We start from the raw sequence: 122272 nt of genomic DNA on the forward strand, positions 1-122272 counted from the left end.
GATCAAATAGATTCTTTAATTTCAGAAACTAAATCTTTATTGGTCCAAAAATCACCACAATTAAATACTAAACTGGCAGTGATATACATTAATATGGACACACAATAATTTCAATTTAAATTAGTATTTAAAATTTGGTTAAAACACTCAAATTGATTTATTCATATTTATAATTAAACAAAACAGATAACATATACAAAATGTTAATAATAATATAAACAAAAAATTCATAATAATTACAAAATGTTAATAATGTCGTAAGATAATGTTAACAACACAGATAATATGAATAGTTTTTGTTAGCAATTTCAAATTCCAAAATTATTAATTTATTATATATAATTTTTAAAATTATATATATTAATTAATAAAAAAACTATTTATATATCAAAATTAGTCATCGTGTATTTATATATAAATATATATGTACTTTAATTTATTTTTAACATATATTTTATATTTCAATTATATTCTATTTTAGTAGTTAATTTTGATGTACATTTAGTATAGTATAAGTAATTAATTAATTAAATATTGGTTATTTCAAATTATTAACTATTTTTTTCGAATTAATTTAGAGACGAATTTAGTAAAATAAAAATACTATGACCGAATTCAGATATAACTAATCCTATTTGACTCGGCAGCACATATTAAAGGATTACCATGTTGTTCACAACACGCAGCGGAAGTAATAAAGAAATCCTAAAGATCTATTTTGTACTTAAACTTTATTCCAATAATAAACAATATATAGATCAGATCTAAATATCTGTGTGTACGCTAGTAAAAATTACTTTCTCCTTCGATGGTACGAAGGCGCTATGCGAATCCACACCGAGACCAACCTTTGCTGTCAACCCCTTGACCAATGGACATCTGATCTAAATTGAGAAACCTCTTGCAACTCTTTGCACGCCATAAAATTTTTCTCCAAGAATCAGACTCACATACGTTTATGTGTGTAGAGGTAAAGGAATAAAAACCTTTGTTATTCTCTCACCTCTCCTTTCCTCTACTCTTGGTATATATATATATATATATATATATATATAGTATGAGATTTGTTACTGATTTTAAATTTGATTCTCAATTCAAATTTAAATCATATCTTAAAATTCAAAATCTAAATCCTTCAAATTTTATGAATCATATCATAACAATTTAAAACAAAATCAGTTAGGATCTCATCCAAATTTAAAATTCAAATTCAGAAAAAGAATAACTAATTATTCTCAAATCTCATTTAATATTCTCAATTATCATACTATTATTATATTCTTGGTGCTATCAAAAAATATAATAATATTCCATCTGAATTAATATAATTATTTATTTGATCAAATCAAAATAATAATTAAATAATTCTATAACAAATATTAGAACACTCGTTAGTGTGTGACCCCATAGGTTCAATACTAACACTTTGTTTGGTATAATGGAACTTGTGAGGAAAGAAAAGGGAGAAGATGAAAATGAATGGAAAATTTGTTTTTCCCCTGTTTGGATTAGCAGGGAACTTGAATGGAAAATAAAAAAGCCTACGTAGGGCCCACTTAAAAAGTTTCTGCCCAAACTTGCGAAGAAAATTGGGATGGAAGTATAAAAATATGTAAAATTACATATATACCCTTTCATTAAAAACAAATAAAAATCCCTAATCTAAAAAGGAAAGAACGTATCTTCATCTCTATCTTTCCTGTTTCTGCATCATCTTCAACAGCGACACCATAGCTTCCTAACGCCATCGGTATTGCTGCAGCAGCTTCATCATCTTCGGGACAGCTCCACCGCATCTTCATTCCTACATTCTCAAGCCAAATGTGCGTTCTTTTTCTGTTGTAATCGTAGTTTTTCCCAAAAAATGAAATGAAAAAATCATCACAGCACATATGGGTGTGAATATGAGTCTGAAACATGCCATTTAATTTTGTGTGTACTGTTTCTTTGTGAGAAGTGGATTGCATGGTGTGTTATGATAAGGGCCATGATATGAGGCATGTATAAGAGTGGAAACTGAGGAGGCGTGTGTGTGTGTGTGTACTACTAAGTGAAGACTCGATATTGTACACAAGAATCTTCTTGAGGGTTGAATAGAATTAGCTTTCTATTTGAACTCTCCTTATCAAAAAGTTAAGAGGTCTGAGTTCTGAGCATGTGAGTGGACATTATTATGTGTGTCTTTGTTATATATGCATAACTACTTCACTCATATTTTCGATGAACACTTTTAAATGACAAATGATTGCATTGTTGCTTGTATAAATCCATTCCTTATTTGTTAGGTTTCATTAACGTTCATGTGGAGTCTATTCCACTTCACCTTAATTGTTTCCAAATTTTTTTTTTACTATTCATAATCTTTAATTAGTTGCTTCTTCTAATTTATTTGTCAACTGTTTATGTCATAAGAAGAATTTGTGTCAGTATCATTTATACATGTTTGTTTTCTAAATTTTCTTTTTTATTAGTTTCCTTTTATGTATTGATTTGATTTCTTAATTATATACTTAAATTGCAACCAAGTGTAGTGATCAACTGAACATGAAGACTACAGTTAACTCAAAAACTAAGTGTAGTGATAAAAAGCTAATTATTTATTGGTCAAAAAGTAATTGGTAGATTATTATACCTGAGAGTGTAACTACATTAGTAGTGTTGAGTACCTTAGCAGCAAAATATGCTTGAAGTTGATCCAAGGTCATTGAAGGACTTGGAAGGTTTTGTGTTAAGGTTATATTTGCTGTTAAACTTTTTCCTCTCTTATTGAACTTTTCCACTAGTACCTTGAGCCTTTAATAAACACATATATACATATTTGTATTATGTCCACGCATGTGATTATCATGTTTATATAGTATATGTACTTATTAATTTTGATGCCTTTAATCAATTCCTTATGACATAATTAATATAAATATATTTGCGCATACAAATTTGTACGAAAAAATATAAATTTAATATTAAGCAAATAGAGTTTTCTTAGTTTAGGACAAAAATAACATGATTTCTTATTGGTCGGTTAAATTAATTTATGACAATATTATTAAACACTTTTAGTTGCCAAGTCCACTAAATGTTGGTGCTTATCCAATGCATTGATTAATATTTCATGTGATTTATAATTTTTGATATGTTCACTCTAAACATTATATTCTCATAGATGGATAACGAGAATATCGAAGATGCGATAGTAGGAGACAAAACGAACGTCATACCTGACTCAGGATTTCAAGTTAATCAATTCTCCTCTGCTGACCTGTATCATTCTGAACAGATACAAATATTACCTCCTATTAGGGAAGACTTAGAAAAGAGACAACAGATTTGTGTCACATCTCTTTCATGTGTTACGGTGCATACGTTGTATTCTTATCACAATATAGGCCTAGGCAAATTAATAACAAAAATTTGGAAAGAGAAAATAGGCGTACACAGTTAATGACACAGTTACTGACGTCTGAAAAATGTCGAGATGTCATACGTATGGGCCCTGAAGCATTTAGGCAGTTATGTCAAAAGTTAAGAGGAACTGGTAGAGTAAAGGATTCAATTCGCTCTACCGTTGAAGAGCAAGTCGCTAAATTCCTACATATTATAGGTCATAATGTGAAAACTAGAACCATGTCTTTCTTCTTCCACCACTCAGGGGAGACAATTAGTCATCACTTTCACAATGTCCTACATGCTATTCTATCGTTAGAGGGAGAGTTCTTCAAGCAACCATCTGGTGAGGATGTTCCTTATGAAATACATAATAATAGTCGATTCTATCCATTTTTTAAGGTACTAACTCTTTCAATTTAGTTAGTGACATTTATGAAATAGTGTATGAAATTGTTCGGTAGGTCGGTTACCGGACGGTTCGGGTCAGGACCCAGGGTGAAGGAAAGGGCTCGTCTGGTCACGGTTTTCCAGTCCGGGGCTGGCGAGGTCCCGAGCACGTCGTGTGAGAGAAGAGGGGGGGTGCCACCTGCAAAGACACTCCGACGCTCTTGTCAGAATATGTGCAGGCGAAATGAGGGTGGTGTAGGGATGTGACGTACCTCGGGGGAAGAGCCATTCTTCCCCTTATATACATGTCAGTCCTGGGCCCCTCTGGAGGTCAGGCCCATATTTCCAGGGACGCTGTCCCATAGCTGTGTGTGAGCTGTATGGGATGCGTGTCAGAGAGGTTGAAGGGCGCGTAGCCGGGCCGGGTGGAGCTCGGGTCGGGTTGACCCGCAGGAGTCCTGGGCTGGGCCGTAACAGTGCCCCCGGCGCGCCAGTGATGGTCGCGAGGACGATCGGTGGCGCGTGCTTTCCTTACTCGTGTGTTGTCGTCGAGTCGGCTGACTGTGGGAGAGACGCGTCTCTGGTGCGCGTGTCTCTTGGTCTGCTGAGGCGTTCGTTCGTCGCTTTGTTCTTCGTGCTGAGCATTAAATGCTCGTAATGATTTGAAAAAACCCCGTGCGCAAAGACCATTTTGCCCCTGCCTTCTTTCTCGCTTATCATGGTGGTTTTTTAAACAGTTTTCTTTTCTCTTCCTCCCACTTTGCTATTTTCATCTTCTTTTCTCCATGACATCCAAAAATTCTCTATTCGAGCCAACTTGTGCCTCTCTTTTACACTCCAGTTTCATACTCCCTTTCAGGTAATTTCTTGATCCTTCTCCCCCTATGTTTATATTATGCCTAACTGTTGCGGTAGTTATTGTTTGTATGTTTTGGTTTACTTTTAGCCGAATGGCCTTCCATTGGTGGGGTAGACGAATTAAGGGAGGGGTACCATTTCTGAGTAGGTTTTAGGTGATTTGCGTGATAGGCGTAGTTTTTAACTGTTCTTGGCCATGATCTGAGTTTGAAAAGGCGTGGTTTCTGGGTTTCTGTGGACTCCCGACCTCATAGTCTAACGGAGTGGTACCCCGATGTAGGTATGCCTCGCATCGTTTCTCGGTCTTCAGGAACTGGCGCGGCCTACGACCCGTACGCCTGGGTGACTGACGATATAAGGAGCTCACCCAACCAAATGGACTTGGAGGAGTTGACCGAGTTCCGGCAAGTCGGCTACTTGTGTGGGGGGACTGACGAGGAGACTAACTACGAGGCCATTGTCCCTGCCCCCCATGAGCGCATTTATGAGCTCAACTTTCACTCCCCTCGTGTCCCCGATTAGATCTGGTTTTACAAGTCCATATTCACACAAGTTGGCGTTCGGATACCGTTTTTCGAGTTTCAAATGGCGCTGCTGAACCGGATATCCGTCCCCCCGTCTCAGCTTCATCCGAACAGCTGGGCTTCGATCCGCTGCTTCGAAATGGTCTGTGAGTACTTGGAGCTGCCGGTGTCGGTGGACGTTTTCCTCTTCTATTTCAATCTTACCAACCCTTCCAAACAGGGGAAAGCGAGAAAAGGGTTTCTTTCTTTCCGTTCTGCCCAGGGTAGGAGAATTTTTGGCCTTTTTGAGGACTCCTACCATGGTTTTAAAGATAAGTACTTCAAAGTACGTCCCGTCAAAGGTCGTCACCCCTTTTGGTTGTCGTTGGAGGGGGAGCGCCTTATCCAGACTTATTGGAGTTTTGGTGCGGGGTCGAATCCTTTCATTAAGGTGACGTACAAGAGGTTGTCGGCTGTAGATAAGCAAATAGCTGACGTACTTTTTGCCATTTTTGAAAAGAACCCCGTGAACCCTCATCTTCTTATGGGTGAACGGGAGGCCGCCAGGAGTTATATTCGTGAGTTGTCTTCTTTGTTTGCCTATGTTCTTTATTGTTGTTTTTCTTTTTCCGATCTAATGACTAATGTGCCCGTTGTTTGTTGCAGTGGAAATGTCTACCACCGTGACCGGTCTTGAGAATCTGATGAAGACCTTTTTTGAAGCAAGTGACGACGAGAATGCCAAAGAGAAGGATGTCGGTAAGTCGGGGGGTCCTTCAGGGGAGAAGGAGAATCAGGCTGTGCCTTCTCCCCAGGATACCGACGTGTCGGGGAAACAGGCTGCAGGGGGCCAGGCTTCCCCTACCCATAAGGAAGGGTCCGCTGAAGGGCATGCGACTCTCACTCCCCAGCCGGATAGTGACGTGGAGCTTATCCATACTCCCAAGAAGCGAAAGATGTCTTCCAACCCGGAAGGGGCCCTTACCATAGTGGAAAGGAATTTTGATGCCACCAAGTTTATTGACTCCCAGCTGATACCCAGGACAGAGGAGCATTTTCACGAGACCGAACTGTCCGGGCAGGCGAGGTGGATGTATCGCACCTTGCTTCGTGGGGCCGTGATAGCTCGGAAGGCTGAATTCGAGTTATCGGGGATGGAGGCGCTCCGGAGGAAGCTTGAGTCCTCTGTTAAGGCGAACAATAACTTCAAGGCTCAGGTTGAACTCCTCCAAGGTCAGCTGTCCGAGATGGGGGGAAAGCTTAGCGCTGCTGAGGAGAAGTCGTCGTTTGTTGCGGAGAGGTTGAAGGCGTCCGATGAGACCGTGGCCCGGCTTCTTGAGCGCGAGATGACATTGGAGGGTCAGCTGAATGCCGCTCAGGGTCGGGTTGTCGCCTTGGAAAAAGAGCGGGAGCAGGCCGTCTCGGAGGCGAAAACCGCAAAGGCTGAAGCCGCTGAGCTTAGGAAGAAGCTTAAGGTGACCAAAGAGCAAGGGAAGAACGCCATCTCGATGACCGAAGATGCCCTGAAGGCTCAGCTGAGGATCGCAGCTCCTGATTTCGATACGTCATCAATTGGCATTTTCAAGACTATCCAGGACGGAAAGATCGTTGACATGCCGAGGAAGTGAGGCCTTGTAACTTAGGATATTTTGTAACGCGTTTGCTGAACAAATTATTGCTCGTTTTTTGTTTTGACTCTATAAGTTATACTTATTTGGTCGTTTGGCCGAGTTGCCGTTTGTTATATTTGTTGTCGTTGTTTCTCTCGGGGTTGGGCTCGCGCCCGTTTCCCCGTTTTATGTTTGTTATGGCTTGGATAGCCGTGGTCGAGTTGTCGCCGTAGTTGGCTTTGGCCACAAGGAAAACGGCCCTCGGGGTGATCAGTCCCGGTCTGCCGTTTTAGGGGGCGCCCGTGCGCGGCGCTCGTAGGAAAGAAGTGGACAAGCACGAAAATTTTTGACAAGTATGAGTTAGTCGTTAGCTAAACAAATTTATCAATACGGCGAGTAAAAATAAAAAGACAGATCATCATGCAAACAAGGCGAATATTTACAATTTGTTTGGGTTCCCGGGTCGGTGAGTCGTCTGGTCATGGATAGAACCTTCTTAGGCTACCCGTATTCCATGTTCTGGGTATTTCCTTGCCGTCGAGTCTCTCGAGCTTGTAAGCACCTTTGCCGAGTACCTCCTTTACCCTGTAGGGACCTTCCCAATTTACCGCCAGCTTGCCTTCCCCTGGGGTCGGGACGCCGATGTCGTTGCGTCGCAGGACGAGGTCCCTTTCCTCAAAATCTCGCTTGAGGACTTTTGCGTTGTAACGCAGGGCTATCCTTTGTTTTAGTGCCGTTTCTGATAGGTGAGCCATCTCCCTGGCTTCTTCAACCAGGTCCGCCATACCTACATCGGGGTACCACTCCGTTAGACTATGAGGTCGGGAGTCCACAGAAACCCAGAAACCACGCCTTTTCGACAGCTTCGCTCATGCCCGCGAGCAGTAGTCGGGGGCTCGGTTCCCCGATTTCGACTGGTATTACCGCATCGACCCCGTATGTTAGGTGAAAGGGAGTTTCCCCCGTAGCGCTTTGCTCAGTTGTCCAGTAAGACCACAGGACGGAGGCGAGTTCGTCAGCCCATGTTCCCTTCTTATTGTCTAAGTGCTTCTTTAGACCAAGAAGGATGACCTTGTTTGCGGCTTCTACCTGCCCGTTTGTTTGGGGATGTTCTACCGAGGAGAACTTCTGCTTTATCCCTAGGCCAGAGAGGAATTCCATGAACTTCTTGTCCGTGAACTGGGTCCTGTTGTCTGAGATAATGACTTTCGGGATACCGAAACGGGTTATCACCTGCTTCCACATGAACTTCCGACAGTTGGAGGACGATATCATAGCCAGCGGTTCAGCCTCCACCCATTTGGTGTAGTAGTCGATGGCGACAATGAGGTATTTGACTTGTCCTGGGCCGACCGGGAAAGGCCCCAGGAGGTCGACTCCCCACTGTGCGAAAGGTCGAGTGGTCGTCAGAGAGTTTAGCTCGGAGGCCGGTGCCTTGTGGAAGTTGGCGTTTTGTTGACACTTTATGCATTTTTTAACAAATTCCTTTGAGTCCTTCATCATTGTCGGCCAGTAGTATCCTGCTCGGATGAGCTTCCTTGCTAGGGCTTTGCCCCCGATGTGGTGTCCGCAACACCCCTCGTGGACTTCTCTAAGCACATAGTCCGTCTGGTCGGGGTGCAAACACTTCAATAGGGGCTGGCTGAGTCCTTTTTTGAATAGTTGTCCCTGTATGATTGCGTATCTAGCTGCCTCTCTTCTTAAGGCTTTGGCTGCTTTCTCATCTTCCGGTAACTTGCCGAGTTCCAGGAAGTTGGTGATGGGGTCTAGCCATGAGGGGCTCGACTTCGTCAAGTGAAGGGCGACCGTCGGTTCCTTCACCATGCCTTGGATAAGGGACCGGTTACCCGACCCTGGCTTTGTGCTCGCCAGCTTGGATAGGAGGTCCGCCCGTGTGTTCCTTTCTCTTGGGACGTGTTGGACGATGACCTCCTGGAACTAACTCGTTATTTCTTTAACCTTTTCCAAGTATTTTTGCAGGAGGGGGTCCCGGGCTTGGTAGCTTCCGTTCACCTGCGAGGTGACAACTTGTGAGTCGCTACATACTTCGACCTTTGTCGCTCCGACTTCCCGAGCTAATGTTAGTCCACCCAAGAGAGCTTCATATTCCGCTTGGTTGTTCGACACTGGAAACTCGAACTTAGTCGATTGTTCATAGATGACCCCTGCTGGGCTTTCTAGGATGACCCCTGCTCCCCCGGACGTTTGGTTGGAGGCCCCGTCAACGTGGAGCCTCCACCGTGTGCCCGTTTCCTCTGGAGGGTCCCCCGTCACTTCAACCAGAAAGTCTGCCATTGCCTGAGCTTTGATCGCGTGTCGGGGTTCATACTGTAGGTCGTATTGGGAGAGCTCGATGGCCCAGGTCATCATCCTACCGGCCAAGTCAGGCTTTTGCAGTACTTGGCGAATCGCCTGGTCCGTCCTCACTACTATACGATGGCTCTGGAAGTATTGTCTTAACCTTCGGGAGGAGACTAGGAGCGCCAGCGCCAGTTTTTCCAGCTTGCTGTATTTCAGTTCTGGTCCTTGGAGGACCCTGCTAACGAAATAAACGGGTTGTTGGGTCTTTCCCTCTTCTCTGACGAGCACCGTGGCCATTGCTTCCTCGATCACCGATAGGTAGAGATAGAGCAGTTCTCCGGCCCTGGGTTTTCTGAGAACTGGTGGTACCGCTAAAATCTGCTTGAAGTGGTTGAATGCCTCCTCGCATGCTGGGGTCCATTCGAACGTCATTCCTTTTTTCATTAGATTGAAGAAGGGTAGGGCTCTTGCTGCTGATGCGCCGAGGAATCGGGACAAAGCCGTTAACCTCCCGGCAAGTCGTTGGACGTCTTTGATACAGCCCGGGCTCTTCATCTGGAGAACTGCCTGACACTTCTCGGGGTTGGCTTCCACCCCTCTTTGAGTAATCATGAATCCCAAGAACTTACCGGCCTCCATGGCAAACGCGCACTTGAGCGGATTAAGCCTCATGCCGTGTTGCCGGAGGGACGAAAAATCACCATCAAGGTCGCTAAGGAGGTCGTCGGGTCGTGTAGTCTTCGCGAGTATGTCATCCACGTAGACTTCTACTGTTTTGCCTATGAGTTCACTGATTATCTTATTCATCAGCCTTTGGTACGTGGCCCCAGCGTTTTTCAAACCGAAAGGCATCACCCTGTAACAATAGATTCCTCCTGGTGTTATGAACGCCGTTTTTTCTTCATCAGGTCGGTGCATCGGTATTTGATTGTATCCTGAGTAGGCATCCATGAAGCTCAGATACCGGTACCCCGCCGCTGCGTCAACGAGTGCGTCAATGTTAGGTAGAGGGTAGCAATCCTTGGGACACGCCTTGTTGAGGTCAGAGTAGTCTACGCACATTCTCCACCTCCCATTGTGCTTTTTGACCAGGACCACGTTTGACAACCAAGTCGAGTAGTCCAGTTCTCGGATGAATCCTGCTTCTAGGAGGCTGGCCGTTTGCTTGGCTACCTCCTCTGCTCTTTCTTGCGACATTTTTCTCTTCCTCTGGGCCACTGGCTTGGTTCCCGCCTTGACGGCCAGATGATGCGATATGAGCTGGGGATCTATCCCGGGCATATCGGTAGGCGTCTAGGCAAAGAGGTCGGCATTAGCCCTGATCATTTCCATCAATGGCTCCTTCATTTCGTGGGGGAGGTTCCTATTTATGAATGTGAACTTATCGTCCTCCTCGCCGACCCTGAACTTTTCCAAGTCCCCTTCTGGCTCTGGTCTAGGTTTGTCGTCTATTCTGGCGTCTAGGTCAGCCAGGAAGACCCCAGACGCTTCTTTGGATTTTTTCCTGAGAGAGAGGCTGGCGTGGTCGCAAGCGACTGCCGTTTCTAAGTCGCCTTTGATGGATCCTACCGATCCGTCATCAGTGACAAACTTCATCACCAGCAGCTTTGTGCTAATGGCGGCCCCCAGGTCGTTAATGGTTTTTCTCCCCAGGATGATGTTATAAGCCGTGGAGTCTCGTAATATTACGAAGTCTGCCATGACTGTTCGTCACTTTTGCCCCTGTCCCATAGAGGTCGGGAGTGAGATGATTCCATCTGGCTTGATGAAGTGGTCCCCCAACCCTACCACACCGTGCTGGTGGGTCGTCAGGTCGGCATCCCTTAGTCCCAGGGCATCGAAAACGTTTCGAAACATGATGTTTGAGTCTGCCCCCGTATCTACTAGGATTCGTTTGACGAGGCCCGTTCCGACCCTGGCCGTGATGACCATGGGCAGACTTTTCGGTGCCTCGTCAAACCATTGGTCCTCTGGGCCGAAGGAGATGGGTGGGATACCTCGGAAACTTCTACCTGTCGAGGTGGAGACCGCTAGGACCTTGGCATCTTTTTTCTGTGCTGACTTTGAGCTTGGGGCGGTATTCCTGGCCGTTACCACGTTTACCACCGTAAGGCCGTGGTCGTCACCCTCTGGTTCCTGTCGTTGCCTTGTTGGCCGGGATCTATCTTTGCTATCGTGGTCCCGATTACGTCTCCTTGGTTCCCGTATAAGATGGGAGAAGTCGGCAAGTTTCCCATCCCTGATAGCTTGCTCCAGGGCGTCTTTTAGGTCGAAGCAGTCTTGAGTCTTGTGTCCGTAGCCCTTGTGGTACTCGCAGTAGAGGTTCTTGTTTCCTCCCGTCCTGTCCTTCAGAGGTTGGGGCTTTGACAGTATCCCCTTTTCCGCTATCTGTTGGTAAACTTCGCTGATTGGTGCTGTGAGGGGGTATAATTGGTGAACTTCCCAACTCGGGGGAACGGTTTGGGTGTTTTACCCGGACCGCCGTCCCTGGCGTGTTCCTTTGGTCTTTCTCTGCCTTCATAGTGCCGGGCTTGGTTGTAGGCGGGCTGCCGCTTATTGGCAGCCACGACCCGGCTGACTTCTTCATCATTGATGTATTCTTTGGCCACGCACTGGATCTCTTGCATTGTCCAAACGGGCTTTGTGGTAAGGTGTTTCCTGAAGTCCTCATTCGAGAGCCCGTTCGTCAAGCATAGACTTGCCACCGAGTCCGTTAGACCGTCAATTTCCAGGCACTCGTCATTGAAACGGTCCAGGTATTTCCTGGTCGGCTCTCCGGGTCTCTGTGTCACCCCTAGCAAATTGATTGGGTGTTTGGCTTTGACAATCCTGGTCGTGAATTGAGCCAAGAAGGCGTGGCTGATGTCGGAGAATCGAGTCACCGAGCCCTGCGGGAGGTTGTTGAACCACCGTATCGCCGGGCCCGCCAAGGTGACCGGGAAGGCGCAACATCTGACCTCGTCTCCTACCCCTTCCAGGTTCATTCTGGCCTCGAAGGCCGTCAAGTGTTCCAGGGGATCTTGTGTTCCATCATACTTCATGTCTGTTGGCTTGTCGAAGTGTTTCGGCAGCCGGACCTCGAGTACGGAACGGTGGAAAGGGGTCGCTCCTATTATCACTGGTCCCCGGGTAGTTCTCCCCGGCTCGTCATTCTCCCGACGACCGTCCTCTTCGCCTCTGTTCGACGCCCGCTGTCTCTCGTGTCGGGCGTAAATGATGGGGTCTCGACTTCTTCTTCTGGCTCGCCCCCGTCCCCCCGTGCTCTCCGACTCGTATTGGGGGCTGGGTGAGCGCCTCGAGCGGCTCCTTGAACGGGAACGGGTGGGGCTTCGTTCCGGGGTGCGTTGGTCGCGTTCTCTTTCGACTAGCCGGCATTCTAAGTCTTGCATCCTATGGCGCAACTCTTGCATTATCCTGGCGTGGTTGTCGCCAGTTCCTCCGAAGGGGCGTCTTTCGTGAGTCTGCGTCGCGTCCCTCGGAGGCGACCTCTGCCGTTGTCGGGCTTCTGTCAAAACGGCGCCTCCCCCAAGCACGGGAGGCGCGGCCTCGCTGCCAGTCCCAGTCTGGACTAGTACGAAGTCCATGGACGATCCCCACAGATGGCGCCAATGTTCGGTAGGTCGGTTACCGGACGGTTCGGGTCAGGATCCAGGGTGAAGGAAAGGGCTCGTCTAGTCACGGTTTTCCAGTCCGGGGCTGGCGAGGTCCCGAGCACGTCGTGTGAGAGAAGAGGGGGGTGCCACCTGCAAAGACACTCCGACGCTCTTGTCAGAATATGAGCAGACGAAATGAGGGTGGTGTAGGGATGTGACGTACCTCGGGGGAAGAGCCATTCTTCCCCTTATATACATGTCAGTCCTGGGCCCCTCTGGAGGTCAGACCCATATTTCCAGGGACGCTGTCCCATAGCTGTGTGTGAGCTGTATGGGACGCGTGTTAGAGAGGTTGAAGGGCGCGTAGCCGGGCCGGGTGGAGCTTGGGTCGAGTTGACCCGCAGGAGTCCTGGGCTGGGCCGTAACAGAAATAATTACAAAATTGTTATGTTAATATGTCAATATACTTTTTAAACAAGGACTGCATTGGAGCTATAGATGGAACTCATAGCCGTGTGAAGGTATCAAGGGCGGAATCCCCTCGTTTTCGGGGAAGAAAAGATCACCCCACACAAAATGTTTTTGCTGCCTGTGGGTTTGATATGAAATTTACTTATGTTTTGTCTGGTTGGGAAAGAAATGCCTCTGACTCAAGAATTTTGAAAGATGCTTTAAGTAGGGAACATCCATTTCGAATACCCGAAGGTCTGTGCTAGTGTTATTTACGAAATTGTCTATATAAAGTTAAATTCATAGTCAAAGTATGCAATTCTTTAATTTTTGTGTGTAACTGGTGTAGGAAAATACTATTTAGGCGATGCTGGATTTATGCTAAAGCCTGGGATACTGACACCATATAGAGGTGTTCAGTATCACTTGAAAGAGTATTCAGTACGAGAGCCACAAAATCCCAAAGAATTATTCAACCACCGACATTCTTCATTAAGAAATGTCATCGAAAGATGTTTTGGAGTTTTAAAGAAAAGATTCCCAATTATAGCCGGTGACACAGAACCTTATTATTCATTTGAAACTATGCGAGACATTTTTTTGGCATGTTGCATACTGCATAACTTTTTAATGGGTGTCGATGTTGATCAGTCTATAATTGATGCGGTTGATCGAGAATTGCTACAAGAACAAAGCATAGATAGATCACAATCAAATCAACCACGTGATGAGGAATATAGGCATGCATCGTTGTTAAGAGATAACATTGCATTCGAAATGTGGAATGTGTATCAATCATTATAGGTGATTATGTTTCTTATATGTGAATATGGATATATATGTATGTATAGTTTTCACTCAGAAGTGTTTGATTGGATTTTTTATGGGATTGTTACAGGTTACGTAATGCCGAATAAGGGAAATAAAACAGCAGAAGCCAATCAACCTTCGAAAGACAACTTAAGATGGTTTGATGATATGGATGAAGTTTTGCTAAATGCATTAGCAGAGGAAGCATCGAAAGGTAATAGGCATGATGGCTCGTGGACAACTGAAGCATATGCCAATGTTGTCAAGACTTTGAGCATAGCAATAGGCCCTCACATAACAAAGAATCACATAAAGAATAGAATGAAGACATTGAAAGATCATTTTGCTGAGGCATATGACTTATTTCATCACTTAAGTAGATTTGCATGGAATCCTGTAACTAGAAAGTTTGAAGCTGAAGAGGAAGTGTGGCAAGACTTCATTAAGGTATCTTAAACTTTGCTTTTATTACTTATACTATTGATGAAGTTAGTCAACGAATAATTTCAACACTTGTTTATGTAGGAGAAACCACAAGCAGAAAAATAGAAAAAAAATGCAAATTAAGCATTATGATACTTTGAAGGAGTTGTTCGGAGCTGATAGAGCTACTGGTAAAGGGGCTGCTACGTCACGAGAAAGGATTCAAGAAATTGATAGAGATCACATTGATTTGAATGACTCATTTGAAAACATTGGATTTTCTGACAAAGATGTTAGTAGGGGACATGATACTCCAACGTTTTCTGCTAATTTAGATTCACCAAGTGCTCCTCATAGTCAACCAAATCAATTAGGTGGGACTTCGACGTCAAGAGGAACAAAGCGTAAGTCTCCTATGAATGATTTTTTAGAGGCACAATATGAGAAAGTTGCTTTGGAAATTACTACCATGGCCGATGCTGTCAAAGAGGGTACTTATCTATCTACTAAGCTACATGACGTAGCTCAGAGGCAGGTTGAATCAGCTGAGAGACAAGCTTCTGTGGCTGAAAGGCAAGTTTCGGTTGTCGAAAAGCAAGTCTCGTTAATTGAAAGACAAGTTGCAATTGCTGAAAAAGGGTTGGCTATTATGCAACAAAGTAGGCCTCGCCTTTATAGCGAATCAGATGTATGGGATATGTTGACTGACTTGGGTCTGATAGGTTCAGCTTGGATGCAGTGTTATCAGTTTTTATGTGAAAATGAGCAGAAAAAGCGCCAAATTTTTGGGATCCCACCTGAAATGCGATTGGATGCTCTTTTTCATTTCATGACAGCTGCAGGTGTTCGCTTGGGAGATATGGTACTTTCTTAAAACATTAACCATTACAGGTATAACTTTTATACGCACTTAATTTCTTCATCATTTGAGGTTATTGCTTTCATTAATTGATTATGGGTTTCTGAGTGTCATATACTATGGGTATATCTTCATGTATTTAAAGAACTCTATCATTTTCTGCTTTATTAATGTTAACCATGGTTGGAAATAAATCACTTTATGTATATATACTTTGAGATTGACTGGTTGTTTAAATAGAAAAATATCGATAAAATAGATTATCATGATCAACTATGATCTTTGAATTAATTTGTCTTTATTGTATATGCTCGTGCAGGAATCATAACTTGAAGATGTTTAGGAACAACAAGTACACTGCTTAGTACCAGTAAAAATCGATCCTGTGTTAATAATTTTGACTCGGAGAAACTCTGTTTTTTTGAAGTAGATGGGTACATATGGCTCAAGCAATGTAGAATTGATTTTTTGGAAGTAGGCGATGTCGCTGACCATCAAAAATTACCCTTTTGAAAAGTGTTGTCTGATGATAAAATAGTACTCTCTAGGAGTTCTTTTGGTTATTACTTTTTTGGCATTTTATTATATGTTTATAAAAATTGTATATGATTTTTTGTCGCACTTACTTGGAAAGAAATGCTACCAACTTTTGATAATATTTTATTTTGCAAATACAATTTAGTGAAACGTTTTTTTAAATATGTAAGGAAATTAATAATGTAAAGTATGAGTAGTGATCATTTATTTATATATTTTTAAAAAGAATAATATATATTTTTATTTATGACATTAAAAGATAATAAAAAGAATAAATTCATAAAAATAAATCCAAAAAAGTAAATTTTTTTAATGAAGAAAACACGTTAAAATTTTGAAATATAATTTGGATAATTTTTTTATTAAAAAAATAATTTAAATATATTGGTATATTATAATTTATATATAATATAAAGAAGGGTATTAATGTAATTTCACTTGGTTATGATTTTCTCTCTTCTTACTTTTCCTTTCATCCAAACACAAGAAAATTTTCCTTCTATTTTCTTTCTATTCATTTTCTCTTTATCCAAACAACATAAAAGAAAATCAACTTTTTCTTTCATTTTCTTTCCTTCCATTTTCTTTCCTTTCATTTTCTTTCCTCTCATTTTCCATCTTTCATCCAAACAAAATGTAAGCGGGTAGTAAATTAGTCATACTAAATTTACTAATCAAGGTTGGCGTCTAGTAACACTCCTCAACGACCCAATAGTATGAAGTAATATATTTTTACTAAGAACCTTAGAAGAACAAAGTATAATTCCTACCATCTTTTCCGCTCTTGGTTAACTTTAGAGTATGGTTTAATTGTCAAACTCTAACTTGTTACCATTATTATAATGAACTGTGAATGACCTAAGAAACTCATTCTTCATTCATTCAATCCCCTTGGCCAAGGTTTTATTCATCTCAGTTATTATAGTTATGGAGCTCAAACTCTTTACCGAGAGTTGACAGATATCCTATTGACTAATTATTAATTCTACAATTATTTAAATCATACCAAATATCCATTCAACTAGCACCCTAGGGTATTAGGTGTCCGGAATCAAAGTATAATAAATATATTGTTAATTACTATGACAATCGCAGGTCAAAGAAAACTCTATTACTATGTTAATCTTGAGAATATCCTATTGACAAATATACAGTAATTATAACCATTAGGAATTCTCAAAGTGAGTCGGTTCAATGGTCATATCTCTATATGCACCATCTATATATATAATTTAATAAATGAGATATATTAATTTTCATCCAATAAAAACCATTATATATATATATATATATATATATTTATCTTTTCAGATTATTAATGTTCTTTTTAATAATCCTATGACCAAAAACAATTTAGATTAAATTATAAAAGATTTATCTCTCAATATTATGATCATTATCACAATGATAAATCTCTAAATTTAATCAAGGACTTTATTATATTAACATTTTAATATAATAACAATAACAAATTATTTAATACATGATTGATTAAATTGTGGTCATACTTCTTATTTCCAACACATAAAATTACAAAAGTGTATATAAAATTACAGAAGTTAAAACACATATACGGATCATCAAGATATATACATTACAAGAACAATGTTTATGTTCAATTACAATTAATGAGTTTTTTTGCTTCCCATAAACAATAGAATCTAATCAACTATGACTTTTAAACCGAATTCCGAAACCTAACATTGAAATAATTGAGCAAGTGACAGCAAGAAATAATGTTGTTACCGGTTGGAATTGGGAAGCTACTCTGTTGGGAATAATGATGAGTTTTAATAACGAGTGCTTTTAAAGACACTTACAAAAAATTAAAACAATTTAAAGTTTAGAATACATTATATACATCAAACTATTTTTAAAAAAATTATAGAAAAAGTTAGCTAGCAAATCATTATATTATATATTTAAAAAAAAAAACTTTAATAAGTGGCCATAAAAAGTTCAATGAGAGTTCATGTAGTTGGGGAATTAGACTCAGAAGTATTTAAAATTTGGCCAAAAATGTCAGGACAAGATTCCCAATTTCCAATTTCCCTAGCTTCCCAATATCCACCATTATAACTATAACTTTCACTTCCATTTTCCTTAACAAACCACTTTGGTTTCCAACCCCTCTCTTGCAACTTCCTTGCCTGCCAATTATGATGAAATAATAATGTTTTTCATCAATTTCATACTGAAATAATAATAATAATAATATATGTTATCAATTTCGTAATATCTGTCATTAAAAAAAATTAATTATTATATTTATTTTTATAATTTTACTAATTTTTCAATTAAATTCTTACCCTTTAAAAAATAAAATTTTTCAATTAAATTTTTATTATCTATATTTTATTAAAAATTAATAAAATATTTGTTTCTGTAAAATAAATTATAAAATATCTTCAAAGAAAATATTTTGTACCTCTCTCTGTCTTTGTTCCAGCCGCAACTTCTCAGAATTGGCCATGTCATGCTCTCCATTTTCTAAATACCTTTGATCTGGTCTTAGTCTTGAATCTGTTGGTGGCAACTTTTCCTGTGTGTTATTAATTCAAAAAGTCAACACTAAATATCCCACATATTTTAGAAATTAATATCATAAATAAAAAAGTGAATGAAGAAGCACATTAAGTTCCTATTTATCAATTAGTGATATGCATCAAACATGAATTACAAACCTAGAGTCCAGGTGTGATTTCATTAAGTGTAATGGCAAATTGTGTAAGGTTATATTTTGTTTGGTGTTCAGGTGGTGGGTTGGTTTTCCAAATGAGAATGGGTTTTGAAGAATTAGAGCCTTTCCCTGCTTTCTTCTTATTATTAGAATTCCCTCCAATAACATAAAGCAAGCTCTCACCCCATTTTCCAAATATATTTGCCATTGTTTCTCCATATTTATCTTCTACTACGCCTTGCACCTGCAACACAACTTAAATTACAATGCATTAAGTTACATATAAGGAGAAAGTTCAAGAGCCAACAGAATTTAGTGTTTTTAGTCAAATTATCAGTCTAATTCTTTTAATTCAGCAATCTAGACTAACTGCTAATAAAAAAATATTAGACCAAATTTAAACACCAAATAAGAAATACCGTAAAATTGGCCTAAAAAAATACCATAAAAAACTGATTAAAATTGGTAAAAACAAAAATGGTTGACCTTAACTTTTCTGTTTTTTAATTGGATACCACCTCTCTCATTTAGAGTGAAGTGACATCAAATTCAAGTAGAAATGATCACAGCCAATGTGATAAACACCTGATAATCAAAATAGTAAATAAAAAAAAATTCACTCAAATAGTTTCCTAGTAAGATATATATATATATATATATATATATATATATATATATATGAAAGGGCACCTGGTGAGGTTTTTATCAATGATTGATTGCTCTTTGAATTTAATCTTGCATGAAAAGTCACGGTTTCCTCTATCCTCATTGTACCATAATGATCACAATAGAGTTTTCCTAGAATAAGGTTGTAAATTGATGTTGTCACCTGATGATATATACTAACAAGATGTTAGTTATAATTAATTAATAAGCTAATAATAATAATTAAGAATATAGAGTTAATACTCAAATTCGTCCCTGAGAGATATTCCGATCTCTATATTAGTCCCCGAAAAATAAAGTTAATCAAAAGAGTCCTTGAAAGATACACGACTGAATCAGGTTCGTCCTTCCGTCAAGTCGCTTGATGACTTGGCTAACGTCTGCTGATATGTGACGTTAACTGCCACGCTGGCAGAGAAGAAAAACGACGTTGTTTTGAGTGATTGCCCTGATAGTCATGATTCGGCGTCGTTTTGTGGGGAGAATGGAGATTTTGTGGTTGGTTCGTTTTAAAGTGTGTGAAGTGAAGCAGCAAGAGAGGAACGTGTGGAGATGGGTAAAGGCAACCCACAGAGAAGAAGCACCGGCGACGAGCTCCATACGGCGGCAAGGTCCGGTGATCTCGTCGCTGTTCAGATGATTTTGACTTCAAACCCTTTGGCTGTTAATTCCAGAGACAAGCATTCGAGAACACCGTATCCTCCTCTCATTTATTATCACTACTAATTGCTAAAGGAACCCTAACACTCTGTTCGATTCCCACGGTAAATTCTCCATTCAATTCGTTTGCTTTGAAGTTTAACTTGTTCTTTTCTGATGATAATTGAATCCATTGCACCGTGATTTTCTTCCCTTTCCTTTTTGACCTATCTGTATCGAATCGTGGATTAGCTTCCCTAATACCATTGTATTGGAATCTCTGTTGACTTACTGTTTATGCTTTTTATCTTTTTGTTGCATGAACAGAGTTGTGCTGCATGTTTTATCTGGAAATGATTTGGTACTTTGTTATGTGCTTAATGTGTAATTTCCACTTTGTTCCTTTGACAATTAGCTTTGTTCCTTTGACATGCAGAGATAGTAAGTTATCTGTGCAAGAATAAGGCTGATGTTGGTGCTTCTGCTATGGATGACATGGCCGCAATACACCTTGCTACTCAGAAGGGGCATTTGGAAGTTGTTAAGGCTCTAGTTGCAGCTGGTGCATCCATCAAGGCTTGTACTCGCAAAGGCATGAATTCATTACACTACGCAGCTCAAGGTTCCCATCTGGAGCTTGTTAGGTACTTGGCTAAGAAAGGGGCGAGTCTTACTGCCAAGACAAGGGCAGGAAAGACTCCTTTGGATCTTGCTAACAATGAAGAAGTCCGCTCATTTCTGGAGGAATTCAAAAGATCAGCCAAGAACAGAGCATCTAGCAACAAAGATAAAGCTGAACAGTCTAATCCAAAAGCATCCACGTTGGAATCAGAAGATAATTCAAGTGCCAAACAGCCTGCAGTGGCTGTCGATGAAGAAAACGGTGACAGAGAGAAGACAGAGACTAATGAGGATGACGAAAATAGTGATAGAGAAAAGAGGAAGGCTAACAAAGAGGACGCAAGAGAAGACTCATCACAATCAAAAAGGGCAAAAGTTAAGTTGAGCCATCTCCAAAGTTCAGATGATATCCAAGAAGAAGAAGAAGACGACATGTAGGTTGGCAGAGGCATAGTGTAGTAGAACGACACACCACCACCATGGCCTCCATTTGCTGCCTCCATCGTCGCCCCAAACCAGCAATTTCAACACTAACCCAGGCATATGGCCCACTGATTGCTGAAAACGACGTATTTATCGTCGAAATTAGGATTAGGTTTCAAACAATTAGGGACTGATTTGAACTGTTTTGCCAAACTTACCTTGTCAGCAATCGGTTATGACACATTGGCCTCTTCCACGTTGGAAGCTAACGAAACACATCAGTAGACGTTAGCCAGGTCACTAAGAGAATTGACAGAAGGACAAACGTGATTAACTTGGGTATCTTTCGGGGACTAATATAGAGATCGAGGTATCTTTCAGGGACGAATTTGAGATTTAACTCTAAGAATATATGACATAATTAAAACTTGATATACTTTGCTCCATTGAAAGATTTCTCCATCATCAAATTCCAAAGTTTGCTTTTTAAGGTGCTGTCACCCCAAAATTTCCAGCCATTGCCATCACAATGGCATGCAACAGTCATGGGGTGATGACTGACCTATCTCAATAACAACATCGTAAATACTTCAATAATAAAACATATGTATTATTTAGTAAAAGACAATATATAAGGCAAATACTAATATGTTCTAAAAAAATATGAAGTGAAACTCTTCTTAAACTTTAAAGTACAAAATTTCATATTCTAAATCTAAAATTTTAAATTCTAAATTATAAATCCTAAATTCTAAAACTGTGAATTCTAAATACTAAATCTTAAATTCTAGATTTAAATGCTAAATATATAGAAGCAACACAACACTTTCCTTCTTGTGGATTTATAACCACCATTCCTTGAGAGAGAAATATATAATTAAACAATAGCAAGTATATAGTTTACATAAAAATTTACTAAAAAATACACATTAACATCAATGCTTGTGAAAAAATAATCTAAAGTAAAGGAAAAAAAAAAAAAAAGCGCCCCCATCCTTTTAATTTGTCCTTTCTTTAAAAATACATCGAAAAATTAAATATATAAAATATTCATTTTGTATCATACATCGAACGGACTCACATATTTACCAATATGCACGTTAAAAGTGTTAACAAGAGTCGCACAATGTATGATACAAAATAAATACACCTATGATTACAACTCTAACCGAATATGAAAATAAATTAATAAAACCTTGTAATGATTGATGAGGTTACTTGAGAAAATCAGGGATCTCAGCGGTGCTTTCATCCTCAACATCATTGATCCAACTATACTTCTCCATGAAAGGGTTAGATAATGATTTTGGTGGGTAGTTATCAATGCAATCGGCCCACACATTCTCTTGATCACCTATGAGATCTCTCATCACTTCCCACAAAATAGGAAAAGATAACTTGAAAAAGAAGAAAGTGTTATATTTGATTGTAAATTCAAAATATAAAAGTGTGTACATAACTGAGTAGAGTCCTCCTATATATGCACTAATTATACTTACATTGCAGATCAAGATTCTCTAAGAATGGTTACTTTAACTGACTGAACAGTGACTCTAACTAACTGCACAATGCACAACTCACAACTCACTAACTGTTTTGTAATTGAATTTTGTCTTCATCCTTAATATCCCTCTCAAACTAAGATATGGACTTCGGAATACCCTTAGTATGCGCTTGTATCTATCAAACAAATGTTGTGACAATGAGTCTACCACTTGGTCTTGAGAGGGTGTGTGAACAATATAGAGTGAATTTTGGTTCACTAAGTCTTGAAGAAAATGATGTATGGGATTTGCAATTCTCCAATAATTGCTAAACTGACATGATTTTAGTTTGAGCTGAACTTACTGTAGTGCTACTCCTCCAAGCTATAAGGTTTTTCCTAAGTATACACAATATCCTGTGATTGATTTTTTTTTGTCTTCAAGATCTCCTCCCCAATCTGCATCTGCAAATGACAAGATTCTAAAATCAGTAGACTTGGTGAACACAATTCCATTATCCACTATACGCTGCAAATATCTGAGGATTCTCTTTAGTGTTGAAGGGTTGGTTGCTGGACAAATTGAGACACTCGATTTACACTATATGTTAAATCAGGTCTTGTCATTGTTAAATACTGTTATACACCCACTATTGATCTGTTATACACCCACTAAAGTCATTTGAGTATAACATGAGCATCATTATGTCTAACAAAGAGTGATACATCAGATTTAGTATTCTTGTTTCAAACCATATATGACTTTGTTGAGCATACACACTAGAGTAGATTTGTCATAACCCACTTTCTCTTTTTTATGAAAACCCTTACCTACCAACCTTGTTTTATACTTAGTATCTCACCCTTTTAGTTCTTTTTAACGGAAAAATACCAATTTGCTGCCTATGATTGTTGCATTTTGTGATGGTGCAGTGAGTGTTCAAGTTTGACATCTATTCAATGCTTGAATCTCAACATCCATGACCTTTTTCCAATGTGGACAATTTAGTACTTGTTTGACACTGGTTGATATATTGTTGATAAGATCAATAACTTGTGAGGCCAAGGCTTATGGTTTGGTTATCCCAGATATGGATCTGGTTGTAATTGAGTGAGTATTTAAGGGTTGTAAAGGTGGAAGACATACTTCTAAGCCTCTGATGGGTAAACGGTTTTGAGTTGAGTTGAAGTCAGATTGTACGGTGTTTGGTTTGGTAATTACAGCTATTCAGTGGGGGTTTGGCTTGGTGATTTTGGACTGCTACATTGATCAGAAGCAATTGAGGTTGCAGGAGTATTTAGTGTTGCAGGAGTATCTAAAAAGATTATAAAGTAATATTTAATATTTAATTTAAAAAATATAAAAATAACTCATTTTTAGAAAATTAAATACTACAAAAGATAAATTAAGCAAAATTAAAGAACTCCTCAGAGATACTATAAAATTGGCCAATTGCAAATTCTAAGAAGAAGAAGTACCCATAATCTAATTTAGAATCCTAAAAGGAAGAAAAAGAAGTAGTTAATCCAAGAATGAGTGAAGAAGAATTAGATACTTTCTCAACTATGCAACTGTGGGAGGAGCCTCCGTTTCAATCACTGCTTCCATTGACAGAGGCAGAACTACCTCAGTTTCAGTGGCCCTCTGAGTTTCAGTCTCTGCCTCTGTATCATCCGGTCTGGACTTGGGACGAAAACCACATTCTTGCCGCCAATGTGGGTGGTAATCAACAGCCTCGGCCTCAGCTTCTGCCTCTGCCGGAGCTTGCCACCAATGCGCCTCCCCTGGAGTTTGCCGCCAATTTGGGTGGTAATCAACAGCCTCAGCCTCAGCTTCCGCCTCGGCCGGAGTTTCCCGGCAATGTGCCTGTGGTGCAGTCTGCCGCTGACGTGTGTGGCTATCAACAACCTCAGGCACAGCCTGAGCCCGTCTGGAGTGAGGATGAGAACAAAGAGTTTGAAATGCTTATTGCTGAATGTCGGTGATGAGCTTCTGGACGCGTTCCTGTATCTGCATGGGGGTCTTTCCGGTGAGACAAGCAGCAATCACCATCTCAAACTCTTTGTTCTCCATTGACGGGAAACTCCGGCGGAAGCACATTGACGGGAAACTCCGGCAAAGGAGAAAGCTGGTCAATCGGAGCTCCATAGCTCAAGTTGCAAGCAAAACAAGATGAAGATGAATAGGGAAATGGAGTTTCCTTCTTCTCTTCACAAGTTCAGCGCCGCTCTCCCTCAAATTAGGTTAAAATGAGCTGAATGCTCTTTAAAAGTTGTATATATATATATATATATATTGGGTTTGGATTCAAGTACAACCCGATAGCGTTTTAGGTTCATTTGTCCCAATTTTAGGTTAAATTTTTTTGAATTAGTGCCCAATTTTTAATCTAAATATTTTTCTAAGATTTTCTACTGTTTTTATTATTCTCAGACAGCACCAGATATATTTGAACTGGTATTATCGACTAAATTACCAGTATGCGTTTTTACGCAATTTTTTGTAGAAAAATACTTTTTCCCTCAAAAAAATTTACTGAATCCGTATTTCAACCTTTATATTTTTAAAATAACATTTCTATATTTTTGAACCTATTTCGGTTAATTAAATTATTATTTTATTTTATAATTAAGCGGTTAATTAATTTGCGATCTTTACACTATATAAATAGTATAGTCTCGTAAGGTGAGTGCCATGTACACCTTGCATACAGAGGGAACCTCGTAGGGTTGAGTGTCCTGCACACCTCGCAAAATTAAGTGCTCTGTACCCCTCGCAGGTAGAATAACCTGTATTTTTCGCAGGGTGAGTACCTTGTACATTTCGTAGGCATAATAACCTGTATCTTTTTCAAAATTCATTATTCCGCAAGTGAAATAAAACCACCGTCTTCGCCATATCAATCCAAAACTCATTTCAATCCAACATAGTCAACCATAACCAAAATTAGAATTAATAATGCAGAATCGAACCGAAGGGAATCCTCAACCTTCTATCCAACTTTTCGGTGCGACAAGCGAGAGAATCCTTAACCTCAAGTTTGTCCACCGCAACAAGAGAGGGAATCCTCAACTTCATCTTTAATTTAGATCAATTCGATAAAACTCGTTTTCACCAAATTAAAAGTCTCAAATTAACCTCGATAATCCATTCTTCAATTCCGATTGAAAATCTCCAAAAGCATAACTCTTAGATTTGAAGTAATTGCATAAAGCCTACTTTCAACTTCATTCTCAAGTTCAATAATTTTTCGAGACCCAAAAATCATCTTTCTTCGCCAATCAAATTCAAATACTGTAAATTCACCAAAACTCCTCAAAAGATAATTCTTTAATCAAACTCAACATAAGTCTTTTCATATCAAATTGAACTCCAAACATAATTCCTTTCTGAAATAAATCAAACTCAAACATGATTTTTTTTTTAATAAATCGAACTCAAAATAGTATAATTCCTTTCTTAAATAAATAAAACTCAAAACCTAATTAACTCTTTTCTTAATAAATCAAAATCAAATGATATAATTCTTAAATCCAAATTTTTCTAAATAATCACTTCAAACAAAATCTCCAATTTTTTTAAAAATTTTGGCAACATTTCCTCTAAAATTCAGACTTTGCCACCCTTCAAGGATCCCAACCAAATCAAACCAAACATCTCTCAATCATTCAAATCACTTCCAATAAACCATTATCACAACAACATCACTCAACTCAAGAAAATCAACAAAATCCATAATTTAATCAACCAATCTCATTAATCACAATTTTAAATCAACTTCAATAGCATCAACTAATAATTCAGAATTCTCAGCCTTCTCAAACAGTTTCAAACCAAACCATTCCCAAATATTAAATCATTCCCAATTTTAAACCGATTTTGATATCAAATCATGTTCAAATATCAAACTGCTTCCAATTTCAACCATTTTCAATGTCAATTCATTTTCAATAAATTATTTTCAAAGTCGATTCATTTTCAATACCAATTCATCTCTAAAACCAAGAAAATCACTTTTTATAATATTCAATCAAATAAACTTTTTAAATTAGACTTTCCCTACAACTGTACGCCAACCCAAGAAGTTAATAATTCAATCAAGCAAATAATTTCATTCATCCAAATTAACTCAATTTAATACATAAGACTCACATAATCACCAAAAATATATTTTTTACATCAATATCGATTTATAATAATTTTTTACAATAAAATGAGTTTAAGAAAAGCGCTCCTACCTCGATTGTCGAAACTCAAAAACTCTAAAACTCATCAAACTCATTTTTCTCCCAGCCTGCAATAGATGCAGCTGTAACCACAACTCCATATCGCTTCCGCAACAATAACCGCAACTTCAAACGCAACACACAATAACCGACATTCAACCATATCACAATAACGTCGCAAAACCTCAACATAAGAAAACAGAAACTTATATCTCAAGGGTTCCAAAAAGAAATCACTTACTGCATTTAGAAAGTAACAAATGAATAGAATGGCAACGGCTCCGGTGATAATTTCCGCCAATCACCGCGTCATTTTTCGACGACAGAGACACATCTCAAGTCACCATCAACGCTGGCGGCAAAGGAACGACTGAACCAAGTAACGGCAGCTCTGGCGTGGTTCTAGCGGCCACAACAACTTCTCAAACAGCCATACACGACGGGCAACAACCGCAGCAGCAGCAGGGAGAGCGGAGGCCATGGTGTCAGAGCTGACAGTGACAGGAGCTCCAGCGATGGCTGCTTGTCTCACCGGAAAGACCCCATGCAGATACAGGAACGCTTCCAGAAGCTCATCACCGACATTAGTCTCATCCATAAATCTTATATCAATCTGCATCACACCTCCATCGCACTTGCTGCACCTCCCACCACATTGGAACGCAACCCACTCTCCCTCCCCGGAACAAGTCAACAAAACCAACCTTCCAACACCAACACAATCCAACACCAACCTTTAACAAAGACTAGTGAAAGAAAGAAAACAGTTGATTGGACTCAACAAGAGAATGAGTATGTATTATTCTATTCCTTTTTTCTCCTCTTTTATTTATTATTATACGAGCATAATAACATTTTTTTGGACTTGGAAACAAAAAACATAAATTAGAAAAAAATGGTTTGATATCTAAAAATATTTTTTTTCGTCTGAAATAAAATAAAAAAATTTATTATTTCCCTAAATCCTATTTTTTAACTTTAATTTCTTAAATACGATTTTCACACCCCGTTGAACTTCCCTTCAAATTCTAAAAAAGATGACTAACTCAAATTTTTAAACTTCACAACGGACAATGACAATCATTATCATTGTCTCCAGAGTACTTTAATAAAAATAATGTTTTTTTTCAAATTTATAAAGAGAAAAAAATCCTTGTTAAATAGTTGCCATTGATGCCAATAATGTTGAAGAAGCCATAGTTATTGTTTGTGTATTTTTATGTACTCTTATGTATTCTTGAAAATCATGATAATGGCATAAAAATTTGAGTTACGTGGAATTCGGAAAAAATTGAAGTGAAGTTCGCCAGGGGTTAGCAAACTCTATAAAAAAAATATAGAGTTCACCGGAAGTGCGACAAATTCGCCCTAAATAAAAAAATCATATTTAAAAAGTTAAAGTTAAAAAATCATGTATAGGAAAATAATTAATTTTTTAATTTTATTTTTGAAAAAAATCCTCTAAAAATATCATATACCATTGTAATTTTTTAATAAATTTTGTTAATAATTATTTTTAAAAAATGTGTCTTGACAGGTTATTTCTCAGAGGATACGAAGAATTAGGTTATAAACGCAAGTGGAAAAGAATTTCTGAAGATTATGTCAAAACAAAAACGCAAAAATAAGTTGCTAGTCATGCACAAAAATTTCTGAAAAAATTAGCTAGAGAAAACAGAAGAAATAACATTGTGATGAATCATAGTAAGTTATCTTCTTGTTGATCAAAAAATATTTTTGATATACATGAGTTGGATCGAAAAGAGTTAAGTGTAATTTCTCGAAAAGACACGCGCATGAGTATGAAGTTGGAAGTAATTAGCGCTGATTTGGATTTCGATTGTTTTGTTGATCGAGTAAGCTAAATCAAGTAGGAGACTCGATTTGAGAAATTGAGTAAGGCCTTCGAAAAGCTGGTCGAATAGTTGTGGAAATGGGAATGTTAGTGGCTTCTATCACACGAGGAACACATGGGGAATATCTACAATCACGCAGCGGGAACGGTTACCAAGAGTGATTGTATTTCAAATTTGTAATTTTTATTTAATTGTAATTAATTGTAACTTAATTATACGTTATGTAAGATAGCCTATAAATACTATGAAGTATTAGGGAATAAGGGTTGAAACTTTGACTCAGAAAACACACTCTAGCATTCTCCCATCTTAGGAAATTCCTGAGTTTGCGATCGAGTTACATTTTCTGTAGGGTTCCTTCCATCTTTTTCTTTCTTTCAATTTATTTTTCTGTAAATTTAACATTTCAATTAATCATATTTACCAAGTGTTCTTCACTTTCTTTGTCTAATTTATCTTTCTGTATTTCATTCCTTATGTTAAAGTCCTTTGATCTAATCGAAGGTATTTTTATTGTTCTATTTTAATTTTCATGCAAACCTTTCCATTTACCATCTATTTAGTTTTCAAAACTTTAATTTCTAAGTCTCATTCATCAATTTACAAATTTACTTTATCTTTATTTTCAACATTTGTCTAATCGAAGACGCTTTGATGCACTTTTAGAAAACTGGTACTCGCACAGATGAATAGGTTTCGCTCCCAAAACACTAGATATCGAACCACCATCGATTTGCTAAAAATCGACAAAACAAATTGGCACACCCGGTGGGACAGTTTTAAATCGAAGTGTGTCAAAATAATTATTTTTCCAGTAATCTCTTAGTGTATGCGATTACGAAGTGGGAAGATCATTCACATGGCTGATGAATTATCAAATGTGAATGGTGGTTCATCCACCAATGATAGCATACCAGTATTCATGCAACAAGCCGACGTATCTCCACGTTCAGAAGGCGCAATTGGAACTGAAAGTATAACCGTTATAACTATTCAAACTAGAAATGTCGGACGTAATACTCGTCCACGTGGCCCATGCATAGTAATGGGGGCACTTTTCTCACTCTCATTTCATTTTTTTAAACAAACACACACACACACATATATATATATATAATATGCCCATTTTAAATTTTAAATGACCCCACTACAAATAAATTAAATCCAATTATTAAAAGTTCCAAATTCATTTTATCTTTCTATCATTTTGACTATTAGTTAACCTAATCAAATTTAGTCTTCTTCTATTCTCAAATTCCAGCCGTCACTCATTTATTCTCTTAAACCCCCTTCTTAGTTTTATATTTTCAACCTTCTTTTTCTATTCCTTGTCTTGTGGTCATCTTCTATTCATCAAAAGGTAAATTTTAAATTCTCTATTTTGTTTTATATAGCTCTCTATGACTCTATGTATCTTTAAATTTTATTGTTTCTCTTTTTGATATTTTTAATTGTAAGTTTTAATTCAAACAATTATAGTTTAGGTATTAATCTATTTTCTTTATTCTCTTCATGAATTTGTATATTTTATTTTATTCTCAATTTAGTGATCCTTATTATTTATTTGTTTATCTTTCGTTCTATTCTTTTATATGTAATTATGTTGCATATAAATTTTTAAAGTGAATTGATCAATTTAGACGAGATGAAGTTAGACGAGCTTATTTGCAAAAAGGTCCTTGTCAACCAAGAGAGACATGATTTTCCACAAACATATTTTGGAACTTCTCTCCGTAGATTTAATGCTGATTGGTTTGATGAATTTGGCAATTGGTTGGAATATAGTATTTCAAAATATGTTGTCTTTTGTCTCTGTTGTTATCTTATGAAACCTGATGGTACAAGTGGTGATGCTTTTGTAAAAGATGGCTTTTCAAATTGGAAAAAGAATGAGCGATTACAAACACATGTTGAAAATCATGATAGTGCTCATAATCAAATTCGAAGAAAATGCGAAGCACTCATAAAGCAAAAGCAACATATTGAAGTTATTTTTCAAAAGCATTTAGACTAAGCTAAAAGAGATTACCGAACTCACTTAACAACAACAATTGAGTGCATTAGATTCTTATTGCGACAAGGATTGGCTTTTCGTGATGATGATGAATCACACAATTCAAATAATCAAGGTATTTTTTGGGGCTTCTTGACTTTCTTGCTCAACATAATACAGAGATTGATCATATTTTCAAAAATGCTCATGGAAACCTTAAACTAGTAGTACCTAAAGTTCAAAAAGATATTGTTAGAGCTACTGTAAGTAAAACTACTAAAATTATTATTGATGATCTTGGAGATGATTTATTTGCTGTTTTAGTTGATGATGCTCGAGACATTTCTGTTAAAGAGCAAATGGTTGTTTGTTTGCGGTATGTGAACAAAGAAGGGATTGTAATTGAGCGATTTCTTGACCTTGTCCATGTTTCTAGCACAAATGTATTGTCGTTAAAAGTAGCTTTGGAATCTTTATTAGCAAAGCATAATTTAAGCCTAGCAAGGATATGTGGACAAGGTTACGATGGAGTTAGTAATATGTAGAGAGAATTTAATGGCTTAAAAAGTTTGATCTTGAAAGAAAATGCTTGTGCTTTTTATGTTCATTGTTTTGCTCACCAACTTCAATTAGCACTTGTGATTGTTGCAAAGAAACAGGTCAAAATTGCACTATTTTTTAATTTTCTTGCTAGTTTGTGCAATATTGTTGGAGCTTCTTGTAAACGTAAAGATATGCTTCATGAAAGTCAAATACAAAAGACAATTGTTGCATTACAAAATTGAGATGTTTCTAGTGGACGTGGCTTAAATCAAGAAACAACATTGAAAATGGTAGGTGATACTTGATGGGGCTCACATTATGATACAATACTTAGCTTGATTTCTATTTTTTCTTCAGTGATAGAAGTTCTTGAAGTCATTGAGGAAGATGGAAATAATCCTGAACAAAGAGCTGAAGTATGTCAATTATTGAATCATATTCAATCTTTTAAATTTGTATTCAATTTACATTTAATGAAAAGTATATTAGGAGTTACTAATGAGTTGTCTTAAACTCTACAAAGAAGTGATCAAGACATTATAAATGCTATGACATTGGTTAAAGTGTCCAAGTAACGATTGCAAAGTATAAGAGACAATGGTTGGTTCTCTTTACTCAATGAAGTTTCACTATTTTGTGATAGTCACAATATTCTTGTTCCAAATATGAATGACATATTTGTAACACAAGAAAGATCAAGGCGCAAAATCCAAAAAGTCTCAAACTTGCATCATTTTCAAGTTGAATTATTTTATCAAATGGTTGATAGATAACTTCAAGAGCTTAACAATCGTTTTACAGAGGTAAATACCGAGCTACTTCTTTGTATAGCTTGTTTGAATCCAAGTGACTCGTTTTTTGCGTTTGATAAGGAGAAGTTGCTTCGTTTAGCTGAATTTTATCCACATGAATTCTCTTCTACTCAACTTTTGGCACTTGAGTCAACTTGAGAATTTTATATTGGATATGCATCTTGATGATCAATTCTCAAATATAAATAGAATCAGTGAATCATCTCAAAAGTTACTTGAGACAAAAAAGCATATTATTTATCCATTAGTATTTCTTCTGTTGAAATGAGCTTTGATTCTACCTGTGGCAACGGCATCAGTTGAGAGAACATTTTCTGCTATAAACATCATAAAGAGTCGACTTCGTAATCGAATGGAAGATTAGTGGTTGAATGATTGTTTGGTTACATATATAGAAAGAGAGACATTCAATCAAGTTGATAATAAAACAATTATTCAACATTTTCAAAATATGAAAACAAGAATAGAAGTACCTTCAAAATTTGAAGTGAAGAAAGTTAGCGGCTAATGTAATTTTTGGTTTTTTTTTTTTTTATTCGAATAATTAATGTGCACTTTTATATTTTTAAATTTAAATTAATATATATTTTGATAGTAATGTGTATTATTTTTGCCCCCAACATAAATTTTCTGGGTCCGTCACTGGTCAGAGTCGATATCCTCAACGTGCTAGACCGAGTGGAGTTGGCGATGATGATGGTCCCTAGATCTTTGTTGATCATTGTGTTTGTATGTTTAGGTTAATTTTATCAATTAATATTTTTAAGGTTCGTCGTGTTTGTATTTTTAAGTTAATTTTATCCATTAATGTCCGTGAGTCGTTGTGCTTATATTATTAAGTGGTTAATTTATGTGAGTTATTATAGTTGACAGTTTATAAGATAATACATTTAAATTTGATACAATAATCTTACAAAAGATTAATTAAAAATTACATTAACTTAATTCTAAAATTATAATTTAAAATTCGATAAGGTAAACATATAAAAAAAAGTTTATATTTAATTGTAAATTCAAAATATAAAAGTGTGTACATAAATGAGTAGAGTCCTCTTATATATACACTAATTATACTTACATTTGAGATCAAGATTTTCTAAGAATTAATACTTTAACTGACTGAACAGTGACTCTAACTAACTGGACAATTTACAACTCACAACTCACTAACCGTTCAGTAATTGAATTTTTTCTTCATCCTTAAAATTTCTCTCAAACTAAGATATGGACTTTGGAATACCCTTAGTTTACGCTTATATCTATTAAACAATATTGTGATAAAGACTTTGTCAATGAATCTACCACTTAGTCTTAAGAGGGTATGTAAACAATATAGAGTAATTTTTTGTTCACTAAATCTTGAAGAAAATGAAGATCTAACTCTAAATATTTGCACCTACTAGAAAATATGGAATTTGTAACTAGAAGATATTTATTTTGATTGTATCCATACTTTTAGATATCAAACAACTTTATTTTTTTAGTTTTTCAGTTTAATCAGAAATATTATTATATCAACCATTGTCAAAATAACATACAGATTTAACAATTAAATAAAATTATGTCTCATCTGGAATTGCTTTACAGCACTCTCAAATGGGTTATGATGTTGTTAATCTATGTTTCACTATATTATCACAATTGAATACAGAGTATATAACTAATTTAAAGTTTAATTATTTTATTGATTCTTATAGTTTTACTAAATTTTTAATTAGGTTTCTATATTTTTTTTCTTTTTAATTGGATTCTTATAGTACTTTTAAATTTGTAATTAGGTCATTTTCATGTCAAAAGCGTTAAATTAAACATAATATTTCTCTCAACATATATATACAGTAAAAAATTTAATTAAATTTTTAATTATAAATATCTTTAATTTATAAAAAAATATTCTATTAATTCTAATATTTTTTATACTAAAAAGAACCTAACTATAAAATTAAAAGCAATACAACGACTAAATTGAAAAAAAAAATATAAAGACCTAATTATAAATTTAATAAACTATAAGACTAACAGAATAATCAAACCTTAATTTAACTAAAGGAGCTCTAAATAGGATAGGCAGGGTACCTTAGAATCACACAGTATTATAGACAAAAATTATCAATATCATTTTCTGAAGGATTACCATGTGTTCAAAACACGCAGCGGAAGAAAAGAAAGTAATCCTTAAAGATCTATTTTGTGCTTAAACTTTATTCTAATAATATGCAATATATAGATCAGATCTAAATACCTGTGTACGCTAGTAAAAATCACTTTTTCCTTCGATGGTACGAAGGCGTTATACGTATCCACACCGAGACCAACCTTTGCTATCAACTCCTTGACCAATGGACATCTGATCTAAATTGAGAAACCTCTTGCAACTCTTTTCACGCCATAAAATTCTTCTCCAAGAATCAGGTTCACATATATTTATGTGTGTAGAGGTAAAGGAACAAAATCCTTATGTTTTTATTCTCTTTTTTTTTTTCAAGTACTCTTGGCTTATATATATATAGTATAAGATTTGTTATTGATTTTAAATTTGATTCTCAATTCAAATTTAAATTATATCTTTAAATTCCAAATCTAAATCTTTCAAATTTTATGAATCATATCATAACAATTTAAAACATAATCGATCAGAAGCAATTGAGGTTGCAGGAGTATTTGGTGTTGGTTCAATTAAATGAGGTGAAGTGATTTCTTCTATCCGAAACTTAGTGAGATAAGTAGTAGATGTAAAATTGTTAGAAGAATTAGAAAACATCATCTGATATGGAAATATTGTTTCAATAACTGTAACATGTCTCGCGGCAATAGATTCCATGGTCCAACAATGTTCGGACTAATAAATAGTCTTAGTATTTAAATATGTTTTTTAATAATTATTAAATAATTTTTATTTAATTTTAATTATTAATTAATTTTTTATTTATTATTTAATTATAAAATTTATTTTTTATTTATAAATATTATTTTATTATTCATCAATTATAGTCTGTTTTATCTTTAAAATTTTATCATTAAATTTTATGAATATTTATCTTTAATCTTTCTTTTCTTAATTTTAAAAATTTTAATTTTATTTTTTATTTTAAGATTATTAATTTTTTAATATATTATCAATTTATTTTTTAATTACCCAATTTTGATGAATTGTCTATGGATGTGGTTTATAAGTGAAAGAAAAACTGGTATAGTAGCTGATCTTGTTGGTCATATGTGGAACTATATATAAACATTTTAATTTTTAAGTCCAATGATTGAAAAGGATTTAAGATTTTAATGGTTTGTCAGTCAGCATTATTATTGATAGGATTTGATTATGGCGGCGATTGATTATGTATGTTGCAATTGCTATCTTCAATTGAAGGGTATGCAATTTTATCACTAAATGTTGATCTACTGATTTGAAATTGTGGATTGATCTATCTGGTATGTGTTTCCATGTCAATGAATTAATCTAGTTGATTTGTGTCAATGTGTTGAAGAAAAAATTAAAAAAGAAAAAGAAATTCAGACATTATAAAATTAGATAATTAAAAAATAAATTGACGATAGATTAAAAAATTGGTTATCTTAATATTAAAAAAAGATAAAATTAAGATTTTTACATTAAAATAAATTAAAAAGATTAAAGATAAATATTTATAGAATTTAATGATAATATTTTAAAGATAAGATAGATGATAATTGATAAATAATAAAATAATTATTGATAAAATACAGGATAAATTTTATAAAATAATATATGAAGAATTAATTAATAATTAAAATTAAATAAAAATGAAAAATGATTACAAAATTTAAAAAATATATTTTATTACCAAAATCATTTAATAGTCCAGATATTATTGGATCATAAAATTTTTTGTCATGTCTCATAAAATACACTTTACTATTTTTTATCATATACTTGTACTCTTTATGATTTGAATCATATCTCAGAAATAGATATAGATCAAATTTATAATTAGAATGGAATATTTATCTATAGCATTGTGTATAATTTTTATGGCAGAATGGCCAAGTTTTTTGTGCCAATGAATTAGATAGAGTGATTTTCATGATTAAATTGAGTAAGGTGATACAAAATTAGAGGCTCTAAATACTATGAAAATAATGTGATTTAAGAAAATAATATTAGTTCAGTTCAAAGAATGATGCTGCAACTGATATGAGATGAGAGAAAGCAAAACAAAAAAAAGAGAGTAACTTGAGAAAGAAGAAAGTTGTTACGGCCTGGCCCAAGCCTCTTTACGGGCTGGCCCGACTCGAGAATTACCCGACCCGAACGGTCGGGGATGGGACGCCCCGCAGTCGACCCGGACACGCGTCCCTGACAGCTCTGTTACAGCTGTGAGGAGCACGCCTCGGAGAAAGTAGGCCTGCCCTTATTGGGCCCACCTCTGACACAGTATATAAGGGGAAGGCCTTACCCTTCCCCCAAGGTACGTTACACTACACTACTCCCTTTTCGCCTGCACACTTCATTGACTTGCGCATCGGAGTGTCTTTGCATGTGACACCCCCCTTCTCACATCTGAAGAGCTCGGGACCTCGCCTATTCCAGCTCGGAGACGTTCGACCAGACGACTTCCCCCTTTTGTTGATCAGGACATTCACCCGATCCGTCCGGTACCCGACTTACCGAACATTGGCGCCGTCTGTGGGAATCGCCCATGGACTTCGTACTAGTCCAAAGTGGAACAGGCCGCGAGGCCGAGCCCGGAGGGGACGCTGCCGCGACTACTTCCCAGCAGCGCACAAGATCCCCTCCAAGACACCCAACACAATCTCGCGAAGGACGCCCCTTAGGGGGAACTGGCGACAACCACGCCAGGATAATGCAAGAACTGCGCCACAGGATGCAAGACCTGGAACGCCGGCTGGCAGACAGGGAACACGACCAGCACACCCCAGAACAAAGCCACTCCCGCTCTCACTCTAGGAGCCACTCCAGACACACGCTCAGCCCCCAGGCCGAATCCGGGAGCGTTGGGGAAAGAGGATGCGCTAGAAGACGCCATGACCCCATCATCTATGCCAGATGAGAAAGGCGGCACACTACAGGTCGAGAAACCGAAGACGCTCGTCGGGAGGACGATGAAGAAGGAACCAGGAGAACACGGGGACCCGTGATCATGGGGGCAACCCCGTTTCATCGTTCCATACTCGAGGTCCGGCTGCCAAAACACTTTGACAAGCCAACGGACATGAGGTACAACGGAACGCAAGACCCGCTGGAACACCTCACGGCCTTTGAGGCCAGAATGAACCTTGAGGGAGTGGGAGACGAGGTAAGGTGCCGCGCCTTCCCGGTCACCCTGGCGGGGCCTGCAATACGGTGGTTCAATAACCTCCCGCAAGGCTCGGTGACCGGCTTCGCAGACATCAACCACGCCTTCTTAGCCCAATTCACGACCAGGATTGCAAAGGCGAAGCACCCAATCAACTTGCTCGGGGTAACCCAGTGACCCGACGAGTCGACTAGGAAATACCTAGACAGAGTCAACGATGAGTGCCTGGAAATTGACGGGCTGACGGACTCAGTCGCGAGTTTGTGCCTGACGAACGGACTCCTGAATGAGGACTTCAGAAAGCACCTTACCACGAAACCAGTGTGGAGTATGCAGGAAATCCAATGTGTGGCCAAGGAGTACATCAACGACGAAGAAGTGAGCCGAGTCGTGGCTGCCAACAAACGGCAGCCCTCTCATAACCAAGACCGGCACCGCGGAAGCGGAGAAGGACAAAAGGAACACGCCAGAGACGGCGGCCCGAGCAAAGCTCCCAGACCATTTCCTCGTGTCGGGAAGTTCACCAACTACACCCCCCTCACCGCGCCGATCATGGAAGTTTATCAACAAATTGCTGAAAAGGGGATCGTGTCGAAGCCCCGACCACTGAAGGAACGAACAGGGAAAAACCGAAGCCTCTACTGTGACTATCACAAGGGCTATGGGCATAAAACCCAAGACTGCTTCGATCTAAAGGACGCATTGGAGCTGACCATCAGGGATGGAAAGCTAGCCGCATTTTCCCACCTCATAAGGGAGCCGAGGCGACGGAATCGCGACCACGACGGCGAGGATAGGACTCGGGCACCGAAGCGACGCCAAGAGCTGGAGGACGACGACCAGGGCCTCACCGTAGTGAACGTGGTAACAGCTAGGAATGCAACACCTTGGTCAAAGTCGGCACACAAGAAAGACGCCAAAGTCCTGGCGGTCTCCTCATCCTCTACGCGAAGCGCTAGAAAGCTCCCACCCATTTCGTTCGGCCCGGAAGATCAGTGGTTCGACGAGATCGGAGAGAGTCCTCCCATGGTCATAACGGCCAGAGTAGGAACCGGTCTCGTCAAACGAATCCTCATAGATACGGGGGCGGACTCGAACATCATGTTCCGAAATGTGTTCGATGCTTTGGGCCTAAGGGACGCCGACCTACAAACGCACCAGCACGGTGTCGTAGGCCTTGGCGACCATTTCATGAAGCCGGACGGCATAATCACCCTGCCAATCTCACTGGGACAAGGACAGGGGAGGAGAACGGTAATGGCCAAATTTGTGATCCTACGGGACTCCACCGCCTACAACATCATCATGGGGAGAAAGACAATCAACGACCTAGGAGGAGTCATCAGCACGAGGATGTTAGTAATGAAGTTCATAACTGAAGAAAGGTCAGTAGGATCTGTGAGAGGAGACCTGGAAATGGCAATCGCTTGCGACAACACCAGTCTCTCGTTAAGGAAAAAGTCTAAAGAGGCATCGGGAATATTCCTCGCCGACCTGGACGCCAGAGTCGATGACAAACCAAGACCCGAACCCGAGGGGGACCTGGAGAAGTTTAGGGTCGGGAACTCAGAGGAAAAATTCACGTTCGTGAATAGGAACCTCCCCCATGAGTTAAAAGAGCCTTTGATGGAAATGATCAGAGCCAATGGCGATCTGTTTGCTTGGACACCCGCCGACATGCCGGGCATAAACTCCAGTCTCATGTCGCACCACTTATCCGTCAGACCGGAAGCCAAACCTGTGGCCCAAAGAAGGAGAAAGATGTCTCAGGAAAGAGCAGAGGAAGTGGCCAGACAGACGGCCGGCCTCCTCGAAGCGGGGTTCATCCGGGAGCTGGACTATTCGACCTGGCTATCAAACGTGGTCCTGGTAAAAAAGCACAATGGAAAATGGAGAATGTGTGTGGACTACTCCGATCTCAATAAAGCATGCCCCAAGGACTGCTACCCCCTTCCCAACATCGATGCACTCGTCGACGCGGCTGCGGGATACCGGTATCTGAGTTTCATGGATGCCTACTCTGGCTACAATCAGATACCGATGCACCGGCCAGACGAGGATAAAATGGCGTTCATAATGCCAGGGGGACCTACTGCTACAGAGTGATGCCGTTTGGCCTAAAGAACACGTGGGCAACGTACCAAAGACTGATGAACAAAATATTCATCAACCTCATCGGCAAGACGGTGGAAGTTTACGTGGATGACATCCTCGCAAAAACCACCCTCCCTGACGATCTCATAAGCGACCTGGAGAACGTGTTCGCGTCCCTTCGACAACACGGCATGAGGCTCAACCCGCTTAAGTGCTCCTTTTCCATGGAGGCCGGAAAGTTCCTGGGATTCATGATAACCCAGAGGGAAGTGGAGGCCAACCCTGAAAAGTGCCAAGCGATACTCCAGATGAGGAGTCCAGGCTGCATCAAAGACGTTCAGCGGCTGACGGGAAGGCTCACAGCGTTGTCCCGTTTCCTCGGTGCGTCGGCAGCAAAGGCCCTACCCTTTTTCGCCTTGATAAAGAAGGGAATAGCATTTGAGTGGACCCCTGCGTGCGAAGAAGCCTTCAACCACTTCAAAGAGATTCTAGCAGCACCCCCAGTTCTCGGGAAGCCGAAAGCCGGAGAGCCACTCTACCTATACCTAGCCATCACAGAGGGGGCGTTCGCAGCGGTGTTGGTACGGGAAGAAGGGAAATCCCAGCAACCGATCTACTTTGTGAGTAGAGCACTGCAAGGGGCAGAATTCAGATACAGCAAAATGGAGAAGCTGGCACTGGCACTTCTGGTCTCCTCCCGCTGATTACGACAATACTTCCAGAGTCACCAGGTGGTCGTGAGAACGGACCAAGGGATTCGTCAGGTGCTCTAAAAGCCTGATCTAGCGGGAAGAATGATGACCTGGGCCATCGAACTATCCCAATACGACCTAGGCTTCGAGCCCCGACACGCGATTAAGGCGCAAGCAATGGCAGACTTCCTGGTGGAAGTAACTGGGAATCCAACCGAGGACGTGGACACACGATGGAAGCTCCATGTAGACGGAGCCTTCAACCAGACGTCCGGGGGCACCGGGATCATTTTAGAAAGTCCGGCCGGAGTCATCTATGAACAATCGGTTAAGTTTGAGTTTCCCGTGTCGAACAACCAAGCAGAATACGAAGCCCTCCTGGGGGGTTTGGTTCTAGCTCAGGAAGTCGGGGCCAAGAGGCTGGAAGTATGCAGTCACTCGCAAGTCATTACTTCGCAAGTGAATGGAAGCTACCAAGCTAGAGACTCATTACTACAGAAATACTTAGATAGGGTCAAAGGGCTGAGTAAACAATTTGAAGAGGTCACGGTCCAACACGTTCGAAGGGAGAGGAACACACGGGCAGATCTCCTATCCAAGCTGGCGAGCACAAAACCCGGAACCGGAAACCGTTCCCTCATCCAAGGCATCACGAAAGAGCCAGCAGTTGCCTTTCACCTGACCAAAATAGCCCCTTCTTGGATGGACCCCATCGCTGACTTCTTGCAAAACGGCAAACTCCCCCAAGACGAAAAAGAAGCCAAAGCGATAAGAAGGGAGGCCGCCAAATATACGATCATACAGGATCAGCTATTCAAAAAGGGACTCAGCCAACCTTTGCTGAAGTGTCTGCACCCCGACCAGACGAACTACGTTCTCAGAGAAGTCCATGAGGGGTGCTGCGGCCACCATATCGGGGGCAAGGCCCTATCAAGGAAGCTCATCCGAGCTGGATACTACTGGCTGACAATGATGAATGACTCCAAGGAGTTCGTAAGGAGATGCACGAAGTGTCAACAAAATGCCAACTTTCACAGAGTGCCAGCCTCCGAGCTGAGTCTGCTAACGTCCACTCGACCTTTCGCACGGTGGGGAGTCGACCTCTTGGGACCCTTCCCAGTTGGCCCAGGGCAGGTCAAGTACCTCATAGTTGCCATCGACTACTACACCAAATAGATAGAGGCCGAACCACTCACTAGCATATCCTCGTCCAATTGTAGGAAGTTCATGTGGAGACAGGTGATAACCCGTTTTGGCATCCCGGATATCATCATCTCGGATAACGGGACGCAATTCACTGACAAGAAATTCGCAGAGTTTCTCACTGGCTTGGGGATAAAACCGAAGTTCTCCTCAGTTGAACACCCCCAAACAAATGGGCAAGCGGAGTCTACAAATAAAATCATCTTACTGGGTCTTAAAAAGCGTCTAGACAGCAAAAAAGGCACGTGGGTCGACGAGCTTGCCTCGGTTCTCTGGTCCTACCGATCAACCGAGCAAAGCTCCACCGGGGAAACCCCCTTCCGCTTAACGTACGGGGTCGAAGCAGTGGACAAAGACCTGGTAGACGAGGTCAGAGAGATGGCCCACTTGTCAGAGGTAGCGCTAAAACAGAGGATAGCCCTGCGATACAACACCAAGGTCCTCAGAAGGGAATTTGAGGAAAGAGACCTTGTCCTGCGACGAAACGACATCGGGCCACCGTCTCCAGGAGAAGGAAAGATGGCGGCAAACTGGGAAGGCCCTTACAGAGTCAAAGAAGTGCTTGGCAAAGGCGCCTACAAGCTGGAAAAACTCGACGGCAAAGAAATCACGAGAACGTGGAATGCAGGTAACCTAAGAAGATTCTACTCGTAGCTTGGGCACACTAGCCAAGCGACCCAATGAGTTAGATAGGTGTTTAATTTTATCAAATGTTAATTTCCAATGATTTACTTTCATTAAACGCCTACCGTGCTCATAGAACTGTCCAGCTAACGACTACTTTTTACTTGTCTAAATTCTCCTATCTATTGTTCCCCAACATGTATCCCGCAGCATCGCATTCTTCAACGGCAACCCGGGATTGATCACCCCGGGAGCCAACCGAATCGTAGCCATAACGAACGGCCGCGATAATAAGACCAAGACGGTTTCAACTAAATTACCAGCACAAACGGCAAAACAGACACAAGCGATAAGTCCACGCGGAAAAAACGGTAACGAAATAAAATGCTAACAAACAAAATAAAGGCGATAATCATAAAGCCAACCAGGCGACCACTAAAGTATAAAAGTTAATGGTTTCAACAAGTATTCTACAAGGAAACAGAAAAAGCGCAAGTTACAAGAGTTCACTTCCGGGGCATATCGACAATCTTGCCGTCCTGGATTGTTTTGAAGACTCCAATAGCCGAAGTGTCGAATTCTGGGACCACGATCTTCACCTGGGCCTTGAGAGCCTCCTCGGTCATAAAGATTGCGTTCTTTCCCTGCTCCCTGACCGCCTTGTATTTCCTTTTCAACTCTTTCGCCTCGGCTCGCGCAACCTCAGCCAACGAGACGGCCGCGTCACGTTCCTTCTCCGCAGCGACCACCCGACCTTGCGCAGCGTTGAGCTGGCTCTCTAGAGTCATCTCCCGCTCGGTTAAACGGGAGACGGTGGCGTCGGAGGCATTCATTTTTTCCTCAAAGGACGCATCCTTCTCCTCGGTATCCTTGCACCCCCTCTCCGCCGCGGCCATTTGTTCCTGAAGCTTTTCAACATGGACCTTGAATTCGTTGTTGGCTTGGGCAGCAGTATCGAGCTTCCTTTGCAACGCCTGCATGCCCAACAACTCGAACTCGGCCTTCCGGGCTATCACCGCTCCGCGGAGAAGGGTACGATACATCCACCTCGCCTGCCCCGCGAGTTTGGTACCAAGGAAGTGATCCTCCGTACCGGGAATCAGTTGATTATCAATAAAGGCCCCAGCATCGAAGTTCCTCTCCATCACGGTGAGAGCTCCTTCCGGGCTGGAGGATGCCCTTTGTCTCTTGGGAGTAGGGACAAGCTTCAAATTATCATGCTCCCGCTGAGTAGAGGACGACTGCCCAATATCGGCCGTCTCATCGGGAACGGGAGAAGCCTGCATCCAGGCAGAATTCTTGTCGGACATCTCGAAATCCCGGGGAGAAGGTACAACTTGATTCTCCTTCTCCCCGGTAGGGCCTTCCGGCTCCGCAGCATCCTTCTCGTCAGCCTTCTCCTCGTCGCTATCTTCCAAGAAGGTCTTGACTAAATTTTCGAGCCCGGTTACCGAAGCAGACATCTCCACTACAACAGAGAAATAAATACGTTAGTCGTGAAGTCGGGAAGAGCAAATTAAATAATAAACAATGCAAAAGTACAAGACAAAACAGCTCACAAATATAACTCCTGGCGGACTCCCGTTCACCCATAAGGAGGTGGGGTTCACGGGGTTCTTTCCAAAAAGAGCAAACAACACATCAGCGATCCTCTTATTTACAGGAGACATTCCCTTGTAGGTCACCTTAATGAAAGAATTAGACCCCGCCCCGAAGCTCCAATACGTCGAAATGAGGCGTTCCCCCTCTAACGACAACCAAAAGGGATGGCGACCTTCGACGGGACGAACTTTGAAGAATTTATCTTTGAACCCATGATAGGAGTCCTCGAACAGGCCAAACACCCTCCGACCTTGGGCAGACCGGAGGACAGGAACCCTTTTCTCGCCTTCCCTTGTCTGGAGGGGTTGGTAAGGTTGAAGAAGAAGAGAAAGACATCCACCGACACCGGCAGCTCGAGATATTCACAAACCATCTCGAAACAGCGGATAGAAGCCCAGCTGTTCGGATGGAGCTGCGACGGCGACACGGATATCCGATTAAGAAGTGACATCTGAAAATCAGAAAACGGTATGTGAACGCCGACTTGGGTGAACATGGCTTTGTAAAACCAAATCCAGTCGGCAACCCGGGGAGAGCAAAAATTAATCTCATACAACCGCTCATTGGGAGCAGGAACGAAGGTCTCATAATTGGCCTCCTCATCTGTCCCCCCGCACAAATACCCGGCTTGCCGAAATTCCGTCAACTCTGCCAGATCCATCTGATTCGGCGAGTCCTTCACATCTGAGGTCACCCAAGCGTATGGGTCATAGTTCGCGGCGAAAACAGAAGCCCGGGAGACAACGCGAGGCATACCTACAGTGGGGGTACCACTCCATTAGTCTATGAGATTGGGAATCCGGGAAAAACTCAGAAACTATGTCCATCCTATTCAACAGTTAAGATCAAGCATGGCTAAAGCTATACCTACCACGCAAGCCACCTAAAAACCTACCCTGGAATGGTACCTCTCTCCTAACACATCTACTTAGCACTAAAAAGTCACCTAGCAACAAAAATCAAACAAGATACAAATAACAAGCATACAACAACAAAGCAGAAAAGAGAGAGGACCAAAGGTTACCTGAAATGGTTGTAAAAACGAAGAGGGAAGAAGGAGAAATGCACGAAGATGCTAGGATGAGGCCCTGGGATGCTCTGGGGTGCTCTGGGATTTTCTGGGTGAAGAAGAATGAGATGGTAGGAGCAAGAGTGGAAAAAGGAAAAATTGAAACAAACTGTTTAAAACTGCCACCCAGGAAGCGCGAAAGACTTGGGGGCAAAATAGTCTTTGCGTACAGGGTTTTGCAACCCATTATGAGCATTTAATGATCAGCACGGAGAACGAAGCGACAAACGGTTGCCCCAACAACCAAGAGACACGCGCGCAGGGGGCACGTCCCTCCCACGGGCGGCCGACCTGACGATGACGCATGAAACAAGGAATAACACGCCACTGATAGCTCTCACGACTATTACTGGCGCGTGGGGGCACTGTTACAGCCTGGCCCAAGCCCCCTTACGGGCTGGCCCGACCCGAGAATCACCGACCCGGACATGCGTCCTTGACAGCTCTGTTACAGCTGTGAGGAGCACGCCTCGGAGAAAGTGGACCTGCCCTTGTCAGGCCCACTTCTGACACAGTATATAAGGGGAAGACCTTACCCTTCCCCCAAGGTACGTTACACTACACTACTCTCTTTTCGCCTGCACACTTCATTGACTTGCGCGTCGGAGTGTCTTTGCAGGTGACACCCCCCTTTTCACATCTGAAGAGCTCGGGACCTCGCCTATTCCAACCCGGAGATGTTCGACCAGACGACTTTCCCCTTTTGTTAATAAGGACATTCATCCGATCCGTCCAGTACCCGACTTACCAAACAAAAATGTTGCATTTAATTGTAAATTTAGAATACAAGAGTGTGTACATAACTGAATAGTAGAGTCCTCATACATATAATAACCACCATACTACTCAAACTAACTCCACAATGCACAACCCATCCACTAGCTATTTTGTTATTGAATTTTGCCTTCACTCTTAAATAGAGTTGTCAATGATTTGAACAATGGTTTGTGAGTAGCTATATTCATCCTCTTATACAATTGAAGTAATTAATAATAATAGTAAAAAATTTATAGAAAAAATTATAATTAATTTCTATAAAACAAATACTTTTAAAGAGTTATTACAAGTTTGTTTAATGAATATATTTTAAAAACAAAAATATTAGATGTCCAAATATTTTGGATAATCAAATTTAATCAACTTGTTTAAAAATAAAAATTTATTTACGTACTTCTTTCTCCTTTAATATTGTCACTGTTTCTTCTTATTCTTATATTCTTTTTTCTTTTGTTACTATCGCAACTATCGTCGTTATCGTCATTGTCATTAGGGTTGTAATCTTCTTAATGTTGTTTAATTTCTTCTTCTCCTTTTATTTTTCTTATTATTATTATTATTATTATTATTATTATTATCGCTCTCATCATCTTCATCTCCTTCTTCTCTTATAAATGTTCAGAAAATTAAAGTATAAAAATTTTAGTATACAACACAAAAATTTTTTAAGGACCACATGCCCAAAACATTGACATCTAACCAATAAAATACGCACAATACATAAATTTTGGTATACAACACAAAAATCTTGTTGCATAACATAAAATTTTTATACGTAGCATAGAAAAATTTTGAGAATTACATACACATAACATTGACTACTCGTCCAACAAACAGAATATATTTACAATAAAAATTTGTATTATATATAAAGATTTGTGTTATGTATGCAAAATTTTATGTGCTATATTAATAAAGTTTTGTTCTCTTAAAAAAAAAGTAATAACATATATATATATTCTTTCACTAAGCTTTGCACCAACTTAATTGAACTTAATTATAAAAAAAAGTTGTATACGTAACATTACTTCTTTAAAAAAATGTATTTCATTCTCACTTAAATTCTATTTAACATAATCATCGACTTTAGATATGAAAAAAAAATTAGAAAATCAAATATTATTAATCAGAAGACTTATCAACTACAATTAAATTTAGGATATTCTTGTTCATTGTCAAGACACATTCTTAAATCATTATTATTAATAGATGTATATTATCAAGTCACACATTCTTATATTATTACTTTTAAGATGGATTTTTTTTTGAAATAAAAATTTAATACAACAAAGTGGAACGTCAACGTCTCAATAGAAAAGTACTAAATAGATAAAATAAACTAATTTTTAATTATCTTCGACAAAAGCTATTAACAACCTAAAAGATCAAATATTACTCTACTCTTTGTAACTCTTAATCGACCTGTTAACTACTCCTGCAACACCTGATTCTTGATTCCTGAAAATTCTGTCATTTCTTTTCAACCAAGTGCTCCAAATGATAACAATGAAACCAAACTCACCAATATTTCTATTAATTTAACTGCACGATTGACCCCTGAACCACGTAAACTTACAATCATTCAGCTCTATATCCACCAGTTCGATAAAGCTGTTAACACGCTAGCACCTTTTCTTTCTTCCAACTGCACAATCTCATTGAAGACACCCATGTAGCAAAGAAGAACCTGACATATTTCAGATAAAAAACTCAACTCTTCCCACACAGCAAACTTCTCTTCCCTTGTATACGCACCATACACCAAGCAAATAGCACAAATAAAATTATTGTTTGTCAATTCCCCTTCTATACACAACCATCTCTCCCCTTTGTAACAATTACTCAACCTAAACATCATAACATCCCATATTATTAATAAACCTCCAGAAGCACCTTCCGATCCCACAAATTTCAAACTCACCGCATCATTACCCCAAAATTGCACTACATCAAACTTAGAAATCACCTCCTTCTTTGTCTCTATCAATCCTAATATATATTCACATTATTTTTACTCTTAAATTTTTTTTACCATTTTCCACTTTCCAACACCCCCTAAACCCCTCATGTAAGACCTCTAAATTTTTAAAAGTTATTAATTAATTATTTACGATGCATTATATTTATTTAAGACTGTATTTCGGAGATTTTTATATAAAAGTTGAGTAAAATCTTATTTTTTATTTAGAGTTTTTATAATTGAAAAAATAGTGAATATTTTATATGCCTTAATTTTAAATATTTATATTTTTAACCTTATTTTATAAATGAAGGAGAATTAATTTATTTGTCTCCAATTTTTATTTAATTAGCATTTAATCGAAACTAATTTATAAATTTGTATTTAACCGGTATTTTAAAGATGGATATTTTATATTTAATTTAATATAATATCTCTTAATTTTATTAAATTTTAAGAAAACTCCAATTTGTCCAAAAATCCCTAATTTCACATTTTTTCCAAATTAAACCCTAATCCTAAAATCAAACACACAAAATCCTAACCCCTTTTAACCTAACCCTAACCATCGCCAATGTTTCCTTTCTCTGACCAAACCCTAACCGCCATATTCATTTCAATTTTCCTAATCTAACCTGCAAAAGGAAGAAACAAAAGAAAGGAAAAGAAAGAAGAAGGAGGACACGGGAGGAAGGGAGAGCTGAGAGGATGAGGGGGAAGGGAAGGGGACGGCGCCGGTGGGGCTAGGAGCCACCGTCACCGTCGAGTCATTTAGAAAGAGAGAGAGAGACCGCGACTGGAAGGAGAGATAGAAGTTGCCTCGTGTCTTGCTACCGTCGCCGCCGGCGCCCTCATCCCGAATCGCCATCATCGCCGGTGTTGGGAAAGGAGTCATCGCGCCACTGTAGCGCCGCCGCCACTGTTGGGTCGCCGTGTTGTCGTCTGAGAGCAGAGAGCGTGCGCGAGGAAGGAAAAGCCCTGCCCTCGCGTCCGTCGTTGTCTCCGCGAGTCCCCGTCGCCGCTGTCCTCCTCGCCATGAAGTCAGCGCCGCCATCGTCATCATCACGAACTACTGCTGCGTGTGACGTCGCCGCCGTCTCTGAGTCCGTCACCGTCAAGCAGAGCGCGCATAGAGGAGAAGCCGTTCAAGCCACTGCCAAGTCACCGTCAATGAAGCTTCAGCCGCCGCCGTCGATTATCAATGAGGAACAACCGCCGTACCTCTGGTCGCCGGAAACCGCCGCTGTAGCCGCCACCTTCTTGGTAAACTCTAGCTCTGTTTTGGTTTTCTCTTATTATCGGTCAAAATTCTGGTTACTATAAGAGTTGTTGCTGAGGTTGTTTGTGCTAGGGATTGTTTATCGTGAATTACTCTGTCGTACGCCGCTGTCAGAGCTACCATTCCACTACTGCCGCCTTTGCTCTGAGCCGTTGATTGTAGCGAGTATTGTTGTCATTGCGGCTGCTCGGTTTAGTCGCTCCTCTCTAGTACGGTAAGCTATTCCTTATTTCAATTTTAAACTCTGTCAGTCGCTGTTCTATTATATGTTGTTAAGATTCTACGACGTTAATGCTTTAGGATCGAGATCTGGTTGCTGCACGTTGGTGAATTTAAGTTACTGCTGTGGGTGTGGATACCGTGGAGCTGTGGTTGTGGCTGTTACCAATGTCGGGCCGAGAGGAAAAGAGTTTCGGTGACGTGTTTGGTCTATAGTTTTGACTTATTAAGGTAGGTTTTTTTTTCTAAAAATCTATTTTATATTACAGAGTTGTTATAAATAGATATTGATGCAAAAAGATATATTTCTGTGATTATACTTGTCCTGTGGATGGGATGATTTGTTAGACTGAATTGTTGGTTGCTTGATTGCTTGAGTGGTGTATGGTTGTTGATAAGAAATTAGTTTGAAAAGTTATTTACTTGGTTATTATGAAAAGTAGTTTGAAGCGATTTGATTTTGAGTTAGTCTGATTTTATATGATTTAATATTTGAGCTGCTTTGATTTTAAAAAGAGTTTTATTATTGGAATTGGTTCGATTTGAAAATAATTTGATATTGGAAGTAGTTGAATTTTGGAAAATGATTGAGATTTGGAAATGGTTGAGAAAAGGTTTGAGAAATGTTTGGATGGGACTCGAAAAGGGTGGCAGTGTCCGAGTTTTAGAGGAGATGCTGCCGAAATTTTAAGTTTTATTTGAAGTAATTACTTAAAAAGATTTGTTTTTAAACATTATACGTTTTAAGATTGATTTATTTATTAAAGAAAGAATTATGTTTTGAATTGGGATTGTTAATGAACGGGATGGAAAGAAGGATGGTGAGGATTGATGAGAATTTTCTTTGAAATATGGTTTTTGAATAAATTTGAAAATGAGATTTGGATTGATGAATGATTATGATGTTGAGAATGTTAAAATATGATATTTGAATTATTCATATGGCTTATGAATTTGAAATATCTGAGATACGAGGTTCCCTGGATTAAGTGCTGTGACTTGCCACCACATGTACCAGGTTGAAAACTCGATATTCTGTTGACCCTACGACGTAAGTGTGACGGGGCACTATATAAATTTCCGGGAATGTTACCCCCATTAAGTAATATTGATTATTTGAGAAAAAGCTATGCATAGACTCTTGGGGATGCACGTCGGGGGACAGTCTAAAGACAATTCAAACTTGTCAGGTTTGCTGGATAACCGACAAATGAGCCTCATCAGCCATAGGACAGGCATGCATCATATGCATTTGTATGCTTTGCTTGGGTTTGAACTTGTTTTGGTCTGCCTAATTGCTAAACTGTTTGTAACTGCCAAGGTTGCGAGAACCGGACCGGTCAATGAACCGGTGAGGCAACTGGTTCATTGGTTCAGTAGTTCGACCGGGGTTCAACCGGTTTAATTAAATATTAAATAAAATTATTAAAAATTAAATATATAATTTTATATATTTAAATTCATTAAAATTCATGAATTTTTAAGTAAAAAAAAAATTAATAGAATTTAAGATATAAAAAAAATTGAAGATGAAAAGTTCATTGATAATATTCAGATTGAGTTAAATTTATTGATAACTTTAAAACAACTAACTGAGGCAGAATTTCCAGTCAAACTGCAAAAAATTAAAGATCTTGCAGGCAACATTGTCAAGCCAAGGCTAATTATTCAACATCAATTCTCTTATACAATTCAATTATCCCTTTTTGGGCTGCCAATATACAATTCAATTGAATAACACATTGATGAAATTTCTTATTGTGCAACAAGCCTCTTATAACTAACCAAACCCTAATAGATTCAACAAATTCAATGCTTTTCAACAACAAAAACTCAGAATACAGAGTTACAGACAACTCAACCTCCAAATCTAGAAACAGAAAAACTAAGTGAAACAATTCAAATTAAATTCAGACTCACATTAAGGAACAACCCAACTCAGAACACAATCACAATTCAGAATCTAGTACAAAAAATCAACTCAGAAGCCAGAATCTTAGAAATCAAAACTAAAGAAGCAGCGGCTTACTGGAGACACGGCGAGGGAGGAATGACGGTGGTGACAGTGAGCTCAGAAGAGAATCATCAGTTTCTTTTTTTTATTTTAATTAAAGTTTCAAAACCATATCAATTTCAGTACTGCACCATTCAAACAAAACAAATCAAATTTAAAACAACACAATTTACACAAAAATGTATACATATATACACAAAATTGAATCAGAGGAAACAGATCTAGAGAGAAAAACAGAGAAACCGAATGAAGCAGCAAGCATATTCAGAAGCAGCAAAAAATTTTCATCATTAAGCAACAAACAGAAGCAGCAAAACATATTCAAAATCAACAACAGCAATGATTCAGAAAACCATGAATATAATGAAACAGCAAGCATATTCAGAAGCAGCAAAAAATTTTCATCATTCTGAATATAATGAAACAGCAAGCATATTCAGAAGCAGCAAAAAATTTTCATCATTAAGCAACAACCAGAAGCAGCAAAACATATTCAAAATCAACAACAGCAATGATTCAGAAAACCATGAATATAATGAAACAGCAAGCATATCCAGAAGTAGCAAAAAATTTTCATCATTAAGCAACAAACAGAAGCAGCAAAACATATTCATTATTCAAAATCAACAACAGCAATGATGAAAATCAAAATCATAAATCAAGAAGGCAGCATAGAACAGGCGAGCTCACAGAACCTCAGAAAATCAAAATCCAAAATCAAGAAGGAGCATAGAACAGAGTCTTACCGAATTCAGAAGGACGCGGGCTCGGCCGGTGGTGGTCGCGGCTGCTGTGGATGGTTGTGGGTGGCGAATGAGGGTCGAGCTAGGTGACGTTCGACGACGAGGAGGCGGGCTCGGCCGGTGGTGGTCGCGGCTGCATGAGGGGCGGGCTAAGTGACGTTCGGCGACGAGGAGGCGGGCTCGGCCGGTGGTGGTCGCGGCTGCTGTCGATGGTTGTGGGTGGCGAATGAGGGGCGGGCTAAGTGACGTTCGGCGACGAGGAGGCGGGCTCGGCAGGTGGTGGTCGCGGCTGCTGTCGATGGTTGTGGGTGGCGAATGAGGGGCGGGCTAAGTGACGTTCGGCGACGAGGAGGCGGGCTCGGCCGGTGGTGGTCGCAGCTGCTGTCGATGGTTGTCGATGGCGAATGGTGGCCTTGCTGGGTGAATGGAGGCTGGCACAGATTAGGTTAGGGAAAAGGGGAGCTGAGCTCAGATTGAGATTAGGGTTAGTGGTAGTGGGTTAGGTTTCGGCGCTACGCGTTTGCCTTTTCTTCTTCTTCTTTTTTTTTTTTTTAAGCCAAAACGACGTCGTTTTGGCATTGAAGCTGCAAACCACTAAACCGTCAAAAAACCGGACGGTTCTTCCGGTTCGTCGGTTAATCGCCGGTTCAACTGGTTTTTTCACCGGTTTTTTGTCAGACGATTTTCTCCGTCACCCGGACTGGCTAGACCACCGGTTCCCGGTTATTCTAGTTGAACCGGCCGGTCCGGTCCGGTTTTCAGAACTATGGTAACTGCTACTTGAAGTATTTACTGTAACTGTTGCCTACTTGTGCTTTCCTTGTCTGTCTTGCGTGTGTTTATCCTGGTGTGCTACATTTGAGAATGAACTTTGGTGCTGAGTTAATGATTGTGTTGTTTGATTGCGTGGTTAGTTTCTGATTGAGATTCTCTTATAAAAAAGGAAAGGTTTTGGATTTTTGAAAAATTAGACATTGCTTCTTCGAAAAGGTTTTGAACGATTACCTATTGGTCTTTAAAAGATTCATAAGGCAATGATAATCACTGAACTTGAAAATAGTTTTCTTATTAAATATCTTCTTATGACAACTTTGAAACTCCGTGGTGAGACCGTGTGGTTAGGTTTTCACCCCCTACAGCTTTACCTTTTCAGGAACCGAATGAAGAAACATTAAGAAGAGTTAAACTGCGTTTGGTTTTATGTTGTTGTATTAATTGGATTATTTTCTTCCCTCGTCTTTGTTATCACAAGTTTGTAAGAGGGATAGGAGTTGTATGTTATATATATATATATATATATATATATATATTATGTAAGGAGTCTTGTATATGAATCTATGCCTGCTTGTATTTTTCTTAAGATAAAGTATTTATTTTCCGATTTTCAAAGAACGCAGTGATACAGTGTCGAGTCACAGGCTCCTATTTTAATATTTAGTATGTAAAGTAGTCGTAATACTTCTTGCTATCAGAGTGGCGCAGCCGGAAGCGTGACATTCTGGTAGTGAGGGTACTACACCTCTTATTCCACAAACTAAAATCATTTAAAAACTTTATTACACACCTTATTTCGGTTTTTAGTGCGGCACCTTCTTACTTTCTCTTTCTGTTTTGCTTGCCTTTTTTTTGTGCCAATACTTCATTCTGAACTTGGAGAATAGCCATAATGTCCTTATCCTCGTCATATAAAACAGCTCCTGATTCGATAGCCAGATCCCAAGCAGCCCTATTTTCAGCCATATCTTTATCCCAACTTCCTCCGTGTTCATCTTGATTAGTTTCACCGTCTGCATCCTGCTTCGAGTCCTCCGAATCTTCCAAGTTCCTTACAACCCTTTCATCATCCAACCCAATTTTCTGCATCACTGTATTCTCATCCTCTAAATCTGAATCTTGCACGGCATCATCCCTCATCAGACATATGCCAACATGCTGCTTACCACTCTCGTCCAAACTAGCATGGATCTCATTAACTACACCTGGTAGAATGTTTTTTTTCGCTGCGCTGTTCGAACAATTCTCCGCATTTTCGCCAATCTCTTTTCCGGCTTGATTCTGCTCGTTGGGTGTATAAGGGGCTTCGCGCTCCTCCCTGCCCTCCACGCCATCAAGTTCAGCGCGGACATTATCACCTCCGCCACTAGCCACTGACTTCTACACTGCTCCAGATCTGCCTACGCCACTAGGCCATCTGCTGCCCTATTATAATGCGATGCTTTGGGACACAGATTCTAAGAAAACTAAGAAAACATGTATATACTTCTATTTAGCATATCCTCCACCAGTAAAAAGTACGCAATTTCTACATAAATTGATAAAAATAATTAAAATAATGTAATTATATTGTTTATATAATTAAAAAATTTAACCAATTAAATATTTATTAAATTAGTGAAAATTATATTAACTAATTAAGAGTGAGGAAAAGATGTATGATAATAATGGTCTTGAGCTTTTGTTTTGACCGAAACAAATATAAATAATTGAAGAAATGAACTGTACTTAGCCAGGTCCAAAAAGTTTTTGATGAACAAGCAACATGGATAAAAGGAAATAAACTTAACCCAAAAAAACATTTCCATGACAAAAAAGACATTCACTCAACGCCTTGCTTTTTCCCGCCTCTTCCAAATGAAAACGGCAACGTTCCCAATGCATTATTTCTCATTTCTCTAGTCACTGTTTCTCTCTCCAAATGAAATAGAACAACAAAAAAGCAACGGCAACATCATTGATTCATGCATACACCCTACTTCAAAGATAATACGGCCGGAAATTATTGCCGCCGATCTGAAACTCAAAAAAGAAAAAAAGAAGATGCAGTAAACGCTTCTCACTGTGCCTGACTCTGAACTGAACAGCTTCACACTACCAAGAAGAAAAAAATCAGAAGATAATGAAGAAGGGAATGACGTCATCGAGCACCGCCAGGGTCACGACGCGTGATGCCGAACGTCTGTAGTCAGATCGCTCCCAACGGTGGCCTCTACGCCGGAACCCTAACCGGGAAGGTAGCCGCGCTGGAAAATAGCTACGGTCGGACGGTTGCATGTGCGAAGGGGAGTGCGGATGGTTCGGGTGGTCGTCGGAGCAACCTACGAAGGTGAGTTTTCCACCGGAAAAATGCACGGAGCCGGAATATTTGTCAAAGCTGACGGAGCACATACAAAGGCTCGTGGACGCACAATTTGCAAGAAGATGAGGTCAAAGAAGCTCACATAATTTACTTTTTACTTCTATCTTGAATTTGAGAATTTCTTAAATTTGTGGTTGATTTTTTCATAAAATTGATTATTATCTCTGTTTTTGGGGTCTTCTGGTTCCTTTTTGGATTATTATCTCTGTTTGATCTACTTTTGTCATTGGAGACAATGGTTTTTCTTTCTGATTTGACCAAACTGCTTTACACATCGTTCTCATGTATGCTCAGTTGTTACCTACAATAAAAAACGTTACTCTCTTATTACACTTTCAAACAATGTTCTTCATCTTAGTTGGCTCAGGATTCGGTGGTCCAGGAACCTTTGGACCACTTAGTGGTCCAAGTAAAAAACATATTTTTTAACTTTTTTTTAACAACTGTTACATAGTCCTTTAACTAATTTTAATTATAAATTGACCCTATATATTTTATATAATTATAAAAATGATTTTTTATTTTATAAATAATTAATTTATCATAAATTTATCATGTTCATTAACAATCAAATACAAAAACAACAATTATATCCTCCATGGATCCCAATTTTCTTAAAATATTACATTCGATCCGAGACGTTCTTGAGGATTCATGAAATCGTGTTTCGCTGAAATCCAATCGATTGGAATATCAAACCAATCGATTGAAATTTAACCCAATCGATTAGATTTCAGTTCATCACTAAACAATCGATTGTATATTGCTGGTAAGCATGATTTTGCATAAATCAATCGATTGGTGAAAGTAACCAATCGATTTCAGTTCATTTGAGTATTTAGCTAATTAAAGATAATTATCTTCTTATTCATCTATCTTATCTTTAAAATTCTATCTTGCTTTTGTAAAGTTTTATTTTGATTTAGATACTCTAATCTTATCTTTTCCTTAATATTAACATTATAAATTGGTGAATAATCCATCACCAATTATTCAATCCCACCATTAAAATCGTGTATCATTCTCTTTATAAAAAATCTCATTGTTTTTCTTTCGAACATCCATCCATCTACTAAATATCCAATTTTTTTTATTTTTTATCCGTCTATTTAATATCCACATTTAATTCATTGTTCAATCGATTAGTTACTTTCACCAATCGATTGATTTATGCAAAACCATTCATCAGATGCATTGCAGTTGTTTAGCTGCACGTGTTCAAGCAATTGAAAGTAAAAAAAATATGGAAAAGTATAGGTAAACAATGAAAATATTAAACAATGTAAACAATAGATATATCGGATGTTCATTTTACTAGTGTACGGATGGTTATTTTAATATTAAAATTTAGAGGGTTAATTTGGAGGTGTAGTGTGTTTTTATTTGATTGGTGGTTATTCATATTGTTCAACAAAGTCATTGTCCCCCTAGCATTCCCCAAAAAATATATATATCAAGTAATCCTATGAGTTTCTGCACTACAGTTTTAAAGAATACCTTCAGTAGTTGAATATTTTTGAGATTCTGTTTAATAAATTTTGGTGTTTGATCTTGACATGGTATTACATATTTCATCATGAAATAGTGAGTGGTTCAAGTTTTTCAGCTTCCATTCTTCATAGTTAAGCTGAATTATCAGTGTTGACAAATGAGCATTGTCCATACTGTAAGCTGAAGGGGCTGATATGATATGGAGTAAACTTTTTCTATGCGGGCACTTTAGTCTACGCTTTTTATTTTTGTTATTGGAGCTCGAGTGGAGTTGGACAGCATTATGGGGTAGGGAGGGCCTTCACCACGGTGTGGTGTCAGGGGTCTCACTACTCGGACCCTCCGAGTTCCAGCGTTTTCATATCCCGGTTTATGAAGAAGATTGGCATCCCTAGTCAAAACGGACGGTCCGACTTCAATCTTCATCAACTCACACTCTCAACATGCAACTCGGACCGTTCGAGTGGGTCCGATTTATATGCACGAAAATTTTTTTCCTCCACCATCTCAAATCGGACCATGCGTTTTCGGGGAGAGAAATTCACTAACGAAGAACTCTGACGGTCCGAGTTCTTCTCCCAAAAGCTACCAAAAATTTGCCCCACATACATGTCTAGCCCTCCTTGATTCCATATCGAGGAAAAGCGCACATATACGATCCATTTCCATAAAATTGAGCCCTTTAGTCTAATTAAAAAAGACATTAAAAGTAATTAAAATATTATTATAATTTATCTAAAAATATTTTATATTTTATATGTATATATATTGTGTTTTATTTATGTCTTATAAAAATTTAAAATTTATGTGTGCATGATTTATATCTATATCAGTGTTTGTACTTCAAAAATAAAAAGATAATTACTTTAAACTCTAGCGTTTATTCAAAAAAAAATCCCAGCATTTAAAATAATTATTTTTACATTCAACTTGATGTTCAAGAAAAAAATCAATTATACTACTCAAAAAATATTTGGTTATTCTAACATAATGAGGTTAATTATTTTACTGTAAAATGTTTACTTATTTATTGGTGAACTAATTTATTAAAAAAATATATGTAATATATGTACAACATATATAAAAATATAAATATGTAATGATTAATTTTTAGTATTCATAGAGCAATTTTATTTTACACTTTTCATTCAATCAGATTGTAATAATAGGATGTATGTTTACCTAAGGCGTGTTAGATTAAAAAGCAAAATCAATATAGTCTAATTTAAACTAGTGCGACTTAGATTAATGGTACTGTTATGTTTCAAAAACTTTTTTAAGATTTTATTGATAAAAGATAATAGTAACTTTAAGTTGATGAAATCTTTTTAGATTTATCCATAATTTAATTTAACACCTTAAGAAGAAGAAGTAGTATCGATAATCCAATTTAAAATCCTAACAAAAAGAAGAACTACTCCTAATGTAACTTAAAATTCTAATAAGAAGATCTAAAATGGTGTTTAAAAAAAGAAAGTGTTTATTTATCTAAAAATATTATAAATTAATATTTAATTTAAAAGATATAAAAATAAATAATTTTAAAAAATTAAAATTTATTATAAAAGATAAGTTAAGCAAAATTTAAAAAATTTCTCATAAATATCATAAAATTGATTAATTAAAAATTCTAATAAAAAGATTTATAATAGTACTTAAAAGATAATGTTTATTTATCTAAAAAGATTATAAGATAATATTTAATTTAAAAAATATAAAAATAACTCATTCTTAAAAAATTAAATACTACAAAAAAATAAATTAAGTAAAATTTAAAGAACTCCTTATAAATACTATAAAATTGGCCAATAAAATTCTAAGAAGAAGTACCCATAATCTAATTTGGAATCCTAAAAGGAAGAAGAAGTAGTTAATCCAAGAATGAGCGAAGAAGAATTTGATACTTTCTCAACTATGAAACTGTGGGAGGAGCCTCCGTTTCAATCACTGCTTCCATTGACAGAGGCAGAACTACTGTTTGCCGCCGACATGGGACCAACTCAGTTTCAGTGGCCCTCTGAGTTTCAGTCTCTGCCTCAGTATCATCCGGTCTGGACTGGGGACGAAAACCACATTATTGCCGCCAATGTGGGTGGTAATCAACAGCCTCAGCCTCAGCTTCTGCCTCTGCCGGAGCTTGCCACCAACGCGCCTCCCCTGGAGTTTGCCGCCAATTTGGGTGGTAATCAACAGCCTCAGCCTCAGCTTCTGCCTCTGCCGGAGCTTGCCACCAATGCGCCTCCCCTGGAGTTTGCCGCCAATTTGGGTGGTAATCAACAGCCTCAGCCTCAGCTTCCGCCTCCGCCGGAGTTTCCCGGCAATGTGCCTGTGGTGCAGTCTGCCGCTGACGTGTGTGGCTATCAACAACCTCAGGCACAGCCTGAGCCCGTCTGGAGTGAGGATGAGAATAAAGTGTTTGAAATGCTTATTACGGAATGTCTTCCGGAAGCAATGCAGAAGCGGTGGGATGATGTGGCTGCTTGTCTCCCCGGGAAGACCCCCGAGCAGATACAGGAACGCTTCCAGAAGCTCATGACCGACATCAATCTCATCCATAACTCTTATATCAATCTGCATCACACCTCCATCGCACCTGCTGCACCTCCCACCACATTGGAACGCAACCCACTCTCCCTCCCCGGAACAAGTCAACAAAACCAACCTGCCAACACCAACATAATCGAACACCAACCTTTAACTGTGACTAGTGAAAGAAAGAAAACAGTTCATTGGACTCCGGAAGAGAAAGAGTATGTATTATTCTATTGCTTTTTCCTCCTCTTTTATTTATTATTATAAGCATAATAACGTTTCTTGGACTCAGAAACCAAGAAAAATAAATCAGAAAAAAAATGGTTCAATATCTAAAAATACGTTTTTTTTTTAATAAATAAAGAAATTATTATTTTTCTAATTTTTATTTGTCAACTTTAATTTCTTAAATACGATTTTTTTTCAAAGCAAGTTCATCGCACCCCGCTAACTCCCCTTTAAATTCTAAAAAAATGGCTAACTCAAATTCTTAAATTTCACAACGGACAATAGTAATCATTATTATCGTCTTCAGAGTACACACAGGAATAAGTCATATTTTTAATAAAAATAATGGTTTTTACTTCAAATTTATAATGAAAAAAAAAATCCTTGTCAAATATGACTTATTCCTGTGTACTGTATATGTCTGGAGACGATGATAATGATTGTCATTGGTAATATTGAAGAAGTCATTGTTATTGTCTATGTATTTTTGTGTACTCCTATGTATTTTTGAAGATCATGATAATGACTTAAAAATTTGAGTTACGTGAATTTGGAAAAAATTGAAATGAAGTTTGCCCAGGTGAACTCGTCTTAAATTTAAAAAAATATTATATTTAAAAAATTAAAGTTAAAAAATTGTGTATAGAAAAATAAATAATTTTTTCTATTTCTGAAAAAAATCCTCCAAAAATATCATATTCCATTGTAATTTTTTAATAAATTTTGTTAATAATTATTTTAAAAAATTGTGTCTTGGCAGGTTATTTCTTAGAGGATATAAAGAATTAGGGCGCAAGTGGAGAAGAATTTCGAAAGACTATGTCAAAACAAGAACGAAAGAACAAGTTGCTAGCCATGCACAAAAAATTCTGAATAAATTAGCGGAAAAAAAATAGAAAAAATAACATTCGTGATGAATCATAATAAGTTATTTCTCATTCTCAATTAGTTAATATAATTCAATCCTCACTAAATTAGAAAATATATAATTGATTATTTTAAATTGTTTAAATTATTTATACACATAGTTACACTATTATAATTATTTTTTATGTAGGAGCTGTGCCATTATGTGAGCTTTTTAATGGATGAAGAATTTGTTTAAAGGAGACTACTCAAGCAAAAAGAATACTTAAATGAATTGAAGAATTTTTTTTTAGGTTGAATATATAGGAGGGTAATATATTTAGTTTGAATTAATTATTAACTTAGTTTTCTTTGATTTCAAAGCATTATAATAATAGCGTAATAGATGGCTTACTTAAGTTTGTAAAAAGTAATGTAGAAATGTGATCATAGAAAAATAATAGATTTAATTATAATAATAATTTATTTATTACTAATATTTTATCTCTTACTAATATATATATATATATATATATATATATATATATATTGATATTTTCAGATTATTAATGTCCTTTTTAATAATCCTATGACCAAGAATAATTTAGATTAAATTATAAAAGATTTATCTCTCAATATTATGATCACTATCACAATGATAAATCTCTAAATTTAATCAAAGACTTTATTATATTAACATTTTAATATAATAACAATAATAAATTATTTAATACATGATTGATTGAATTGTGGTCATACTTTTTATTTCTAACACATATAAAATTACAAAAGTGTATATAAAATTACAAAGTTAAAACACATATACGGATCATCAAGATATATACATTACAAGAGCAATGTTTATGTTCAATTACAATTAATGAGTTTTTTTGCTTCCCATAAACAATAGAATCTAATCAACTATGACTTTTATAACAAATTCCGAAACCTAACATTGAAATAATTGAGCAAGTGAGAGCAAGAAATAATGTTATTACCGGTTGGAATTGGGAAGCTACTCTGTTGGGAGTAATGATGAGTTTTAATAACGAGTGCTTTTAAAGACACTTACAAAAAATTAAAACAATTTAAAGTTTAGAATACATTATATACATCAAACTATTTTTAAAAAATTATAGAAAATAGTTAGCTAGCAAATCATTATATTATATATTAAAAAAAAAACTTTAATAAGTGGCCTTAAAAAGTTCAATGAGAGTTCATGTAGTTGGGGAATTAGACTCAGAAGAATTTAAGATTTGGCCAAAAATGTCAGGACAAGATTCCCAATTTCCAATTTCCCTAGCTTCCCAATATCCACCATTATAACTGTAACTTTCACTTCCATTTTCCTTAACAAACCACTTTGGTTTCCAACCCCTCTCTTGCAACTTCCTTGCCTGCCAATTATGATGAAATAATAATGTTTTTCATCAATTTCATAATAATAATAATAATATATGTTATTAATTTCGTAATATCTGTCATTTAAAAAAAAACTAATTATTATACTTATTTTTATAATTTTACTAAATTTTCAATTAAATTCTTACCATTTAAAAAATTAATTTTTTAAATTAAATTCTTATTATCTGTATTTTATTAAAAATTAATAAAATATTTGTTTCTGTAAAATAAATTATAAAATATCTTAAAAGAAAATATTTTGTACCTCTCTCTGTCTTTGTTCCAGCCGCAACTTCTCAGAATTGGCCATGTCATGCTCTCCATTTTCTAAATACCTTTGATCTGGTCTTAGTCTTGAATCTGTTGGTGGCAACTTTTCCTGTGTGTTATTAACTCAAAAAGTCAACACTAAACATCCCACATATTTTAGAAGATTAATCCTCTTATTTTCATTACCATGTTTCAACTTCCTTTTAGGTACAAATAAAATATTAGAAATAGAAAACATCCATTAATATTTTAGAAATTAATAATATCATAAATAGAAAAGTGAATGAAGAAGCACATTAAGTTCCTATTTATCAATTAGTGATATGCATCAAACATGAATTACCAACCTGGAGTCCAGGTGTGATTTCATTAAGTGTAATGGCAAATTGTGTAAGGTTATATTTTGTTTGGTGTTCAGGTGGTGGGTTAGTTTTCCATATGAGAATGGGTTTTGAAGAATTAGAGCCTTTCCCTCCTTTCTTCTTATTATTTGAATTCCCTCCAATAACATAGAGCAAGCTCTCATCCCATTTTCCAAATATATTTGCCATTGTTTCTCCATATTTATCTTCTACTACGCCTTGAACCTGCAACACAACTTAAGTTACATATAAGGAGAAAGTTCAAGAGCAAACAGAATTTAGTGTTTTTAGTCCGTACTTTTAATTATCAGTCTAATTCTTTTAATTCAGCAATCTAGACTAACTGCTAATCAAAAAATATTAGACCAAATTTAAACACCAAATAATAAATACAGAAAAATTGGCCTAAAAAAATACCATAAAAAACTGATTAAAATTGGTAAAAACAAAAATGGTTGCCCTTAACTTTTCTGTTTTTTAATTGGATACAGCCTCTCTCATTTAGAGTGAAGAAGTGACATCAAATTCAAGTAGAAATGATCACAACCAATGTGATAATCAAAATAGTAAAAAAAAAGAAAAAAAATTCACTCAAATAGTTTCCTAGTAAGATATATATACGAAAGGGCACCTGGTGAGGGTTTTTATCAATGATTGATTGCTCTTTGAATTTAATCTTGCATGAAAAGTCACGGTTTCCCTCTATCCTCATTGTACCATAATGATCACAATAGAGTTTTCCTAGAATAAGGTTGTAAATTGATGTTGTCACCTGATGATATATACTAACAAGATGTTAGTTATAATTAATTAATAAGCTAATAATAATAATTAAGAATATATGACATAATTAAAACTTGATATACCTTACTCCATTGAAAGATTTCTCCATCATCAAATTCCAAAGTCAAAATACCAATAGGATCAAGCTGAATGGATCTTCCCCAGAATTTACTTTTTAAGGTGCTGTCACCCCAAAATTTCCAGCCATTGCCATCACAATGGCATGCAACAGTCATGGGGTGATGACTGACCTATCTCAATAACAACATTGTAAGTACTTCAATAATAAAACATATGTATTATTTAATAAAAAATATAGGAAACATTTTAAGACTTCAATAATAAAACATATGTATTATTTAATAAAAAATATAGGAAACATTTTAAGTGCATCGGGAGTACCAGTACTCCAATTGTTTTAATCGTTGATCTGAATTATAAAAAATATATATAATATATATTAATTGAAATTAACGGTTAAAACAACTGGTGCACCGGTACTCTCCGGTGCATTTGAAATGTTTCCAAATATATATATATATATAAAACGAATGTTAGTGCGTTCTAGAAAAAATATAAAGTAGAACACTTATTAAACTCTAAATAAAGTACAAAATTTTATATCTTAAATCCAAAATTTTAAATTCTAAATTATAAATCCTAAATTCTAAAATTATGAATCTTAAATATTAAATCTTAAATTCTAAACTTAAATGCTAAATTTTATACTTTAAATTAAACTATTAATATAAAATATAGTACATAAAAAACTGATTTATTTAATTGAAAAAAAATACAGCCACTCCTCCTTCTTTGATAAAGATCGATTATTTAAGGATAAATCATATATCCTTACTAAATAATAAGTAATACAGCTAAATATTTTTTTTTGAATTGAATTTTTCTTAAAAAAAAAAAACCAGAATGATATGCATTTATATACGAAGAATATTAGATGATCATTCAAATTTATTTTTTTTGTCATCAGTTAATTATTAATATTTAAAAATATAGAATAAAATATGTTATTGAATTATTAGACTAAAAAAATTAAATTGATGATGATTAAGTAATGATCAAAACAATATATTCTAATAGTCTTTCGTGTTTTTTTTTTTTTATATTTTGTTCCTCGATAAGAATGTTTAAGGATAAATTATATATCAATACTAAATGATAATAAGTAACACAGATAATATTCTTTTTCTTGAATTGAATTTTTCTTAAAAAGAAAAGGAAATAGAATGATATGCATTTATATACCTTCTCAGAGATAAAGCGAAAACCTTTGTCTGGAAAATCAGCCTCATAAGTCTCACCCAACAATGGGTTAAAAGGTTTGCAACTTCTACCACTGGTGCTTGCATACCCTGAAACTGCAAATGCTGCTACATGGAGTGCCCTCATCAAACTATCACCCTGCACTTACAATCAAAATTATATAATTTAGTTTTATTTATTTTTAATAGCTTTGCATAGTAAAATCCTATATTTTGTTTTTTAACAACATTTGAGTTAGTTCTTTTTTTTTTATAAGTTATACATGTTTATTTTTCTAGACGGTTATATTTTAATAAAATGAATATAAAAAATATAAAAAAAAGAAAGATATACAAAAAAAATTGTAATAAGTATAGAAACTAATTTTTAATTAATTAATATTAATTAATTTTTTATTATAAAATTATTTTTACAAACTTTTTTTTAATTTAAAATTTATTATTAGAATTTAAGATTTAAAATTTAATATAAAAAAATAATTGATACATTGAAAACAAATTGATTTCTTAATTAATCTAAAATGTTGTACATTCACTTCCATTAATATTTGCTCAATAATACACGTAATATCTTTAGAAAAATCAATATAACATGTACAAATAAAATGATTGCAAGAAATGTTACCAAACTTTTGAAGAGATTTATTAGTATAATTTGTCCTTTTTTTTTTTTAATTGCCCCATCACGCCTTAATTAATCTTAAGTTTGTTTGAATGAGTTTTTAAAAAATGTTTTTTTAAGTTTTTTTTTTTAAATTTTATAGAAAAGTAAAAATAATTTTATATTTGGATATCTCATATAAAAATATTTTTTATTTATCAATTATGTTTAAGTATAACGATATAAAAATACTTTTTATTTATTTAAAAAAATAATTTTTTAATTTTTTTAATATTTTTATTTTTATTACTAAAAATTTATCAAATACATTAAAAAATAAAAAATATTTTTTAATTAAAAAATATTTTTTTTATTAACTTAATAACGCACAAACAAACACTTAATCAATCAATAAATTATATGAAATATTCATGCAAATATATATGGAACTAACCATTTTACCCCATTCAGATGCTCGGTCTAGAAGGTAAGAGTACTCCATATCTTCACAACACTTTTGCAATGATGAGAGTGGTTCATTGAAGTAAACAGGAAGACACACTTTTGTAAGATCTTTTCCTATGTTTTCTTTTATTATTGACCATAGACTCACTCCACTTTCCTTCTCAACTGGTTCTGGCAACTTTGTTCTCCTCTTCACTTTTGGATACTTGTACAATCCAACACAACTAAGTCTTCTTGAAGATTTTTCACTTTCATTTGGAGTATTTTCATCATAGTCCTCATCTTCTTCTTCTTCTTCCTCAGAGTCATGGCTTATAGAAAGAAAATCTTGTGTGTCAAAGAATGCATCATTATGTTCATCATCAAATTGATCTTCATGTCTATCATGCTCATCTGAAGAATCACTCACACTTCCATCTGCACCACAGGATAATGAAAAATAAAATAATGTAGATAATTGACTTTAGAATAATGATATATACTCTTATAAATATTCTTAGATCAATTATGATAGGTGTACATAAAAAATCAATCACTAAATTAGTCATCTTTATAAATTAGATGTTAAAATATAAAATATCAGTTAAACAATATATGTATTTATACACAAATATATAATAACTAACTTAATAATTGATTTTCTGTGTATATAGTATTTTTTTATAAATTTTTCTTCTTAATTAATTGTTAAACAAGAAAAAAAATATAATTATTTTCATTACTTTGAAATATGTATAATATTATTTTCTTTATTTCTTTGTTAATTAGGAAAAAATGGTTAGGAAGAAGACAGTAAACCAATTATCAGAGTATAATTATTTACCACTATATTTTTCATGAGAAGAATGATAGGAGGGATCATTATCCTTTGATTTTATGTCGTCAACAAGTGTGTTCTCCAGGTCAACCTTCTCTGTCTAGAAGAATAAGAAGATAGAAGAAAATTCAACAATAGGAAAAATAAAAAACAATATATAAAGAACGAATGCTCAAAACAGCAGCAGTAATTCCACATAAAATATAGAGAAAAATTATGATTCTACAATAGCTACAAATAACTAACATTTTATAGTTAAAACTTCAATTTATATATTAAAACTGAATTGTGTTATTCATATTCACTTTTATTTCACACATCAGTGGGCATACATGCTTATAAAATATATATAGATCTCACATTCTATTTTAAAAATATATCTCATTATAAATGTGAATAATGTATAATAGATCTTAAATATAAAGATAAAATGATATAGTAAAATTTTTTATATAATAATTTGACATATAATATTTAAAGATTTTTAACTATTAATTTTACATAAAAATAATTATACGTAAAAATATGTTATTTTTCTAACACTATTCCATTATATCCAATAATAAAAAATATATAAAAATTAAAATATAATTTAAAAAATAAAATAAATATATAAAATATTTTTTTATTTAAAAATCATTAATAATATTCAAATCCTTTCTGTAATATAAGCACCAAATGCATTTTAAAAAAGGTAATTAGTACGGTGCCTAGGTACGAGTTACGACTAATAAAATATTGAATCAAACATAAAAAAATGGGTTCCATAACACCAAAAATTGTTCATATTTAAATAAATTTCACAAAAATTGACAAGGTACCATAAAATTTTCCTTTTAAAATATAAAAAAAAAATTGAAATCTTAAATGATAAATGAGAAATATGCATAATACCTCAAGATGGCGGAGTGTGTCCATTAGCATCAACTGCTTATGCTTGAGAGCAACAATTTGCTTCCGCAAGTACAAGACTTCAGCTCCCATAATATCCTCGCAGTCTCGAATGGCGGCTTCGCTGACGCCTTCCTCAAGAAGGCGTTGGCGAAGCTTGCTAGTAGAGTCGGCGACGGAGGCAACAGGGGCCATGATCTCTTTGTTGGAGAGACGAGGGTACATTTCCTTAACGGCCATAATGGCTTGCACCCAAACTTCTCGGTCATCCCTGCTCTCAGCCCTAAGGTGCAGCCTCTTCTTGGTTCCGGTGCTTATTGAGAACCTCCTCTCGTCATTCTTGTTCTCTTTTACCGAACACACCTACACTCACCTCAATAATTCAATCTTATATTCTATGCAAGCTAATAAGCATACCCATATATATATATATATATATATATATATATAATATATATATATATATATATATATATATATATATATATATATATATATATATATATATATATATATGAAAATCATCCTTGAACATGTAATAACAAAAATGTTAGGTTACACTAAATATCATTTATTAAATTAGTCGTTTGTTTAACTTATTTTTAATATATATTTTATATTTTAATATTTATTTTATATAAGTATGTAATTAATTTAATGACTGATTTTTAGTATATATTTAACATAATTGATATAATAAATCACCATATTATGATATGATAAAATGAAGCTATAGAATTTTAATAGAAAAAATCTAGAGATAATGATATTGAGTAAATGATTAAATTCGTTTTTAAGTGATAATATTTTTAAAATTAGTCATCGAAAAATTTTTTTAATTAATTTTTTAAAATATTTTAAGTTAATTAAGTTGGTCATTCTGTCACTCCTTTTGTTGATGGCGTTAAAGTTTATTGATGAGATATAAGTGACACTACAGTTTACACCATCTAAAATTTTTAATTGACTGTTAATATGATAAATAAGTTTATAAAATTAAATCAAATTAAAATCTAACTGAAAAAAAACTTTGAGACATTGAAATCTTTTAATTTAGAATTAATTTGATCTAATTTAATAAACTTATCATATTAATTGCTAATTATAATTGTGTATTGTGGTGCCATTTTACATGCTACTTTAACAAGTTCTGATGCCATTAGCAATGAAAGTAATGAAAGGATTAATATGATTAAATAAAAATTTTGAAAGATAAATTTAATTAAAAATATTTTTAAAGAATAATTTAAAAATAAATAATCTTTTAAAAATTAAATTGGCTATTTACTCTAATGATATTCTATTAAAATTTAAATAAATATTTTTTTGTCGATAATTAATTAATGTCCCGCGTTAAAAAAATGGTAGGCTACAAAGGAAACGACATTTTATAAAGTATAATTGGAGGGGAGAGAGAGAAAAAAAAAAAAGAGGGGGGGGATAAGGGCATCTACATTAATTTAACCTTTCTTATGTGATACTTATTTAAAAGGTATAAAAAAAATATATTTTTTATACATTTTTTGTGTGTGTCTATGTAAATAGTACATTTAAAGCAGTTATAGTTTATTAAGCCATATTTTACTAATAATTTGGAAATTTTAACTTGTAAATTAGAAATTTATTTATTTTTAATGATTAATATCAATATAGTAACGATACTCTTTAAAATTAAACATGTCTCTAAATTACGTGTTAAGCTTTTAAAAATTTAATAAGGTTACGTTTTGATAATGTTTGCTAAGTACACTATTTATAAGAAAATAATTTTTTGAGTGAATATTATAAATAATACTGAATAACAATTTTTCGATCAACATGTAAAATATAATGATGTATACAATGCATGCTCCTTATCAATTTTTGTGCAAATTCCATATAGCATAGGTATAAATTAGACTAACTTATATGTACAGAAACTAATAAAATATAAAAAAAAACGGTATGTTCGTTAACAGTCCTAAAGTATTGGTCCTCCATAATTACGATAATTTCTAATGAATATTTAAGAGTGAATATTCAACTCGACTCTGATAATTATCTCGAAAGTACTACGAGATTTTTAATAAAATAAAATACTTAATTTGACTTCTTAATTTTATTTTTATGGGACTGATTAATTCATGTACTAAAAATAAATAAATACTGACGCAGGTGTTAATCAGTCCCATAAAAAAATAAAACTCAGAAATCGGGTTAGATTTTTTTTGTTAAAAGTCTAGTTATCTTTTAAGATAATTATTAGGAGCCGTTTAAAATTTTTCTCAATATTTAATTTTGATAAAATAACTAAATAAGGCTCTATTGAATATTGATAATGATAAACAAAACATTTTATTTTTCTTTTACAATTTATCTTTCTTTAATGGTGGAAACTCAGGTGAAGTTAATTTCACCTGAAGTTGGTATCTGAACTATTAGATGATTTAACTGATTTGACTAAATTTTCATTTAACGACTTTCAGATATCAACACATAAAATTAACTTTACTTGAATTTCGACTTTCTTTAATATCATCTTTCTGGGCATAATTTAATGCATCTTCTTCAAACTTTGAATAAATTTGTCTAAATTAAAAGAAATGAATAAAATGATACTAAAAGATTCTTTAGGTACCGTTAAATTATTAAAAAAAAAAACTGTATTTTAATTTTTTTTAGTGTGTCTAATAAATTTTTAATAAAAAAATAATTTTTTAAATTATAATTTATATCTTTTTTAAACAAATTACTTAAAAAAAAATTTACATAATAAAAATATTTTTATATTTTTATATTTAAACATAATTAATAATAAAATATCTAAACATAATTTTTTTTTAAATTTAAAAGAATAACTCAAACAAATCATTTTTTAAAAATTTACCATAACAAATCCTAAAATTGTTGGTATGATTTTCCACAATTGCACCTCAAATCTAACACCGGTAAAAAAAAAACAGAACAAAAAATAAATAAATAAAAAATAATGTGAAATTACCATAAGATGCATTTCGCTGACAGGTTTACGGTGGCGCGAAGGGCAATGTCGGTGGGTGTTGATGCGGCGGAGGGAATCCACTCCGATGACCTTGGAATCATTCTCCAATTCACCGTTCAACACCAGCTTATCGTTTCCATGAATCTTATAATACGACAAAACGCCGTCGTGTAGCTCGAACCACCGCGGCCGCCACCCTCTCCCGTAGTTCACCCACTTGTGCAGTATTCCCGAAATCCCGTTCCCAACGACGTCGTTTAGCACCACCTCGCGAGCCATACTGTTTTGGCGCGGAAATCTCGCGGAAGCGGAGATTGATCGCTTCACGTTGCGGCCTAAGGCCGGTGAGGGTGACGACGAAGACGAAGATCCCACCGCCGAGAGCGATCGGAAGGTGGGGCGGGGTCGCGACGGTGCCGATGACTGTTCGGCGGCGTTTTCATTGTGGCTACGGGACGATTGCATTGATAAATTAAAATAATGCGTAGCTTTGATTAATTTTTTGGAGAATGGGAATGAATTTAGAGAGTAATCAACTAATAATAATAATAATAAGAAATTGAAGAAAAGAAAAGAAAGCTAATTAAGAGAAAATTGGGGAGAGCGTTGTTATTGTTAACGCACAAAAACCATGCAATGGAGATAGTGATGGCTATTAGTGAATTTCGCCTCCATCTTTGATTAATTGAATAATAATAGCTATTCACATGAAAATGAAAATTAAGACGTAAATCTTTATATTAAATAAGAGGAGTGTTAGAGAATGAGTAAATTTTGTGATTTATAGCTATTAATTAGTTATTATTAATATTTTTAATAGTGTGAGATTAAATCTAATGGTATGAAATTATTTACTTTTTTTTTTTATGGTTGAATGCTAACTAAATTTTAATAAAAGTGCTGCACTCTTAGACTTTCTTATTAAATAATTTAATCACCTCAAGCAAAATGAATAATATTTTTTTTTGCCAACGAACTATAATTCAAATAGTATAATCTCACTTAAAGATCGTGAATTCAAATCTCACTCCTAATTTTAAAAGAAAAAAAAAATTTTGTACTTCGTGTTTGGATTGTATTAAATTAATTTTTTAAATTTAATTTTGATAAAAAATATATTAGAGTTAACATGGTTTATATTTGACAATCCTTATATAAAAATGAATTATAATAAAATGAATGTTGTTTGGATTATATTATTTAAAATTATATTTAGATAAAAATTAAAAAAAATTAAAATCACATTTTTTAATAGTCTTTTGACTATAATTTAAAAAAAATTATGTTATTTTTTAAATATTTTTTATTTAATTTAGTCTTTTTAATAGGATTAATTTTATAGTATAAGAATTAACAATAATAAACAAAATACATTTTAACTTAAGAACCCACCATAAAAATTATGCAAAACCAAAAAAATAATAATTTTGTGAAGAGATGTATTGTTGGAGTCGTTATAGCTGTGTCAGATATATCAAACTGATAAACACACTGAGTCAAGGTAGAGAAAATCGAGATTTTACGTGGAATCGAAAAAATAAATTAAGTACGTAAAACGTAAAATCTTAACAAGATTTAAATCGTAAAATCGTCAGACCTAGTACAAATTTTGTAAAATCGACTAACTCATTTAAAATCGTAATATCAAAAGATTTTAAGAGTTAAACCGAGATTCTAGCTACTATATTCAATAATGAATTGATGATAATTTGCTCTGTTTCTCTCTCAAAATAATATGTTTGCCCTTAAAGCTTTGAAATTTAGATTCTGTTCTTACCAGACGCGGATCTAACGGGGCTGAAAATTTTGAACCTTAGCTTCTACTACAATATAAGGTGGAAATTTCTTTATAGTTATTTTTATGTGGAGGTAATAATTTAAAAGTAAATAATAATTTAATTAAATATATTAAATTATTTAATAATTTTTAACTATTAATTTTATATAAAAATAATTTACAAAGTGTTTATCATAAATGTATAAAGCTTTAATGATAAATCTATTTTAATGTATTGATAGCTGGTGCCTGGTGCCAATTGCAATCTTTTGCTCCAAACTTCATATCTCTTTATATACATGTCTCTTAAATTTTTGCCATGTTTAGAATATTTTGTTTTTATGCTTTTGGGTTGGCATTTTTAAAGACCAACATAACTACTTATATGACAAACGATTGTAACATTGTGTTGTGGCGTATTTTTATGGGCAGCCAACATTAATTATTCACCAGTGTTTGAAAATTATTTAAAATTTAATTTTCATAAAAATTGAATTGAATTTCAGTAGTAGAAGCTAAGTTCACATCATGCGGCTACAACAATTTTCATATTATTAACCCTAATGGAATTGCAAAAAGTCTAACTCTAGTATAGAAAGACTGTACTGATGTTCGTGTTTTTAGTGCTAGTGAGTTTTTTATTGTTGTCTCAGTGAATGATCCGAGTAGAAAGGAGGTGTGGGGGGTTATTGAGTGTGCATCTAAGTTGTTCGGACAGTAGTAGAGCATCTCAATTCGCAGATATTTCAGCAACAATCTAACAGTTTTAAAGTAAAGTAGTAATTATGAAAAATTTTAATGACATTACGTCTCAATCTGAAAAAGAGAATGGTGGGTTAAAATTAACCACAACAATCTCATATTTCAATAATTTTATTGATGATAACGAACTGGTGGATATTGAAATGATTGGTTGGCCTTTCACTTAGTCAAATAGAAGATAAGGGGCTGATTTGGTTACAGAGAGGTTGGATCGAGTCCTAGTTGGATTACACTGGAAGACATTATGAGACAGCAGTGGTTCTGAGGCTATTGGAATCTGGATCTAACCATGCACCCATACTCTTGGATACTAATCCGCAAACATAGAGAACTAACAGGAGATTTAAATTCTAGGAACGATGGTGTGAAGAAGTGGAGGTTAGGAGGATTGTGAGTGAGGTTTAGAGCATGGAAGGTGTGAGATCAGCTATGTTTTTTTTGGCTTAAAAACTTAAAGAATGCCGACATAGGCTGATTCATTGACAGATTCACAATAAAACTCTCGAAGGAGATTGATGAGCTCCAAGCAGCCCTTGATGAAAGGAGAGCTTTCGGTGTTCATGAAGGAGAAGAAATCACTAGATTAGAGAAAAAACTGGAAAGGGCCTATCCTAAATAGGAGCGGTACTGGAAGAAAAAATCAAGGAGTAAATGGTTGAGAGAAGGGAATCAAAATACAAAATTTTTCCATAAAAAATTCCAATCTAGAGTGAGGAGGAATAGAATTTGGAGACTAGTGGGTAGCAATAATAAGGTAGCTTCTTGTCCAAAAGATATTGCTAAAGTGGCTGAGGAGTACTTTTGTGATATATTCTCCTCCACTTGTCATGCTAATTCCAACCAATTCTTAGAGGAGATGGAGCCTAAGATTACAGCTAACATGAACCAAAAGCTATAAAAATCAGTGTCTATAGAAGAAGTGAAGAGAGCTACATTCAGTGGCATGCTCAAAGTGCCCTACGGGAGGATGGTTTCACGGCAAAATATTTCCTTTTTTTTGGGAAATTATTGGTGGGGATATGTTTAGAGAAATTCAGAGTTTCTTTCATAGTGGCTACATGCTCAGGAACTTCAATCACACGCAGATTTGTCTCATACCAAATATCCCAGACGCAAATAACATGACTCAAGTAAGACTTATTAGCTTGTCTTCAGTTATTTATAAGATTATTTCAAAAGTTATAGTGCATATATTACAAAGAATAATGAATCAGATTATTAGTGCGAATTAAAGTGCCTTCCTTAAAGGGCGCCTCATTTCTGATAACATTCTTATTGCACATGAATGTATGCACTATTTGAAATGCAAGAAGAGAGACCCTGAATTTGAAATGGTTGTAAAGCTTGACATGAGTAAAGCGTATGATAGAGTTGTATGGCACTTCCTGTGGTATATTATGGAGAAATTGGGTTTCGGTTCAAAGTGGATTAACTGGACCAAGGAATTGGTGACTACTGTTTCGTACTCTGTTGTTGTGGAAGGTCAACCGTTTGGTTTTTTTCAGACCAAATAGGAGTATACGTTAAGGTGATTCCCTATCTCCCTATCTTTTTTTTGTGTTGAAGATTTATCCTTTTTGCTACACAAGGCAGAGCAAAACAGACTCATTAAAGGGATTCAAGTTAATCGACGATGTCCGACTATTAATCATCTCTTATTCGCAGATGACTCGATCCTTTTCTGCAGGGGCTCAACTGAAAATAGGCAAAGCATTATAGACCTTTTGGCAAACTATGAAAGTTTCCGTAGTCAGACGATTAATTTGGGGAAGTCAGCTGTAACACCCCACCACACAGAGCCTTATGCTTAAGTCATAAGACAGAGATGGCGAGGTATTGCAACCTCCAAAAGTAAAATTGTATATATATAATATAGGTGAAAAGGAGTTTTGTTTAGGAGCCTTGAAGAAAAGTTAAACAAAATCATTAAACAGAAAAGCGCATATCTCTCGACGAATAAGCATGATCGTAAGCCGGATAAGTTAAGAACAAAGAACTATAGATACCTAAAAAAAGAGTTGCAAGGATACAAATAACAAAGTTTTTTACTCAGCTCGCGAAGTTAAAACCTACCAGAGCATATAGACATATATACACATATACATGAGAATCCAAAAAAGACCCAAAATACCGTTTACAGAACCTGTTTCTCCAAATCAACCTCTAAGAGGGATAAAACATAATATACATATACAGTGGAGATATAAGAGTATCTATATATATATATATATCAAAACTAAAATAGAGTCCCAAAAACACAAAAGTTCTTCGCTTTCAAAAGCTCCCAGTATGCCTCTGCGATGTGCTTCACGTCCTGCATTTAAAAACCACAAAATATGTATGGAATGAGAACCGAAGGTTCTCAATATGGTAACAGTGCCCACATAACTAACATATAAGATCCCGGGAAAGCCAAAGGTAATCCTAGAACTTCCGACATTTGATTCAATCTTATAAAATACAACTAAACCAAAAATTTAGGTGGCTAACTAAGGATCTTCCTTCTAATTTAACACTCCTCTTTTCAACTCCTCCAAACCTCCCAACCACCATTGGAATTATTTTTTTTCAAACACAAATATTAAATGCAATTATGCAAAGAAATCACAATTAGAATACAAATACAGCAGATAAACAGGTAGTAAGTAGTTTATGTGATCAGTTAGGCATTCCAAACAAAGCACTCCAAACAAACACGTAGATGCATATGATATATGCTTGTCCTATGGCTGATGCGTCTCATCTGTCGGTTATATAGCCAACCCGACAAGTCCTGGTAGCTAACCATTGGACTCTCCCCCTGTCGTGCATCCCCAGATCTCAAATCATACTCACTCATAATCATATAACACGCATCTGTGTATATCCACGGGGGAGAGCTCATCCGGAAAGGTATAAGTGTCCGGCCACACCTACGACATAGGGTCAGCAGAGTATCGAGTCTCAACCTGGAGCACATGGTGGCAAGCCACTGCTTCCACTCAGGAAAACTCGTATCTCAGATATTTGTAGAGCAACAAATCACATAATCATTCAAATTCATATAGTCATTACCAGCCATGATTCATTATCAATATAGCCATCAGGCTCATTACATAGACAGCACTTTCGCCATTATCATCATTCAATTTACCTCTTTCTTCATCAACAAGATACTTCCTTCCATAATCATACCACACTCCACTACCCAAAGACTAACTACCAGACTTTAAAAAAGTGTTACAAGGGTTTTGAAAGTTAAAGAAATGGTTTAAAAAGCGAAAATTCATGTTCCCGAAAAACAGGGGGTCTGCATACGCGGCACCCTACTCGTGTATGCAGGAAGCAATTCTGGACACTCTTGCATACGTGTCACTGGTCCTCGTACGCGAGCCCCTCAAACCGAGAGCTATACTCGCGTCGCGTGCCATATGGCTTCATACGCAGCCATGAAAAATTCCCACTTCCACGTACGTGCCACACTGCCGCGTACGCGGGGCCTCTGGGCAGTGGCCAATGGCTGCATCACGTGTGTCTCGCATACGCGTGAATATTGGAATGTGCAAAAAGCTGCTATGTCCAGAATTCCTGTTTTGCATACCAAAATTTGGACGCGTGTAACTTTCTCGTTTTAAAACATTTTTCCTTTATATTCTTCAAACGGTGTAAACCTCTTGAACCAAATTTTCATTCTAGACAAGTATGATAAAAATAGAAGGTTTGGAGACCAAGTTACACCCCGCCAAAATTGGCCGAAAATTAAAGATTTCATTAAAATGTCAAACCTCAACTTTCAAAATATTTAAATCTCAAACCCCTTTAAAACTTATCAAATCTGCATCAACCAAGTTCAATCATTCCTCAACACCTCTCATTTACTCCATAACATACCAATGCACAATTATAATCACTTCACACAATAATTCATATCTAAGACAATATTATACCTAGTTATCAACTTATATATATATATATATATATATATATATATATGCACATCATCAAACACCACAAATGCATCATTCCATCACCATCAACTTTCACATGCCAATAAACATCAAACCAACTATTCCACACCAATTTTACATATTATGCACCAATACATGATTCAACCTATCCTAAGTCATTTAACCTAAGTTTTCATGACAAATTATATTTTAATTACGAGAAACTGATACCATACCTTGGCCGATTTCTCCTAATGTCCGAAACTCCTCACTATATACCGCACACCAGCTCCTCAACTTAGGCCCCTTACCAACGAAACCCAGCTTCCAAGGGTAATCTTCTAGCTTCCAATTTCCTCAAATTAACTCCAACCAATAACTAAATTCAATTTAACATCACAATTACCACTATAATCAATATAGAGTTCACTAACTCAACATTACACAAAGGGTTTGAGGGTGCTTACCAAACCCACAGCTCAAGTGAGCTAGACCCGACAGTACCCGTCAGTTAATTCGAACTTAAACACCGAAATTACACAAAATTTAACATAATTACTCATTGATTTTGAAATTTAGGGGATAAGCAATTGGAAAAGAGAATGAGGCTTACCTATGAAATTTTTCTGATGAATTTGTAAAACTCGACACGATGGTTGCGTGGCCACAAATGGTGCGACGATCAGAGCTCAGAGTAGGAAGTTATGGCAAATCGAATTGAGGACAGGGTTTTGTTCTTGCTCCTTCATCCCCAAATGTTTCCTAGCATGTTTTTCATATGGGGAAAAGAAGAAGAGCTAAGCTCTTTCGTGTTTTAATGAATTGGGTTGGGATTTGGGTTCCGGTTTGGATCCGATCCAACCGGTTTGGCCCGTTCGACCCAATCTTGAGCCAAATTCGTTAAAATTACTGTAAAAAAAATCAAAATTCATATTTTAATTAATTCTATCTCATTAAATTATAAAATTTAATTTTTTAATTTGTATGAATAAATATTAATTTATGAATTAATTATTTAGTTTACATTAGCTATATTTTTCAGTCAAAATACGCCTCAACATATGAGACTGGAAATTGCAGGAACCCTCAGTATCAACCACATCGTAGCCCAAGATAAGTACCTCAGGCTCCTTTCAGCTATTCAGCGTTCCAAAAAAGATACATTTAGAGAAATTAAAGATAAAGTTCGTAGGGAGGTGCGTAGCTAGAAACGAAGTTTACTTTCCTCGGGTGGCAGGCAGGTTCTGATCAAAGTAGTGGGTGAAGCTATATCTATATACTCTCTATCATGTTTTCGGCTACCGAACACGCTACTAAATGAAATTCACAGCATTCTCTCCCAGTTTTGGTGGGGGCAGCGCGGCGACGAACGAAAAATGGCATGGATCAAATGGGATACCATGACAAGAGCCAAGAAGAAAGGGGGATTAGGGATAAAGGACCTGCGAGCTCAAAATTTGGCATTGCTAGGTAAACAATATTAGCGAATCGTTAAACAGCCTAATTCTACTCTATTCCAGATACTTAGAGGCAAGTATTTCCGCTATAGTAACATAATGAATGCTGAGATAGGCAGCGTACCTTCTTGGGGTTGGAGAAGTATTCTGGAAGGCCGTAAAGTGATCGAGAAAAGCCTAGTTTGGAGAGTTAGTTCGGGCAGAAATATCCAAATTTTTTGGGATCCATGGCTCCCGCAACCGCACCCATTCAATGTTCTTGTGTCTAGGGTGGTGATGCATGAGCATCTTTCCTATATTTTCCTAGTGAATTTGCACCTAAATTGTTGAATTTAATTAAGAGTTAATTCTATTTTAGCCACTATGGATGCTATTTTGAGTTTGTGATATTTTATTTAATTTAGGTAGCATTCAGATGGATTTGATGAAGTTTCTGCAGAGAAAGAGAAGAAGCCAAGGAGATGACCAGCGAATACCGACGCGAACGCATGGCTCACGCGACCGCGTGGACTGGAATCTACACAAATGACGCGAACGCTTGGACGACGCAGACGCGTCACATGAGCGATCTGCAGAATTGACAGAAAACGCTGGGGGCGATTTTTGGCTATTTTGACCCAGTTTCCAGCCCAGAAAACACAGATTAAAAGCTGCAGCATGGACAATTCAAGTGGTCCCCATCCATCCATTGAAGATTTGATTATTTAAATTAATTTAAATTTAAATTCAATTTTTAATTCTAGGAAAAGATATTATTTTAATTTTTAGTTTTAGATATTAGATTTCAAATTAATTAGGATTAGTTATAAAAAGGGAGACTTCTCTCCTAGTAGAATATACCATTAAGGGGATTCCATTAGGGAATTCTATACAAATTTACATTCTACATTCCATGAGCAACTAAACCTCCACTGTTAAGGTTAGGAGCTCTGTCTATTTCTATGGATTGATTTTATTGCTTTTTCTATTTTAATTTATGGATTTATAATTTAAGAATTGTTTTCGCTCTTTATTTTATGAATTTGGGTGGAACGGAAGTATGACCCTCTTTCTATTTGAGTTCCTGTAAAACTTGGAAAAGCTCTTTACTTGAACAACAGCTTGAAAATATTTTCTCCTAAATTTTAATTATTTGAATTTAACAGGATACGTGACATATAATCCTTTTATTTTTGGGTAATTAGAGTTTTTGTGGCATATAAACTGGAATTTGATTATCACCCTCTAATTGGAATTAATTGACCAAGGAATTGGCTGTTGATGAATTTTAGAGGAGACTAGGAAGGTCTAAGGAATTAGGGTCTAGTCACATATAGTTTGCCATAAATTAAATCCTATATGATTAAAATAGTTAGTAAGAAAAATTAATCCGAAAAAATAGATAACTCTAAAATCTTAACTATCTTCTCCATATTTTATTCCCAATTTATTTATCTGCCTGTCTTTAATATTTTTAATATTGTTTAATGTCTTTTGAACTCTCAAACATTATTTTCTGTTTGTCTAACTAATCCTATCAAACGCTATTGTTGCTTAATCCACCAATCCTCGTGAGATCGACCCTTACTCACGTAAGGTATTACTTGGTACGACCTGGTGCACTTGCCGGTTGGTAAGTGTGGTTATAAATACTGCATCAAGTTTTTGGCGCCGTTGCCGGGGATTGATTGTGATTAACAACTATTAGTAATTTGATCGCTTAGATTAGGCATTTTAATTTTTATTTTAATTAATTTTTGCTTTTAAATTTTCGAAAAAAAAAAGTCTTTTTACGTTTATATTTTTCTTTTCTTTTCCGTTACAATTCCTTTTTTTTCTTTCGTTCCCCTCTCCCCTGTTACGTTTTCCTTTCTTTTTTTTCTTTTATTATTTTAAAAAAAAATTTAATAAAAAATAAAACATTTTAACTCATTATTATTTTTTTTATTCTTAATTTCTGAAATTAAGTTTGGTGTCTCCTAGTTAATTTTATTTTGATTCTTCTTATTTTAATTTTTAGAATTTTGTTATTTTTTTCTTTGCTTTCCTGTTTACCACATGGTGCGTTTAATTCTTTTTGCTGTGTTGTGCTAAGGAAAAATAATGGAGAGAGATCATATGGGTTACTACTCACACCCGAGTAGTGATTCATAACCTTATGAATGGGGAAACTATCCAAATTTTGGTTGGCAAGGTCAAAACCAAAGAAATCTCAGTGCTCCATGTTCCAACTATCAAGAGCCACCACCTCCATATTCATATCAAGAACCACCACCTCTCTATCCGTATCATGAACCATCATCTTTCTACCTATATCAAGAACCACTATCTCCCTATCCATACCAAGAACCATCCTCTTTTTACACTTATCAAGAACCATCACCTCCTTCTTATTCATCTCAAATACCATCAGATCTTGAGCTTCTCATGAAAGAATGCTTACATGATATAAAGACAAGTGTCAAAAATATAGAGAAGCATATGCAGTCGATTATCAAGTACCACGAAAAGGAACAAGCAAATTCCTTCCCAAAAGATACAATGCAAGATCCTATGGAAGAAAGTGAGGAAACCAATCAAAGGAGTTTATACTCTAGTGCATTAGAGAACTTTCTATCCTCACACATGGAAGAAGAGGAAGATGCACCCACAAAGGAGGAAGATACACAACCTCCCATGCCCTTGGTAAGCAATGAAGAAGAGATTGAATTAAAAGAAAGCTACCAAAAAGAAGAGGTTGAAATTGAGGAAGCTTGCAAGGAGGTGGTAGAATTCAAAGTAGAACACAAGGGAGTAGAGCTTGCAAGACCTCTTCCAAAGTCATCACCATCCAATACAACATTCAAGTGGATAAAATTCCTATCCTTAATCCTTACTTTCCCACTTGAATATGGGCTACTGGAGACGGATGATCAACTTAGAGCTCTTTGTGGCATTAAGAGTAAGAGGAAGATGGTTAGTGGTAAGAGTTGTCAAGCAAGGTTCAATATGGTTGCATGCTCCGAATTGAAGTGCAAGAATTGGTGTAGAGCTAATCTGAATGGGTCTAGAAGGTTGTTTGGATGTCTCTGTGAGAATTCAGATCGCTTGCTACCCGGTGGGAACAATAGTGATCCACAAGAAGACGGGTGTAAAAGCAAGGTTTGGGACCCTGAAATTCATTCCCACAATCAACACTATTGGGGCCTTGTCACTTGCTTCAACTTGCTCAAAGGCTTTATGCGCCTAGTTTGGGATCCCGGTAGCCATTGGATTAACAAACATTGGTGGAGATTCCTGGATCAGTACAAGCACAAGCCACCATGACAAGAAGCTCACAACATGTCCAACTTAAGGACTTTAACTAAAAGTGCTTGGTGGGAGACAATCCACCGTGGTATGATCGTTCTTTTTCATTCTTAGTTGTTTTTCGTAGTAGTAGTTTTTACTTAGTTGATTTTTATTAAGTTATTACTAATTTTCTGATCATGCAGCTATTTTATCACAAGAACCGAACACCTCAGGCTAAAAAAAAAAGAGAGGCACACGACGCGATCGCGTCATTGACGCGAACGCGTCAATCATGTGTGCGTGAAAAATAAATTTGAACAGAGAGTTGCGCGGGAGTGGCGCAAGAATTATGCCTCTAGCACAAACAAGCCCACGCAGACGCATGGCTCACGCGACCGCGTTATCTATTATTTTTGCCACTTCACGCGACCGCGTCATCCACGCGGACGCGTGACCCGAAAAATCGACGTAAAAGGTGTCTGGACAGAGAGTTAAGCTGGCTTGAGGCAAGAAGTGTGCTAAAAGCACAAATTTGGTCACGCGGACGCGTGCCCGACGCGTCCGCGTCATTCGCATACATGGCCTTCCACGCGGACGCGTGCCTGACGCTAACGCGTCATTATGAAGAACGTGCGACATACGTGATCGCGTCATTGACGCGAACGCGTCGCTTGTGCCGCCCAGTTTTCTTTCTCTCTCTCCCAATCCTAATTCTCTCTTATTTTCTTATCCTTTTATTTTTTCTTTCATTTTAATATTTGTCTCTTCTATTTTCAGTTCTTATTTGCTTGAGAACAAGCAAACCTTTAAGTTTGGTGTTGACGCTGCGCTTATAGGTTTTCTAGTACAAAAGGGAGGTGAATCATCTTCGCGAAGGAGCACAACCTGAAGAATAAAGCGACCGCTAGGATAATTAAGGTGGTTGAGTTCCTTTCATTTTTATTCCTCCCCTCTTTTTCTATGTTATGTTCCTGTTTCCTGTTATTTTGCTTTGTTTGTTGCATGATCCTTTATTAATTAGAATCCTAGGACTAGTTTAGTTTTCATAATTACTTTAATGCTAAAAAAACGTTTCATGTACCACTCACTGAACTTGAATCTCCCCTCTTTTTCTATGTTATGTTCCGATTTCCTGTTATTTTGCTTTGTTTGTTGCATGATCCTTTATTAGTTAGAATCCTAGGACTAGTTTAGTTTTCATTTAATTACTTTAATGCTAAAAAAATATTTCATGTACCACTCACTGAACTTGAATCTAAAAAAAAAAAAAAGAAAAAAAAAGTGATGTATTGCATGAGAAATTGAGTTAATTTTAAAAATAGTCTTATTTACTTAAATGTGGTGGTATTTTCTGTGATTCTGAATGCATGACATGAACAGTGCATATTTTTTTGATAGTGAAGTTTATGAATGTTAAAATTGTTGGTTCTTGAAAGAATGATGAAAAAGAAAAATGTTATTGATAATCTGAAAAATCATAAAATTGATTCTTGAAGCAAGAAAAAGCAGTGAAAAACACAAAGCTTGCGAGAAAAAAAATATATAATAAAAAAAAGACAAAGCAAGCAGAAAAAGCCAATAACCCTTTAAACTAAAAGGCAAGGGTAAAAAGGATCCAAGACTTTGAGCATTAATGGATAGGAGGGCCCAAAGGAATAAAATCCTGGCCTAAGCGGCTAAGTCAAGTTGTCCCTAACCATGTACTTGTGGCATGAAGGTGTCAAGTGAAAAGCTTGAGACTGAGCGGTTAAAGTCATGATCCAAAGCATAAAGAGTGTGCTTAAGAACTCTGGGCACCTCTAACTGGGGACTCTAGCAAAGCTGAGTCACAATCTGAAAATGTTCACCCAGTTATGTGTCTGTGGCATTTATGTATCCGGTGGTAATACTGGAAAACAAAATGCTTAGGGTCACAGCCAAGACTCATAAAGTAGCTGTGTTCAAGAATCAACATACTGAACTAGGAAAATCAATAATACTACCTGAATTCTGAGTTCCTATGGATGCCAATCATTCTGAACTTCAAAGGATAAATTGAGATGCCAAAACTGTTCAGGATTGCAGTTGTAAATCCCACTATAAGAGAAGACATGGGCTTAATCAAACTCTCATTCTCATGCAAATTCACATCCTAAGCTTATATTAGTTTTGGTTGCTTGAGGACAAGCAACAGTTTAAGTTTGGTGTTGTGATGCATGAGCATCTTTCCTATATTTTCCTAGTGAATTTGCACCTAAATTGTTGAATTTAATTAAGAATTAATTATATTTTAGCCACTATGGATGCTATTTTGAGTTTGTGAAATTTTATTTAATTTAGGTAGCATTCAGATGGATTTGATGAAGTTTCTGCAGAGAAAGAGAAGAAGCCAATGAGATGACCAGCGAATACTGACGCGGACGCATGGCTCACGCGACCGCGCGGAATGGAGGAAATCGCAATGACGCGATCGCGTGCCTGACGCGACCGCGTGGACTGGAATCTACACAAATGACGCGAACGCGTGGAGCCGTGGACGACGCGGACGCGTCACATGAGCAATCTGTAGAATTGACAGAAAACGCTGGGGGCGATTTCTGGGCTATTTTGACCCAGTTTCCAGCCCATAAAACACAGATTAGAAGCTGCAGCATGGACAATTCAAGTGGTCCCCATCCATCCATTGAAGATTTGATTATTTAAATTAATTCAAATTTAAATTCAAATTTTAATTCTAGGAAAAGATATTATTTTAATTTTTAGTTTTAGATATTAGATTTCAAATTAATTAGGATTAGTTATAAAAAGGGAGACTTCTCTCCTAGTAGAATATACCATTAAGGGGATTCCATTAGGGAATTCTATACAAATTTACATTCTACATTCCATGAGCAACTAAACCTCCACTGTTAAGGTTAGGAGCTCTGTCTATTTCTATGGATTGATTTTATTACTTTTTCTATTTTAATTTATGGATTTATAATTTAAGAATTGTTTTCGCTCTTTATTTTATAAATTTGGGTGGAACGGAAATATGACCCTCTTTCTATTTGAGTTTCTGTAAAAACTTAGAAAAGCTCTTTACTTGAACAACAACTTGAAAATATTTTCTCCTAAATTTTAATTATTTGGATTTAACGGGATACGTGACATATAATCCTTTTATTTTTGGGTAATTAGAGTTTTTGTGGCATATAAACTGGAATTTGATTATCACCCTCTAATTGAAATTAATTGACCAAGGAATTGGCTGTTGATGAATTTTAGAGGAGACTAGGAAGGTCTAAGGAATTAGGGTCTAGTCCAAGGCAGAGAAAATCGAGATTTTACGTGAAATCGAAAAAATAAATAAAAAACGTAAAACGTAAAATCTTAACAAGATTTAAATCGTAAAATCGTCAGACTTAGTACAAATTTCGTAAAATCGATAAACTCATTTAAAATCGTAATATCGGAAGATTTTAAGAGTTAAATCGAGATTTTAGCTACTATGGTCTAGTCACATATAGTTTGCCATAAATTAAATCCTACATGATTAAAATAGTTAGTAAGAAAAATTAATCCGAAAAAATAGATAATTTTAAAACCTTAACTATCTTCTCCATATTTTATTCCCAATTTATTTATCTGTCTGTCTTTAATATTTTTAATATTGTTTAATGTCTTTTGAACTCCCAAACATTATTTTCTGTTTGTCTAACTAATCCTATCAAACGCTATTGTTGCTTAAACCATCAATCCTCGTGAGATCAACCCTTACTCACGTAAGGTATTACTTGGTACGACCCGATGCACTTGCCGGTTGGTAAGTGTGGTTATAAATACCGCATCAAGTTTTTGGCGCCGTTGCCGGGGATTGATCGTGATTAACAACTATTAATAATTTGATTGCTTAGATTAGGCATTTTAATTTTTATTTTAATTAATTTTTGCTTTTAAATTTTTGAAAAAAAAAAATCTTTTTACGTTTATATTTTTCTTTTCTTTTCCGTTACACTTCCTTTTTTTTTCTTTCGTTCCCCCCTCCCCTGTTACGTTTTCCTTTCTTTTTTTTTCTTTTATTATTTTAAAAAAAAAATTAATAAAAAAAATAAAAACATTTTAGCCCATTATTATTTTTTTTTACTCTTAATTTCTAAAATTAAGTTTGGTGTCTCCTAGTTAATTTTATTTTGATTCTTCTTATTTTAATTTTTAGAATTTTGTTTAAGTGGGTACCTGCGAATTTGGGTGGTATTGCCATCAGCTGTGTGCCCAAATCTTCTAACACAATCCTTGTTTTATGTTAAGGACTTGTTGAATGCTGACCGGAGCTGGAACTATGCTCTAGTAATAGTAACAGAAGCTTTTTCAATTAGCGTTAGCTCCCGCATCCTGTCAACTGAACCAACAGATGAAGATGATAGTATTATATAGTTGTGTAACAAATTTGGTAGCTATGAGGTAGCCGCGGGCTACAAGATAGCTTATGCTTTCTATCATGCTCCAATTTTTCTGGGGCCACAATACATACATCAATATCAAATTTGCGAGAAGTTATAGGAGATGAAGATACTTCATAAAATCAAAATATTTTTCTGAAAGTGCTTGCATGGGAAGATTCCTGTTCTACAATTGTTTCACTCCCGCTTCCCAGAGACATCGAATGTGTTTCTGAAATGCTCCACTGATGAAGAATCAATCTTCCATAGCTTGCTTCGATGCCCACTCTCAGCTGCGGTTTGGACCAATAGCGGCATCGAGGACCAGATTTAGAGATATGACTCAAGTTCCTTCTTCAACTGGCAAGAGAGAGCTTGCTCTACTTTAGTGGCAGATGTCGAAGGAAGGAAAAAACTTTTTTTAATAGCTATTCTCTGTTGAAATTATTAGAAAACAAGAAATCACTTTATCTTTGAGAAAGAAGTGGTATTGGCATCAATAGTGGTGACTGACTCGGTGAAGCTAGCTCAACAATTCCATAGTGATTCAATCAGATGAATGGTTTTGAGCAATATATGATACTTTTTTATTTTAATTAATTTTCTATTCTTTGCTTGTTTAGTGGCTTTTGAGAGACCCCATTTCTAATTCCAATCCTTAGTTGGATAACATTTGTTATTTCTCTTACAATTAATGAATAACAATTACCTTTTAAAAAAAGAATTGAATTTCAGTATTTAAAATAAAAAATTAAATTAATTTAGATGAAATATAATTTAATTTTATTTTTTTTCTAAAATCAATTTCTACTTAAATAGATCTAATCTAAAATTTAATTATATAATTTTACTAATTTATTTTAAATATTAAAATTCAATTATTTTCATACTATTAAAAATTTTCAAACAAGCTATACATGATACATAATTTTGACATATTTTGTGGGATAAGCTATAGTGTTTAATATTATTTGTTTTTATGTTTTTGGTTGTTCATTCTCTTTTTTTCTTATTCTTTAGTTTTACACATATTATTACATAAAAGTTACTTTAATATACTTATAATAACATCTATTGAAATTTATATAAATTAGTACATAAAAGTTACTTGAATGCTTAAAAAATATTTATATTGATGGTACATAAATATTAACTTATTTTAAAATTTATTTCTTTTTCTTATGATATTTAAATCATAATATATTAAATAAATTTATTCAAAGGAATATATTTTACATATTTTATATAAACTAATGATATATTTTGAATGCATATAACAATTATTAAAGCAATCGATTTATATTATTTTATTCTAATAGATTCTATTGAAATAATCTAGAAATGGAAGGGCAGAAGGAATAGTAGGAGGGTAAATCAAGTTGAATGGGAGACCTTAAAGAAGCTGTTAGAATTTAGAACTATCTTAGAACTTATAGTCGAATAATTTAATCTTTAATAAATTGTGTTTACTAATTAATTTTTCTTTTATTTTATTAGATATATCAATCTTCACATTAAATTTTGGCAAAAAATTAGATAAATAAATCTCTATTATTATTTAATAAACAATAAAACAATATTTAAGAATTTTTAAAATTTTTATATCAATCTCTTTATATAGACAAATAATCTAATGTACATATTGATTTGTCTAACGAAAAAAATTATACTAATTTAATAATTAAAATTTATTATGACTAAAAGTTTTCGATTAAAATTTTTTTAAGAACTCATTTGGGATATTACTTGAAATAAAAAAAGATTATGAAGATACGACCAAAAAAAATACTATGCTTTTTTATAAGTGTTAAATAATTTATACATTTAATTATTTAATTTGTAATGCAATTTGAATAATTATTTAAAAAAAGACAAAAATTTGAGATAAAATTTGATTTTTAGACTTTTTTTAATTTTTTTTATAAAATCTCCACCATTCACACAAGAATTCACTTAACAAAAAATCACTAGATTTTTGAAGCTTTATTGTTTTTTTAAATTATTTTTATCAATACCTAAATTTTCTAAGTACGTTTTTTTCTTTAGTTATCTCCGCGTTAGTGTTTGCGCTTATGTTATGAATTATTGAATTATGCTAACCCTTATGCTAACTTACTTGAGATTTGAGTACCATGTAAATTGGTAAATGATACTAGATCGCAAAATGAATATAGAAATTAATTATAGAAGCCTGCTATGTAATGTAACGTAGGAAGAATTTCAAATATATTAAAAATACTGACATTCTAATATTTTTAGCAGTTTATCTCAAATCTCAATCATAAATTATATATACAATTAAAATTAACGAACTAAGTTGAGTTGATTTAGTGATTAGTTTATTTGTTTATTTAAATAAATGTAGGAAATTTAAATTTTGTGTATATAGTAATTTCGTATTCAATGACAAATTCTTAACAATGTTCAGAGTCACGATAAATTAATTCTTGACCTGTCGAATTGAAATACTAAGGGTATACATAGGCTGAGTGAAATCAGATTTGTCCTAATTCATATCCGACTCTAAATATACACTGTTTTTTTTTTTTAAATCCTAACTCGGCTATAGAACCGATAAAATCGAAACATTTTTGGGTCTTAATTATACTGGATCCAAACCGGATCAAAATTAGACCTTTAAAATTTTAACAATAATTTATAAAAAAAAAAAACTTACTTATAAAAAACTTATTTATGATGTACTTATTTATAAAGAATAAAGAAGAAACTTGTTACCGAAAAATTGATATCCATATTTAAATTTACATTTGTCCATAAATTCTAATTTAATACTTTTTTTTATCTATTTTTTAATTCAACAAGTGTGATTAAAAATAAAACAATAAACTTATAATTAATATAACGTAATATTGGAATTAATTTAAAAGGCAAAGTACTAAATTTGTCTCTTACGTTTGTTTGGTGTAATCCTGTCTTAAGGTATAAAGTATCTTATTTGAATCCAAAAAAGTTTCATTTAGCTTCAATGTAGTCCCACTGTGAGGTCAAAATTAAATAATTAACGAAATATTCTACATGACAGCAGTACAAGAACAAGGTCGATAATTTGGAGAACAAGTACAAGCTCCAAAAACATAAAATCAACTGTAATGTATCAATACATTTATTTCTCATTCTCCTTAGTTCTATAGAAAATATTTCATTTAAATTGTAAGAAGAATGATAAATAAATGTATTAGTACATCCACGGTTGATTTTGTGCATCTGTAACTTGTATTTCTTCTCCAGATTATCGACTTTGTTTTTGTACTGTTGTTATATAGGACATTCCATTAATTATTTAACTTTGACTTTACGGTGGGATTACATTGAAACTAAATGAAACTTTTTTTATTCAAATAGAACATTTTAAATCTTAAGGATCAAAATAGAATTACATCCAAACGTAGGATACTAATTTAGTATTTTACCCTAATTTAAAACATATATACTCTTTTTAATTTCTTTAGTATACACATAATCCGAGTAAAACCGAATTCGCCTTGATCCGAATCTGACCCTAAATAATAATCGGATCTATTTTTAAAATCCTTATCCGACTCTAAACCTAATAAAATCGCACTAAATTAACTCTTAAAATATTCGAGTCTGAACCAGATTTTCGAGTTGAGCTAATCATCTACACCCCTAGAAAATACCATGGAAAAAAAAAAATAACGGATAAAATCAGTGAACATCCATATTGTTGTTATGGTCCAAAATTTTCTAATAACATATGCTTGAAGTGTGACACCATGTCTACACTAACCATTTTCCAGCGAAAAAGAAGCAAATGACAGATGGCGGTGCCGTTTTCTTCAAACATTCAACCCAACCCAACCTTAGATTCTTTTCTTTTCTAACCGCTTTCAATTTCTATATTATTTAATTAATTTCATTTTTTTATTTCTATATACTTTTTCCATAATTACTATACTATATACACAAATAAATTTGTCCACAAATTTAACCATATACACAGTTCACCCACTTGAGAATCTCGTCATTATCATCATCATCATCATTTTTCTCATCAAAATTCATATGCCCCAAAAGGTTTAAAGTTTAGAAAATAAGAAAAAGAATAAAACTTTACATTCAATTTGATCTGCTCCTTCTTTTTCTTCTTCCATGACCATTAATTAAATCAAATGCTGCAGCTCTTTAGAACATATCAGTGCTTCTACGCTTTCTTTCTCCTCATCTCTGTAGTTGTGTCTGTGTTCACTGGTACGTATGATTCTCACTCTTATCAAATCAAGTTCATGAAAAATGAAAGGAAAAGAATGAATTTTTTTAATGGGTTTTGCTCTTCTCTTTTTTTTTTTAGTTTTTTAATCTGGGTTGTGTTTGTTGTAAGGTTTTGTTTGGTGGGTATTTGATTAAGTTAGATCTGAGAGCAAATTAGAATCATGATTTCAGTTTTGGATGTTAAGGCAGTTCATGGTTTTTATGAGCTTAATTATGATTAGTTGGTTAATTGATTACGATACCCATTAATTTTGTTATTGCTTTTGTGGAAAGAAAAGTATGAAGTAATGTGAAATGATTTTAACTTCTTAGTTCAGAGTCTCTTCTGGGTGTTATATGGCTTTGGTCCCTTTTCTTTTGTATGTTATACCTACTTATGCCCCCTTTTCATATGTACCTATTTGATTTTTCCCCCTTTCAATTCAATTTCTTTGTGTTGATGCTGAGGTTGAGTGTAGTGCTGAATTAATGGGTGATTTCTTTATATATATATATATTTCCTATTGCAGGGTAGTTCATGATATGCTGCTCTGACTTTGGTTGCTACTATAACATCACTAACATGACAGCATTTTTAACTTGGAACTGAGGCCAGTTTAGTTTAAGGTGATTTTTTCTAACTACGATTCAAATGATGTGTTTGGTGCTGTTTCTGTAAGATTGATTTTGATGCAAGTGTTGTGATGCTGATGGTAATTCTTTATATTTGGTTTCATAAATTGCATTCCACTGCCCTACCAATATATGAAGGCTAACAGTAATTTGATTTAAGATGCGGATCTAATGCTTTCTGTATTTGCCATTTAAAAGTATCATCTTTATTGCGTTTGTCTTCATATACTTACTAATGTCAAACCTTCTGGCCTTTTTCGGAAAAAACTTTCAGAAGACTATTCCTTTTGGCACATGTTGATAAACCACTTGTTTAGATCTTGAATCTTAGCGTAACGGACTAACGGTAATGATTCTGCTTTGTGACATGGAGTAAGGTTACTAAGCAGGACCTCATGCATTGGGCTGCATTTTCGATAAATAACTGAGTTTAAGTTCTGTTGATATTATTCCGTGTTCGGTTCCATTCCTGAATTCTCTTTTAATTTTTATTTTTTTATATGCTATTTCATTTTCAGATTATTATATAGAAAAGGATGGCATTGACTGCAGCCGAGCTAGTCCACGCTGCAACAAGCGACAAGCTGACTGAAACTGATTGGACAAAAAATATTGAAATATGCGAATTAGTTGCTCAGGATCCAAGGTATGCACAAAGATTTAATATCGTTATGCAATGATGTTTCTTCAAGATTGATCAGGGCCCTAAAAGGCTAAGACATTCAGAAATTAATATTTGGTTGATACTAATTGCATAACATGATACTGAATCACATAGTTTTATCATATCCTTATGTTATTATTATTCATCAATCATAGCCCTTTTTGGTTGCAACTAAGAAATCTGTTCAATTTTTTTCACATACTTGCAATTTAAATTATGCTCATCATTATTCTTAACCCTCCGTTGTCCCACGGAGCTGAGCTTTATTCATCTTTTTATGATAAATGGATCACGAATTCTCAATAATCTGAATTGTGTTATTGTAATTACCCCTCAGTTTTTTTTGAATATGCAGGCATGCTAGAGATGTTGTCAAATCTATCAAAAAGCGTTTGGGTAGCAAACACCACAATACTCAACTTTTTGCTGTCATGGTGAGTATAATGACTTATGAATTTGCTTGTTTATAATCTTTTAATGGAATTACTTGTCACCTATACCTGAGTATAGAGATAATTTTTCTTTACTTGGTTGTGTATTTACACTACTTGCTTTGTGTTCTATGGTGTCCTGCTAAATGATCATCCATCTAATGATTTTCTAGCTGCTGGAGATGTTGATGAACAATGTTGGAGAGCATATCCATGAGCAGGTTATTGATACGGGAATACTCCCTATTCTTGTGAAAATTGTGAAGAAAAAGGTAAGTTTTCTCCATTGAGTTTTGTTCTTTAGCTATGTTGTTCTTCTTTTCGATAGCCTTTTCTTATTTCATCTTTTTTCTATGATGGTGCAGTCAGATTTTCCTGTGAGGGAGCGGATATTTCTCCTACTTGATGCTACACAGACATCCCTTGGTGGTGCTTCCGGAAAGTTTCCGCAGTATTACAATGCATATTATGAGTTGGTGGTGAGAGAGAGATATACGACCCAGACCCCTTCGATATTCTAGTGCTATAATCTTGATTCATTTGATTCATAGTTTGTGGTTGGGATTCATTCACGGCAGAGTAAAAAGTGATACAATTTCAATTATATGATTCCAAATATATATTGCATATTATTAAAATTAGTCAGGAACTGAATCTTTTCTCAATGCTATCTGCATATGCTCCTTATGGTCGGTTCATATGATAGTTGCAGCTACATGTTTAGAGTGCACTTAAAGATGATTGAATGAGTACTTTTTACAAAGTAATATGAATAATGGTTGTGTGTACTAGTTGGTTGAAATGACAGATACTCATACCCCTTAACTAATGGTCTCAGATACAAGTCTTGAATATGGTAAAATCGGCGTTGGGAGTTTTTTGTTTCACTTGTGAAATTTGGTTTATACTTTTTTCAGAGTGCCGGAGTGCAATTTCCTCAAAGGGCTGAAGTGGTCCAATCAAATCATGCTAATTCACAACCAAATGGGACTAATAATGTACCGAACAGGGAGCAGGCCCCAACTAGACCTGAAAGTGTTCCTCCGAAGGATGCCGAGACTGTCCCTGAGTCTAGGTGACTTCCCCCAGTTTTATTGTACTTGTGATTGATATTGTTGACATGATCTCCAGAAACTCTTCTCAAGCTGAAATGTATTTATTCATTTTTCTTTTCGGTCTAAATTGAAAGTAAGATAGTAGTTTTTCATCAAATGAAATGAATGATAAGAGTCAGAGTTTAAAATTCCATTGATATCATTTCATTGGTAATTTCATTCTTAACATATTTGTTCTTATTTTCAATCTTTTGCAGCATCATTCAAAAGGCAAGTAATGCATTACAAGTTCTGAAAGAAGTCCTTGATGCAGTTGATGCTCAAAACCCTCAGGTGAGCCCTCGACGCATACTTATAGAACTGTGAACCGTAAAGATTTGAACTTTTAACTGCTGCTGAGAAAACAAAAATGTTATTTCTTTTGTAGGCAGCAAGGGATGAATTCACTCTTGACCTTGTCGAACAATGTTCTTTTCAGAAGCAAAGGGTAATGCATCTTGTCATGGCTTCTCGGTAAGGCTCCTTCGAGTCTCTCCGCTTTTAGCCTATACATTTTCATGCTCCTTTTAGTTTACAGTCAATTTTGACATTCAACTGGTATCTGCATTGGCATTTCGTAGAGACGAGAGGATAGTTTCTCGGGCAATCGAATTGAATGAGCAGCTTCATAAAGTTCTAGCAAGACATGATGACCTCCTAGCTGGCAGAGTTACAACAACTGCTCCTCCTCGATTTGATCACGAAGACGAAGAAGCAGAGGAGGAAGAGGAGCCAGAACAGTTAGTCCGAAGGTTTCTTGCCATTACTTTGAACTCAAACTGGATACTTTTCAATCTTGAATATTTTTTTTTTGTTAACTTCCATAATACTATAATGCCTTGTAGATTACGCAAAGGAAAGGCTTGCGCGAGGCCTGAAGACGAAAAACAAAAAACCGAGATCCCAAGCTTGGGTTTGCTTGGGGAGAGACTCCACCGTCCGCTAATACGGCCACTCTCTTTGGAGCCATCTCGGGAGGCTAATACTCGTTCGCCACCTGCTTCAATGCTGCCGCCTCCACGTGCAAAACCGAATGGGGAGGTTCCTCATGTGACAATTCCGCCACCGCCGGCAAAGCACATTGAGAGGGAAAGATTCTTTCAGGAAAACAAGGATGGTTCTAATTTGTCTGGCCATATGAGAGGCCTCTCTTTACATAGTAGAAATGGTAGCAGCTCTCTCAGTGGAAGCTATGATCTTAGTGATTAACCTCTTAAAATAAAAATGAAAAATAAAAAATAAGTAAGAAAAGAAGAGAGAGAGAGAGAGAGGATCTTTTGCTCCATTCCCCCCTTTTGGTATGAATTTGAGGTTGAGAATTAAATTTGTGAGAAGTTGGTGATTTTGTGATATAGTTTGGATAGGGCAAGACAAATGCATTTGCTTCAGTTCACTCTTATACTAGGGGGTTTTACTCTCATATTTTTATAAAAATATAGTTATATCAATATTTTATTGTTTAGATGGTATTCTCATTATATATATATATATATAAGCAAGAAAGAAGCACAATAGTTCATTAATAATAATAATAACCCATGAAGAATAGTGATACTTCTTTAGCCATAATTTCATGTTATATTGGCTTGATCATAACTATACATAGAGAAGTTTCAAGGTGAATCATACATTGTCTAATTCATTTTGAAGGGTAAACATGAAAGGAAAATCTTGCTGAAAACAATGATCAAAGAAACATGGTTAGGTTTTGAACTAGCTAAGCAAGGAATATGATCAAAGAAACAAATGAACGAAGTATTAATGAAGCATAAGACTATTGGTAGCTCCATTGGGGGGTGGACAATTTCATTCTCATGAGTCTAGTATTAGGGTTTGGGCTAATATGTTAAACTAAACTAGAAAAAGAAAAAAAAATACTTGCATATTCTTGAATATATATATATATATATATATATATATATATAATGCATACTGGGATAACATATACAACTAAATTTTATGTATAAAGTTTTTTTAAACTACAAAAACAAGTACGTATAGGCCGAAAATGAAAAAGTTGTCAACGATGACAACTCTGGCAAAATTAAGATAGATGTATGCGACTTTGTTTCTGGAAATATAAGCAATTTACAAGATTTGGACTCATCAGTTACAAAAACCACCAAGCAACAATCATAACTTGAATGCTCATCTCATTAGATGCATCACTCTACTTTGAACAAAAAGCATTTTGACCATAAATATTAGTAAGTTAATAAGGAAATGTAACATAGGAGGTAATCAAGCAACCACTATAATTTCTTTGTCCACACCAAAAGAGGCAACACATCAAAAAAGATTGGAGAACAAAAGATCCTCCTTATATATAAGAGCATCATTTCCAGTCTCTTGAGTCTTAACTACTATTCTTATACATGGCAATTTAGAATGTAATCTAATGTTGTTCTTATACATGGCATCCATTGTGATACAAGTACAAAATTACATCAACAGACCATACATTAGAATGCCTCATTGGTTTAAAGCAGTTCTATTTATAACTATAATACACATAAATAAATAGCTGTTTTTTTCCAGAAACTTTTTTCCTTTTCTTTTTTATAGTTTTAACCAGTACACAAGAATTTGACTGCTTAACTAACTTGGAATTCTCCACTTGCATGAACCTCTTTGACCCTCTTATCATACTCATCTTCTTCCTCTTCCTCCTCCACTTCTTCCTCTACTTCTTCTACTTCTTCTGCTCCTTCGTCATCTTCGCCTTCCCAGCCAAAACCTTTGACAGGCCTAGATACTGGAGGCAGGTTTCTCGCCTCTCCCACAATTTTCATTATCTCCTCCACACTCTGAACATGAAAGTTTGGATTGTCTCTCTGGTAATAGATAGCTTGAGCCGGTTCAGTTAGCTCTCTTGGAAGATTTTTTAAAAACCATGGGTGGTTCTTAATTTCCTTTAGTGTGATTCTCTGGAAAACAATATTATCTGGCAGTTAGCTAAAGATAAACAAGCCTTAATTCCAAAATGTAGTTTGTTAAATTTTCAAGAGTATCTTGTTTTCTTGTTTGATAAAATTCACATTCTAGCTATTATATGTTCTTCATTTTGAGCGTACAAAATTAATCAGTTTCTGGATATCAAATTTTCAGAACAAGACTAACATAAAGTGTCATAACTTTCAAATATTTAATATATAGTTTGAAAACCTGTCTATCAAAAATAAATGCATACTTCTAGATGATAGAAGAGACAAGATACACAACAACATCAACATCAACAACAACAAAGTCTTAATCCACAAGGTGACAATCTAAATTGCAATAGCAGTGAAAAAAGTTTAGTTGGTAAAAGTTACTGCATACCCTCAATGGATTTGCAACAAATATACGAGCGAGAAGTTGTCTACAATCCTGAGATATGTGAACATAATCAGGGATTTTGTATTGAACACTCATTATACGCTGCAAAATAGAGTAGAAGATAGCGATAAGAATAATGTGAAAAATATCAAAAGAAACACCTTAAAGTTGTTATCACAGGGCAGGAAACAAACCTGAATTGTTTTTCTGAAATTCCTCGGGTCATCCTGGTCCTCGAATGGATATGCTCCAACCAACATGACATAAAGAGTCACTCCACATGACCACACATCAGCCAACTAAAACAACGTTTAGAAGAGTAAACATTGTAGGAATCACAATCATATCCATGGAATTTTAAACTAGGGATGGTCACAAGAGAAAAGAAATAATACTAGGGATGAGTGAATAAGTTACAGAACAAATTCCACCCTCTCAGCCCCTCCATATAAAATATAAAAGCTTAAAGATGGAAAGGTGAAGATTCAATCCAATGAGAGGAACCCTAGAGAACCAATTCAATGTGGAGCAAATATATTTACCTTGCCATCATACTCTCGCCTAGAAAGAACCTCCGGTGCTATATAAGCTGGTGTTCCAACAGTTGATTTGGGTCGCGAATGCAGCAAAGATGACTATACAATGAAAAATGAACACTCAAAAACTATAATAATAACAATAATAGTAAAATACTTAGTATTATACAGAATCTTTAAGCTTGATGATATAGTTCCAATACCTTGGAATAACCGAAGTCACAAATTTTTAAGCGAGGTGCTGGACTTCCATCTAAAAGGGTATTTTCTAGCTTCAAATCTCTGTGGCATATTTGCTGCAAAGTGAAAAAGAAAATTAAAATCTTTAGCCCTCGCTTCCCAATTTGCTAATTTCTAAATAAGGGAAATGCCGCAAGCCCGCGATTTTCGAAATACCATATTATGACAGAAATGGACACCAGAGATCAGCTGCTGAAAGAAATATCTAGCCTGAAACAATCACCGGGAAGAAAGTTAGACATGACAACAAGAATAAGGCAGCAAAATAAAACAGAAAATCATAAGACACAGGGTAACCTCGTCTTCACTGAACCTGCCAGCACTGCATATCCTCTCGAAGAGTTCTCCTCCGGCAGCATACTCCATTACTATAGCTAGATGCGTCGGAGTCAACACCACCTGCAAAATCAAAACACCATTGAAACCAAGATATCAATATTTGTTATGCATAGTGTATTACTATTAATTACTCAACAAAATAGAAGTTATCCATCAGAGTTGAAACAAGTGAAATTCTTTACCTCCTTGAAACGAATTATATTGGGGTGCCTAAGGGACCTGTGGTTGATAATCTCTCTAGCCACGTTCTCATCAATCTGAAATCAAAATTAATAATTAATTTCAAATAAAAACAATAATCCTTTCACTATGATAAATTGTATTCAAATCAGTAACACAGATAGATACCTACCTCTTAATGCTTAATAATAATAATAATAACAACAACAAAAGTTAGATAATTGGATTGAATTACAAAACTAAACCATGATGGATCAAAAGATCTAACAATTTAGAAGAACTGATTGAATAAAAAAAGGGGGGGAAAAAGTGAGAACCTTGCGGCCACGCTCGATGTATTTCATTGCGACGAGCTCCTTTGTGACCTTGTTCCTCATGAGCCTGGCAACACCGAAATTCCCAGCTCCCAAATCCTTCACAGCCTCGTATTTGTCCATAGTGATCACAGTTAACCAACGAAACCCTCAATTGGATCCTCAACAGAGACAGAAACGGAATCGAAATAGAATCAGAGGGTCATTCTGTCCATCAATTCGATCAAAAGGGTACCCAAAGCTGGTCGCTTTTCACTGAATAGAAACTTGTTTCTTAATCTCTTCTATTTTGTATAAAATTAGGGACAGAAATAGAGAGAGAGAAAGAGAATAAGATTAGAAAAATGGTGGAGAAGAAGAGAGAGGAATAGAATTGGAATCCATAGCCATGGGGATTATTAGAAGAAGAAGAAGAAGAAGAAGAAGAAGAAGAATGGAGTGAGTGAAAATGAGTGGGAGTGCAGGTTCGTTATCCTTGTTGGCTTTGTTGTCTCGTTCTCTTTCGCTCTCTCTTTTTCCACCTTTTCTCTTTTGTCTTTTTCTTTTCATTCCTTTCTCATTCTTTTTTTTTTCACTTTTTTTATTTTTTATTTTTTAACGAAAAGGTACGAGAAGGAAATTTCTTGTTGAAAATTTTGAATAATAATTTAATTTTGATTAAATAAACAGTATTTTTTATGATGCAGTAATATATAATTAATTGTCCCTATAAAATTATTGTGATAAGAGTAATTTTTAAATTAGAATAAATAATTATTTGTATCCATAAAAGATGAAAACACTGACATATATATATCCACATTAGATCGAAATTAGACTTGTACCATACAAGATGTTCTTCGTGTGACAAAAGTACCCTACGTGACACTCCAACTCTTCAAAAATAAGATACTTTTGTCACACATAAGACATCTTGCGTGAGTAAGTTTAGTTTCGGTTTAGTGTGGGTACGCCTTTTATCTTTCTCACAAATAGTCATTTATTCTTTTAAATTAAGAGCTTGTTTGGGTGAGCTTTTAAGAATGTTTGGGTGAGCTTTTAAGAAAATATCTTTTTTCGAGTTATCTTTTTTTAAAAGATCTTATAAAGAAGTAAAAGTAATTTTATGTTTGGATATCTTATGTAAAAAGGTCTTTTTATCAATCAATTATATTTGGGTATAACAATATAAAAGTACTTTTTTGTTTATTTATTACATGAAAAACATTTTTTTTAAGAAAAAAAGATCTTTTAAAAAAGATGTAAATTACAGCTTCTCAAAAAAAAGATCTTTTTTTGATTTTACTAGTGCTTTTACTTTTACTACTAGAAATTTGCCAAATACGTTAAAAAATAAAAAAAGATCTTTTTTTATTGAAAAAAGATTTTTTTTAACAAAATAATGGTGTCCAAACATGCACTAAGTCTACTCAAAAGTTTATTTGTTCGTTCTTTAACTATATCATCTTTTTTTCTGTATATTTTTTTAATAATGTCATTGTTATTGTTGTTATTTTTTCTTTTTTTTTTGTTGTTTTTTTGTACAGAACACAAATTTTTAAAAGACTACTTATTTAAAATATTAACATGCAACTAATAAAATATAATACAAAAATTTTGGCACGCACAACAAGAAATTTGGTAGACCGTACAAAAAATTTGGTATGTAATACATAAATTTTTGAACATAATACCAAACTAACAAAATATGAAAATGGATCCTCTTTTTTCAATACTTGAGAAAATGCAGTGTGATCTCTCACCATTAACTTATAAGTGGGGTCAAAATTAAATATGAGAGAAAGAGTAATGAAGAGTGAAAGATCACAATTGACACCATCCAGTTTTTTTTTTACTGAAGAGGATCCACTCCCACAAAATACATACAATATAGAAACTTAGTACACAACACAAACTTTTAAAGAACTACAATTGACTCACCCAACTAATAATATATTTATAAAAAAATTTTGTATTATGTGTAAAAATTTTTATATTATAATAAAAAAATTGTGTTGTTTGTAAAAATTTATATGCCCCAGCAAAAAATATGGAGAATGAGAAGTGGTATAATGTATAAAATTATCTGTCTTTCTCTTTTCGTCTTTATCTTTCAATTTCAATCTTAGTCTCTCTTCTAAACACTACCTAATAATACCAACTTAATTATCACGTGAGTCTTAGTCTTTATTACCATCTCATTCTCAGTATCTAATAATACCAACTTGATTACATTTTTTAATTATACGTGACACTATACTTTTTTTTTACTCTAAATATAATAACCCAATATTTGCCTATTTGACATAATTAAATTAAGTTAAAAAAAAGTATAGTGCAAGGGAGGGTTACAGATGGTTATTAAAGAAAACATTAAATTGGAATGCCAACAGTAATTGGAACTGGTTGTGGAACACAAACATTCCAGAGAAGTTCAAATTTACTATGTGGCTTAGCTTACATGATGCTCTACCAACTGAGACCTTTCGATTCAAGCGGCATTTAACTTCTTCAGATATATGTAAGAGATGTAACAAGGCGCAGGAGACTATAGAGCATTGCCTTAGAGACTGTGAGCAATCAAAGGCAATCTGGTATATGTTGGATCCTAGTATCCTGGACTCGACGGCTGGTAATGCTCTTGAAGAGTGGTTTCGGAAGGCCTTGGCTAACAATGAGGCGTCCTTTGGTGCAGGGCTTTGGTGGGTATGGAGACATAGGTGCAATGACATATTCAACACTGACAACCCTTGGACAGACCATAAGGTTGTTGCCTTGGCCAGAATTACCGCCAAGGACTTACAGGTTTACAGGAATCGATGCAATGCTTTTAGGTCTCTCCGAAATTATCTGTGTTGGGAACCACCGGTAGGCAATAGTTTTAAAGTTAATTGTGATGCAAGCTTGTATATGGATTCAAATTTAGCGGGATTTGGGTGTATTATTAGAGATTCTAAGGGAGATTGGATCTCGGGCTGCTCTGGAAGCATTCCCCCTTGGTCTATAATCAGATGTGAATTATTTGCTGCTTGGAGGGGGCTGGTTTTAGCTTGGGATTGCGGTTTGAGGGATATTATATGTGAAACAGATTGCCTTGACATTCTGCCCATCATGCATGAGCTTACAAGTAGGTATCCATCTGAAGTAACAGATTTGGTTCACAAGATTCAGGAACTTTTATCTCGTCCTTGGCTTGTTCACGTTGAATGGGTGTCCCGAGAAGCAAATAGAGCTGCGGATTGGATGGCTAAATATGGTGCCAAGAGTAACTCTAATTATGTTATTTGGTCTGAGCCTGGTGTTGATCTCCAACGAATCATCCGCTCGGATTTAGAATAGTTTTTGCTTTGTTTCTTTCCTTGTTTAGTCACCAAAAAAAAAAAATCAATAATATTAAAAGAATTCTAGTAAATATCCTAACAAATAGAAATAAAACAAAATTTAATATATTTATTAAAAAATTATAAAAAACGCACTCCAATAATTTTATTATTAACAAAATGCATTCGAATTTTGTAATTAAAAAATTTATCTTCAAATAATTTTAAAACGTGACAAAAATATTTAAAAAAATAATTTTTTTCGTAAATGGTAAACTTTTGTATTTGACAAACCACTTACGTATTTGATCCAAAATTTTATAAAAATATTTTTTAAAAAATAACTGTTTAAAAAATATATGCAAAAAATTGAATAAAAATGTTATCACTATATTTTTTCATTTTCTAAAAGTATTATTAGTTGTTAATAAAAAAAATTATATACATAGCGAAAAATTACCAAACTTTAAAGATAAAGAATCTCATTTTTTTTATCATATTTGCAAAAAATCGTATCAAAATCTAATCTCTAAAGTATTTTTTGAGAATACATATTTAATGTTGGACATTTTTATCGAAAATAAAATTCGAGTATATTGTTGTCAATAATAAAATTATTCGGATACATTTTTGGTAATTTACCCTTTTATTTTAAAAAAAAAATTCCGTTATTATTGCGCATACAAAATCTGACCTCAACGGCCCAACGATAACTTGGCCGCGGGATCTTAACCCTTCTTTACGATAAACCATCGAGCCTATATGAAAGGAAGTTACTAGTTCTCCTAAATATGATGACACTCACATTTACTAATCCTACCTTTAAGATATATTCTGACTTAATTGTGGATGTATCTTTACAGGCAACTCCTCATCATTTACACATCTAAATTCGAAAACTAAGAAAATTCTCAGTTCCAAAAACAGCGATCTCCGATATTTTAGGTAACTCACTAATAACTATTTTGTTAAGTGGTATATAATTTCTTCGAAAAAATTCGAGAATGAAAATGTTAAGTTAGTTATTTTTGAGTAAGAGAAAAAAAAATTCTAAACGGCTCATGATAATTATCTTGAAAGACGACGAGTCCTTCAACAAAAAAAATACACATCTGTCAATATTTTCTATTAGTATTAACGGAATAACCGAATAAGCTTACATGACATGTTAGTTAAACTGTTGATTTATCTATTAAGAACTAATTAGAATTAACAAATTCTTTTTTGTTGAGAGTCTTGTTGTCTTTTAAAGATAATTATCAAGGACGTTTAATTTTTATTTTTATTTTTATTTTTATTTTTGTATTATTTTTTTTAAATATATTAGCTAAATTTACTGTGTAAAATTAAATGAAGAATATATTAGTAATTAACGTGTCGCGTAAGCATATTTTGAAGAGAGCTTATTGATAGAAAAACTAACAGTCTCACTAAATTAAATATCAAAAGTCAAAAAAGATTTTTTTTTTTTTTTGTTTAAAAACCTCGTAGTCTTTTAAAATAAATTTTTTTAATAAATTCTAAATGTTTATAGTTCAATTAGGACAGATAAAAAAGTTTCAAGAAAAATATAACCTTTTATAAAAGAAAATAAAGATTCTAATATAGGAAAAGTATTAATTATTTTGTTTTCTCTCATTACTTGTACAGCACTCTTAAATTCTCTTATGTTTTTGGAGTGTGGGAAGGGACATAATTAATTGCCATTGGATTTGTAAAATGGCCATTGAGAGAAGAAAAATCGGAGACTTTGTGATTCTCATGAATTACTTGTTGTTAGAAGTTCTTAATCCGATGATGCGTTAACTTTGAAAAAAAAAATTACGTTTTATTTTTATGATTCTGATTTATAAATTTTAGATTAAAAAATAATATTAATGTGATCTCATTTTCAATCAAATTCCTCTTTTAATAATAATTTAACGATATTTATTAGGTGAATTATATGGTAAAGATGTAAGTTTATAGATTTTTTTTTTAATAGAATGAAAGAGAGATTAATAAAAGTAGGACCTATATTTTAAATAATAATAAAATAATAAAAAATAACTATAAAAGAAATTATATTCTCTCTCTATACCGCTCTAATCTATACAGTAGAGTACCCTATCTGGCTACAGAGAGATGCACGGCAAGCTTTCAGAAGTGCAGAAGAACTCTTTGGAGTTTAATTCTAAAGTGTTCGGCAATATTTTCGTTAGGAAATGCAAATTGGAGAGACAGATTAATTTCCTTCAGAAGCGACTTGAAGTAATGGAAGATTTGTCTATGCGGCAAAAAGAAAAACAGCTGATTGAGGAATTTAATAACACGCTTGTGCAGGAGGAACTTCTATGGTTTCAAAAATCCAGAGAGCAGTGGGTAAAATTTGGGGATAGAAATACCAAGTTCTTTCATGTCCAGACTCTTGTGCGGAGAAAGCATAATAAGATTCATGGTCTCTTTCTTCAAGATGGGGTGTGGGAAACGGACCCGGATGTCCTTAGAAGGGAAGCTGAATCCTTCTATAAACGCCTATTCTGCCAGTCGGAGGATGTAGACTTAGGTTGTCTTGGTGATGTGCCACTGCCTTCCCTGAATGATGAAGCCTGTTGTAGCCTCACAGCGCCAGTCACTCTGGAAGAAGTTAAGTCGGCTGTTTTCAGTATGCATTCTTTTAAGGCGCCGGGCCCTGATGGGTTTCAGGCTTTCTTCTTTAAAGAATACTGGAAGATTGTTGGTTTTGATGTTTGGACTATGGTTCGTCATGCGTTCTCTGGTTTGGATATGGATCCAAGGATGATGGAAACTCTTGTGGTTCTTATTCCGAAGGTAGAAAACCCGGTTTCCATGAAGGATTTCCGACCAATTAGTCTCTGTAATGTGGTTTACAAAGTTATAACGAAGGTCCTGGTCAATAGACTTCGTCCCCATCTCAAAGAGATTATTGGGCCCCTTCAAGGAGGGTTTATCCCGGGGAGAGGAACCCCTGACAACATCATTGTAGCACAAGAGGTTCTCCATTTCATGAAGAAGACAAAGTCAAAGAAAGGCACCCTGGCCTTTAAGATTGATTTGGAGAAAGCGTACGATAGAGTGGATTGGGGATTTCTGAAACAAACCCTGGTGAGTTTTGGCTTTCCTCCTCCGACAGTCAATCTGATTATGCGTTGTGTCACTGCTTCCTCACTGTCTATCCTCTGGAATGGGGATAGATTAAATAGCTTTACTCCGAGCAGGGGTCTTAGGCAAGGAGATCCTATATCACCGTATCTGTTTGTGTTGTGTATGGAGAGATTGTCCTGTTCTATTAATCAGCAAGTTGATAAGGGCGTGTGGAAGCCAGTTGCGGTTTCTAGAGGGGGTCCAAGAATTTCTCATTTGATGTTTGCCGATGATTTGCTTCTTTTCTGTAAAGCTGAAAAACAGCAAGTTCAAACTGTAATGGTAGCTTTGGAAAATTTCTGCAGAGCCTCTGGGATGAAGGTTAATGTGGAAAAATCTAAAGCGCTATGCTCCAAGAATGTTTCAGCGACAAGAAAAGAGATTTTTACTGGAGTCTCCTCCATCAGATTCGTTCAGAACTTGGGCAAGTATTTAGGGGTGAACCTTAATCACTCTCGGGTGACACGCGCAACTTTCAACGATGTTTTGGACAAGATTCGGGGAAGGCTAGCCAGCTGGAAAGGAAGATTGCTTAATAAGGCAGGCAGACTCTGTTTGCTCAACTCGGTAGTGACTGCGATTCCTACTTATCGCATGCAAGTATCTCTCTTCCCTAAAGGGGTAACTAATAAGATAGAATCCATGATGCGAAACTTTCTATGGAAGGGTCAAGCTGATGGTAGAGGCCTGAATCTAGTTAACTGGAAAGTGTTGGTCACTCCTAAGAAGTTTGGAGGTCTGGGAATTAGAGATCCCTTTTGTGCCAATATTGCTCTTCTTGGAAAACTAGTTTGGCAACTTTTTCACCATCCCAACAAGCTATGGGTTCAACTGTTGACGGAGAAATACCATTCTTCTAAGGATGATTGTTTTAGTCGGTCTCGAGGAAGTGGATCTTATGTTTGGAAGAGTATATGTCGAGCTTGGGATATCCTAAAGGAAGGTTTTAGTTGGTGCATTGGGGATTTGGAACAGAACTTTTGGTTTTCTAAATGGAGAAGAGAGGGGCGACTGTGTCAGGAGATGGATTATGTTCACATTTCTGATTCGGATCTCAGGATCTTGGACCTTTGGTCATCTGGACAGTGGAACCTTGAGAATATCTATTCTCCTCTGAATCAGTCTCTGCAGAGCAACATTAATTCTTACAACCCAGATGTTCAAGCTGGTTCAGAGGTCGGTTGGTGTTGGACTGGTGCGGCCTCAAAGGTTTATGATGCTCATAGTGGTTATTTATGGCTCAGTAAGAAGATGTTTAGTTGGGAGGATAGGGGTAATTGGCTTTGGCTTTGGCGTCAACATGTTCCGGAAAAGCACAAATTTTTGGCCTGGCTATGTCTTCGGGAGGCTCTTCCTACTGCTGCATTTCGTTTTAGAAGGGGCATTTCGCACACGGATAGCTGTCCACGATGTTTCTCAAATCAGGAGTCGGTTTTACATTGTATTCGGGATTGTCCAAAAGCCCAACTTGTTTGGCAAGCTTTAGGGATCTCCGATCAACCAGTGGATTTGATGAGTTGGTTCTTACATAATAGCAAACAGCGCCCCTTTAGATTCTTTTCTGGTCTCTGGTGGATTTGGTGTTCGAGAAACAACGAGATCTTTCATCCTCACGAGCATTGGACCACAGATAAGGTGATTGGTATGGCTTTGTCCTTAGAAAAGGAGCTCCGAAATATTTTTGAGTTGCAACGACTATCTATCCCCTCAACCATTAGTGGCTCTTGGATTCCCCCCTCAGTGGGTACCTTTAAGATTAATTGTGATGCTAGCTATCCTGGCAGTGGTGCTCGAGTTGGTTTTGCTTGTGTTAGCAGAGATTGGAAGGGAAGGTGGCAACGAGGCTGTCTGGGAACAATTGAGAGTCGTAGCATTTTGCAAGGAGAGTTGTTTGCTATTTGGAGAGGCTTTCTTTTAGCATGGGACTCGGGACAAAGAGACATTATATGTGAGACAGACTGTGTGGAGGCTTTTACTATTGTCAATAATTTACAAGATTGCTCTGGGTTTACTGATCCTTTGGTGTTAAAAATCCGAGATATCATGTCTTGGAAATGGCGTGCTGATCTTCGGTTGATCTTGAGAGATGCAAATACAGTAGCAGACATCATGGCAAAGACTGCAATGAGGACTATTTCTCCCCAAGTGGAGCTTCCATTGCCTTGGAAGGAGTTTGAGAGTAGTATTCAGTGGGACTGCCTTTCTTAAGCAGTTTCTTGTTTTTTTTTCTTTCTTAGTTTTTGTTTATTTTTCTTTTAAGTCACCAAAAAAAGTAGAGTACCCTATTTATTAAGATTATTAATTTATTATCAGTAGTAGACAAAAACCGTTGACAAATGAAGATAATCACAAACGAAATCCTTAAATTAAATTTAAAGTTTTCATGAAGATAATTAAATTTGACAACTTATCTAAAGAAAAGTGTTAAAAAATTAGTAAATTTTATGATTTGTAGTCGTTAATTAGTTATTATTAATATTTTAATAGTGTGAAATTATATCTAATAATAAATAATTACTTATTTTTCTTTTACTAGTTAAGTAATGGAAATGAATCTTTTTAATTGTTAAAAAAATTGAGAAAGTAAAATATGATCTATAATCTTTTAATATATTCTTTCTCATATTTTTTTAAGTCTCATTTATAATAATTAATGATAAGAGATTACACTTTACTCTCTCAATTATTAAAAAAATTAAAAAAATTCATTTAAATACTAACCAAATTTTAATAAACCTGCTAATGGCCTATATTTTTTCCTTATCTAAATTCATAGAAGTTACATCAAATAAAAAAGTTAATGTAGGAAAAAAAAGCGTTGACCAATGAAGGAGGGAGCCATTTGGTCCCACGCCGTTGGCCGTGGCCGACATGGTAGCACCGTCGCAGCATTTTGATTGCACCATTTTCCATTGGACCATCTTTTTATTTGGCATTTACTTACCACTCCAACTAGTTACTACTGTTCAATTTTTATTAGTGACTTCCTGACCCCAAAAAAAAAAAAATTTGTTGGTGACTTTATTAGTTATTGAATTGACTATTGAATACGTATTCATAAAGTATTATATATTTATGGGTTTAGCTAACAGATTTTTTTTAATAAATAATTTAATTATTTTATTTATTAAAATATATAATTTATTAACATATAAATTGATAAATATATTATAAATTATATATTTTAATAAATAAAATAATTAAATTATTTATTTAAAATTTTTTTAACTAATATATGTTTTAAAAAACACTTGATAAATTTATTATTAATAAAAAAATTTAAATTTTTTTATTTAATAAATATAAAATAAACGTATTAAAATTTTATATTTTTTATATTTTTGTTACAAATTTTTTTAATTTATAATTTTAACATATATTTTTAAAATACAAAATAGATACACCCTGTATTTATTGCCACTTCAAACTAAACATGTCAAGTGTCTTTTACACACGCCATGTGATTTATGTGCATTATTTCACCCTCTTTAGTCTCTATTCTAATTAAGGGTAGAAATTGGCCTCCAGCCTGAGTCAAATTTTAGTTTTGATAAGGCTATTTTATGTTTTTTTTTTTTAAGTTTGAGTTTAACCTGTTTAAAATTTAATAAGTCTGTTAAATTTATTTAAAAAATTTATTTTGTAAATTAAAGTTTAAAATAATATATTAAAAAATTTAAATTGACATTAAATATATTTTAAAATTTATAATTCATAATTTATAAAGTATAATTCATTTATATATTAATTGTTAATCACATATCATAATTATATTTATATTCCATAGTTTTTTCTTTAACAAAAAATTACAATCTTAACTAATTTTGATTATTAATTTTTTTAATATTTAATACAAATAAATAATTAAAAATCTAAATTAAAAATAATTTATTTTTATAAAAAAATATTTTGACAAACCAATCTAACAAATTTTATAGATTTTTTTAAAGCCATAGCTAGAGGGTGGCAAATGGAGAAACCCGCCCCACCCCATTCGCTTAGTGAGATGGCCCTAAATTCTTTTTCCGTCCCACCTAACGACAGGCTGGCAGGTTGACGGATTTTTTTTTTATAAATCATTAAATATTGAACAATATATATAATTTCACAACCATTTCAATAAATTTATAATTTCTAAAAGTATAAAAAATATAATTTCTAAATTCACAAATATTAAAATATTTATAATTATAAATATATAATAAACGTAATCATAAACCAAATTTTTTGAAACAAAATAATAAAATTAACATTGTCTAGAGCAAAACAAATATTATCCAAAACATATAATTAAACATCTTCAAGTTTATAATTAATCAAATATAAAACATAATCTAAAATAGAACTTATAACATCTTCAATTATCATCTCCATCCTCTTATAGATTAATAACATCATAGAAATTTATAAAAATGGTTCTAAAAAAAATGTTTGACCTGCTGGAGAAGCCTGTCTCGCCCAGTCGAAACCCGCGAAAGGCCACAGATTAGGTGGTGTTGGGTTAGGCGGATTTTTTAAGTTGAGTAAAGTATTGTTTTTGTCCCCAACATTTGGGGTAAGTTTTATTTGTATCCCTAACGTTTGGATAACATTGAATCACTTTTATAAATGTTAGGGATACAAATAGAACGATTTAAACGATAGAAACACAAATAGAACTTACTCTAACGTTAGAGACAAAAACGATATTTTACTATTTTAAATTTGACGGTTTCAAATTTCAGTCCAATCCACTTTTTTTGACAGATTACATAAACCACCCTGAAAAATTTCGTCCCGTTTGTCATCCTTACTTATAACATAACTTTTTAAACTAACAGATTTTTCAAAAAATTCGAACCAATAAAATAAATCGAACCAAACTAAATCTAAAACAAACTGAGTCATGAGCCTTCATCAAGTAGTCCGACTCGCTTTTACTACTAACTTTAATGTATGTTCTTCTCCATCATCTTCATTTATTTCATACTTTGCGTCCTTATTGTAGTAAGTAGTAACTTCATTTGGTTATTAATAAATCAGAAATGTTTGGCAACGAAAGAAAATCAGCCAAAAACAGCCATAATTTACTTTATTTAATATTTATTAATTATTGCGATAATTAATTAATGTTAAATAAGACAAGTTCTGACTGTTTTTTTTGTCTACCTACCTAGCATTACCCATACTAACATATCTATTAATTTATTTTTTATACATTAAGTATGTACGCCAATAATAGATGTGAGCTTAATTAAGATGCCAAGTATTTTATATTCTAAGAGATTTTTCGTTCGAATTTTAAAAATAAAAATAAAAATTATAGATTATATATGATAAAAGCTATTTTAACAAAAGAAATTTGTGCATGAATGGTGATTAAGAATCTTAATTCATCTTTTTATTAGTTCTATTTTTTATTATAACTCTTCTCAATATATATGTAATAGATAATATTAGATAATAAATAAATAATCACTTCTCTTATAGAGTTATAGATCGTCATCCATAAAAAAAAAAAAAAAAGAAATTAATCAGACCACTGTTTAAATAATATATTTGCAAAAGTAATACTAAAGAACCGAAAGCAACAGATCAAAATTCATCAGCAACATATTCAACAACATTGTGGTGCCATTAATAGGGATGGGGTATAAAATAAATAGAACAAAACACAATATATTCTTTGTCCACTCACTCAAGAGAATAAGAGTTGTAAAATCTTCTATGTCTTTAAATAACTATTTATTATTATTAGTTTGTTACAAATGTATCAAAGCATTTAAAATAAAATATCAAAAATTAAGGAAGATTCTAACCTAAAGAGAAGGAAAGAATCAACCACTCATTAATATAGATTGGCCTACGTACCTACTTGACGTATACGGTAGGAACATAATCCACATTCATGCGCAATTTCATTTTCCAGTTGGGATGATAACAAATTAAAATGTTATTTGTATATTAAAATTAATCATTAAAATCAGTTACTAATATATTTGTATATAAATATATATATGATTTAATTTATTTTTAACGTATATTTATATTTCATAATATATTTTATACTAGTAACAGATTTTGATAGCTGATTTAATTTTGATGTACACATAGTATAATTCGAATGAGAATGTAGTAACGTAAATTGTCTTTGGTTATGAAAATAAGACACCAAAGACATAAATACAAACATTAGTATTTTTGTATTTTATTTGATGATAAATTAAAATAAATTATAAAAATTTAATTTATTCTCTTTTTTATTTAAAAAAATATAATAATAAAAATATAATTATAAAAAATTAATAAAAATAATAAAAATAAAAAATAAATTATATCTCTTATTAATATTTTTATATTCTTCTTACAATAAATATAAAATATACTAATTTAATATTTTTAAATATAATATTTTTATCAATATTTTATCTATTAAATATAATTGTGTCTTTATATCTTGTTTCAGTAGTCAGTATCTCATATTTATACATAAACACAATTTTATGTAACATTGTAACTACACTCAAGAATGTCCATTTGTAACCCACGGATTTTTGGTTTTGACCAAACAAATATGGGTCGCAGGTTGATGGGTTAGTTTTAATTGTAAAAATTATCAATCCATGATGACTTGGTTAACATGTTTGCAATCTTTTGACACATACAACCTAACTTAACCCATCTGATATTAAAATAAAAAAGACAATGAAAAATCCACTTAATCCAATTTATTAATTAAATAAATAAATTGACTTAAAGAAAACCTCCTCACACAATCAATCCACAAGTATACAAAGTTATAAACACCCTAAATTATAAAATGGGGTCTAAAGGCCCAAACTTTAATAATTACTTCAATACCAAAGGTTTATCCAAAAATAGATGAGAATAAAGGTTGTAAAAACACATTTGATGTATTTGGGACTTCTAACCTTTGTTGAAAAATTCAAAAATTAAATTTTTGAGTTTATCCAAAAAAAAAAAGGTAAAAAAGGTTAAAAAGATGGAAGGAGAGATTCTTATCCAAAATAGGAAGTTAATTAAGACGGTAGTCCAATTTATTCTTACCTACATTATGGGATATTTCAGGCTGCCAAATAGTCTATACCACCATATAGAATTGATGATAAATAGATTCTATTAAAGAGCTAAAAATGGACAAAAAAAAAATTCATTGAGTGAAATGGGACACACTCTATCAATCAAAATAGAGTGGAAGGCTTGGTTTTAGAGATATGAAATGAAAGCTTTTAACTCAGTCCTCCTTGCAAAGCAAGGTTGGAGGATTGGAGACTTATGAGGAGCCCAAAATCCCTAACTGACAGGACAATAAACAGTAGGTATTTTAATAGGAGAAATTTTCTGAATGCAGGAGTTGGTTTTTCTCCCAACTTTACTTGGCGAAGCATCTGGCAAGCAAATGGTGTTTTGGAGATGGGAGGCTGCTAGAGAATTGGAGATGGAAAAACGATCAAGATATCGAAGGATCTCTGGCTTCCCAAACAGAATGGTTCCAGAATATGGTTTCTCCCAAAAATCTTGGACCCTAATGCTACTGTAGAGACACTGATAAGGGAAGAAGAAAAGACCTAGAATACAGATCTTATTAACCAGATCTTTACCCCTTTGAAGCCAGACAAATTCAAGAAATCCCAATCCTAAGATCAGAACAAAAAAATAAATTCATATGAAAAAAAGGCAAGAGACAGAAATTTTAGAGTCAAATTAGCCTACCACCAGATTAAAATTCAAAACAGACTCCAATCAGCCAACAGTTATGAAGAACAAAAAGAGGACAACACCTGGAAGGAGCTATGGAAGACAAAGGCACACCCAAGATCACTTAATTTTATTTGGAGGCTGTTACATACCAACCAAGAAGAATCTGAGCAGAAGAGGGGCTAGGTGCACACCCACTTGCATGCGCTTTTGGGAAGGAGAGGAAACCGAAGAGCATCTAATCAGGCAATGCGACTTCGCGAGGAGATTCTGGTTTGCCTCACCCCTGAACCTAAGAACTGAGCAAGAAGATGGTTTATCGTTAAGAAAATGGTTTCTTGATATCCTGGAGAAACTCCAATTGAAAGAGAAGGGACTTTTCTGTACCTTAATTCACCAATTATGGAAAGCCAGGAACTAGGGCTGCGTTTGTTTATGGTGGACAGGACACAAAGACATGGACAATACATATATAAAACGTGTTTGGATAGAGAGACATGGACAGTAGACACAGTGTCTCTGAGACACTTTTTTTCATTTTTGTGTCCACTTCTAAACGAAGGACACTGGTGGACACAAGATTTTTAATGAATTTTTTTTCCTTTTTGCCCATAGTAATTTTTCATTATTCCCCTATTACCCCCTTTTATTATCTTGTAAAAAACCTAACCTAAGCTTTCTGCCGTCGTTTCCAATACTCTCTCTTCTTCTTGCTCTCTCTTTCTACTATTGATCTTCTTCTTGTGAAAAACCTAACCTAAACTTTTCTGCCGTCGTTTCCAGGTACTCTCTCTTCTTCTTGGTCTCTCTTTCTACTGTTGATCTTCTTCTTGCTCTTTCTGTCGTGATTTTGTACTTCGTTCTGTTCTTCCTCTTCCTTCACTTCTTTCACAATAATATCTTCTTCTTGTTCTCTGTTTCTGTCTCTCTTTCTTCTTCTTCTTGTTCCTGATTCTGTATCTTCTTTTTTATTTCCAATTCTTGTCTTGGTTTTTTTTATCTTCTTCTCTTTTATGATTTTTTATCTTCTTCTCTTTTATGATTTTTTATCTTCTTATCTCTTTTTTATTGATTTTTTTGTGCAGTTAATCTAATAATAATATTTCTAATAGCCAATTACCGCTTGTTCCTGTTACAATTTTTAGAAGATTGTTCTTCTCTTTATCGGTCACATAACCAGGTATTACTTTGCATATCTCCTTATTGCTTCTTATTTTTGTTTTTTTTTTCTATTCAAAAGAATTTCGTTCTGCTTTATTTTTATTTTTTTTGTTTTTAATTTTTTTTTATAATTTTTCAATCTGAAAATCATATAAAAATAAGAACTACATTCTTTTCTTTGATAAAATCTCAAATGTTTACAATGATAGTGTGAATGAATGAAAAAATTATTTTGAATTTTAATATGTAATATAATTAGTGAGTTTTGTTGCTGTTGCTCTTATGGCTGCTGTGTTTATTGTTGCTGATAATTTTTAGAATGTGTTAATTATATAAGTTATTTTTTATGTGTTGTTTAGGGAAGAATGGAACCATCGGATCACTCTGAGCAATTTAGATGATTTATTTTTTTTATTTTATGATTCAGGCTGAGCTTGAAGTAGTAACGATATTAGTTTTGATGTTTGCATTTTTATATTTGAAAAAAAGGAGAAGAGGACATTTGTTGATTAGGAATAGAGAAATTAATACTAATCCCTTAAGACGGAATGTATTAAATCGCTTAATAGGAAGGGGCGATAGAAATTGTATTTGGGAATTAAGGATGAGCGTAGATGCATTAGGAAGATTGTGTGAGTTACTAAAAGTTCAAGGTGGATTAAGAGATGAATGTCGTGTAAGTATACCTGAACAAGTGATTACGTTTTTAATAATATTAGCTCATCATAAAAAGAATCGCACGTTTCAAGTTAGATTTTATAGGTCAGGAGAAACAATAAGTAGGTATTTCAACAAGGTGTTATCCTCGGTCATACGTGTCCAAAGTCTATTGTTTGCAAAAGCTGTTCCTGTTCCAGATGACTGCATAGATCCCAGATGAAAATGGTTTAAGGTAAATGTAGTAAATAATTGAGGTAGTGATTTTGTATAATCTATAATTTTGTATAGAATTAGTCTTGACACTTCAATTTCTTTGGTTTAGGATTGTCTAGGAGCATTAGATGGAACATATATAGATGTGATTGTCCCTGAAAAAGATAAATCAAGATACCGAACAAGAAAAGGTAAGATATCAACTAATGTCCTAGGCGTATGCAATCGAGATATGAACTTTGTGTACGTACTTAGTGGATAGGAAGGATCCGCTTCGGATTCAAGAATCCTTAGAGATGCCATTTCACGTCGTAATAACCTCAAGATACCAATTGGTATGTAAGTATTAATTTTTAGGTAATATAAACATTTCAATGTTTTTAGCTCATTCAAATTCCATAGTGCTCATAATGTATCTCTTTCGATTTATAGGGAATTATTATTTAGTAGATGCGGGTTATACTAACTGCAAGGGATTTCTAGCACCATATAAGCATACTCAATACCACGTTCAAGAATGGGCTCGTGGTAGAAATGCTCCTAGAAAATTTTGAGAATATTTTAACAAGAAGCACTCTTCGGCTAGAAACATTATTGAGCGCTGTTTTGGTTTATTGAAGAAGAGATGGGCAATTTTGAGGAGTCCTTGTTTCTACAAAATTAAGACACAAAATAAAATAATTATTACTGTTGTCTACTACAAAACTTTATTCGGCTTAATATGAAATTCGACCCTGAAGAGGACACACTTCTTGAAGAGGAGCAAGTGCTTATTGAAGATGATCATGGTGGTAACGAAGATGGCGATGATGACATGATTGAGAGCATAGAGGGCAGCAACGATTGGAATGCTTGGCGAGACAATTTAGCAAACAAAATGTACAATGATTGGATGAATTCTCGAATCAATTAGTTAATTTATTTGTTACATGTGTGTTTTATTAGAATCTTTCAATTTGTTTGGTTGGACATTTGTTGTAAGAGCTAATTGTAAAACTTTAATTATGTGAACTACATGTAGCACTTTATTAAATGTATTATATTTTATGAGTTATTACAATGAATACATTATGTATATCTTAAATGTTTACTTGAATTTTGATTGAGTTAATCTAGATTATAGGGACAAATAGACAGACATGTCTGGACTGACGAAGAGACAGAAGCATTTGTCGGTTTTATGAAGGAGCTTGTCATTGAAGGAAGAAGAGTTGATGCGGGTCAATTTAGACCTGGTTCTTTTGAAAAGCTTACGACAAAAATGAATGAGAAATTTTCAGGTGGTAGTTTTCAAATAAGTCATTGCAAGAATAAAGTTAAAAGGCTAAAAGAGAAGTATCAATTTGCAGCTGACATGGCAGCCTGTAGCGGTTTTGGATGGGATGATGTGAAGCAATGTGTGGTTGTGGATAACAAAGAGATCCTAGCTACATATTTGAAGGTTGGTTTACTAGTTTGAATTTACTAAATTATTTATATTTTGTGCAACATGTATTTTTGTCCTTTTATGAAATTTTTGTAATTCCTTTTCCTATAAACAAGGACAAAGGTTGTATACTCCAGGAAAGCCCTTTCCGTTGTATCCGCGTTTGGAGAAAATATTTTGTAAAGAAAGAGCAAGTGGAGTGGATGCTGTAAGTGGCAATGACGCTGAAGAAGATGTCCAAAAAGATGGAGATGAAGAAATGGATGACGAAGAATTTTTTATGTTCAACTCAACTCAGGATTTCAGTAAATCTCTTCCCCAACAATCTAACTCTGTGGCTTCATCCTCTGAGAGGAAACAAGGAAAGAAGCCACATTCATCTAAGGCGACGAAGGACACCAACATGATGAAGGAGCTAACTGAGATCCTAAAATATGTGTTTGATCAACATGGAAAACGTTTGGATGCATTTGCTCAGGCTATGATAAACACTCATGAAGAAAAAAAAGGTTGGTGACATGCTTAGCGAGCTTGGCTTCACAGATGACGAAATTATTTCGATTGCACTCAAGTTCTCCACAAATCTTCAACTGGAGAAAACCTTTTGGTCACTAAGACATACTCAGAAAGCTGGATTTGCCAGAGCTATATTGTATAGTTAGAGTTAGAGTTAATCTCTTCTCAATAAACAAATGATTGAAATTAGCATTATGTTTTATGTTTAATTTGTGTGTTAGGATGTGACATATGATACATTTATTAGTTATGTGGTTCTAATTTGAATTTTACAATGAGTTTTTATTAGTGCAGATTTTTAATGCAGAATTTGACTTTATGTTAGTGCAGAATTTAGGATTTTGTTTCAATTTTGCATTGAGTTTATAGTATAGAATGTTGATGCAGAGAGAGATTGATTTGTTATTGCATTGAGTTTTTATTAGTGCAGTTTTTTAATGCAGAATTTGACTTTATGTTAGTGCAGAATTTAGGATTTTGTATCCTTTTTGCATTGAGTTTATAGTGTATAATGTTGATGCAGAGAGAGATTGATTTGTTATTGCATTGAGTTTTTATTAGTGCAGATTGATTTGCTATTGAGTTTTTATTAGAGAGATTGATTTGTTAGTGCAGATTGAGTTTTTATTAGCTGCTTTTTTGTCCCACTAAAGAAAATACTAATCCATGCTTCCAAAGCAAGGCAAGGATACTTTCTTCTTTCACATTTTGACTAAATTAAACAAGAAAGTTAAAAAAAAAAGTGTGAATACTTCCATGATAGAGAAATTTGTACTGAAGGAAAAATTGAGACACACTTGCCAAATACCTATATCATAAGGAGTATGTTTATTTCTTCCATTATAAATTTGAACCAAGAAGAAATGATTTGTGTTGTCCATAACATAAAATTTGGCAACACAAACCTTTTTCTTTAATTTGCAGCATTGCTCAACATAGGAAAAAAAAAGAATGCATTATAAATGTAATAATGAAAACAACAAAATAAGTATCTTAAGCAACTATCTCATGAAGGATGAGGAATATGATTAAATATTAAATAATGGTACAAAATTTCGACTGTGGTTTGTTATATCTGTATTGCTATTCTGTTTTTTTTTTCTGAAAGGCTGGCTTATTCAAAGCAATACTCCTAGCTGTAGCATCTTCAGTATCAAGCACAGTTTTGACTAAGCAATAGCAATAGCAATTCAAATAGGAAGTTTGTAAACTACAAATCCTTTAAATTTCAATACATTTGAAATCTTAACAGCAATGATAGTTCAGCTTACAAATTAACCTTACAATACCCTACAGCACCATTGTGCATTTGTTCTTCAATGAATAACCATATCATTAAAAACCAAAAAGAACTATTGCGAATTCAAATTGACAAGACTTAAATAGCTACATCGGAAAATCGCCACAGAAAGCATGATCACAGGTATTAAGTGCTAGAAAGAAGGAACAATCCCAATGATCAAGGTGGTTACGGCAGTGGCGGCACAAGTAGGAACACTGAGACCTCCAGGACCAACAATGTCTTTGATTTCGGAATGTTCCAGATTATGCTTGTGTTTCATCTGCCACACAGAAACATATGAAATAGACATATCCATTAGAATTACAATTAGAATTAAGAAGAAAAAAAAAACGAGATACAGAAAGACTCACAGCTTTTTCAATTGATTCAAGCCTTTGTTCAACCTTTTCATCATGGAAATGGCGCAATGAATACCCTGAAACAAGAAATCAACCAATCTTACAATCAATGAACCCAATCAAATAATCAAATCAGATGATATGAATGGAAAGCACTGAGAAATGAAGAGACCGATCCAAGCAGTGGCAACGGACCCAACAGTGAAGACCACGCGGTGCCTCTCGAACGCATCCTGAAAGAAACAAGAAACACAAAACGACAATTGAAGAAGCAAAAGCGACAATCAAAATGAATATATATATATATATATATATATATATATATAGAGAGAGAGAGAGAGAGAGAGAGAGAGAGAGAGAGAGAGAGAGAGAGAGAGTGAAAAATTGACATTGGTGAGGAAGAAGGTGTCGTTAACGGCGGCCCAGGAATTATTCCTTTTCCAAATAAACTTTCCCCTGACATGTTTTGTTCAAGGTCAAGGGAAAAACATCAATTTACTTATCTTCTTTTTTTTCAAATCAAGGGTTTGGAAACTAATGAAAATCAAGCAAGATAGAACTTACAAAGAGAAGGTTCAGAACAACAGCCAAAAAGAGAAAGAAGAGAGATTGAGTTGGGAGAAACAGAAAACGAGTTGGAAGCGGTGCAAGAAACAGGCAACGTCGTGCAGGTGGAACAACATTCACTCCTCCACCGTTCCTGGAGAAGAGGAAGAGTTAGGGTGGCAGCCAAGGAGTGCAACACAGAGACAGAGACGGTGAGAGGTGGGTATGAAAATTAAAATTAGATGGGCCTATTTTAGTAATTTTACATTATATTTTAGTCTTGTTTATATGTATCCAAACAGAATACTAGACATTACATCAGTGTCTTGTCCATTGTATCCAAACACAATACATAAAGAGTAATTTTTAGTGTCTCTGTCTCAATGTCTCTGTCTCAGTGTCATGTCCTGTCCTGTTTACAAAAACAAATGCAGCCTAGGAGTGTGCATGGGTCGGGTGAAACCGGATTTGATGTGACCCAGACCCGACCCGAAATATATACCTGGCCTATTTGTTAGACCCGAACCCGGCCCTAAACCCGATGAAACCTATACACTTTTCGGGTCAGGATTATACTGAGTAAAAACCGGGTGAAAACCGGGCCATTAACATTACATTACCTTGATACCTTCTTATAAGCTAGCATGTGAAAATATCCAAATTTCCAAGACTCCAACCATTATTTGACATCGTAAAATTCACTTAGAAAACTATAACAAGAACCAACTCTTCTCTAAAATTGAAGCATAACCATAATCAATACTAATATTGTCTAATAACACCAAATATTTAAATCAATACAAATAACACAATATTATGCATTAGTCTAAAATCTTATGCATTTAAACATAAAACATTAACTTATAGTCTTATAATAACTAATAACACAAAATATTAAGGTTTACAATACTTAAATTTCACATAAGAATAGCCATCATCCATCACTAATAACACAAAATATTAATTGTGTATGATGACCGGGCCACCGGGACGAGTTCAGGTGACCCGAGCCATAGCCCGAACCCGACCCGAAATAATGACCGGGTCTATCTTTAAGACCCTTACCCGACCCTAGACCCGGTAAAATCACACCAAATTAGCCCCTAAAGTGTTCGGGGCCAGGCCATGCACACCCCTACCAGGAACCAACTCGGGTTTGAAGAAAAAGAACTGCCAATTATAGAGGAAATTGAAACGGCAAATAGGTTGTTCGAAGAGTTCTAGAAGGCGCAGAGAAAAGAAGAAGAATCTTACACAACCCAGCAATCATCTTATCTCTCACATTACGATCCTTGAACTACAGCTGACAGATATCCTTCTATGGACCCCCTCTACTAGGCGATGTCTGAGATGATAATATCACATTGGGATTCAAGTTATGACAAGGGCATACAACCTTCTCACATAATGGACACTCATCTTTTGAGAAACGCTACCATCATTTGAAAAGGAGTGCTGTGTTCCTAACCACGGCATCACCCACCCCCAACTCACCTAACTTTTTAGGAGCCTGAACTACTGTCCACTTAACCAGTGCCAAACCATTCCTACCTTTCTCCTTGCTCCATAAGAATTTTTTCTGCAACGAAATCAATTTTTCTGCTACTGCCTTTAGCATCTTATACATGCTCTAATAGTACATTGTCAAGCTATTCAATATAGATTTGATAAGGACAAACTTACCCGCTTTATTGAGTACTTTTGCCTTCCACAAGCTAAGCTTTTCCTCCACTTTATCAATTATCGATTTCCAAGTGCGGACCCGCCTTGGGTTCGCTCCTAAAGAAATGCCAAGATATCTGACTGGAAGGTTAGCCTCCTTACATCCCAATCAGTTGCACATATTGTAAGTCCACAGCTGTTCACAATTGATTGGAAGGTTAGCCTCCTTACACACCTTTTTGAGATTTTTGGATCTGTATCTTCGTGCCTTTTCTTTCTGCTTTGCCAACCTCTTCTTTTGAGGTAATGCTTCATTCTATTCTTGAAGAATTGCCATGATATCATCTTCTTCGTTGTACTGCACCGCTCCTGATTCAACATCCAATTTCCACATCCTCCTATTTTTCAGCATCTGTTCCTCCCATTCCAAAGCCTTTCCATCACTGTCCGCCTATTTTCCCACGCTAATATCCACGGCAACCCCAGTTTCGACGCTGTCTCCATTAAGTCCCACAACATTCAATGTCATACAGTCTACAGGTGCGTCTTCTTCATATTTAACGAATCCGACTTAGAAGCCCGCAATATTTTTTCCAGGCACTAAACAACCCACTTCTGCTTCCTCGTCGAACCCACCATCCCTAGAAGAACGCAGCCCCGCCATCGCCGGCGATGAATGGTTCCCAGGTGATGTCGTGGACTCCAGAGGAAGGCGTCCCGTCAGTTGTAACTCGCATGCCGCGTTCACCCCTGCAGGCCCAACGACACCCTCACCTCCACTACCCCGTCGCTACTCGCCGGCTTGGTGCTCTCCTTTGTTGCGTGAATCAGTCGCATCGTCGAAGCCTGAATTCTCCCCTTCGTTTTGGTCTTGAACAGCAGCGCACAACCTAGGAGCTAAATGGACTCAACCTGGCCAAGCCTAACCCGACCCGGACTCCCTATCACTAGCCCACCTCCTATAACCTCATCAGCATGAAATGGGCTTCTGATTAAAGAGATGAGGCCCATGCTTTCTCCTTTAGCACAATTGGCACAAATCTCTTTATTGGGCCAACTAAAGAGCTTGTTTTGACTTTTTTTGTTTTTTTTTTCAAGTGTACTCTTTATTCAGCCCATCATTATTATAATCCCAGCTAACTGTTTTTTCTGATTCAACATCATTAATCAAATCATTATATCCCATAAAATTAGCACTTCCTTTTAAATCAGGATCATCCGTTGCCCTTGGTGCTTGAATTTGAATTGAATTGCAATAACTCCATTCATTCAAAATGTTCTCAGGAATTACTAATGTACCCTTATCCGCTTCTTCCTCCCTTGGCATCGCCATCACCATCACCAACTCAATCATCGGATCTCTGCTTGCCACTAGCAGTATGGCGCTCAAACTGCTTGCAACCAAATTCTCGCATGCTTTTGGGGGACAAGGATCACCTACCTCTTTAAACTTGCACTCCAATCCATAATTCTCATGTCCAACCTCTTTAATTAGGACATCGAATCAGTTAGTACTAATTGTGATGTGAATCTACTCGTTGATTATGTCCATGATACAAATATCAATTTGCACCCGTCCCACACTGAATGAGAGATATGATTCTGTGGCTTTCTCACATCCAATAACTTCTCCCCATGGGCTTCCTATTATCTTAAACGTCTCTGCTGACCACGTATACAAAAGAGCACCAAAGCACTCTAACCATACCCTTCGAGTTTCACTACGCTCCTCTTCATTCCATCTCCACATGCTATGAAAAAATTATAGCAAGTTGTTCATTTTGAACGTGTAGGCTTCTTCTGCACTCAAAATACTATCAAAAGTTAGGAGTGCTTTGTACGCTCCTAATTCTCGTACTTGCACAACTTGAGACAAATTCTTCCCAATCATGGACTTCAAAAGAATAATAGACAATAGCCTTTGTCGTCCCGCCTATTAGACTCCTCTGTAACCAGTCTAGATTCTCTTTTTCCACAAGAACTTCCATCTTCTTCGTCCACCCGTTGCCATGTGGATCTTCTTTTTTTTTTCCTCTTTCCTCATCTCTTTCACATTCTTCCCTGAAATTCTTGGGTTCTTGACAAACCCCATTTGTAGGGTTTATCTTGTATTGATTTTTGGGGATTTTATCACCTTTTACCCATATTTATTCAAGAAATAGCATGGTTTTATATATTCTCCTTTAATTGTGCTTGAATGTGAAAACATGCTTTTTAGGACTCAAAATAGCTAAATTTAATTCACCTTGATTCTATTAGATGCCTTGATATGTTTGTTAAGTGATTTAAGGTTTAGGAGGCAAAGATTGGATCAAGGGAATGAAGAAAGAAAGCATGAAAAGTTGGAGAACTCATGAAGAAATGGAAGAACCGGAAAGCTGTCAAGCCGACCTCTCCGCACTTAATCGGCCATAACTTGAGCTACAGAGGTCCAAATGATGCGGTTTCAGTTGGGTTGAAAAGCTAACATCCGGGGCTTCGAAACGATATAAGATTTGCTATGGTTGAACCACTTATGATGACGCGTACGCGCATAGTACGCGCATGCGCCGTTGCTGCCACCTGGTTCACTTAAAGCAAAACGTGGCCAGCGAATTCTGAAGCCTTGTGGGCCCAATCCAACTCATTTCTGATGCTATTTAAGTCAAGGATTGAAGGGGGAATGGATAGTCTTTTTCACACTTTAGATACTTGTCATCATTAGTCATAGTTTAGCTTAGTTTAGTAGTTAGAAGTAGTTTCTAGAGAGAGAAGCTCTCACTTCTCTCTAGGATTAGGATTAGGACTAGTTCTTAGATCTAGGTTTTAATCTTTGCTTTCTTCTACTTCTACCTTTCAATTCTTTGTTGTTACATTCATCTTCCTCTATTCTTTTGTTGTAATTTCCTTTATGTTGTTCTTATACTTTGTTATAGATCTACTTTTGTTCCTCCTATTCTCTTTCAATTCAATTAGAGGTAATTCATAATAATTGTGTTCATTTGATTTGTTGTTGTTTAATTCCTTGCAATTGAGTAGTGTAGATTTACTTTTCTTGCAATTTTACTATGCTTACCTTTTATGCCTTCCAAGTGTTTGATGAAATGCTTGGTTGGATTTTAGAGTAGAATTTTATACTCTTGGCTTGGAAAGGTAACTTAGGAACTCTTGAATTACTAATGTCCAAGTAATTGATGATTGGGAGCCATTTACTCTAGTTCTCACTAATTGAATTAGTGGAGAGTTAGGACTTATGGACTAGGATTGATATAGCTCATTTGACTTTCCTTTACTACTAGTTAGAGGATGATTTAATGAGATTAATCCTTGCCAATTCTCATATTGTGATTAGTGATTAGGATAGGGATCCTTGACCACCAACCCTTGTCAAGACCTTTTTAGCCATTAGTTTACTTTCTTGCCATTTATCTTTCATGCCTCTTATCAAAACCCCAAA

General features: G+C 35.3%; 8 protein-coding genes, 1 long non-coding RNA gene and 3 pseudogenes across 11 annotated transcripts; 8 read left to right on the plus strand and 4 right to left on the minus strand.

Moving 5' to 3' along the window:
• The first annotated feature begins 13995 nt into the window (after positions 1 to 13995).
• On the plus strand, positions 13996 to 15196 carry LOC107613351 (uncharacterized). Its single transcript, XM_088496132.1, has 2 exons — positions 13996 to 14346; positions 14438 to 15196. The coding sequence occupies exons 1-2, from the start codon at positions 13996 to 13998 to the stop codon at positions 15194 to 15196; spliced, it is 1110 nt and encodes a 369-aa protein (XP_088352258.1).
• Positions 15197 to 17299: 2103 nt separating this feature from the next.
• Positions 17300 to 19523, minus strand: LOC148550069 (oxysterol-binding protein-related protein 1B-like; annotated as a pseudogene). Its single transcript, XR_015895876.1, has 5 exons — positions 19512 to 19523; positions 19089 to 19227; positions 18403 to 18642; positions 18147 to 18260; positions 17300 to 17868 (listed from the first exon to the last, which is right to left on the minus strand). The product of XR_015895876.1 is annotated as an oxysterol-binding protein-related protein 1B-like (transcript).
• A 93-nt stretch (positions 19524 to 19616) lies between these two features.
• Positions 19617 to 20762, plus strand: LOC107611753 (uncharacterized; annotated as a pseudogene).
• An 858-nt stretch (positions 20763 to 21620) lies between these two features.
• On the minus strand, positions 21621 to 24475 carry LOC148550070 (uncharacterized). The gene is made up of 2 exons (XR_015895504.1): positions 23787 to 24475; positions 21621 to 22695 (listed from the first exon to the last, which is right to left on the minus strand). It is a non-coding gene; the product is annotated as an uncharacterized LOC148550070 (long non-coding RNA).
• A 3915-nt stretch (positions 24476 to 28390) lies between these two features.
• LOC148550071 (uncharacterized) lies at positions 28391 to 31091 on the plus strand (annotated as a pseudogene).
• Positions 31092 to 36871: 5780 nt separating this feature from the next.
• On the plus strand, positions 36872 to 39061 carry LOC148550072 (uncharacterized). The gene is made up of 3 exons (XM_088495921.1): positions 36872 to 37120; positions 37292 to 38824; positions 38990 to 39061. The coding sequence occupies exons 1-3, from the start codon at positions 36872 to 36874 to the stop codon at positions 39059 to 39061; spliced, it is 1854 nt and encodes a 617-aa protein (XP_088352047.1).
• Positions 39062 to 39846: 785 nt separating this feature from the next.
• On the plus strand, positions 39847 to 40917 carry LOC148550073 (uncharacterized). The gene has a single exon (XM_088495922.1). The coding sequence runs from the start codon at positions 39847 to 39849 to the stop codon at positions 40915 to 40917; it is 1071 nt and encodes a 356-aa protein (XP_088352048.1).
• Positions 40918 to 48011: 7094 nt separating this feature from the next.
• LOC110266134 (uncharacterized) lies at positions 48012 to 48411 on the plus strand. Its single transcript, XM_088496503.1, has 2 exons — positions 48012 to 48239; positions 48328 to 48411. The coding sequence occupies exons 1-2, from the start codon at positions 48012 to 48014 to the stop codon at positions 48409 to 48411; spliced, it is 312 nt and encodes a 103-aa protein (XP_088352629.1).
• An 11999-nt stretch (positions 48412 to 60410) lies between these two features.
• On the minus strand, positions 60411 to 69785 carry LOC107611754 (oxysterol-binding protein-related protein 1C-like). The gene is made up of 10 exons (XM_088496844.1): positions 69321 to 69785; positions 66344 to 66703; positions 65456 to 65549; positions 64622 to 65049; positions 63550 to 63705; positions 62370 to 62537; positions 62135 to 62275; positions 61489 to 61728; positions 61137 to 61250; positions 60411 to 60864 (listed from the first exon to the last, which is right to left on the minus strand). The coding sequence occupies exons 1-10, from the start codon at positions 69783 to 69785 to the stop codon at positions 60685 to 60687; spliced, it is 2346 nt and encodes a 781-aa protein (XP_088352970.1). The 3' UTR covers positions 60411 to 60684.
• Positions 69786 to 88817: 19032 nt separating this feature from the next.
• LOC107613427 (TOM1-like protein 5) lies at positions 88818 to 93400 on the plus strand. Of its 2 annotated transcripts, XM_016315410.3 has the most exons (12): positions 88818 to 88947; positions 89052 to 89121; positions 89652 to 89748; positions 90273 to 90400; positions 90774 to 90852; positions 91023 to 91121; positions 91215 to 91328; positions 91767 to 91924; positions 92162 to 92237; positions 92332 to 92417; positions 92525 to 92695; positions 92789 to 93400. In XM_016315410.3, the coding sequence occupies exons 4-12, from the start codon at positions 90291 to 90293 to the stop codon at positions 93150 to 93152; spliced, it is 1257 nt and encodes a 418-aa protein (XP_016170896.1). In that variant the 5' UTR covers positions 88818 to 88947; positions 89052 to 89121; positions 89652 to 89748; positions 90273 to 90290; the 3' UTR covers positions 93153 to 93400. The 2 variants fall into 2 exon arrangements, with proteins under 2 accessions (XP_016170896.1, XP_016170895.1); XM_016315409.3 differs by lacking the exon at positions 88818 to 88947 and having other exon boundaries at positions 88981 to 89121.
• Positions 93401 to 94223: 823 nt separating this feature from the next.
• Positions 94224 to 97448, minus strand: LOC107613371 (serine/threonine-protein kinase SAPK7). Its single transcript, XM_016315339.3, has 9 exons — positions 96874 to 97448; positions 96559 to 96633; positions 96335 to 96436; positions 96194 to 96247; positions 96001 to 96093; positions 95804 to 95896; positions 95456 to 95560; positions 95265 to 95363; positions 94224 to 94870 (listed from the first exon to the last, which is right to left on the minus strand). Exons 1-9 carry the CDS (start codon positions 96991 to 96993, stop codon positions 94538 to 94540), a joined length of 1074 nt encoding a protein of 357 aa, XP_016170825.1. The 5' UTR covers positions 96994 to 97448; the 3' UTR covers positions 94224 to 94537.
• A 16777-nt stretch (positions 97449 to 114225) lies between these two features.
• LOC148550074 (uncharacterized) lies at positions 114226 to 114988 on the plus strand. The gene is made up of 2 exons (XM_088495923.1): positions 114226 to 114486; positions 114581 to 114988. The coding sequence occupies exons 1-2, from the start codon at positions 114226 to 114228 to the stop codon at positions 114986 to 114988; spliced, it is 669 nt and encodes a 222-aa protein (XP_088352049.1).
• Positions 114989 to 122272: the final 7284 nt, after the last annotated feature.

This window comes from Arachis ipaensis, chromosome B8, assembly GCF_059453495.1.
Source record: "Arachis ipaensis isolate K30076 ecotype BB chromosome B8, ASM5945349v1, whole genome shotgun sequence".
NCBI lineage: Eukaryota > Viridiplantae > Streptophyta > Magnoliopsida > Fabales > Fabaceae > Arachis > Arachis ipaensis.

Bases quoted from the DNA above. Each gene is read 5' to 3' on its own strand.
- LOC107613351 (XM_088496132.1), top strand. From the start codon at position 13,996: ATGCCGAATAAGGGAAATAAAACAGCAGAAGCCAATCAACCTTCGAAA. The intron at 14,347-14,437 runs GTATCTTAAACT...AGAAACCACAAG, and splicing joins TGTGGCAAGACTTCATTAAG to CAGAAAAATAGAAAAAAAAT.
- LOC148550072 (XM_088495921.1), top strand. From the start codon at position 36,872: ATGAGGTACAACGGAACGCAAGACCCGCTGGAACACCTCACGGCCTTT. The intron at 37,121-37,291 runs GTAACCCAGTGA...TGGAGTATGCAG, and splicing joins ACCCAATCAACTTGCTCGGG to GAAATCCAATGTGTGGCCAA. The intron at 38,825-38,989 runs GTAAAAAAGCAC...GGCTACAATCAG, and splicing joins GGCTATCAAACGTGGTCCTG to ATACCGATGCACCGGCCAGA.
- LOC148550073 (XM_088495922.1), top strand. From the start codon at position 39,847: ATGACCTGGGCCATCGAACTATCCCAATACGACCTAGGCTTCGAGCCC.
- LOC110266134 (XM_088496503.1), top strand. From the start codon at position 48,012: ATGAAGTCAGCGCCGCCATCGTCATCATCACGAACTACTGCTGCGTGT. The intron at 48,240-48,327 runs GTAAACTCTAGC...TGTTTGTGCTAG, and splicing joins CTGTAGCCGCCACCTTCTTG to GGATTGTTTATCGTGAATTA.
- LOC107611754 (XM_088496844.1), bottom strand. From the start codon at position 69,785: ATGCAATCGTCCCGTAGCCACAATGAAAACGCCGCCGAACAGTCATCG. The intron at 66,704-69,320 runs GTAATTTCACAT...AGGTGAGTGTAG, and splicing joins TCAGCGAAATGCATCTTATG to GTGTGTTCGGTAAAAGAGAA. The intron at 60,865-61,136 runs GTACAAAATATT...CATAATTGGCAG, and splicing joins TGGAACAAAGACAGAGAGAG to GCAAGGAAGTTGCAAGAGAG.
- LOC107613427 (XM_016315410.3), top strand. From the start codon at position 90,291: ATGGCATTGACTGCAGCCGAGCTAGTCCACGCTGCAACAAGCGACAAG. The intron at 90,401-90,773 runs GTATGCACAAAG...TTGAATATGCAG, and splicing joins TTAGTTGCTCAGGATCCAAG to GCATGCTAGAGATGTTGTCA. The intron at 92,696-92,788 runs GTTTCTTGCCAT...AATGCCTTGTAG, and splicing joins CCAGAACAGTTAGTCCGAAG to ATTACGCAAAGGAAAGGCTT.
- LOC107613371 (XM_016315339.3), bottom strand. From the start codon at position 96,993: ATGGACAAATACGAGGCTGTGAAGGATTTGGGAGCTGGGAATTTCGGT. The intron at 95,561-95,803 runs GTAAATATATTT...ACGTTGTTTTAG, and splicing joins GGCGAGAGTATGATGGCAAG to TTGGCTGATGTGTGGTCATG. The intron at 94,871-95,264 runs GTATGCAGTAAC...ATTGTTTTCCAG, and splicing joins TTGTTGCAAATCCATTGAGG to AGAATCACACTAAAGGAAAT.
- LOC148550074 (XM_088495923.1), top strand. From the start codon at position 114,226: ATGAAGGAGCTTGTCATTGAAGGAAGAAGAGTTGATGCGGGTCAATTT. The intron at 114,487-114,580 runs GTTGGTTTACTA...TCCTTTTCCTAT, and splicing joins TCCTAGCTACATATTTGAAG to AAACAAGGACAAAGGTTGTA.